At 39.6% G+C, this 121,896-nt stretch overlaps 1 protein-coding gene, 1 long non-coding RNA gene and 1 pseudogene across 3 annotated transcripts; 1 reads left to right on the plus strand and 2 right to left on the minus strand.

The window, feature by feature from the left end:
• Positions 1-27,588: 27,588 nt before the first annotated feature.
• TMX1 (thioredoxin related transmembrane protein 1) lies at positions 27,589-40,852 on the minus strand. Its single transcript, XM_070378085.1, has 8 exons — positions 40,539-40,852; positions 37,643-37,758; positions 36,314-36,359; positions 34,171-34,299; positions 32,261-32,306; positions 32,057-32,158; positions 31,876-31,942; positions 27,589-29,209 (listed from the first exon to the last, which is right to left on the minus strand). Exons 1-8 carry the CDS (start codon positions 40,688-40,690, stop codon positions 29,031-29,033), a joined length of 837 nt encoding a protein of 278 aa, XP_070234186.1. The 5' UTR covers positions 40,691-40,852; the 3' UTR covers positions 27,589-29,030.
• A 77-nt stretch (positions 40,853-40,929) lies between these two features.
• LOC138989405 (uncharacterized) lies at positions 40,930-120,281 on the plus strand. 2 transcript variants are annotated; one of them, XR_011465677.1, is made up of 3 exons: positions 40,930-41,076; positions 69,884-69,940; positions 120,152-120,281. It is a non-coding gene; the product is annotated as an uncharacterized lncRNA (long non-coding RNA). The 2 variants fall into 2 exon arrangements; XR_011465676.1 differs by lacking the exon at positions 120,152-120,281 and adding an exon at positions 96,914-97,350.
• Positions 100,399-101,133, minus strand: LOC102270581 (cleavage and polyadenylation specificity factor subunit 7 pseudogene; annotated as a pseudogene).
• Positions 120,282-121,896: the final 1,615 nt, after the last annotated feature.

Raw genomic sequence — 121,896 nt, forward strand, 5'->3', positions numbered from 1 at the left:
GGGACATTGCAGAAGCCTCTTTTGAACTATTACCCCTGCTAGTACTAGTAATAATACACAGTGTTTGGGGAGCTTCCCAGGTGACGCTAGTGGCAAAGAACCTGCCTGCCAATGCAGGAGACCTCAGAGACACAGGTTTGATCCCTGGGTGGAGAAGATCCCCTGAGGAGGGCATGGCAACCCACTCCAGTATTCTTGCCTAGAGAATCCCATGGACAGAGGAGCCTGGAGGGCTATAGTTCATAGGGTTGCAGAGTCTGACACAATTGAAGCAACTTAGCACACATAGTACTTTTTACTTTAAAAAGTGCTTTCACCTTTACTGTTATTTTAACAACTGTTATCTAACCATGAAAATATATCAGTCAGGATCCCAGGAGGAATCAGCGGACTCATTTAAGGAGTCTGTGCATGTGTGCACAGTCATATACGACTCTTTGCAGCCCCATACACTGTAGCCCACCAGGCTCCCCTATCCATGGAATTTTCCAGGCAAGAATACTGCAGTGGATTGCCATTTCCTTCTCCTGGGGATATTCCCAACCCAGGGATAGAATCTGCGTTTTCTGCATTGGCAATGGATTCTTTACCACTGCGCCATCTGGGAAACCCTTAACAAGTTTAATTGAAAATTATTTAAAGAAGGAACCATTTACAGAGATATATCTGAGTCCAATCAGGAAAACAGAAGCAAGGCCAAATATTTTAATAAAGAGAATATTTAAAGAGTCAGAAATCTTTACATGAAGTATCTATAGTAGTCAAATTCATCCAGACAGAAAGTAGAGGGGTGGTTGCAGGGTTGGGGGAGTAGGGTAGGGGAGTTATTGGTTAATGGACGCAGAGTTTCAGTTTTTAAAGATCAAGAAGTTCTGGAGATGTGTTTTCCAACAATGGGAAACAGATCACTTCATGCCACTGAACTGGACACTTAAAAATGTTTAAGATGGAAAAAAAATGTTTAAGACAATAGATTTTCTGTGTTTTATGAATGAATGAATGAATGTGAAGTCGTTCAGTCGTGTCCGACTCTTTGCAACCCCATGGACTGTAGCCCACCAGGTTCCTCCATCCATGGGATTCTCCAGGCAAGAATACTGGAGTGGGTTGCCGTCTCCTTCTCATGAAAAAAGGGCTAGAGATCTGAATATGTGAAAGGACTCTGTGAGGTAACACAGAAAAGTAACTATAAAAAAGCAGCTGACACTCCTGGGGCCAGGGAATAAAGGGAAAAGCCTGGGGTTGTTATAACCCAGCACTTCAAAGCACCGAGGACAGTCCTAGGAGTGGCAGAAAAAGGCAGAAGGCTGGACCCCGCTGCGGGGCGACAGGCTGTCGTGAGGCCCCGGAACAAGAAGAGTAAGCTAGGGGAGGACCAGGTCCCTCGGCCCCTGAAGGCTCCCTGTTGCACCCCACAGGTATAGAACCGGTGGGGAGCAGTCCCAAATAAGGGTGTAATTTGCAAAGTCACAGCCCAGCACCAAAAAGCAGGGTATAGGGTGGTTAGTGGTTGAGCATTATTAGCTTATCAATGGTGTGGTTTCACAAAAGGTGTGGGCAGGGTTAAGGGAATGTAAGACAACCAGCAATTGGAAATAGCAGGAGACGTTTACCACCCTGAAGCCTAAGGGGCAAGAGGAAGGAATGGCGTTATATCAGGCTCATGGCTGTGAGAGAGAGGCTGCCTCGAGGGAGCTGTGACCAGCTGCCCAAACCAGGGCCAAGCAAGGAGGGCATGGGCAGGGGTGTGGGAGCGACCCCCTGACCTCTCGCTCCTCCCACCTGCTGATCTCCTGAACTGCTGCAGTTTGTCCAGACCAAACTGGAAGTCAGAGAGCAGTATGTTTAACATTCCTTTAATGAAAATAGAATCTACCACAGATATTTATCTGCATCTTCATCTCCCCACCTAAGGACAATAAAAACAATAACAGCAACAAAATATTAAGAAGAATCTCTCCAAGTTTATATAGATCAACTCATTCTTTCAACATGGATGGACTTGGAGGTTATCATACTAAGTGAAGTGAGTCAGACAGAGAAAGACAAATAATATATGATATTGCTTATATGTAGAATCTTAAAAATGGTACAAATGAAGTTATTTACAAAACATAAATAGAGTCACAGATGTAGAAAACAAACTTATGGTTACCAAGGAAGTAGGGAGTAGGATAAACTGGGAGATTGGGACTGATATAGATACACTACTATATATAAAACAGATAACTATTAAGAACCTACTGTGCAGCATAAGGAACTATATTCAGTACTCTGTAATGACTTATATGGAAACAGAATCTAAAAAAAGAGTGGATATATGTGTATGTATAGCTGATTCATTTTGCTGCACAGCAGAAACTAACACAATATTGTAAATCAGCTGTACTCCAATTTTTTAAAAATTAGAAGCTAGGATAAAAAACACAATTAGTTCCTTGAAATTATGGAACTAAGTTGGTGGCCCAGATGGTAAAGACTGCCGGCAATGCAGGAGACCCAGGTTGGATCCCTGGGTTAGAAAAAACCCCTGGAGAAAGAAATGGCAACCCACTCCAGTATTCTTGCCTGGAGAATTCCACGTACAGAGGAGCCAGAAGGGCTACAGTCCATGGGGTCACATACAGTTGGACACAACTGAGTGACTAACATGAGATAAAGAGCTCATCCTCTGCACCAGTCCAGAGGCTCTTACTTGGCTTTGTCCCACAAGTATCTAAAGAACTTAAAAGGTACAGATTCCTGAACCCAGCTCTTGGAATGTATGACTCAACGGGCCTGGGAAGCAGCCCAAGAGCCATGTTAAGTTCCACAAGTGATTCAGACCATCAGCTGATGGTGAGAACTCCACTGCCTAGCACTCATCTTAGTATTTTTATGCAGCCTGAGCATTCCAACATAGCCCTCTCAGAGCCCACTCTCCATTTTCTGGCATGAAAGAAGCTTTTTTATATTCTTTTGGCACCACCCCAGTTCCATGGGCTCAGGATTTAAAAGAAACACAAACCAGCTTTCCTTATTCAGCTGAGATTGGATACACCTGAACTAGGCTAAAGGCAACAGAGGGAGAGGATGCATTTCCATGATTGCATGAAAAGAGCTTAATCTGAAACACAATTATTATCTTTTCTACTTCCTGTATTGGTGGTTGAGCTAGTTAACAAATAGTACCTCAGAAATATTCTTGGCACCTGATGTAATGAAGGTTTAAGGAAAGGAGACAACTTCCTGATTTGCTGGTGGCACCTCCACACACATGTCACCCTGACATCCAGGCTTCTCAGGAGCCAGAAAAATCAGTTCATTCATTTCTCAAAAAAAACATTTATTGTCTGCCTACTACATAAAAGCTCTGTTCTGGGTGCTAGGGACACAGTGAGGCATAAAACAGACAAGATTCCTTCTGCTCTTGGCTTAAAACCTAGTTAGAAGAGACAAACACGAAACAAAAGACAGTGTCGGACTATGGTCACTGTAATGTAAGAAATTAAAAATACGTCGTGATAAAGAGTGGAAGGTGGGTTTCCCAGGTGGCTCAGTGGTAAAGAATCTGCCTGCAATGCAAGAAACGCGGGTTTGATCGCTGGATTGGGAAGATCCCCTAGAGAAGGAAATGGCAACCCACTGCAGCATTCTTGTCTGGGAAATCCCGTGGACAGAGGAGCCTGGAAGGCTACAGTCCATGGGGTTGCAAAGAACCAGACACAACTTCGTGACTAAACAAAAACAACAAAGAGTGAAAGGCAGGAGGCAGGATGCAGGCGTGGGCAGTGCATGGTGGGCAGTCAGGGAAGGCCTCCCTGAGGAGGTGACATCTTAGCTGAGACTCAAGGGAATGCAGAGAGCCAATCGTTACATTCCATTGTTGAGCAGCTATCTTAACAGTCTAGCTGAGAGGTAAGTACAGCTTGCTACCTAGTGGAAGTGGAGGAGAGAGCAGGAAAGGGGGAGAAAAGTAGGCAGGTGTGGAAAATATTTCAGAAGGAGAACTAATAGAATTGGCTGATGAATTAGAAGGTAAGGGGTGAAGACAATGGGAAACCAAGAATGACTCCTATGTGAGTAACAGACAGACAGTGGTCCACTCTTCTGGAATGGAGAATCCTGGGGAAGAAACAGGTTTGGGGTAGGATAAGTCAAAGATGTTGTTTTGCATCTAGTTAATTTGAAATTTCAGTTAGACATCCAAGGGATAATGTTCAACAGGCCACTAAGAATGGGGGGTCAGAAGTGATAATAATAATTTGGAAATCACCAACATACAGATGGTACATAAAGCCCAACCTTGGGATGAAAAAAGGCTCGGTCCATGCACGACTGTACCAGGGCTGGAAGCTTCTGTAGGCCAAGCCATGTCAGGACAGGGAGGAGAAATCCTGACCCAATCCAAACCTCTCTCAAGGCAAGCTCTCAGAGGCAGCATAAGATTTAAGGTGCAGATGCAGGCAACACAAACCCACTTGATTTTAGTGATAACCACAGAGGAGAGTGAGCATGTGTATGTTGGAACTAGGCCATGCATTCTGTAGACGTCTATACCAGAGAAAGCAACAAATACATTTGGGACCTATCATCATGGAGCAAATGCTCTGCGCAAGCAGGAGACCAACAAGCAACAAAGCACGTCCTCCCTTTATTCTCAAAAAAGGAGCTGGTTATGGACCAACCTCTCAGCCAGAAGCTACCTGGAGGCTGGGTTGTCTAACTGTTGAAAAAGACCTAAGCTCTGGGTCTGGTTTTTCACCATACACTCAGACGTTTTTGTTGCTGGGTAGGAGCAAGGGGAGAAGAATGCATAGGCCTCCTCTCACTAAATAAGGGGAGGTGGCAGAGTGGAGGGATGGGGGTGAAAGGATGAATATACTACTTCCAAAGAAATAACCCCACCTACGGAAACCCATTTCCATCTAGATTCCTTTAGAATCACTCTCCTGAAACAGTAAGAGATCTCCATCATCAGGAAGTGGATGTCTGACAACCTGGAGACAGACAGGCTTAATAAAGATTTAGGGAAACCTATGTGAATGTCACGTTAAAGTACCAGGAAAATAGAAACTGGTGAGGAGCACATCATTCTTCAAAATGCAGGGTGGAAGGAAAAGACAAAGGGAAGAGAAAAATGAAAAAGAGAGGAGGGAGAGGATGGGAGGCAAGGAGAAAGAGGAAATCTTTTTTTTTTTCAGGAATTAGTATTACTTAACTATAACCCTCTTGCTCCCTCTGGAGGTCAAGATCATGAATAACATGCCTGTAAAAGAAAATTCACTGTACTAGCGCCAGGGCTTCATTTTTCACTGCGCCTTTCTTCTTCACTTTAAGTCAGTATCGGGACTTCCCCGGCGGCCCAGTGGTTAAGACTCTGTGCTCCCACTGCAGGGGGAACAGGTTCCATCCCTGGTTGAGGAACTAAGGTCCTGCATGCTGTGTGGCCAAAACACAGAGGGAAAAAAAATAAAGAAGTCAGTATCAAAAGAACAACACAAAGACAAGAAATTAAGGCTCCTCTGGCTTTCCAGCACTTTCTTCACACTCTGAAATTTGAAGACCAAGAATTCAGGGTGCTTTGTAAGCAAAGCCAGACCTACAGTACTAATTAAACACCTTAGAAAATGGGGAAAGGTTATATTGCAACAGCCTTCACGAATCTATTTCTCCAAACTGTTCACTGTTTATTTTGAAAACAGGAGGAGTCTGTCAGATGGCATTCTTCCTCACTTCAATGTTAAAGTCATTCTGGAAGGACAATGTCTGGATTTTGTTCCAGGTCTTCTGTATTTTAACAAGGATATCATTGTTGCCAGGCAACTTTGGATTCCAGATGCAGGTGCACACAAAAGTTAAATGACCTCATAATTCTAATGACTCTACTCTGGCAGTAATCGCAGTATTACAGTTTGTCTACCTAGATCCAGCAGCTGAATTAAGAAAACAAGTCAAGGAGCCAAAGACAACAAACCCTAATAAAGCTGGTGCTCCTGAGGTCATTCTTCAAGGTTTCAAGACAGCGCTTCCAAAGTAGCACTGAGAGTAATTTTAGAAAGCTTCATTTCAGCCTCATGATTTTACATTATAACAGATACTGATAACATATGGACAGAAGGAGCAACATCTCATAGCTTTGGGTTCAATTTGGGTAACAGTGTTTTATAAATACATAGCCAGAGGGTACATTTCTCTAGCTTTCAAGACTACTGGTGCAATAATTAACAATTAACTATACTTTCAGAAGAACAAACACCAATCTGGGATGCTATTTGTGGCCACAGGCAATGAACAGACAGCATAAGACAAGCCACACCACGACAAAGAACAAAAAGAACAAAAACTAATTTTTTAAAGGAGACACTGAGCAATTTATTATACGATAAAAGTGATGTCTTAATTCACTGAGGCAGAGATGGACTTTTTAATTAATGGTGTCAGGACAAATGGGTAACCATTTAGAAAAAAAAATGGTACAGTTAGATCTATTTCATGTCATACAAAAGAATAAACTCTAAATGTATCAGATTTATATAAATGTAAAACATAAAACTATACAAGTACTAGAAATAAGTAAATTCCTCTTCGATCTCAGTGTTGAGACAACGACCTAAAATACAGAGGCAGTAAAAGAAAAGATAGATAATCTGACCACATAAAAATAAATATAAAGCGTGGGGGAAAATACTACCCCATAAACACAGGTGAAAGACAACTAACAAAATGGGAGAAAATCCTTGCAACAGACACATCCCTAACGTGTAAAGAGCTCTTTAAAAATCAAGGGAGAAAGGACAATTTACCCAAAAAATATAAAACAGTCCTTATATGTATGAAAAAATTATAGTTAGAGAAATTAAAACAAGACTGAAATTCTTATCTATAAGACTGGAAAAAAGAAGAAAATATGGTAATACATTAGGTTGGCAAGACTCATTGCTGGTGAAAATGAAGATTAGTACAACTCTTCTAGAAGGAAATTGGATAATACTTAACAAAATCTATAGATGTACTTAATGGAATCTACTGATAGATAAATCTTCTGAAGAAGATAACTCTCCAAGAATACAAAATGAATGTTTACAAGGTTTTTCACTGCAACACTATTGCAAAATATTAGAAGCAACTGAGCTCAATGCCATACATCAGAGGGTGGCTAAAATCTCCTATGGATAAACTATGATATATCCATACAATGAAGTACTAAGCAGCTATAAAAAAGAATAAAGACCAATTTATATGGACTGATTTCTTTCCAGGACACACAGAAAAAACAAATTTAAAAAGCAAAATGCAAGAATATCTATAGTATGCTATCTTTCATACAAGACAGATGGGAATATGTAAATATATATATATATATATATCAGCTATGTGTGTGTAGTGTGTGTGTGTGTGTGTATATATATATATATGCTTCCCAGGTGATGCAGTGTAAAGAATCCACCTGTCAAGAGACACGGGTTCAATCCCTTGGTTGGAAGATCCCCCGGAGTAGGAAATGGCAACCCATTCCAGTATTCTTGCTTGGAAAATTCCATGGATAGAGAAGCCTGGTGGAATACAATCCATGGGGTTGCAAAGACTCAGACACAACTGAGCAAACATGAGCACTCTCTTTGAAAAATTCATCCAAATTGAATAACTGACTTTTAGGGCTTCCGGTGGCTGAGTGGTAAAGACCACACCTGCCAATGCAGGAGCTGCAGGAGATGCAGGTTCGATCCCTGGGTTGTGAAGAGCCCCTGGAGAGGAAGAAATGGCAACCCACTCCAGTATTCTTGCCTGGAGAATCAAAGAGTCAGACACGACTGAGCATGCACACACATAACACCTTTATCTCATCTCATGAAAGAAAAGAAGATATATACATATATAAAATACTCATATATAGAATTCAGTATCTATTCATTTGTACAAAGAAAATGTCAAAAAAACAAGCTCTAAATTAGTGATATTGGTTACCTACAGTGATTGGGAACAGGGCAGAAACAAATGGGGAAAGAGAAACAGGGTAGTGATGGGAGGAGTGGAAGTATTCTGAGTATACTTTGATTTAAATAACTCTGATATTTAAAACAATGTAATGTTTCACACACCCCAAAATAAATAAATGATTAAACTAGGAGGTGGGGAGAACCCAAATGGAATGAGCAATAACAAATGAACTTAACAGGATTACAGATGGATAACGTGTCCATTTGAAGGAGGTGGAAAAGGAAGAACTATCCTCAGATGCAGTATTTTGACTATCTATTAAAAAAGAAGTAAAAAGAAATATGCACAAATATTGTACTCTACTTAGTCAAGTTGTAAATACTGGTTGTGAACAAACAAGTAAATATATTATGAATAGGAGCCAGGTTTCTTGTTATCAAAGAAAGACATTGCAAATAAGGAAGTGGAGGTAAAGTGCTGAAATGAATCCTATGGTACTGGATTGGAATTGGAGGTGTCAAGGGGTCACACAGAGTCAGACACGACTGAAGCGACTTAGCAGCAGCAGCATATGAACTCATACTTTTTAATATGTGTACAGATGGATAGCTATGAAAATATTAACACATGAAAATGTGTGTGTGTGCATGGGTTAATATACATACATATATTTTCCAGCTCTATCCTCTGAGAGGGCCTAGAAGCAATGAATGAGCACACCTCACTCCACAATTTTGGTTTCTAAATACCACTCTCCAATAAATGGAACCAAAGCCCCTTGGAGAAATGGCAGGATCCCAGACTGGGACAGGAAAAATAGAGATGCACCTCAAACATTTCCTGGTGCCAGAAAGGAAGGAGTGCTCAAAGAATGATAGGGGTGTGCTGAAAGGATACAGGAGCCAACTGGAAGGAGCTTAAGATAGGAACAACGTACATTTTGATATTTGCGAAACAATCCATATGATAGTGATTGATTATACTCCAATTGATGAAAATCAGCCTTCCGATTAATAAATGCAGAAGAAGTGATGGAAACAGAGAATCAGGGTTAGGCAAACACCGTACCTAGTAACTGTTCCAGAGAATCATCATCAATGGATAATAAAATTAGTAGACAAAAAGTATTATGAGAAACATGGTTTTGCCATAGTCTCAAAGTATCTCCCTACAAGATACTTAAGGATTACAAAGGAAGAAACAGCCACCTGACAGCGCAGAGACCTGGCATCAGATCAGATCAGATCAGATCAGTTGCTCAGTCATGTCCGACTCTCTGCGACCCCATGAATCGCAGCACACCAGGCCTCCCTGTCCATCACCAACTCCCGGAGTTCATCCAGACTCACGTCCATCGAGTCAGTGATGCCATCCAGCCATCTCACCCTCTGTCGTCCCCTTCTCCTCCTGCCCCCAATCCCTCCCAGCATCAGAGTCTTTTTCAATGAGTCAACTCTTCGCACGAGGTGGCCAAAGTACTGGAGTTTCAGCTTTAGCATCATTCCTTCCAAAGAAATCCCAGGGCTGATCTCCTTCAGAATGGACTGGTTGGATCTCCTTGCAGTCCAAGGGACTCTCAAGAGTCTTCTCCAACACCACAGTTCAAAAGCATCAATACAACATCCTAATCAGGCGATCAACGTGAACGTCACCAGTAACAAGACATGGCGACATCATGCACCCCGATGGAATGCAGTTAGAAGGGCACAGCATAACTTCTCAATATTCTTAGCAAAAACTGCAAAATCTCGGTCCAAATGTGAGACATCATTAGACAAACCCAAACGAGGGACATTCTACAAAAGTGTCAAGGTCATGAAAGACTATTAGAGAGATAATAGAAACATGACAAGTGAATACAATGCATGATCCTGGACTAGATAGATCCAGGACCAGAACAATTTCTTCAACATTAATGGGAACATTATTGAATGTGAATAAGGTTTATAGATTAGTTGATAGCAGAGTGTCAATGTTAATTTCCTAATTTTTCTGTTTAAGTGTAAACCTGAGAGAAAGCTGGATGAAGGGTATATGGGAACATTCTGTATTATTTTTATAAGTCTTTTCGGTGGCTCAGACGGTAAAGCGTCTGCCTACAGTGTGGGAGACTTGGGTTCGATCCCTGGGTCAGGAAGATCCTCTGGAGAACGAAATGGCAACCCACTCCAGTACTCTTGCCTGGAAAATCCTGTGGATGGAGGAGCATAGTAGGCTACAGTCCATGGGGTCGCAGAGAGTTGGATACGACTGAGCGACTTCACTTCACTTTATACTTTCTTCAAAAATAAAAATCTTTTTAAATGATTAAGAAGTGATGCTGTAAAGTGAAAACATGCCCGTGTGGCACATTTCTGGAGTATTACATGTGTGACACCTTTTCATAATTACTGACCTTAAATTGCTCTGCAGATAATAATTTGTAAATTCTGTAGGAAAAATACTGGACACCAGAGAAAACATCAGCAGAACAATACTTTGTTTAAAACATCACAAAATAAAATGGAGCCTATTTGTTTATTTAGCAGATTTGGGGAACTAGGAATAATAACTAGGAGTTATTTGTGCTATTTCCATGTTTTCAGAAATATAACTCAGCAGTCACTAGTGCATGCTGTGCACTCAAAACTGAGTTGGGGCCTGTAAGGTTTGTGAATTTTTAATGAACACTTCTTATGCACTGATGTAAATCCTTTTGGTCCCACCTTATGGAGTTAACACTTGCATGGGTCAGCCTCAACCAACAGGAGGCAGAAACCAGAGAACAAATGCTTCCCCCTTTTGCTTCCCAGGCAAATAGTTCAGAGACACGTTTAAATCTCCTATTAATACCGAGCACTATTGACCCACAAGAATGGAAAATTTGATAATGTTTCACTGTATTAGTTTTCCCTCCCTTCCTATTCAATTCCCCTGATTCCTCATCCTTGCTCAATGGGATCACTTCCAAACAAATTACTTACTCATCAGGTTTTGTCCTGAGCTCTGCTTTTGGGGGTCAGAGAGAACAGGGTGAAAGGGAGCGTGGAGGAATGGATGGTAGAGACACAAGCTAAGAAAGTTATGGGCTTACCTTTAAGTATAAACTGCAGACACAAGTATGAAATGGACACCAATCAGTGGGAGTATATTACCAAGTACATAAAACAGTCATAAAGACGTCCACAATGAGAATTCTACCCAGTGAACAATCTGTTCCAGATGGAGGGAAGCTGTGAACTGATCCCTGAAGGAGTAATAACTTTTTGAGAGAGTGATAGAATAAGCAGAGGGCATTCCTCATTCAAGGAGAGACAACTCAGGAACCGGTTTTCTTTTTGCCACATGGAAAACAAGACTGTCAAAAGGCTTCACCACCACTGCTCAAGGACTTTTTATGTACATGAACTCTGAAAGAAGTCCACTATTAGCCAGCAAAGATGAAAAATGAGAACATTTTGACCTGGGTAGGAAAAAGATGTTATTTCCGACTTGTTTATATAAGTCCTACAAGTTTTTAAAGGGAGGGGTTTCTTTCGTGAAATACCAGATAAGAAATACTTGGTTTTTTTACACAGGAACAAAAAAATTAGAGGATCCTAAAAGAAATACAGTTTAGCAAAGTTTCCATCCAACCTGCTAAAAAAAATAAATTCAGCCATATAGATACTAAAACAATTTTTTAAACAAAATAGCTAGCTATCAATTTATGCCAATTACAGTCACATTATTCTATATTTGGAACACAAAACTTTTGTTGCTCTTCTCTCCCTGAATTTCCTTTCTTTAGGGTAATACATTAGCTTGCTTTCTTTAAAAGATGTATTAGTTACTCCCCTTGAGAAGAAACAAGAGGAATTGTGAAGACTGTGGTCAGCCAGTAACCACATTCTTTGCCAATCTGAAATTTCAGCTGGAAAAATAGTCAGCTACTCAACATCAGATCAGATCAGATCGTTGCTCAGTCACGTCCGACTCTTTACAACCCCATGAATCGCAGCACGCCAGGCCTCCCTATCCATCACCAACTCCCAGAGTTCACTCAGACTCACGTCCATCAAGTCAGTGATGCCATCCAGCCATCTCATCCTCTGTCATCCCCTTCTCCTCTTGCCCCCAATCCCTCCCAGCATCAGAGTCTTTTCCAATGAGTCAACTCTTCGCATGAGGTGGCCAAAGTACTTGAGTTTCAGCTTTAGCATCATTCCTTCCAAAGAAATCCCAGGGCTGATCTCCTTCAGAATGGACTGGTTGGATCTCCTTGCAGTCCAAGGGACTCTCAAGAGTCTTCTCCAACACCACAGTTCAAAAGCATCAATTCTTCGGTGCTCAGCCTTCTTCACAGTCCAACTCTCACATCCATACATGACCACAGGAAAAACCATAGCCTTGACTAGATGGACCTTTGTTGGCAAAGTCATGTCTCTGCTTTTCAATATGCAATCTAGGTTGGTCATAACTTTCCTTCCAAGGAGTAAGCGTCTTTTAATTTCATGGCTGCAGTCACCATCTGCAGTGATTTTGGAGCCCAGAAAAATAAAGTCTGACACTGTTTCCACTGTTTCCCCATCTATTTCCCATGAAGTGATGGGACCGGATGCCATGATCTTCATTTTCTGAATGTTGAGCTTTAAGCCAACTTTTTCACTCTCCACTTTCACTTTCTTCAAGAGGCTTTTGAGTTCCTCTTCACTTTCTGCCATAAGGGTGGTGTCATCTGCATATCTGAGGTTATTGATATTTCTCCTGGTAATCTTGATTCCAGCTTGTGTTTCTTCCAGTCCAGCATTTCTCATGATGTACTCTGCATATAAGTTAAATAAACAGGGTGACAATATACAGCCTTGACATACTCCTTTTCCTATTTGCTACTCAACATAGTGTATCTTAAACCTGGTCAAGAAATCCGGCAAGGTTTGAAAGATTTGTAAGACAGCTACTTCTCCTGGGATGAATAGCTCCTCCCAGGTGAGGTAAACACATGCCCAAAGGAGTTTAGTATAAACAAAAAATAATGCATATTATACATTATTTATACATCATAATAAAACATTAGGAGTTTGGGATTAACATATACATACTACTATATATAAAGAGGTAAACACAAGGACCTACTATATAGCACAGGGAGTTTTGTTGTACACTTGAAACTAACACAACGTTGTAAATTAACTATACCTTTTTTAAAAAATGATGTTTTACTCTGAGAGTTTACTCTTATCATCTCCATATTTAACACACCTGATGAAGATAACGTGTAAGTTTGATTTAGAAACTTAAACTTTAGACGTGATTTATCATCCCCATGAGACAGACTTTCCTCAATACGTCAAATCATGTTGCTTTCATTTATCTATTTCAGTTTCTCAAACTACAGGATGCAAGCTTTTAGGAAATCTAACCACCACATACAGTTATGCAGCTTGCACTGCACAAATGCACCAGGGGGATGTGAGGGCCAACGAAGGGGTTGCTGGCCCCAGGAAATTGTAGGAATATATATGTACAAACTGTTTGTAATTTCAGGGGCTCTCAAACTTTCTGAGGCCCATATCACAAGTTTAGAATCCTTGCTTTATTCATTTCTATTCAAATAAATGAGGTTTGCATCAAACAATGGGGATTGACAATTTGTTGCTGAGTCAATCCAACCTGAGGCACAAAATTAATTACAAATGTGTGTTCTTCAAGGGAAAACAAAATTTATCTTTACCAAGTTAATTAATTATTTCATCCTCTGCTGCAAAACATAGATTTTTATCTAAATAAGATTTTAACACAATAACTTCCAAGTATTCTCTCTACAATTTCTCTTCTATCTCATGAAAGATCACTCTGTGACCTTTATAAATTTAATAAAGAGCTAATATAATAGAAAGCATTTGTTGTTGTTCAGTTGCTAAGTCGTGCCCAACTCTTTGTGAGCCCATGGTCTAATACCTACTTTGCATGATTTTAAAGTTTCACTAAAATGAGTAGAATTTATCATTTGAAACTATCAGTTATCACAGCTTAACTGAGTGAAACGGTGCAGCAACATTTCCTTAGATATGTACATTCATCTGTCAAACCCAACTGATTTAATAATATATTTAACAATGAAAGGGAAGAACAAAAGCATCACACTAATGCATCACACAGTTATAGATGCATCTATAAATTTAAACTATTCAGTTCTGTTGTTTGTGACATCACCCTTATGCTTCAGCATAAAGATGGTGCCAAATATTATAATTAAATGATCTTCCACAATAAAACATTTTTATTCATCTTTAATTTTCTCAAAACACGGCTAAAGTAATGGTGACTACTTTGAGATTTTTTTGTGTAAATCTACAAAATATCAAAAAGAATAGGAGAATACTTCTGTTTTACACAATTCAGTGGAGTGCATAACTCGAGAAAAACTCCCAAGACAGTTATCTAAAAGATCCAGACAAAATGTTTTTTATTTCTTTAAATTTATGGCTGAGCATTTAAGGAGAAATGCTCCGCAGGCCAAACATAAAGCAAAGACTTGAATCCATGAGACAGCTAGGTGCTACAGCTAACAACTGCCACTGAAGACTCTGCCCACCTTGGGGAGGTCTGGTTTCCAGTATTTTGTTCCTTATAAAAACAGGGGCACCAGAGAAAAACCCTAAGATGGCAGGTCAGATGAGACGAGACTTGCCAACAACTCCCTCAGAGATAAGATGAACACAGACATGATGAGAAAATGTGTCTATTTTACCTTCACTCTGGGGGAAAGGAAAAGTCTTCTCTGGAACTTTCCATCCACATGTTGGCCCTGCACACAAAGACAAAAATCTGTACTTCCCTTACGTAGGAAAAAAAATCCATGGTGAGAATTTAGCTTAAACACTCCAACTGACTGGCAGGAATAAAGGCAAATCCTAGAGGAACATATCTTAAAGCCAGGCCTCCAAAGATTTACAGATAAATAAGACCTTCAGATCAAAAATTCTTAGGCACAGAAGGAAACAAGTTAGCATGCAGGACTGACACTCAACAGATTACAAGCACATCTGACTCACAATGACTGGAAATAATTACACTGAATATATTCAAAAGATAGTACTTAAAATATGAACAGGCAGATTTCATAAGTGTATAGAAATGAAAACATAACTGAATTTAGAAACTCAATGAAGAGATGAAATAGAAGATTAGACATGATTGAAGAAAGAATTACTACTGGAGATAGGTCTGAAAAAATAATACTTGAATAAGGAAAGAATATAGAGAGACAAAAAAAATTAAGAGGGAATTTAATAGACATTGAGAACAAAGGGATAATGCTTAACATATCTCTAGTAACAGTGTTCGAATGAGCTAATAGATAATATAGGGATGAAGCAATATTCAAAGATAGAACAGCTGAAGATTTTCCAAAAATGATAAAATGCACAAATCCTCAGATTTAAGAATCTGGATGAATTCTAAAAAGCTTAAAGAGATTCACACCTAAACACCACAGAACAACAAAAGGCAGGTCATATATGCAGTCAGAGGAAAAAAGACAAGTTACCTTTAAAAAATTAGTCCAATAACTGGCTTCTAAAATTCAGGAAGAAGTAAAATAGGCCCAAAATCATGGTACATAATGCAAAACCCAACGGTGGGCAAAATAAATGGAACCTATATGGAGAAACCTAAATTAACATTGACTGTATAAGAGAGCAACAACAGTAATATCTAAATTGTGGGGTTAAATATAGAGAACTAAAATTTTTTAATTATATAATTTGGGAGGTGGGCAAAAATAGTGATTTCGAATTTGTTAAGTTAAACATGCTTGTTAGGACCACAAAAAATTAAAACAGCACCAAATTCAACAAAGAAGAAAGACAGATTTTTTTTTTTTAATTCTTAAATCTCTATCAATCCAAAAGAAAAGAGAAAATATGTATATAAAAGGCAGGACATCCAGAGGGATAGTACAGGGAGGGATGTGGGAGGGGGGTTCAGGATGGGGAACACGTGTACACTCATGGCGGATTCATGTTGATGTATGGCAAAACCAATACAATATTGCAAAGTAATTAGCCTCCAACTAAAATAAATAAATTTAAATTAAAAAAAATAAAAGTTTATTCGTTTAAAAAAAGAAGGCAGGACACTTACAAAGCACAAAATAAATTGGTAGAAAGAAATCCAAATATATCAGTAACAACAATAAATATTAAAGGACTATATTCTCCAGTAAAAGGTCCTTATCTAGGCATCTGTTTTATAAATACTGCACTACTGGAATGCAGTTACACAACTTGCTTTATACATTGTCCAAGGCTGTCTTTGTGCTACAACAGCAAAGTTGAACTCTTTGACAGTGTCTAACTCTAGGTTTTCCTAGTTACTAATAAATCTCTCTGCCTATTTGTACAATAGCCATGTGTACAAGCTTTTAATGTTCTTGACTTAATTTCATGGGAATCAAGAGGTCAAAGGTTTACCACAATCTTCTTTTTGACCTAGTGGCAAAACCTACTGCTCTGATAGTTACAGCATTTAACCCAGTGAAGGCTTCTGTGAATTTTGTTTCATGGTCTCCTTTAAATATGATGTGTCTTCAGTTCAGCTCAGTCGCTCAGTGGTGTCCAACTCTTTGTGACCCCATGGACTGCAGCACGCCAGGCTTCCCTGTCCATCACCAACTCCTGAAGCTTGCTCAAACTCATGCCCATCGAGTCAGTGATGACATCCAACCATCTTATCCTCTCATTCCCTTCTCCTCCTGCCTTCAATCTTTCCCAGCATCAGGGTCTTTTCAAATGAGTCAGTTCTTCCCATCAGGTAGCCAAAGTATTGGAGCTTCAGTATCAGTCCTTCCAGTGAATATTCAGGACTGATTTCCTTTAGGATTGACTGATTTGATCTCCTTGCGGTCCAAGGAACTCTCAAGAGTCTTCTCCAACACCACAGTTCAAAAGCATCAATTCTTCAGTGCTCAGCTTTCTTTATAGTCCAATTCTCACATCCATACATGACTACTGGAAAAACCATAGCTTTGACTAGATGCACCTTTGTTGGTAAAGTAGTCTCTGCTTTTTAATATGCTGTCTAGGGTGGTCATATCTAGGGGCTGCCCTGGTGGCTTAGAGGTTAAAGTGTCTGCCTGCAATGCGGGAGACCTGGGTTCGATCCCTGGGTCAGGAAGATCCCCTGGAGAAGGAAATGGCAACCCACTCCAGTGTTCTTGCCCGGAGAATCCCATGGACAGAGGAGCCTGGTGGGCTACAGTCCACCGGATCGCAAAGAGTCGGACATGACTGAGCAACTTCACTTCTTCAGGGTGGTCATAGCTTTTCTTCCAAGGAGCAAGCATCTTTCAATTTCATGGCTGCAGTCATCATTTGCAGTGATTTTGGAGCCCAAGAAAATAAAGTCTGTCATTGTTTCCCCATTTATTTGCCATGAAGTGATCAGACCTGATGCCATGAGTTGAAGTTGAGTTTTAAGTCAGCTTTTTCACTCTCTTTTACTTTCATCAAGAGGCTCTTTAGTTCTTTTTTACTTTCTGCCATAAGGGTGGTATCATCTGCATATCTGAGGTTATTGATATTTCTCCCGGAAATCTTGATTGTAGCTTGTGCTTCATCCAGCCCAGCATTTTGTATGATGTACTCTGCACATAAGTTAAAAGTAGGGTGACAATAGCGGAGAAGGCGATGGCACCCCACTCCAGTACTCTTGCTTGGAAAATCCCATGGATGGAGGAGCCTGGTGGGCTGCAGTCCATGGGGTCGCTGAGGGTCGGACACGACTGAGCGACTTCGCTTTTACTTTTCACTTTCATGCATTGGAGAAGGAAATGGCAACCCACTCCAGTGTTCTTGCCTGGAGAATCCCAGGGACGGGGAAGCCTGGTGGGCTGCTTAGCATAGCATTAGCATAGGGTGACAATATATGGCCTTGACGTACTCCTTTCCCAATTTGGAGCCAGTCCATTGTTCTATGTCTGGTTCTAATTATTGCTTCTTGACCTCCATACAGATTTCTCAGGAGGCAGGTAAGGTGGTCTGGTATTCCCACCTCTTGAAGAATTTTCCACAGTTTGTTGTGATCCACACAGTCAAAGACTTTGGCATAGTCAATAAAGCAGAAGTAGATGTTTTTCTGGATCTCTCTTGCTTTTCTGATGATCCAACGGATGTTAGCAATTTAATCTCTGGTTCCTCTGCCTTTTCTAAATCCAGCTTGAACATCTGGAAGTTCTCAGTTCATGTACTATTGAAGCCTCGTGATGTGTCTCATGCTGCATAATCTTTGTTGCTTGCTGAAAACACACATTTCTGAGCAAGTGGGCTTACTCCATATGAAATCCTATTATTTTCTCTTCCACATGTTCCATTCATTGTTATAATATTTTAAACGATGCTGCTCTTATTTTCTTGGACTGCAAGATCAAACCAGTTAATCCTAAAGGAATCAACCCCAAATATTCATTGGAAGGACTGAAGCTAAAGCTGAAGCTCCAATACTTTGACCACTTGATGTGAAGAGCCAACTCATTGGAAAAGATCCTGATGCTAGATCCTGATGCCTTTTACTAAAAGGAAGGGGATGGCAGAGGATGAGATGGTTAAATAGCATCACCTACTCAACAGACATGAATCTGTGCAAATTCTGGGAGATAATGAAGGACAGAGGAGCCTGGCATGTTACAGTCTATGAGGCTGCAACTTAGCAACTGAACAACAACACAACTCTTCTATTACCTGGAGAAGGAAAGATTTATGACCATTTAATCTCTGTGTGTGAACTATCTATTCTCCAAATTAATTCATTAGAAAATCCAAACAAACTTTCTCTGTTGATGGATCATATCTTAAGACTTACATTAAAAAAAAAAAAAAAAACACCAACGGAGATACACCATAACAGGTCTCACTTCGTCTCTAGAATATGACCCCTTGCAAGAGACAAAATTTGCCTAGATGGCAGAACTCAATACACTCACCAGAGCTTGTTGGTTATTTAAAGATAAGAGCATTGATATATAAACTGACAGCAAATATGCTTTAAGGATTGCAGAGTCAGACACGACTGAACACACACACATGCTCTGAGGGTAGACCATGTTTCAGAGTGCTTTGGATACAATAAAGGTTCTTGGCCTCAGACCAAAATCCAGTTAAGATCAGTTAGCAAAATAAGTAACTTTTTAAGTGGTCTAAAACTTAAGGTGCTGGTTATTAAAAAAGGTGGGGCCCATCTCCAAAATGACTAACCCTCAACAAAACGCCCCAGCTGGCCAGTATGTGACACAGGCATCTCCTGCTAAGATCCTAGCATCCATGAAATGCCCAAAGACCCAATTTTTGGAGCAGCTCAAAGAGGCTTTTACAGAATGCCAGCAATTAGATCCAGAGTTGAAAAGAGGTGCTGGGAGAAATCTGGACACAAATCACGTAAGGTTGAAGCACAAACTGGAATCAAGATTGCCAGGAGAAATATCAATAACCTCAGATATGCAAATGACACCACACTTAGAGCAGAAAGTGGAGAACTAAAGAGCCTCTTGATGAAAGTGAAAGAGCAGAGTGAAAAAGCTGACTTAAAACTCAACATTCAGAAAACTAAGATCATGGCAACCGGTCCCATCACTTCATGGCAAATAAATGGAAAAACAGTGACAGACTTTATTTTCTTGGGTTCCAAAATCACTGCAGATTTTGTGGCTACAGCCATGAAACTAAAAGACACTTGCTCTTTGGAAGAAAAGTTATGACCACCATAGACAGCATATTAAAAAGCAGAAACATTACCGACAAAGGTGTGTCTAGTCAAAGCTATGGTTCTTCCAGGAGTCATGTATGGATGTGAAAGATGGACTATAAAGAAAGCTGTAAGCCAAAGAATTGATGCTTTTGAACTGTGGTGTTGGAGAAGACTCTTGAGAGTTCCTTGGACCGCAAGGAGATCAAATCAGTCAATCCTAAAGGAAATCAGTCCTGAATATTCACTGGAAGGACTGATGCTGAAGCTGCAACTCCAATACTTTGGCCACCTGATGGGAAGAACTGACTCATTTGAAAAGACCCTGATGCTGGGAAAGATTGAAGGTGGGAGGAGAAGGTGATGACAGAGGATGAGATGGTTGGATGGCATCACCAACTCAATGGACATGAGTTTGAGTAGGCTCCGGGAGTTGGTGATGGACAGGGAAGTCTGGTGTGCTGCAGTCCATGGGGTCACAAAGAGTCAGACACAACTGAGTGACTGAACTGAACTGAACTAAGGATCATCTCTGGTATCCCCAGCATGGAATGTTGTAAAGTTTACATGAAATTACTCACCACAGTAAGAAAATATTGGCCACTGTGGCCACTGGACTTAGTCAGAGTCCTCCAAAGAAACAGAACCAGTAGAACACGTATAGTTATAGGAGAGACCAAGATGGTGGAGTAGGAAGACGCTGGGTTCACCTCCTCTCACAAACACCTCAAAACTACATATAGAGGGACTCTCACTGAAATCTACCTGGGGAGCAGCAGGACAGCTTTTCTACCACCTAGGCTGTAAAAAAAGATCTACACAGAGTCTCATAGGAAGGGCAAGGGGTCTGGTTGAGACCCATACCCCTAGTACAGGACATAGGAAAGGAGAGAGATATCACGGGCTCAAGGATCCTCCCTGGTGGGGTGGGGGATGGTGAGAAGTTCGATCCACGTATTAGGCATCCCAGCCACAAGGTCCAACCCCAGGAAGACAAGCCCCTTAGAAAATGAGTGGGACTTACTGGAGGACGGTAAAAAACCAAGACTCCACAAGGGCATGTGCACAGACTTGGTTATTCACAGTCAGTGTGGATGCGAGAAACTAAAAACTGACTGGGGCTCTCTCGCCTGCTTCCCAGGACCACCCTATCATACCCCGTCCACACCAGGCTGCTACTCCAGCCCCTCTTGCTCCTGTGCTGCTTCCCACTAAGGTGGGGGCTGCCAGGGAGAGTGTGTACAGTTGAAGAAAATGAAGCTTGCTTGGGCCCCAGCCCTGCCTCTGACCAGGCCGGAAGCAGCCATTGCCAGTGTGTGCATCAGTGAATATACTTGGGAGGGAGTGAAACCAGCTCAGTAATGTAGTACCAACCCCTCCAGCCCCAGTCTGGCTTCTAACCAAGGCACGTCCACTGGAGGGGAAAGGAAACCAGCACAGAAATGCAGACCCAAGCCCTCAGTGCCCGTCACGCCCCTAACCACGGCAGACACTGCCAGCACACCTGGGAGAAACCCAACTCCCTCGGGGCTCCTGCTCTGGAACCTCAGGCCCGATCAGTCCCCCTTCCTCCACAGGATGGTGATGGCCTAGGAGAAATCCCAGCTTGCACCTGGCTCTCGTTCTAGCTCCTCCAACTTTAGCCCTACCTCCCACCAAGACTGTGGCTGCCACCACACCCTAGGGGGAGATACAGTCAGTGTTCATTCCAGGTTCAGCTCCCTCACTAAAGCCACTGGGCATGCGAAGACTACAGAGGGAGGTTCCACACAAGGACGTGCCATCAAGACTGGGGTATGCAATGGTTTTAACTAATTTTATAGAGACAGAAAAGTTCAAATGAGAAAACAGAGGAATATGTTTCAAGCAAAACAATAAGGAAAAAAACTCAGGGGAAAAAAAAGTTAATGAAGCAGAGATAATTTCCGTAATAAAGTGTTCAAAGCAAATGTAATAAAAATGATAATTTTACTTCAGTAGATGAACACAGTGAGAATTTTAACAAAGAACTAGAAAACAAAAGAACTGGTCAGAATTAAAGAGTACAATAACTGAAATGAAAAATACACTAGAGGGAATTAATAGCAAATTAGGTGATACACAAGGCATAAGCAATCCAATCAGAACAGCAAAGAGAAAAACAAACTTTAAGGGACCTCTGTGACAACATCAAGCATACTAACATTTGCATTATATAGGGGTCGAAAAGGAGAAAAAGGTCAAAAATGTATTTGATTAAATTATGGCTGAAAATTTCTCAAACCTGAAGGAAACAGATACCCAGGTACAGGAAGCACATACGTAATTAAAATAGCAAAAGTTAAAGAGAGTTCTAAAGGCAGCAAGAGAAAAACAAAGAGTCACATATAAGGGACCCCCTCATAAGTCTATCAGCTGATTTTTCTGCAGAAACTTTGCAGGCCAAAAGGGAGTGGCATGATATATTTAAAGTGCTGAAGGAATAACACCTATAATTAGAGATACTCTACCCAGCAAGGTTATCATTCAGAATTGAAGGAAAGATAAAGAGCTTCTCAAACAAGAGTTTATTGATACTGACCTTACTTGAAGTGTTAAAGGATCTTCTTTAAGTGAAAAAGAAAAAGCTATTGACCCTTACATCACCTGGAGCCAGACTAGTCTTCATGTTGCTGCTGCTAAGTCGCTTCAGTCGTGTCCGACTCTGTGTGACCCCATAGACAGAAGCCCACCAGGCTCCCCCGTCCCTGGGATTCTCCAGGCAAGAATACTGGAGTGGGTTGCCATTTCCTTCTCCAATGCATGAAAGTGAAAAGTGAAAATGAAGTCGCTCAGTCGTGTCCAACTCTTAGCGACCCCATGGACTGTAGCCCACCAGGCTCCTCCATCCATGGGATTTTCCAGCGAGAGTACTGGAGTAGGGTGCCACTGCCTTCTTAGGTGGCCTCCAAACCGTAAAAAACTATTTGACAACTCATAGGGGTATTTTGACCAAAAACAGATGACTGGGTAGCCCGACCAATGGCTAGATTTGTAACACAGAATTCAATTTGTAACACAATTACTTCTTAAACACAAAAGCCTATTGGCTACAACCTGCATTCTATGGATGGGGATAGTTACCTTGGTAAATGGAAGCCTGCCCTAAGGATAGCCTGACATCATGCAGGGTTCATTCTGACTCATCAATTTCCCTCTTAGAGATTAGATAACTTAATCAAGAGGAGAATCGGGCCTTGACTGGAGAACTGAAACCCTAACAACTCCTGGGGAATTCTGGATTGCTTTTTTTCTCCTCTGGACTCTTTACCTCATCTTCTAAAAGGCCTAGAAGTAGGGAGACACCTTAAATGCTATGGTTCAGAGAAAAGCAGACACAGGTGAGCTAAACAAAGCCACCAAGGCTATAAAGTTCCACCAAGGTACTCATCACCCAAAAGGTTCAGAAAATTGAATGGAATGAGCCCATCAGATATACATAACTGGTGTCTTGAGGAGGAGCAAGTCCTTTTTGGCGCAGGCAGGGCACAACAGCAGCTTATATCCATGTAAAACTTTCTGGCATCACTATTACTACCTAAGAGACCTGGTAAACTAATGAAAAAATTACAAAATTGGGTAATTTGGCTAATAATCCCATATCTGGTACTGCAGGCTCATTACATCAGAAATGACATCTGTTCTTCCAGCTTAATTTGGGGCACTCTTGGGTCATGCATTGGGATATATGCTGCTGAAGCAAGCATGTAGCTCATGCATTAGAACTACAAATTCTGGTCATTAACCCTTCCCTTGGTTTTCGTTATATAGTGGCTCAGATGGGTGACAAGTTTTACAGACTACAAGTTTTATCTATGAAATAGATGACGTGCAGCTGTCATCCACGTGATTTAAAAATGATCAAGTGAAAAGAACAAAAAAATCTAACACTTATGGATATTGAAACAACCATGTGGGGAACTTGACACATGACCATGATGCTACAAATAGTTTTGAAGTTCTGCCGTTAAGATCATGAGATCACATTCCCAGTTGTGAACCCTTCAATTCAGGCCAAAGAATGGCAATGAGGGGACCATACTGAGAACTGAAACCAACAGTTAACTTACTGTTAACCGTCAACAGCTTTATTATTCGACTGTCTTCATTCACATAGTATTACTATTCTAGGAAACTTGCCCAGGAAGCTAAAGTTGTAAACAGCTTTATTGTTCAAGAACTTTCTCAATGTCATTTATCTGAATGTTAGACTACTCAACTTACCCTCAGCAAACCATATACTTCCTTCTGAAAACAATAAATGGCACTGAATGACTGTTTACTTGGGATGATTTTTCACTTTGACCCTAATATGTCCAATCATAAACAAGCCCTCAAATAAAACATAAAATAAACACCTTAAAGAGAATCCCCAAAGAACGCCATAACCTGAGTCTATCTGAGACACTACTAAGACTTATCAATGTAATGACTGTCTTTACCAAATATAGTAGCAATAAACTCAGTCTTGGTTTATCAATAGGATGATTCTGGTATATTTTCAGGGAGCAAGCATAGGACAATAGAGTAGGAAGCTTAAATTATAAGGTATCATACAAAAAAAAATTCCATACTAGAGTAGCATGATAAAGGAAAAGTTATTATACTAACAACAGACTGGTTATTAATAACAATATTATATTTTAACAACATACTAGAAAGAACAACAGACTGGTTCCAAATCGGGAAAGGAGTACGTCAAGGCTATATTGTCTCCTGCATGGCAGGTGGATTCCCTATTGTCTGAGCCACCAGGGAAGCCCAGGTAATTCTTTTTCATCACTTTCATACTTACACTGCTCCCATTCTCAGTAGAAGACTCAAGTTGCTGTCAAAAATGACATTTAAGAATTTGCTCACTAAATATAAAATCCAAATAAAATAGGATTTAAATTTGCCCATTGTGAGGCTGAAGTTGCTTCCTCTAAAGAACAGGGATGCAAAGAAATGGAGAATTTAAAATCTGGGCTCTGGTGTGAAGGATGACATCAGTGTTAACCGTGAGAGTAAAAAGGCAGGGGAGTCTTCTCTTTTCCTGCTCCCCCATCTCAGTAGACTAAGGACCCAAGTTAGCTCCTAGTGACACTCACATAGCTTACAGTCAACATTAACAGCTTTACTACTTGACTGTCTTCATTCAAATGGCATTAATATTCTAGGAAACTTGCCCAGGAAGATAAAGTTACAAATAACGTCAATGTTCAAGAATTTCCCCAAGTCATTTATGGGAATACTAGACTACTCAACTCACCTTCATTTCACAAACATGAAAATCAATGTCCAGAGAGGCAGCAGTCACATCCCTTGATGATGTGGAGCAGAGAAAAGATCTGGAGCCAGGTCCCTTGACTTCTGCCCAGAAGTCTCCCCACAACACTATATTTTGTCTCACACTAAGTGTCAGGCCTCAAAGAGGTAACAATCAGGTTTTTAAGACAACAAAGTGATCTGACACACACACATGCTTTGAGGGTGGACCATGATTTTAGTGCTTTGGATACAGTAAGGGTTCTAACTCTCAACTCAAAACCCAATTAAGACCAGTTAGCAAAATAAATAACTTTTTAAATAGTCTAATACTTTTTAAGATGCTGGTTATTAAAAAAGAGATTCACCCCCAATGACAGCAATGTTTATCTTGTTGAAGGTAGAGAACCTCAGAAATCACTTTACTCATAAACTGAGGCCTAGAGATGTATTATGATTTATTCAATGTCAGTTAATTGCTATAAATAAATCCAAGAGAAGAAATACTAGAAAGTAGTATGGCATTTAAAATGGTAAAAATTGCAAAATAGCTTATTTATGAAAGAAATGACCGTGGGCCAGAAAGGACTCACAGGATTTGAGCTGACTCTTGAACTAACACATAATGAGATATAGCCTCACAGAACAATAGCTTCACTTGTTCAGGTAGTTTCAGGAACATCAGCTGGGTTGGGGCAGGAGAGACAGAGTTAAGAGCATATAAAATTTTCAACCAAGTATATACTTGATTCGGGTGACACAGAAGAAAGCTTCTTAGGAATGCCTTGGTAGCAGTATGTTGAAACTTTAAGTACTTACTTCAGTTGATATAGTCTAATCCACTAACAACCTTATTTCTACTATATACTTTATTAAAACACTGAAGCTTAGAAAGTTAAAAAAAAAAAGTTATTCTTCAAAGTGAAGAATACTTTCAATGAATTTAAAACAGGACTTTCTCAATTATGCTTTGATTTAAAAGAAGTTTTAGATATATCAAATCTTGGTCAACCCATTTCATTTTCAAGATTCAACCTGTCTGAGCTGTGATATTATGATGAAAACAAGCTTATAAGTAATGTCACACATAGTCAAATGGGTACTAAGGAAGGACAGCTGATTCCATTAATGGCCACAATCCGGTACTAATATTATCACCATTTGTAATGAATAAATCAACATAAACAAACAAAAAAAAAATCATTAAAGGAAAAGGAACAGTTTAGATGTTAGTTCAAGTGTTTAACTAAATCTACTACCTACAGATTATCAAAGTTCCGATTTAAACTTAAATGTTTTTCTAGTGTCAGTAGTTTTAAACAGGTACAAAAGTTGCTGGGTGTGCAATACCAACATATCTAAAACTGCAGTAGGATAGTCAATTTAAAATTTACTTTTAGGACTTTACAATTATACTCAATATGACCATTCATTTAAATTCCAAACCCTAACAATTATGAATAAAAGATTCATATCAAAAGTAATTTGTCAATCATACCTCAATAAAGCTGGGGGGAAAATTTACTGAAAGAATTCTAACTACCACGATAAATCAGAATATCCTAGGTAACTCTAAAATGAGTTAAAATGTTCATTCAAAAATGTCTCTCATCACAAGTCCAAAACTATGCATTTTTATGCACTGGGTTCAATAAAGACACAAGTGCCTTGAGAGAAAATTTCTTTCAAGAGCATCATTTACTGTAATAACCTTCTTTATATATTACCCAATAACACAGGACTGCAAGTACTGAGTTCTGGTTATTTCTTAATAGCATTTGTTGCAATATTCTGATAGGAGTAAAATTCTAAATTGTATTTTCATATATAAATTGCTAGACGTGCAGTACTCACACTGAAGAAAAGCACAGCACTTGAAATCTTGTAGATTCAAATTTTACCTATTTCTGCCAGTTCTCTGAGCCTTCAACTGAATCACATATAAGGCTCAGCTATCACATACTGCAGTAGATTAAATAATCACAGAAAAATAGCACCACTCCAATACTCAATGAATGAAAAATGTTACCTATGGAATCATTAAACTTTTGTCCGTCTCACTCATTTAAGTATTTAGGCAGTACATAGTAAATGCTGTATTTTCTAGTGATCAGATTTCAATACTTCAATGATGGAGCTGAATGCCTGGGGTAGGAGGGAAGTAGGGTTCCCCAGGATGCTGATCCTGCATCTTATTCACTCGTGAGATGATCTGGAGCTAAGTTGCCATGTGGAGTCCTTTTAAACCAATGCAGAAACAAAAGGGGGTCTGTTAAATGTAAAATGATCCCTATAGTTTCTGTAAGTAAGCCTCTGGTGTGAGAGAAAATGGACTATTCAGGTATCTACAGTGACAATCCTGAAGAAATACAAGATACATATCTTTTCTGAAATATCAAGTTTACATGTTCAGTCTACCTGTAACTTTGTGTACATACTACATTTTTTAATCACTTAAATACTTAAAAATATATGATGTATAAGACTAGAAAAATAGAATGCTTAATTAATGAGCAGCATTTCTTGATCATCTCAGATAACAGAGATATATATGACTCTAGCCTTTTGATTACATGTATCAAGTATGTATACAGTGACACCACTATTCACTTGAACACTGTTAAATACATATTAAGCATCAATTAAATATTTAAATATTAAGTATTAATTAAGCATCAATTAGAAATCACACTTGCCTTCAGCTTCAGTGAAGTACTTAGAAAAGTTTATTTTGTGCTTAGATTTTTCTAAAGCATCACAAAATTATTACACATCCAAACTCTTCAGTGGTAGAATATTTAATATTCTAAAGAAGAGGCCTTTAAAGGGGACATTATAGAAATTGTCTATTACCATAACAGAGAAGTGATCCATTCAGAGTATCTATGTTTTTTCCTTTTACTGCAGCTAATACATTTCTTTACTGCTGCCCCACAACTCCACCCACTTCCTCTTGCTGTAAGGTGAAAACTATTCTCTTTAAGGAGTAAAAAATATATTAAACGTCCCATCTTGCTGATACCCATCTGTGAAATACCACAATAGAAAGTAGAGAATACAGTTTGTCTTTTCAAAAACATAAAACTTTATGAGTTTAAATCATCTAACATACGTTGACTTTGTACAATCAACTAAGAACTTTTTGGATGAGGACAAATATACACTGAAAACACACACTGTAAGATGCTTTTTCCTGAGTAGAATACTAACTTTATATCATATTAAGCTTCTGTGAATTTTCAAAATAGAAAATACCAAGGCTTTTCCACAAAATCAAATAAAAATCAGGAATGTTTGCCTTCACATCCAAAAAAAAGAAGTTCAAGTATAGGTTCAACAAAAATGATGTAAAATCTGAAACAAGTAGCCAAAATTTTAAGTTATCAGATGGCTCTTCACTTTAAGTATTCTTCAGTAAACTTCAGTTTGAAACAATTTATTAAAACATGAAAGACATTTCTAGGAAATTATCCAATTTGGAAAATAAAAAATGTAACCCATGGTAAGAAAAATACAAATCATACACTGAACACAGGAGAACAAAAAAGGCAACCAACCTTTATAAACTTTCTAAACATATCCTGTATTATCATGGGTAGAAAACTGTAATTAAAGTAAGGTAGTTTTTATTAGTCGCATAATCTAAAAGTATGAATAAATTTTGGACTTTAAAGGAGATAAAGGGTTTCAGAGTTGTTACTGAAATACACATTTCTTGAGACAATGGGCAAAGTTCCCATTAATGGGAAATATGTTCTCTTCACACAGTGAAACTGACAAAAATTATATCAAATGAGAAATCTTCTTCTCTAAAGTAATCTCCTTAAATACCTCAATAATGCAATACTTGGGAAATGTAATTTTTCAACTCAGACTTGAAAGTTATTATGAAACAAACATACAGAAATCTTATTGCTTGGCACCAGATTTTCCAAAAATAAAGAACTGTTTGAACCACCATACTGTTTTCAAATCCTATTTTTTCACAGTGCTACGTTTATTTTCCAAAGGTAGAATGTTCAACCTAATGACAATCCAGGCTGAACCTTGCAATGTACAAGCAAGTCACAGTTCACTTCAAACCAAAACAAATGCTCGATCTTCTGTTTCTGCCAATATCATATGAAAATACTTGTAAAAATTAACTAGGATTTATCTGTGGCCAGTGAAGGACCCACAGAACGTTGTCTTACAGCATTCTGTGCAAAGTCTTTGTTTGCTCCTTCTTTGCTTTCAGATTCCTCTTCTGAAACATCTTCTACATCAGCCTCTTGTTCTTCCTCCACTTTTTTCAAAGGTTGGGAAGATTCTGGTAGTAATTTTCCTTAAAGATAACAACCAGAAGTGTTTTGTTGTTGATGTATTCTAATACAATCAAGATACAATTCATATGCCCATAAACTGCTTTGGCAATGATTTATCAATCATGTTTGGATTTCCAAAAGGAAAAAGCTGTATTCAAGAACACATGACACTATAAAAATAACTGGTTTGGAAGGTCCATTTTACTTACTGAATTCATTCTTATTACCCACCTATTCATGAACTGAACTGAAATTAATGAATCAGAATTAATGCTGTGAATATGGATGCCTATAAGAAAATAGACTGCATTAAATAAAACTACATTTACTATTAAATCTTCTAGCTAATAAAGATACTAAGACAAACTTCAATAGTACCCTTGTTTCAGCTCCCAGGCAAACAGGAATCAGACGAAAGCTATTTTCCTAGACATGATTCTTTTTTAAGTGGAGTCATAAATGTGCCTCCTCCTCTCCATATATATAATTTTACTGAGGCATAATTACAAACAACATAATATACCTATCTTAAGTATATAGCTCAATCACTTTTTTAGTATGTACATACGCACACTATCCCCCCCCACCCCAGTTTTAATAGGAACTATTGCAAGTTAACTTAAACTTAGAACACTTAGAACATACCATGTTACAGAGATACAGAACACAGACTCTGGCTAATGAGCTTTTCTCTGTTCAGTGGTCCAAGACCGTCCCTAATTCTAGGCAATACAGAACGGAGCAGGAAGAAAAGGGGGATAAGGTAGAAGAGACCACAGGAATTCCCATACAGTGGACAATCTGTTGTTTGATCTGTCTGGCATATCTCTTTCTACTGGGTTAACTCCTTCCCTACGCCCCATCCCACGCAGCTGTAGTTGAGTACAAACAACAGCTGAGAGCAGTGCTTCTCCACCAGGGGCGATTCTGCTGGAACACTTGGCAACGTCTGGAGATATTTCTGATTGCTACAAGTGATAGGGGCAGTGCTGGGGCAACCAGGGGGATGATGCTAAAGATTCAATAATGTACAAAAGAGAGCTTGTCACAAGAATTAACCAGCTCAAAAGACCAACAGAGCCAATGCTGAGAAATTCTGATTTACAGTTTAAAAAAAAAAAAAAGTGAGCCCTCTACACAAGTACTCTACACAGAGTACACCAGAATTTTTTCAAAAGATAGGTGAGTATAGGGAGAAGTATATTTCCTTCTTACTCTGGAATTATGAGCTACAGCTTTCTGTAGTTATTCTATGCTCAGGACTAAAAAGAGCCCCAAATGGAACAAGCACAAAGTCATAGAGAACTGAGCAATTCAGAAACATTTGAGCCCCAGGATTTAGTCAACTCTGTCCTCTGGCTTCCTCACTACATGAACCAATAAATTCCTATTTTGCTTCAAATTAGACTTAGTTGGGTCTTTTCCCAGCAACTTAAAATCTAAGCCAAAAACACAAAATGGAAAACAACTCAAATCCAGAAGCCTGGTATAGAAGGGGCAATATCACATTAAAGTATGGATTAACATCAGCAGTGTAACAGATTACCTAAGACAAATCTGTTGTTAGGTTTAAGGTTTTCTAAGCAAAAAATATAAAAAAACATACATTTGCTGACTTAACTGTCCAATAAGTAATCTGCGCTTATTACACTTTTCCGACAGATCAGTGTCCCTTGGTGGATAAAATTATTCCCTCCCCTCCATGCATGCAACTTTTGATATCGATGCAACTATCTAAGAAATTTTTTAAAACCCTATCAGTTCTTCAACAATGAATACTTAACTGCCATCTTCACTGAAATGTTTCTAAATTGCTCAGTTCTCTCTGACTTTGCACTTGCTCTATTTCATTTCAGAAGTTTTGACCTCAGTAAGTCCTAAGTCACGAAGGCAGCACAATAGAAATATCAGGCTAAGAGTTCAATTTAGGTCCTACTCTCAGCTCTCATTTTTGCGTAAACCTGGAAACACAGTTCATCTCTCGGAGCTTTAGTTTACTCAATCACAAAATGGGAAGAGTATCACTTATGCAGTCTACTTTAAAGAGCTGCTGAAAAGCAAACGGGATGACACAAAGTGGAAGTTCTTTATAGACAGTAAGAAGGCCTTCATAACAGCATAATTTTCAAAATTAAAAATAAATGATAGGTAGGTAAAATTATATTAAGACAAATAGCAGTGAATATTCTAATTCCCATCTTGTAGTAAAATACACAGCTAATGAGACTCCTAAAGCAGTGACAGGAATTGCTTTTCCCAATATCCTAACAGAAAAACTTGACTCATATACAAAGAAAAAGCCTCAAATGTGGTCACTATACCAATGAGATGACTTCAAGACTGGAATATACTCAACTTTTTTGGACCCAAATATACTCAAATGGATCCCTGAACATTATGGAATTTTCAAACAAATTGACATCAGGTCAATGGTTATCAAATATCTGTTAAGGTACATGCAGTGTTAAAATTCTCCACACTATAAAAGCCAAAATAATGACTATTATGTTCCTAAATGCACTGGGCTGCCATGTCATTCTTACATGCAATATGTGTCTCTCTTCTGACACTACTCTGAATTTAGAAACCCTAGTTAGAAAAGCAACCTGTTATGTGTGTGAGTGTGTTTATTATCCCAGAAATGAATGGGATTACAGTAAACAAAAAAATTTAAAAATATACTTACTGGAAGGGTATGGCTGGGGTCTGCGCCTTTTTGAAGGACACAGACAATCCGCCACAAATATCATGAACTGCAAAAATAAACATAAGAATCTGAATGTATAATAAAAAGCTAGAGCAATTATATTAAATCACAAAATTCTAAAATATTTTTCTTCCTAGTACTCCAAAAATGAAGAACTTACAAGTCCTAATAACAGTCCTGAAAGCAGAGTTGCTAAAGCAAACACTGTATATGATCCCCAAATCGGTAATCCAAGGTCTTCAATAAAATAGTTATGGCAAGTCTAAAATCAAAAGAACAAAAAATAAACTAAAAGTCATAGCCATTTCTTAAAAAAGTTGACAGTGTCAAAATGTTTAAAATAGAAATAAATTTGAGCCCTTACCCTGATCCACATAGAGAGCTGAAAGAGTGCTGACATACTACTCATCCTAAAATAAAAAGAAAAACCAAGTCATATACACAGCTCTGAAGTAGAAGACGTGTATATTATCTATATTTTCTAGTTTTGACTCTATAATTTCTAACACAACAGATTTTATTGGTGATATTACTCAAGATTAGTGAAACAACAGTGATTTCAGGCCCCTAAGGCTTACTAGCGAAAATCAACAGTTTCAGAATTTTTGCCAGTATGTAATATCCTCAAACAAAACGCTTGATCTTTTTTCCTTTTCTCCTGTTGTTTTGCCTTTAACCCAATGTACTGTGAATACGGGTTGAGCTCTATGGAACCAGCTAGTTTGATGTTAGGCACACTATAAGCAAATGGAAACTCTTATTCACCCTTAAAATCCTCCAAAGAACACGTAAGGAAGGGAGCCTGAAGGAAGACTGGGAGCACTTGCTGAGTCGATCCTTCTCACCTAAGAATTACCCTCCTTTCATATTAAAATTAAATAGAACTTACAATAGTATTAGTTTGATACAGTTTAATAACAACAAAATAATTACCTAAGAAATAAGTCACCACAGAAGTAAAAATAACTATTTTCACATAATTAAACCCAAGTAGTTTTGACAGGCAGTCAGAAAAAAGGTATGCTCCCAAAATTAGGTTTGTGGGTTCTCTCTAGCATAAGTGGCACCCACCAACACATACTAATTCACACATAAGCCAGAGCACCTGTACTCAGAATGACCTAATCCAATCACCAGTCTCAGAGGGTGGGGCGCGTGCCCCTGCCAAGCCAACCCTAGGAGTACCCTTTATTCAGTCTAACAAGAAAGGTATGAACTGCTGCCCTGAGGAGTCACCAGAGACTTCCAAGCAACCCCCACTTCTTCCATCAGAAAGAGCAAGAATCATTTATAACACGAGATTTCAAATAAAATCAGTTACATTTTCACTCCAACAGAGAAAAGTACTTTAATCATGTTGCTTCTGTTGTTTAAAACACAAAATGGGAACAGGAACAAGGAACCAAAACATAAATCACCGTGCAGGCTCACTGCAGCCTGTGCTAATTAGATTCTATCAGGAACATTAGGTCCCTTACTTGGTTTGGTGGGCATGGTGGTTCAGTGGGTGAATTCTAACAGTTCAATTCAGAAATATAAGGAAAAGGTCCTACAGATAAACTTCTATTTTAAAACACTGTTTAGGGATAAACTTTCCTGCACTCCCAGAATCCAGAGCATTCTCTTATATACTGGTATTTCCAATTCTCCATCCTCCAAAGACACAACTGGTAAGAGGACAGGAAGAGATAACTTAGCTGGACTAGGATGAGTCCACGATGGCCTCAGAAAAACTCAATATTCCCAGAGGTCTCTCAAATGACCTGTGAGGCCCTGCTCCCCAAGAAAGTAACAAAAAACCTTCTTGCTATGCCCAATCCTTACTGCCCCATAGACAATGCTCATCCATACTATTCACACAAAAAAGTTACAACAGGTGGAATAATTCAGTCACATTAAAACAAGGAGAGAAATCTAAAAGTTGCACAAGTCAGTATATGGTTGAGGCTTCTCATTCAATATTAAGCTCGAATGATAGCTTTACCCATTATGTCACTTCTAGAGGAATTATTTTGATGATACAAATGACCATATTTACAGAGCTAAAATATTCCTAACAAGACTTTCAGCTCAATTCTATAGAATGCCTCTCTCTACCTTAAAAAAGGACCACACTATCTGTTGGACTTAGAAGATAAGTCTAAACTAAAAATATCACAGAGTAAATCTGAACATACTGTAACAGTCCTAGAAATAAAACGAAATATAAATGATTTACATGAAATACATGATCCACTTAATTCTGAAATAAAGAGAAAAACCCTTTATACTTACAAAATAGAACCTGGACCAAACCATGATGACACGGGTTCAATACTTTTCCACTCTTTGTCACTTATAAAGTTTATGAAGTCCTTCTTAGTTCTTGGACCCTGATATCGCCTAAATTCACCATCTTTACAACTAATGAAGATCAGAAGCAAATATTAGCACTGAATACATAAACCTTGTTTTGCTATTTCTATAATCTCATTTTACGATCAATCCTGTACTCAAAATCAGCAATGAGCAATACACAAGTAGCAAATTACACTAATTACCTACCCTTAACATCTTAGCCCCGTATTTCATTAACCACTGAGGTTATATTTTTGAACAGTCATAAGCTTTCAGACTTTATTATATTCTTCTAAACAATAAAACTGTAGAATAAGTTTTAGTTATATTAATTTAGTTATATTAATAGTTACATGTCAATTTGTTGTCGTTTAGTCACCAGGTTGTATTCAACTTTTGCAACCCCATGGACTGCAGCCTGCCAGGCTCCTTCATCCATGGGATTTCCCAGGCAAGAACACTGGAGTGGGTTGCCATTTCCTCCTCCAGGGGATCTTCCCAAACCAGGGAACAAACCCTCATCTCCTGTACTGGCAGGCAGATTCTTGTAATCTCTGGTGGCTCAGCAGTACATCTCAGTGTAATTACATCAATTACATCTCAGTAAAAAACTGAGGAGAAAAAGAAATTCGGTATGTAGATACATATCAGAAAATTACTTTTAAGCCACAATACACACATTAAAAAGATGACCTCACAAAAAAGTGGTTAGAATAGTGTCTAACATTTATTATTTATTAGCTACTATTAAACTAGAAGTGAACAATTTGAGGCATTTTTCTGGTCTTTTCGATCACAATCACATCATCTCAGCCATCAAGCTTTAAGTCACTGGAGGCATCTGGTGCAGTGCAGTGATTCTATTTTACAGTCTGCTTCCTGACACCCACCTCCTCCTCCTCTCCAACGTATGGAGCTCTGCCGTAGGATCATAAGTGCTCTCCCTGTTCCCGTATCTTCATCATTTCCAATCTACCTTAAGTAATATTGCCAGTCTAGGCCTACTTACTTAACACTTCTATTTTGATCACTTACAGGCAAAAACTCCCCACTACTTACAGTAAGATTACAGGACCCTTTATCCATCCAAAAAATTACAGGTTAGCTCCCACTCAAAAAACCAAAGATTTTTGGAGAAAATGGCATTTGAGCTAGTTTTGAAGGATAAGTACGATTTCAACAGGCAAAACTTAGGGGAATGGGCATGATAAACAATAAGATTAAAAGAAAAGGGCAGGAAATTCTAGAAAATTTCAGGGAGTGTTGAAAAAGCTGGGAGACTAATAAGGGGCATGTGGAGAACAGGACTGCATGAAAAGGGTGAGAAGCACTTATAGGGAACATGAATTTAAACAGATACAAAGGGGAAATAAAAAGGGGAAACATATGAACATGAAAGAAAAGACAAGGAATGTCAAGATACACACAGAATCGCTGAATTCTTGTTTCAGGAGACAAGTGCCTCCTGGCAGTCAACACATCAGCTTAAGGTTCAGGGCAGATACAGAGATTTCTTATGGCTAATTTAGAAGATAAAGACAAACTAAAGAGCCTACACTGAAGACTACATAATGGTGTTTATTCTAACTTAACTGTTTCACCCACCACTGTTCCCAAGGCTGAGCTAGAGCACTTTCTGAGCTAATGTGTAGACATTCCATGCTCCTACTTATGACTGTTTATGAGACAATCCTCCGATGGAACACTTAACTCTGCACTCCTAATAATTCTACTTCCAAGGTTGAGTTTAATCTCCATATTCTCAGGAACCAGTCCAGTGCAGTGATTTTCCCCCTTACCAAATTTCCTGCAGTACTTACCACAACTCTGGGCTCATGATCACTTATGCCACTATTTCTCGTGCACATCATTTTCTAAGGCAATTAGAAATCCCGGAGATCAGGGATTATTTCATACCTCATTCATCCAGCTAAAGGCACCTAAGATAGCACTAAGCAAAACAAACCTTCTAATAAACTTACTGAATATAATGCTCTTTACACATGATCAAGGCTAGAGGCTACTGTTCTGATTATGTTATGATGCATCCCTCATAACCACAGAATCTTCAAATACTTACTGATAAATAGTAGGAAGAGCAGTTATGATAAATCGTCCACTTAGTCCTACAAATGAGAAAGATTAGAACTAAATACAAGAAAGAACATACAGGTTTTACATGAGCCGATCTTTTACTACTTAAAGGTTGACGCTATTATTTAAATACTAATAGGCAAAGAATATGAAATTAGACCTAAAAAGAGTTTATCTGTATAACACAAACAATGAAAGAAATTTCATTTACATACTTAAAGCAACTTAAAAAAAAGACTATATATTAATTTAAAAGTACATAAAATCTGAATATTGAAGACATTTGTGAACATATATACATATAAACATTTGGTCAATCATACCACCCTAAGATTACTAGCATGAGTCATGGGACAGCACGATATAACTGTAGTCTTATGTCTAAAACCAAAGGAAATTGCATTTGATAATCAAAAAACAAGCACAGAGTTTCTAAAGTATTGTTAAAAACGGAATTGACTCTTTCAAAAGGTGGGCAGTAACAATATCAGCTAACATTAACCATGTGTTAAACATGAAAATGATGAACACCAATCTATGGCTCAGCTTTCACATCTGTAAAACTGGGATACTATCTATCCCACAAGGTTGTGTAAGGACTACAAAATAAATGCAAAACACTTGGAGCAGTACCTGTAAGAGTAATGAGTGCTCACCAAATACTAGAGATTATTCCCATTTGGGATAGGGGCAGAGCCAAGAATCCAAGTTTACCGTGGCCAAGAACAGGTAATAAGCATCACGTAAGCGCAGGGCTTGACACCTGTCCAGGGAGCCAAGTCAGGAGGCCACAACCATAAGGGCTCTGTAATTAAGAGCCCATATCTTCAAATCATTATTAACGGATTAAATTTGGAACCCAACTGCAGAGACTTAGATAATTTGTCAGGGAACGTGACCTGGACTCTACAAAGAACTTCAACCACATGCTCCTTATTCTAAGCTTGGTACATATGTAAATACTGGGGTGACCAATGTCCACTTGAGCCATAAGGTTCTATGGCTTCTCACAGATGTCTTACATACTTGTCTGGGGCCTGGGATGCTAAGGAAAAAAGATGAGAGGAAGTTACATGGGGAACAGTGAGGGGAGGGAGATGCCTCCAAGTTCCCTTACAGAAATACAGAAAAGAATTAAGCTGCCATACACAACTAGGGAACACACTTCACACTGAACCCTCATTAAGGAGGTGGGTAAATCAGCTTAACCAGCTGTTCATAAAACCCAGTGAAAGGCAGAATTAAGACCATGTAATGCGGAAAACAGGATCAACACACATCCCAGCCTGCAAAATGAACCAGAGACTTAAACTACCTGGCTGCTCTGTGACATCAACTTTTGCAACATTAACCTCAAGATCTTCTCCCCATTCGGCAAAACTTTCCCATTCTGGTTGAAGATTCTGACAAGCAGGACACCATGGAGCATAACTAAGAAATACAGTTTAAAAAGAAAAGTTAGAACACTCTAATATAAGCATTTAGGGATAAAAATTCTAAAATGTATAATTTGTAAAGAACATCTTTTAAAAACAAGATAGCAAAGTGGTTTAACTTTGTGAAGACAAAAAGGTTTTAAGTATGAATCTAACACTCTGGAAATCAAGAACTATGAATTGATAATGCTAATCACAGAAAAGTAATTCTGGGAATAAGTTCTTAAGACACAAGGGGACTTTTTTATGTGCAAAACAGCTCTTTAAAAACCTTTGGATTTCTCTATATAATGGGGCCAGAAAGCTCAAAGCCGAATTTGGGGTGCATCAGTTTTAATAATTTTATGTGCAAGAGTCACAAATGCAAAGGGCCAATATGAAAAAAAGGAAGCACCCAGTGCTGTGGTGAATAGGACACACATGCCTCATTTTAGAGAGGGAAACACTACCCAGTTTGACTGTCAGGGGAACAGCTGGCCCCAGGGAAGCTGGCCCAGGACTGCAGGCTATTCTAATTTAAAAGGAGCTGAAAATCCTCGTTTTTATGCAAAAATGCTACCCCAAAACTTAACCCAGACACAAACACTAGGCAGGCCAAATGAAATTCTTTGGCCAGACCTTGGTCAACCTCGGGTTTTCAAATCTGTGGCCAAGCATACTAAGCATTTTAATTACTCTTCTGGTATTCCCTTGAAAGGCCCTGAATCTTTCAACTTTTCCCATACTGTATATTATCTCATAATTTACCGCGGTTTTTTTTTAATGGAACCAGGTAGAATAAAATGTATACCTGTTAAACGTAATACAGTTTCTGTACTTCATTTTCTGTTTTCTTGACTTATTTTATGAAAATAAAACTTCTAAAAGTAATCGGCATTGTGGAAAAAGACTAGTACCACACACAAAAGCCAAAGTCCACAACAATAAATTGAATTACAATCAAAGTATCTCTGTAACACAATTCCTGATTAAAATAGATTTAACGTAGATAACTAACTTGTAATAGAAGCAGCCTATTATTAGAAATAATAGACCCTTTTCAAGTTTCTTTTGTTTCTTAGGTGCTTTTTATAAGGTTTAACTTCATATTCAGTAAGCTAAGGGAAAAAATACTATGGTATATGTATTCTTAATTTCATACATGCTCTAATTCAAATTCCCTAATATTTCACTTTTGACTGCTATATTGATTAGTTGGATCAATTTTTTTTATATTGATAAAAAAAATCTCGAGTAATACTGGATTGTAATTTGCATATGAATTCATAATCACGATTGCTCAACACATTATTTATGAAATCGTTGAGTATTTTATAGGCACAATCTAAAACAAGTTACTGAGGACAATGAAAACCAAATGTTGTCCCTGGTTCTATTTCCTCACCCCTGCATCTTCAACACTTTCTGAAAATTGTTTCGCTGAGTTACAAACTATATGCATACTATATAAACATTTCCCCTAATGTTCTATGCCTTGTTTGATTTTATGACTGGAGTTATTGATCTGGCCTTCTGGGTTCTCCCTTGGAGCTGTCCACCTCCACCTTCCTCCTTAACTGGCAACCCAACCATACAGGGAAAACACCCACCTGAATCTTGTTAAGGAAAAGGGTTGTTCTAATAACCTTTGCATGTGTACACTGTGTTAGTTTCTGGAGACAGAAAGCCACTATGGCAATACCTGAACATATTAATTAAAGCTATGTCTCGCATATGTAAAATCCAGGAAATAAGACCTATCTCATAGAATCTGTAAAGAATTTAATATGATAATGTATGTAAGTGCTTAGAAGTGTTTCAGTTTGGTTCAGTCACTCGGTCATGTCCCACTCTTCCCGGCCCCATGGACTGCAACAGGCCACGCTTCCCTGTCCATCACCAGTTAACACTCAAAATGGGTGTTTTCTACTAACATCACTAATACCACTAATATCAGTAATACTGCCACCACCAATTTAGCGACAAGAACAAACGCAAATAGTTTATTATCTACCGATACAAAAGGGACATTATTATAATGGAATTAGCACAGACATGACTTTATTCAAACAGCGTGTTTTGCAATACCACTTAGGAAACGTAAGAGTAACAACCCGTAACATTCAGTACGTCGCAAAAACACACACCGAAAGGAAAAAATGAGATGTGGGCAGAGAAAAGCAACAACAACCAAAAAAAGAGGATTTTTAAAAAATAACCCAAGTTGAATTTATTTGGCATTTAAAATATGCCTAATTCATAAAATAAAATTTTAAATAAAAGTTTCCAACTGTAACATTCTAAGTGGACTACTTTTTAAGGGTAATTAGAGAAAAGGAGAGGAGACTTCAGTTAATTTCCCTCTTTTGTAGAGTTTGGTGAAATAAGTCTGTGAGTCTCTGAAGACTCATTCTCAAATAAATAATTGTATAGGAAGTAGAAAGACCCACCTCCCTCAACCCCAAGGCCAGGAAAAGTTGAAAGAATTCAAAGCTGAACGTAACCTCACAGGCGCACCTCAGCCCTAGCAATCAAACTAGGATGCACACTTTAGGGGAAATTTAAGAGCATTCCCCGGTAAGAAACGAGGAGAGAGTAAGACCAAGGCGGTGGAGGATCCCAACAGGAGTCAGGAAATCTCGAGGAGTCGGGGGGCTCCCGCCCCACAACTCAGAGTCGCAGTCCCGGGCAGCCTGGGATCCGCATGAGAGGAATGAGGATGATACCGGGGGGTCCAGACTTGGATCTAGGACCTCAGCCCACCGAGGGGCCCCAAGACCACAGCCCCCCACTCACAATTCTATCATCCACTCTCCTTCCAGCAACTCTCTCCAGTTTTCGTCCGTGATGATGCGCACGTCGCTCCGCTTCCCGTGGGCCCAGGGAGCTCCCCAAAGCAACAGTAGCAGCACTGCCACCGGGATCCGGAGACTCCCGGAGGGCGCCATGTCAGCCGTTTCGCCCACCCACAACGAGCGAGGCGGCCCCCACCTCCGCGCAGCAGCTCCTCACTTCCGCCCGCGCCCGCTGATCAGTTTGTGCGCATGAGCGCGGCAGGGCTCGCGCGCGCGCCCGCCTTGAGGACGCGCAATGCGCAGGACAAAGCTGGATACTAGTGGATTGGTTGAGGAAAGAAAAAGGGAGCGCCCCTAGTGCGCATGACGAGAACCTTCTCTTCCTTCTTTCTGCTTTGCCCCGGAGCCGTTTTGCAGGAAGAATGAACCGAGGGCGTGGTGTACAAAATGGGGCGGGACTTTGGAGAGGAAAGGCTTAAAAATTTGCATCAGGATTTTGGCGCCAAATGTTTGACATTTATACTTCCTGAATACAGTTGGTAAGTTTACACTAAAGCAGTTTACAGTTAAATGTTCGTCAGAGTTTTCTTTTGTTTCATTTGAAAATTTTCGTAAGAAAGCTAATGGATGTTTATATGAGTCAGAATATTGGTTTACTTCTGGAGGATTAGAGAGACTGGAGGAGCATAAGGGAGACTTCATCAGATCTGGGTTCCCTTTATATTGTATATCTTGGTCTGAAAAGTAGTTACACGGGTTTACACATATGTTAAAAAACCATCGACCTGTACATGTTTCATGCACTTGTATGCACTTTAGGATGTATGTTATCCCTCAGTTTTTTGTAAATCATTAGTTACAGAAATAACTAGATCAGAAATTCAAAATGGGACAAGACACATAGGTTTGTAACAAATACTTAAGATTTTTTCCCAAGCACTTGTAAATACAACTGCAAATCAAAATAAGCGCTGTCTTTAGAAAGTATTAATCAGTCAAATGAAAATAATTGAATAATTGCCATTACACCTCCTGGCCTCACATTCTCTCATAAACTCAATTCATTTGGCTAATTTCCCCACCCTTTCCGTGCAAGGCCCTTTGTAGGACACTAGTAATTTACTTGACTGCCAGCAGCATTCTGTCACATAGTTTTCTTGAAAGGTGCAATGTGGTGCCTCATTTGCTTTTTTTTCTTCCCCCCTCCTTTTCTCATAGCTGCTCCTGCTGAAACTTCTTGGCAGTCCTTCTGTACTTGACTTCCAGACACTGGCTTGCTCTGGGATGCTGTACTGGCCCCCTCCCTTTTATATCCACACACTCTTCCAGATAACCTTAATTCTGGCTTTAAAAGCCATCAATATGCCTGTCATTCCAGCTCTCACCTTTCTTGGAACTTCAGACATGTATATTGTTAAAAGACAAAATTCAACCAAATAAATTTAAAGATCCACCTGTCTTTATTAGGTGATTCTTGAATCAGCATCCCATCCAGCAGCTAGAAGAGCTCTCCTTCAGGTTGTACAAAATGGAAGGCTTTCGTAGGAAGAAGGGTGAGAGGAGAGAGTTATTAGCAAAAGTAAAGAAAGTATTATTTTTCAGGCCTTTTTGAGGGGAAAAGAACTGGCAAGGTTTTTATCGTGAGATTGCCTCTTCAAGTCTGGATTGCTGTCATGGGGGACAAATAACTCCATTTTGAGACATTTCTTTTTCAACAGTATTCAACTCTTTGCTGGACGTCTTTGGATATCTAATATGTAGCTTAAATATAACAGGAACAAAAAGTAAAATTCTAGTTCTCCTCCTAGTTTTACATTTCAGTTAAGAACCCCAAGGTCCACCTGGTTGTGCAAGACAAAAATTTGCATTTTAATTCTTTATTATTGTTCTCTCTTTTCACATGTTCTTTATGTACTCCATCAGCAAGTCTGATGAACTGTACCTTCTCTACTTTACATCTCCACAGCCTGGTTCAAGTTTCTATCATCTCTTGCCTCAATAATAGATTTTTAACTGATCAGCCTGTGAATCACATTATCCATCATATTTGTCCATGCTAATTCTCTATGTAGTATTAAACTGATTTGCATCTGTGTTTATTCTCTAGTTTCTTTTCTCACCCAATAAAATGTGAAACTTCTGTTTTGTTCATTACTGTAATTTACAAGGTTTAATGCCAAGCCACATTAGAACCTGTCACATAATAAATGTCCAATAAATATTTGTTTAATGAATGAATGAGGAAAATTATAATTATAGATATGCTGTGCTTTTACTGTAATGTATGGGCTGCATTGGTAAAAGGACATAAATATATTCTTATATGTAATATGGAGCAATACCTGCCATTTATATCTCATGGAGTTGGTAAAATGATAAAATGAATTATGTTCATGAATATTCTTTTTACACTAAGTCATTCATGAAAATTTATTATGACTATTTCAATATTTCATTTATATTACAAAAGAAATGCAGCCTTATCACTAAAAAGTGCAAAGTACAAAAGGTTGGAAAGTGAAAAGAAATATCTTCTAGATTCTGTTTAGATCTCCTGCCAGATTCTGCACCTCTTAAGCAATTGCTGTTAACATTTTCTTTTGTATAATTTCAGAACTTTCTATGCACATAAACTACTCTTTAAAAATCACACACTAATGAGCTCACATTTCATAGGAGCTGAGATGTGGAGGGAGGAAGTAGGTGGCTCCAGGTAGCAGTTACTCACCAACCATCATGGAAGTATTTCAGTATTTTAGCAACTGGTGTAACTTTATTATCACAATGTAACCGAATAACTATTTCTGCCAACTAGTTTTTCATTGTTTTATTTCATTAGGTTTAGGGGGAGGAGCCACTGATGAGCTACCTTCATTGCTCCATCTTACCATGAAAAAAGCCCTCAAGGAAATATTATCAAATTTGAGTCACTAAAATCAGATTAACTCTCCTAACTAATCAACTAAGTCATCAAGTCCTGTGCATGCTAACTCCTAAACTGATCTCAAATCTGTTATCACAGCTTGGATATATGTCATCATCTTTTTTTTTCCTGGAGTCTGTAGAGTTTCTTTATTTTTTTTTTGTAACATCATTATTGGTATATAACTCGTATACCATAAGGACACCTACTTAAAGAGTGCAATTCAACAGTTTTTAGTATGTTCATAGAGTTGTGCAACCAAATCAAATTTAGAACATATTCATCACCTAAACAGAAACCCATATTCATGAGCAGTCACTCCCCATTTCTACCCAACCACCAGTTTCCCCAGGTTTAAGCAACCACCAAGCTACTTTCTGCCTCTGGTTTGTGTACTCTAGATATTTCACATCATATGAATAGAATATTTTAATATGTGATCCTTTGTGACTAACTTCTTTTATTTAGCATAATGTATTCAAAGTTCATCCATGTTGTAGTGTGTATCAGTACTTTATTTCTGTTGATTGCTGAGTCACATTCCATTTTATGAATATATCTGTTTATCAATTCATTAATTGATGAACATTTGCTTTGTTCTACTCTTTGGCTATAATGAGTAATGCTACTGTCAACATTCATATACAAATTCTTGTTGGGACATAATGTTCTCGTGGGCTCTCACCTTGAAATGGAAATGCTTGTGGTGCAATATCTAAGAAACCATTGCCTAATCCAGGGTAACCTATGTTTTCATATGAGTTTTATAGTTTTAGCTCATACATTTGTGCTTTGACCCATTTTGAGTTACTTTTTATATATGCTGTGGGATGGGCTTCCAACTTCACTCCATAGCATGTGCATAACTGGTTGTCCCAATACTGTTTTTGAGAAGACTATTATTTCACCATTGAATGGTCTTGACACCCTTGTCAAAAATTGACCATAGATGTCCGAGGAGATTTAATTTTCCCCTGAATTTTCAGTTCTATTCCATTGATCTGTGTGTCTCTCAATGCCAATAGCACACTTTCTTCATTACTTTAAGTTTTGAAATTAGGAAGTGTGAGTCTTCCAACTATGTTCTTTTTCAGGATTTTTTTTACTATTCTGGGATCCCTGACTGTCCATATAAATTTCTTAATCAGCATGTCAATTTCTATTAAAAAGCATGCTGGGGTTTTGCAGTCTGTAGAACAAATTAGGGAATCCTGCCCTCAACACTATTAAGCCTTCCAGCCCGTGAACAGGGGAAGTATTATCATTTATTTAGGTCTTCTTAATTTTTTTCAGCAATATTTTATAGTTTTCAAGTTCTAAGTTTTGCACCTCTTTTATTAAATTTATTCTTAAGTATTCTTTTTGATGCTAATGTGAGTGGAATTGTTTTCTTTATTTTTGTTTTGTTCATTGGTGCTGTATAGAATACAATAGAATTTGGTACTCATTTGTATCCTGCAACTTTGCTGAATGTGTTTATTAGTTCTAATAAATAATTAGATAATTTTTAGTGGATTCTTTAGGATTTTTTATATATGAGATTATGTGATCTACAAGTAGAGATAGTTTTACTTTTTTTTTTTCCAATCTGATGCCTTCTATTTAATTTTCTTATTTAATTTCCCTGTGGTTCAGACAATAAAGAAAATTGTTGTAAAAAAAAAGTAAAAAAAAAAAAAGTAAAAAATTCACCTGAAATGAAGGAGACCTTGGTTTGATTCCTGGGTCAGGAAGATCCCTTGAAGAGGGAAATGGCTGCCCACTCCTGTACTCTTGCCTGGAAAACTCCATGAACAGAGGAACATGATGGGCCACAGTTCATTGGGTCCCAAAGAGTCAGAGGCGACTGTGACTAAAACACACACACACACACACACACATACATAATTTCCCTAGCTAGACCCTACAATACAATGTGAAATAGAAGCAGCAAGAGAAGACATCCTTGTCTTGTTCCTACAGTTAGGGGGTAAGCATTTAGCCTTTTATTGTATGATGAATGTGACATGTATGATGTGAGTGTGGGTTTTTTAAAGATCCCCTTTATAGGTTGAGGAAGTTTCCTTCTGTTCTAGGTGGTTGTGTATTTTTATCCTGAAGGAATGTTGAATTTTATCACATGCTTTTTCTGCATTTATTCTGATGATCCTGTAGTTTTGTCCTTATTCTACTGATCAGTTCAGTTCAGTTCAGTGGTCAGTCGTGTCCGACTCTTTGCGACCCCATGAATTTCAGCACGCCAGGCCTCCCCGTCCATCACCAACTCCCAGAGTTCACTCAGACTCACATCCATCGAGTCAGTGATGCCGTCCAACCATCTCATCCTCTGTCATCCCCTTCTCCTCCTGCCCCCAATCCCTCCCAGCATCAGAGTCTTTTCCAATGAGTCAACTCTTCGCATGAGGTGGCCAAAGTACTGGAGTTCAATTCTATTGATATGGTTTATTAATTGATTTTTGAATGTTAAACCAACCTTGCATTTTTTATATCAATCCCATTGAGTCCAAGCTCATACTGCTTGCCACATGATAGGCTAGTAAACTTCGAGATGCATTGTTGAAGCAAGGAATAGTGACTTATTTGGAAAGCCAGCAGACCAAGAAGATGGTGAACTAGTGCCCCTAAGAACTATCTTGCCCAGGTTTGAATGCTAATTTCTCTTATAAAACAAAGACTGGGAGGTAAGGAAGTAAACTTAAAAAAAAAAAAAAAAAGGTAATACAAATAAGTTGTAAATATTTCCTGGGCCCACCTGGACTCCAGAGGAAATGTGTTAACTTCTTTCCTGCAGCTAAAGGCAAAGTAGAAAAGGAAAGATATACCTATATGAATGCAGAGTTCCAAAGAATACCAAGGAGAGATAAGAAAGTCTTCCTCAGCAATTAATGCAAAGAAATAGAGGAAAACAATAGAATGGGAAAGACTAGAGATCTCTTCAAGAAAATTAGAGATACCAAGGGAACGTTTCATGCAAAGATGGGCTCAAGAAAGGACAGAAATGGTATGGACCTAACAGAAGCAGAAGATATTAATTAGAGGTGGCAAAAATACACAAAAGAACTATACAAAAAAATTGTCATAACTTAGATAGCCACAATGGTGTGATCACTCACCTAGAGCCAGACATCCTGGAATGTGAAGTCAACTGGGCCTTAGGAAGCATCACTACAAATAAAGCTAGTGAAGGTGATGGAATTCCATTTGAGCTATTTCAAATCCTAAAAGATGATGCTGTGAAAGTGCTTCACTCAATACGCCAGCAAATTTGGAAAACTCAACAGTGGCCACAGGACTGGAAAAGATCAGTTTTCATTCCAATCTCAAAGAAAGGCAATGCTAAGGAATGTTCAGACTACCGCACAATTGCACTCATCTCACACGCTAGCAAAGGAATGCTCAAAGTTCTCCAAGTCAGGCGTCAACAGTACATGAACTGTGAACTTCCAGATGTTCAAGCTGGATTTAGAAAAGGCAGAAGAACCAGAGATCAAATTGCCAACATCCGTTGGATCATAGAAAAAGCGAGAGAGAGTTCCAGAAAAACGTCTACTTCTGCTTTATTGACTATGTCAAAGACTTTGACTGTGTGGATCACAACAAACTGTGGAAAAATCTTAAAGAGATGGGAAAACCAGACCACCTGACTGCCTCCTGAGAAATCTGTATGCAGGTCAAGAAGCAACATTTAGAACCAGACATAGAACAATGGACTGGTTCCAAATTGGGAAAGGAGTATGTCAAGGGTGTATATTGTCACCTGCTTATTTAACTTATTTGTAGAGTACATCATGCAAAATGGCAGGCTGGATGACGCACAAGTTGGAATCAAGATTCCTGGGAGAAATATCAATAACCTCAGATATGCAGATGACACCACCCTTATGGCAGAAAGTAAAGAACTGAAGAGCCTCTTGATGAAAGTGAAAGAGGAGAGTGAAAAAACTGGCTTAAAACTCAACTTTCAAAAAACTAAGATCATGGCATCTGGTCCCATTTCTTCATGGCAAATAGATGGGGAAACACTGGAAACAGTGACAGGCTTTATTTTGGGGGGCTCCAAAATCACTGCAGATGGTGACTGCAGCCATGAAATTAAAAGATGCTTGCTCCTTGGAAGAAAAATTGTGACCAACCTAGATAGCATATTAAGAAGCAGAGACATTACTTTGCCAACAAAGTTCCATCTAGTCAAAGCTATGGTTTTTCCAGTATGTGAGAGCTGGACTATAAAGGAAGCTGAGCACCAAAGAATTGATGCTTTTGAACTGTGGTGTTGGAGAAGACTCTTGAGAGTCCCTTGGACAGCAAGGAGATCCAACCAATCAATCCTAAAGGAAATCAGTCCTGAATATTCATTGGAAGGACTGATGCTGAAGCTGAAGCTCCAGTACTTTGGCCACCTGATGCAAAGAGCTGACTCATTGGGAAAGACCCTGATGCTGGGAAAGATTGAGGGCAGGAGGAGAAGGGGACAACAGAGGATGAAATGGTTGGATGGCATCACCATCTCAGTGGACCTGAGTTGGAGCAAGCTCCGGGAGTTGGTGATGGACAGGGAAACCTGGTTTGCTGCAGTCCATGGGTTCACAAAGAGTTGGACATGACTGAGTGACTGAACTGAACTTCCCACAGTCATTCACAGTTGGGTCTGGTTAGCATGTTTACTGTGAGCTTAAAAAAAGGAATTTTAGCTTGACCTTCAGGCATGGGAGGTTCAGTCCCTGAAGATGGGCCATTATTTCTACTTTAAGCTATCAGCAAAATCCCTTTAGTGATTAACTTGTAGCAAAAGCAATAGAATACAAAGATTAAAGAGGCAGATCCAATATGGAGTCAGATTTCTTCATCTCTATTATAGGTTATGGTATTTAGGGGTTTGGGGATATGTGTGTGTGTATTTTGCTAGATCCAGTTTGCTAGCATTTTGTTGAAAATCATTATATCTGTATTCACAAAAGATACTGATTTGTAGTTTTCATTGTGATGTCTTGTGATGTCTTAATTTCATTTTGTTATCAGGCTAATACTAGCTTCACAGAATGAGGTGAGAAATGTTCCCTCCTTTTTTATTCTTTGAAAATGTTCATGAAGAATTTCTGTTGTCTTCCTCTTTAAATGTTTGGTAGAATTATGCAGTGAAGTCATCTAGAGCTGGGTTTTTCATTGTGGATTATCTCATTAATTTTCTCAGATATTCTATTTATTCTTGAGTCAGTTTTGATAGTTTGTATCTTTCTAGGACTATATCTAGTTCATCTGAATTTTCTAATTTGTTGGCCTATAAGTGATCATAGTATTCCTTTATAATCCTTTTAATATCTGCAAGGTCAATATTAATGTCTCTTCTTTCATTCCTAATTTTAGTAATGTGAGCTTTTTCTCTTTTTTCTTGGTCAGTTTAGCTAAAAGTTTGTCAATTTTGTTGATGTTTTCAAAGAACCAACTTTTAGTTTTGTTGGTTTTCTCTATTTTTTAAAATTCTGTTTTTCATTATTTTCTTCTTTTTGCATGCTTTCAATTTTTTTTTGCTTTTCCTCTTTCCCTAAAGTATTTTAAAGTAGAAGACTAGGTTATTGATTTGCAATGTTTCTTCTTTTTTTAATGTAGGCTTTGAACCTCTGAGTTCCTCTCAACACTTCTTTAACTGCATCCCATAACTTTTGTTAGGTTTGTTATATTATGTCCCTCATGTTATTCATGTCAAACTATTTACTGATTTTCCTTTTGATATCTCTTTGTTGTTTATGTAGAAGTTTGTTGTTCTTTTCCATATATTTTTGAATTTCCCCAATTTTTTTGTTATTAATTTACAGTTTCACTCCATTATGATCAAAAAGCATAGTTGTGTAATTTCACTTCTTTCTAATTTATTGACACTTGGTTTATGGCCTAGTATATGATCTATTCCAGAGAATGTTCTAGCCCTTGAAAAGAATTTGCATTTTTCTGTGATTGGGCAGAGTGCTCCACAGATGTCTATTAGGTCAAGATGGTATATAATGTTGTTCAGGTCTTTTAATTCTTTGCTGACCTTCTGCCTAATAGTGTTCTTTCTGTTACTGAAAGTGGGGTATTAAAGTCTCCAACTATTGTCTCCTCAATTCTGAGAGTTGTATTTCATGTGTTTGTGGGCCTGTTTTCTATATCTTAATAATTGTTATGTATTTCTGATGGATTGACTCTTTTATAAAACTTTCCTCTTTATATCTACCAACATTCTTATATAGTCTGTTTTGTCTAATATTAGTAGAGCCACTTGCTGTGATTTTGTTATTAGAGTTCTGGGGTGTTGGATGGATAGCTGCTGTGCAACCAAAGACCATTAGGAAATGGAAATAGAGAAGTTTATTACTCACAAGTCCTGAAGGAAGTATGCAACATGCCTTGAGGGCCTGCACAGGAAGGGTGAGGCAGGGTGCAGGCAGAGAGAAGGAGGACTTGGGGCACATGATTTTAGTAGGGTCAGTGGGTAGAGTGCTTTGGAATTCCTGGGCAATTTGAACTAGGAAGAGCAGGGTTTTGGTAAGCTTCACAGGGGTCTTATCTAAGAGGTACACAGTGAAGCCCTTGAGAGGATGAGGCGGACTATTTATCACAAGGGCCACTGGGAGGGGGGTCATATCAGTAACTTACATTCGCTTGTGACCCTCAGGGTTATTATCTATGGCATACATTCACAGGAGGGGCTAGTGTTAGTTCAAGGCCCCTGCAGGCTGCTGGGTCACACAAAATGGATGCCAAGGCAGCATATAATAGAGTAGCTTAGCCAAACTCTCCAACAACTACTGATACATTAACAGTGAGCTAACATCCTCAGATGGTCTGACAGCTCTTTAAGTGAAGATTAAGAAGATTAATTATTCTCCTCTCCCATCAGGATACAGAAAGGCAAAAGTACAGATTATTCTAAATTTATGAGGTTGGCTTTAAAATTTAACTTTAAAGAAGCTTATTAAATATTTTATAATGTTCATGCATAAAATGTTTCAATCTAGCTAGAGAAAATTCTAGCTTTTCAAAGGGGTACTATCATGTGAAACCCTAAATTAGAGTTAACAAGTGAAGATCTGGCCACCTAAGGAGTTACTAATCACTGACATAATTACTTGGCAAGTCACAGAGTATTTGTAGCTCAAGGTTAGCTTAATATATGCTATTGCAATTGTCCAAAAGCACAAGGAACGCTAAAGCTATAGATAACCAGAATTAAATTCTGAAGTCTGGCTAATTTGAGGAGGAAAAAGAGAAGTGTGTTCACTTGGCATGAAAATCTCTGACACAAGTAGCAACTTTTCCCAAATAGATGGCTCAAGGCATAGAAAGGATCATAAATAATGCAGTTCTGGACAACAAGAAATGCTTGAACTAAACCAGGAAAGAAATGGTTATTTGAGCATACCATGGATCTCACAGTTGCCCTGCCCATGAGAGTTGGCAGTTAATATAGAGCAACATTGCTTCTTAACTTATTTTTACCTATTATATTATTTATAGTAGGTTAAGTATCAAATTTCATATGTGTACACAGAAATATCATACTTACATGTAAATCTCACTCTGAAATTCAGTAACTATGGGAAACGACCACTGGTTGTTATTATGGACTGAGTGTGTCTCCCCAAAGTTCATATGTTGAAGCACTAACCCACCCTACTCTGCCCCACCCACCAGTGGAGCCTTTGTGAAATAAGTGGTTTAAGTCAGATCATGGAGATGGAACTCCCCCTTGATGGAATTAGTGCCCTTATAAGAAGAAGAAGAGAGACTGAAACTTGTTTTCTCTGTCATGTGAGGATAACAGCAAGAAGGCAACCATCTGCAAACCAGGAAGAGAGTCCTTACGAAGAATCCAAACTGCTGGCATCTTAATCTTAGACTTCCCTATCTCTAGAACAGTGAGAAAGAAATATCTAATATTTAAATCAAGTCTGTGGTGTTCTGTTACAGCAGCCTGAATAGACTAGGACTGTCATTTAAAAAAAAAAAATTAAGACAAGTCAGTATGCCAATATGCTTTTCTTTTTCCATTCTAGATAATATTTGGACCCAATAGCATAGAAGTATCTGTTTTGTTTTGCTTTGTTTTAGTTTTGTTTTTGGCTGTGCCCTGACTTTTTCTAATATATTAGTTATCTGTTGCTGCCTCAAATTACCTAAGGTTTAACAAGACCAGGAGCTGACTATGGCTCAGATCATGAACTCCTTATTGCCAAATTCAGACTTAAATTGAAGAAAGTGGGGAAAACCACTAGACCATTCAGGTATGACCTAAATCAAGTCCCTTATTATTATACAGTGGAAGTAAGAAATAGATTTTAGGGACTAGATCTGATAGACTGCCTGATGAACTGTGGACAGAAGTTTGTGACATTGTATGGGAGACAGGGATCAAGACCATCCCCCAAAAAAAGAAATGCAAAAAAAGCAAAATGGCTGTCTGAGGAGGCCTTACAAATAGCTGTGAAAAGAAGAGAAGTGAAAAGCAAAGGAGAAAAGGAAAGATATAAGCATCTGAATGCAGAGTTCCAAAGAATAGCAAGAAGAGATAAGAAAGCCTTCCTCAGCGATCAATGCAAAGAAATAGAGGAAAACAAAAGAATGGGAAAGACTAGAGATCTCTTCAAGAAAATTGGAGATATCAAGGGAATATTTCATATAAAGATGGGCTCAATAAAGGACAGAAATGGTATAAACCTAACAGAAGCAGAAGATATTAAGAAGAGGTGGCAAGAATACACAGAAGAACTGTACAAAAATGATTTTCATGACCCGGATAACCACGATGGTGTGATCACTAACCTAGAGCCAAACATTCTGGAATGTGAAGTCAAGTGGGCCTTAGGAAGCATCACTACGAACAAAGCTAGCAGAGGTGATGGAATTCCAGTTGAGCTATTTCAAATGCTAAAAGATGATGCTGTGAAAGTGCTGCACTCAGTATGTCAGCACATTTGGAAAACTCAGCAGTGGCCACAGGACTGGAAAAGGTCAGTGTTCATTCCAATCCCAAAGAAAGGTAATGCCAAAGAATACTTAAACTGCTGCACAATTGCACTCATCTCACACGCTAGTAAAGTAATGCTCAAAATTCTCCAAGTCAGGCTTCAGCAATACGTGAACCATGAACTTCCAGATGTTCAAGCTGGTTTTAGAAAAGACAGAGGAACCAGAGATCAAATTGCCAACATCCACTGGATCGTCAAAAAGCACAAGAGTTCCAGAAAAACATCTATTTCTGCTTTATTGACTATGCCAAAGCCTTTGACTGTGTGGATCACAATAAACTGTGGAAAATTCTGAAAGAGATGGGAATACCAGACCACCTGACCTGCCTCCTGAGAAATCTGTATGCAGGTCAGGAAGCAACAGTTTGAACTGGACATGGAACAACAGACTGGTTCCAAATAGGAAAAGGAGTATGTCAAGGCTGTATATTGTCACCCTGCTTATTTAACTTATATGCAGAGTACATGATGAGAAACGCCGAGCTGGAAGAAGCACAAGCTGGAATTGAGATTGCCGGGAGAAATATCAACAACCTCAGATATGCAGATGACACCACCCTTATGGCAGAAAGTAAAGAACTAAAGAGCTTCTTGATGAAAGTGAGAGAGGAGAATGAAAAAGTTGACTTAAAGCTCAACATTCAGAAAACTAAGATTATGGCATCCGGCCCCATCACTTCATGGCAAATAGAGGGGGAAACAGTGGAAACAGCAGCTGACCTTATTTTGGGGGACTCCAGAATCACTGCAGATGGTGACTGTGGCCATGAAATTAAAAGACACTAATCTTTGACAGAAAAGTTATGACCAACCTAGATAGCATATTAAAAAACAGAGCCATTACTTTGCCAACAAAGGTCCATCTAGTCAAGGCTTTGGTTTTTCCAGTAGTCATGTATGGATGTGAGAGTTGGACTGTGAAGAAGGCTGAGCGCCGAAGAATTGATGCTTTTGAACTGTGTTATTGAATAAGACTCTTGAGAGTCCCTTGGACTGCAAGGAGATCCAACCAGTCCATCCTAAAGGAGATAAGTCCTGGGTGTTCATTGGAGGGACTGATGTTGAAGCTGAAACTCAATACTTTGGCCACCTGATGCGAAGAGCTGACTCATTTGAAAAGACCCTGATGCTGGGAAAGATTGAGGGCAGGAGGAGAAGGGGGGCGATACAGAATGAGATGGTTGGATGGCATCACCAACTCAATGGACATGAGTTTGGGTAAACTCTGGGAGTTGGTGATGAACAGGGAGACCTGGCATGCTACGGTTCATGGGGTCACAAAGAGTTGGACACGACTGAGCTACTGAACTGAACTAGTAACTTAAATAAACATGATCTCTCACAGTTTCTGTATATGTCTCACAGTTTCAGAATTCATAAGTCGCTTAATTCCTGGTGGTTCTGGCTCAGACTTTCATAAGGTTGTTGACAACCTGTTGACCGTGGTAGTCATCTGAAAGTTTTAAGTGGTGCTGAAAGAGCCACTTCGCAAGTGGGTCTCATATACTAGCAAGTTGGTGCTGCCTGGTGGGGGGCTTTAGCATTTTTCCACCTAAGTCTCTCTATAAACTCATGACTCCAGAGCAAGCCATCCAAGAAGGCAAGCCAGAACCAGTGATGCCTTATATGACCTAGCCTCAGAGACCACTAACCATCGGTTGCTTCTGCAATATACCACTGGTCTTAAAGGACAGACCTATTCATAGAGAGAATCATACAAGACAGTGATACACATAGACAAGGATCACTGGGGGCCATTGTGGAGGCTGACTACCATACCTAATAGCTCCACTTTCATGGTCATAATGGCTTAAATCTCATGGTTAAGAACCTGGTTCTGGGGTTGGATACACAAGCACTCTCTTTTTAATTGCACTGTCTACCTACATACTCTTTCTAATCCTCTGTTTCCTCATCTGTTATATGGAAATGGTAGATCCATCTCATAGGTTTGTTATGAGCATTAAATGAGTTAATGACCATATAATAGTCCTTTCTGTCAGATCATGTCATTTTATAACTTAAAGTCTTCCAGGGGCTTCCCATAGACTTGGAATTTAACTAGTCTATCAGATCTAGACCTAGCTACTAACTGACTTAGCCACTATTGCTGCCACCACCACCACCACTACCTAATCTAGCTCTGATCTGGTTTCTTTGTCTCCCTTCCTCACTCCACTCTATCCACTGGCCTCCTTTCTGCTCACCCATGTTAAGTTCTCTCCTATCTCAGAGCCTTTGCACTTGCTGTTACCTCTACGTGGAACATCTTTTCCCTGTATGTTTTCATGGATCATTCATTCACTTCATTGAGGTTCCCTACCTGAATGTTACCTCCCCAGAGACCTTCCTGGCCATTCCTTTCATTCCTTTGTCCTTCTTTATTTTTCTGTTCATAGCACTTATCCCTACTTGACATTTTATTATATATTTGTTTGCCTATTTTGATTTATGTGGCTCTCGTTCATTAGTATATGAGTCCATAAATACTATATTTCATTTACTACCTTATCCTTAGTGCTTAGAAGTCTGCCTGGCTTAGAGTACGTGTTTCATAAATATTTGTTTAAAAAGTAAAGAATACATGCAAGTTACTCAGCACATTGCTTGATCCACCACATCATGAGTTCAATAAATCTTAGCTGATGTCAATCTCATCATCATCTACATCCTTCCCATCATCCTTGACCACCTTAATATCTCACGTGTATATGGGACTTTGTGTGTGTGTGCTCAGCCCCTCAGTCATGTCTGATTCTTTGTGACCTCCTAGACTGTAGCCTGCTAGGCTTCTCTGTCCGTGGAATTTTCCAGGCAAGAATACTGGAGCAGGTTGCCATTTCCTGTTCCAGGTGATCTTCCTGACCCAGGTCTCTTGCATCATCGCATTGGCAGGCAGATTCTTCACCACAGCGCCACCTGAAATATGGTACTTGACTCTTCTCAAATTCTTTTGTCATTTATAGGAAATAGGCAGTAATACTTTAAAGCAAAGCTATAATTGTGAAGCTATAATTGAAATGCTCTGACAAGTAATGCAACTGGGAAGTACAAGGGGAGGATTTTTCACCTATAAATGACTTTTTTTTTTTCCAAAGGGCCCTACCTGAAAATTGGTCTTTCCCCACCAAATGAGTAGGCTTTCCCCAGCACAGATGAATGTATTATAAACTAGTCATTTTAAGCTCATTCAAGATTTGACTCTTAAAGAGCCTTTAATGGTTGAGCAGTGCCCTGGATCTTTCTAGTCCAAATTTGAAGCAGAGGATCAGGTTTTATGACTTTTCAACTTTTGGAATTCTCCTGGAAGTTTAGTCATTTCTTCCACACACTCTACCTCTATCCACACCCCCTGTTCCCTGGCAAGTCAGATCCTCATGCTGGCCTGCTGGCCTATATGGTGCTTTCTTGTAAATTAGGAGAAGGAAACCTTTCCTCCTGGGAGAGGAAGCCCTGCAGGGGTCTCGACTTGGCAGAGACAGTGGGGTCTTATGTTCTGCAGGACGCAAGGTGAATCTGAGCCTCACTCAGCCTTTGGCTGGAAACCCTGGAGCACAGTGGTGAGCAGTGGGAGTCTTTGCCTCCTTTGTGCTGCCCACAGGCCACCCATGTTTCTGCTGTCCTTCTGGGAGACAACTGTCCTGCTGAATCCTATTGAGTAGAACAAGTCTTGACTGAGAGGCAGTCTAGCACAGTGGGGACTGCATAGCAAGGTGCTTAAGAGTTAGGGTTTGAAAGACAGGATTTCTGACCTTGAATCCTATCTCTACCAGTCAGTGACCTGAGACCTTAGGCAAGTTATACAATCTCTCAGTGCTTCAGTCTTGGGCTATTGTGAGGTTTATATGAGTTAATGTATGCATACATTCTCAAAACACATGATTTATTATATGAGGGGGGGGCAGAAAACCTAGGAAGTTTGTTCAAACAATGCCTCCTTGTACATTTATGAGCAACTGGGTGAAAATATAGTAATGTCTGAGAATGCTTCTCTGATGCCTTCCACTTGCCCTTTCTAGAGTTAGAGACTAGTGTTGAGTCATCCAGCAAGCATTTGAACAGTTACTGTGTTCAGTGGTGGACAAACACATTTAAAGACACTACCCTCACCTTAAAAGTATATTCCCCAATTTTCAAAAAGTCAATCAAACTAAGAGAACACTAATTACTGTCCTAAAACAAATGTGACCACATTCAGGATGCATGGCATATTCTAGTTCACTAGAATGGACTCATTCTTTAGAGATAGGTTATCTTTCAATTCAAACTTCCTCTTATTGACTGTGTGATCTAAAGTAAGTTACTTAACTTCCATGGGCCTCAGTTTTCCACAAAGCAAAATGAGCGGAGGGGGAGAGTTTCAAGGGTTATTTTAAGGATTGAGACAACATTTAGAATAAAAAGGGTCTGGTATACAGGAGGCAGTTATTCACTGGTAGTTTTTGTCTTTATCAATATTTTCTATTGTGGGGCTAATTTCTGTTGTGGGGCTTCCCAGCTGGCTCAGTGGTAAAGAATCTACCTGCCAAGCAGGAAACGTGGATTCAACTCCTGATTCTGGAAGAGCCCCTGCAGAAGGAAATGGCAATCCACTCTGCCCAGAAAATTCCATGGACAGAGGCACCTGGAGTGCTGCAGTCCATGGAGTCACAAAAAGTCAGACACAACTTAGCAACTAAACAACAAGAACAATTTCTATTGTAAAGATCTGTGGTGGCATCTTAATATCCCACAGATGTAAATCCAGATACATCACATGCCAGGCCTTTGGGAATCTGGCCTCACCTACCTTTCAACCCACTGCTTTCACCATGAACCTTACAGCCCAAACATGTAGAACTACTTGCAGTTTCCAGAACTTGCTGTGACACATATACTGCCTTTGCTTCCAGCGTCCCCTCTCCCTAGATGACTCTTCTTGTTTCCTTTGCCAGTGAACTATCATTCTTATGTAAAACAGATACATTTAGTTAAAGAATAATAATTAAAAAAACATGTTCTTACAGGTTTAGAAATAGAAGGCCCCTGAAATCTCCACATTTTAAGAAAAAAATCAGCATTTGTGATATTTGTATTTTAAAAGCATTGAAGATGAAATCCTTATGTTTATGTACCACCTCTACCATGAAGAAACCAGGGAATTTACTTGTGCCCCTATAAGCCATAAAGGCTCCCAGTCATTCTGCAGGGATGCTGTTAGTAATTAAATAATGAAACACAGTTTGATCAATAGAAAATTATTAAGAAAAAATAATATATTCAATAAATTCAACTTAATATATTTTTTCTACTATGTTTTTCTTCTTTTGAAAATCTTAAAAGAACAGCGCGATTTAACAGCACGATTCCTTTGTTAAAATAAATATGGTGGCTCTTGTGGGGATTGGAGGGTGTCTTTTTATGTTTTTTTCTTGACTGGTCATAAAGAGCCACTAGGTGGCAGAGGATGCTTCTTTTTATCACAATGAGAAAGCCTGAAAAATATTTTCAGTTGGAAACAGGTTTTAGAAGACATAAAAACTTCACTTCATAGGTTAATATGTTACGCTAGTATCCAATGGCCCTGCAGGTAGCAATTTTGGCCTATTGCCTATATTATAGTAACAATAACAACAATAATAATAATATCAAAACCACAGCTATTTATTGTATGATAACTGTGCACAAGGCATCAGATGAAGAGGTGTCCCGATATTTTGCTGTTTAATTTTCACAGCAGCCAGAGGAAGCAAACACTGTCAATCTTTTTGCAGAAGAAAAATCTGATTCTTGGAAAGAGAAGAAACAAAATGCCCAAGACACAGATAAGCAGCAGAAACCAGATTCAAACCAGGTCTGATGGATTTTAGCACCTGGGGATTAACAACTTCATTCTACAGACTGTCAGAACTGGGAAGATGTTTAATTTTTTTAGAAGAATTAACCACTCTATGATATCATGGTTTAGATGTTATTATAATATCTATGAGCTTAGTCCTTATAGGCCTTATGAAATAGTTTATTAAGGACTTAACAGATGTATTGGCCCAATCTCTTATCCCTTTCCCCATTTAGTCACCATTTGAACCTAATTCCAAATTATCACGTTTAATCCATTCTCTCAAAACCTTCTTTCCATTATGCCTGTTTTTCAAGAAAAGATAATTTATGAATGAAAGCCAAATTTTCACCAGTGTTTTATACACTTTTCTCTAGTCAAAAGAAAATTAAGTCCCCTGCTGCTGTGTAATTGACAAGAATAATATTATAATGGTGTCAAAGTACATGTGTAGAAAATAAAGTGAAATCAAATGTCATTAAAAAATCAGTTTTTGCAATCCAAAGTGCTCATCTTCAGAAAATGATGCCATTATTTAAAGCCTCAAAGTAGCAGAAGACATCCATCCTAACAAAGAAGCATTTTTCCTTATTTCAAAAAAACAAAAAAAAACTTAAAAACAGTCTGAAAGATATAATGGGAAAAGTGAGAGATTATGGAGGCAATACTGGTTAATGTTAAGCTTTGTGGCAGTGTATGACTTTTATATATATATCTGAAATGGGGCAGTGATCATGTGGAAATATCACAGGACTCCATGATTCTTAGAAAATCTCATAGGGCTGGACCTCCTAACTGATAAAGTTTTCCTAAGTATCTTGTTACTTGTGTTTCCTTTCTATATTCTGTTGTTCAGTTGCTAAGTCTTGTCTGACTCTTTGCAACCTCATGGACTGCAGTATGCCAGGCTTCCCTGTCCTTCACTATCAGAAAATGATGCCATTTTGCTCAAACTCAAACTCATGTCCATTGAGTCGATGATGCCATCCAACCATCTCATCCTCTGTCGTCCCCTTCTTCTCCTGCCTTCAGTCTTTCCCAGCATCAGGGTCTTTTTAAATCAGTCAGTTCTTCACATCAGATGGCCAAAGTATTGGAGCTTCAGCTTCATCCTCAGTCCAACCAATGAATATTCAGTCTTGATTTCCTTTTAGGATTGATTGGTTTGATCTCCTTGCAGTCCAAGGGACTCTCAAGAATCTTGTGAGTTAGATGGTATATTCGGCCCTGGAAAGGAGTGTGAATGAACTCATTGCAGCAACTTCTGTGTGGAAATTTCACCAGTTAAATGTTGGATTCTATTTATCTGCTCATTATTTAAAAAGAGATTGCTGCCTGTATTTTTATGTTTTTCATGATTTTTATATGTATTATTATGCAATGCAATCATTAAAGTCAGATGTTTTGTATTTTTATCTTTACTTTTTTCCAATTCACTGGGCCTTTGTAATATTTTTTGTTTTCCTACTAAAAATAGCTATTGGTTAGCTAAGTGTCATGGGTCATCACTCCACTGAAAACAGTAATGTGGCTTTAACAAAAAGGGGGCAGCCTTGCCAAAGGCATCAAGAATAAAAAATTTCATACTGTATAAAACTACTTCCCCTTCCCCATTGCAGTAGAGTAAATAAGGCTAACTACTATGACAGTCAAATTTCAAAATGTCAATGGCTTAACACAATAAAAGTTTATTTTTGCTCTCTTGTAAAACCTAATGAGGGCATTCTGGATTGGAAGATGGCCTTCAGTGTGGTCATCCAGGGTCTGCTTCCCCCATGTGGCTATGACTCACTAGGATCTGATTTCTCTGTTGATATGGAAATGTGTATAGATGATCACATAGAAAGTTTGCAGGTCAGGCCTAGAAATGGTCAGCATGGTTTTGCCCTCTTTCGGCCATAGCTCAGTCATGTGCAAGGGAAATGGGGAACTGTGGCTTAGCCATGTGACCAGGAGGTAAAGGAAAACGTTTTATTGATCATGAAACAGTCCTTGCCTGGCTAGTGAATTCTGTTACTGAGACATCTAAAATGTTATGCGGCTCTGTAAGGCTTTAGAGCAGACACTGGCTGTGGGTGGGCATGAAAGAGGAAAAATGGATATATAGTAGCTGAAGCAGGGGCTAAGGTTTACCTGAGTCCACTGATAGCACTGCCTAGATCCCGCAATGAGAGCTCTTCTGCCATCTTTACAACTCTCCTTTGAGTTCACTTTCCATTGCCTTTAGCACGACCTGGCCTCCACCTCTGGCAGCCAGAGGACTCATGATCAATCAATGTGGCCAATATTCATTAGTAGAATGAAAACTGACAACCTGAATAAGAAAATTAATGAGGCTATAGGCTCATTAAGCAACTGTATTAGTGAATAGTTTAGTGATATTTGAAATAGATTACAACATTGTTTTTTATCCTTATACTATGAAGGACACATGCCTAGTGCTGATTTTGATAATTGTGTTGTTTGGTTATTGAAAATCAAGTGTATTGATCACCTTTTTAATCTTTGAAGCTGACTGAATGTAAATTTGATTTGATGGCTTCAAACTTGAATATGTTGTAAAAGGTCCTTAACCCCTTTTATGGAGATTAAGAGAAACCTCTTTCAGTTAACTTGTTTTATTATTGTTACCATGGAAACCACAGGAGGCACAATCTTCATAAATTCATAATGCAAATGAATTATCCTTCAAGCAATGAATGTTGTTATGTAGGTATTCACTTCAAATAATTTTTGAAGTGATTATATTTTTGTCAAAAAATGAATATGGATTTTTTTACTTGCTTAAGTTTCATAAATATGCAGCCTAGGATCATAGGTTATACATATAAAATTAATTCACTGAGATATTCACTTTATGAGTCTAAAGTTATTAATTAGTTCATCACAAAATGTCATAGCAAAAAAACAGTTTAATAATGTAAATTGCTTTTATGAGCTACAGATCATTAAAATTTGCAGTTATAATGAAAAGAAAATCTTATACATAATATCAAGCTTAATATTAGAGCTCTATTCTAAAGTATTTGATTTATTCTATAAGATATATATTATTCTGTTCTAAATTTTGAAATAATAATTATAATTTCAAAATATATACACAAAATGAGAATCATCAAAAGTCATGAATGAAAGTAATTTACTGTTGTCAGTTTACTGTTGGTAATAGTGATGATCATCTATGTTTACTTAATTCTCATAACAAACTCTTTGTTTGAATGGTAACATTTCCTCACTCACCCCTAAATTTTGTGTCTTTCTCATTGAGAATTATGACCTCAGAAATCTCTGTGGATTCTGGAGAAAATGTGGCTTTAGCCCAAAACACTGTTATAATTCAATAAATTCGTTCATCTTAGCCAGAAATGACATCGCATGTTTATGTTAATTTAAAAAGAAAAGTAAGTTTACTTTGCTACTCTCCTCAAAGAATAGTCAACAATATTCTGCATCATAGCTTGGGTTCAGATGCAGCCTGTTCCTGGGGGCAGAGGAAAGAAGTAGTCCTTTTTAGCTACTTGGGGATTCCCTCTCACAAACCTTCTAATCATCCAAGCTGGAGAGTCATCCAACCCTTCTTAAAACTGCCCTCCCCACTAGAGAGCTACAAAATAATTTTTCCCACAACCAGTAATTAGCATGCACATAGAGATGATTTGGGGCCACTGGGGGCTGTTTTGTCATATTTTCCCCATCAGAGAAGCAGAAAAGCATTGGAGCCAGTTTGTTACCTCTCAGCTCAGTCATTCACAAATTATGGAAACTTGGACAAATCGCTAAACTTCTCTCCGCCTCATTTTCCTATTAACGTAAAGCAGGGATAATAAAAATACTTCTTTCATAAGCAAGGGTGTGAAAAAGCCAACTGTTACATTTCCAGAAATTTTGCAAGTCATTGTTAAAGACAGCCTATATTAAAATTTTTTATATAATTTAATAAATAACATTAAATCAATGGTAGCAAATACTCAAAACTTATTTTTAATTATTTTACTAAGTTTTACATTTATTTGTAATTCTGAGATTATTTACAGTTATTTAATCTATATGGAGCAAATAGCACATAAGGGTGGGCTACTGTGAACTTCCAGATGTTCAAGCTGGTTTTAGAAAAGGCAGAGGAACCAGAGATCAAATTGCCAACATTCGCTGGATCATGGAAAAAGCAAGAGAGTTCCAGAAAAACATCTATTTCTGCTTTATTGACTCTGCCAAAGCCTTTAACTGTGTGGATCACAATAAACTGTGGAAAATTCTGAAAGAGATGGAAATACCAGACCACCTGACCTGCCTCTTGAGAAACCTGTATGCAGGTCAGGAAGCAACAGTTAGAACTGGACATGGAACAACAGACTGGTTCCAAATAGGAAAAGGAGTACGTCAAGGCTGTATATTGTCACACTGCTTATTTAACTTATATGCAGAGTACATCATGAGAAACACTGGGCTGGAAGAAGCACAAGCTGGAATCAAGATTGTTGGGAGAAGTATCAATAACCTCAGATATGCAGATGACACCACCCTTATGGCAGAAAGTGAAGAAGAACTAAAAAGCCTCTTGATGAAAGTGAAAGAAGAGAGTGAAAAAGTTGGCTTAAAGCTCAACATTCAGAAAACTAAGATCATGGCATCTGGTCCCATCACTTCATGGGAAATAGATGGGGAAACAGTGGAAACAATGTCAGACTTTATTTTTTGGGGCTCCAAAATCACTTCAGATGGTGATTGCAGCCATGAAATTAAAAGAAGCTTACTCCTTGGAAGGAAAGTTATGACCAACCTAGATAGCATATTCAAAAGCAGAGACATTACTTTGCCAACAAAGGTCCGTCTAGTCAAGGCTATGGTTTTTCCTGTGGTCATGTGTGGATGTGAGAGTTGAACTGTGAAGAAAGCTGAGCACCAAAGAATTGATGCTTTTGAACTGTGGTGTTGGAGAAGACTCTTGAGAGTCCCTTGGACTGCAAGGATGTCCAACCAGTCCATTCTGAAGGAGATCAGCCCTGGGACTTCTTTTTGGAAGGAATGATGCTAAAGCTGAAACTCCAGTAGTTTGGCCACCTCATTCGAAGAGTTGACTCATTTGGAAAAGACTCTGATGCTGGGAGGGATTGGGGGCAGGAGGAGAAGGGGACGACAGAGGATGAGATGACTGGATGGCATCACCCACTCGATGGACTTGAGTTTGAGTGAACTCCAGGAGTTGGTGATGGACAGGGAGGCCTGGCGTGCTGCGGTTCATGGGGTCACAAAGAGTCAGACACAACTGAGCGACTGAACTGAACTGAATGACAATAACTGGAAACCATTCTAGCTTCTTTTTCTTTTCCTTTCATCTCTATTGACTTGACTTTAGGCCTTACCCCCACGACGTCACTGACTAGATACATCTGACTTAATACTGGTTCCCCAGAACCCCATATATTTGCAGTCTTCCTTATGTTCACTTTGACTCTCTCATGACCCATTTGGTTCTAGAAAGTCAAAGCTACAGCTACAGACTGCTGCTCTTCAACACTGTTGCCCTTCTCAGACCACTCCTACGATCCACTACAAGGATTTAGAACATTTTTTAGAGAATATATTTGATTAAGTGAGCTCAAGCAGCTGTAAACAGCAGTAGACTATTCTGTGAAGAAGTATGCAGATAATAATGTTACTAAGATTTTAATTTGTCCCCAGTTCTGGAAGCTTCGTTTTTGCCCTTTGTCCTCTATTTTATATGCCTAGTCAAGAGCTTTCCTATGTAGTGGTTGTTGTCAAATGGGCTCTGGTTTAGAGAACCAGATATTCATCCTGTTTGTCAATTTAATGACCTGCTTTGGTTCATTTTACAATTAGATATCCCTCTGCCTCATGGCCTAATTCTGTTTTCATTAATTTGCCTTTTAGTGACGAACTTTGAGATTTAGTTTTACCATGTCTTGGCTGCATTCTATTTTAAAGTATAGGTTACCATTTTGCCCTAATGCAAACTACCAGTAACACCTGAATTTTGAGTTGCAGTTGAACATGTAAAAATACTAATTTGCTACACCAATGAAATAATTACTGCCTATGATTATACTTTTGGAAAACAGAGTCAGTTATAGAGTCTGAATTTTAGAGAACCATCCAAGGGATTACTTTTTCCTCCAAGGGATTTTTATGCCTGACTTTTGCCACAACCCACAGTGATCTTTCTAGTGCTCCTCATGATCAAAATAATTTAAGGTTCTATGACTGGCTCTTTTTTCTATGCCACTGGGAATACTTTATCTAAATATGTACAGTTGTATCTTCAAATAATTGCAGATTAAAAATGAAACTCTAAAGTAAGACCTTTAATGACTAGTCCCTTAAAAGTTATTTTTTTTTCCCAAAAAATCAATTAAACACTTTATCTCAGGATTTTGCTGCCCATATCATCTTAAATAGGCCATGGACTGGCATTAATCCACCATCTGGGGCAATTTAGTAGTTGCTTTTTAGGTTAAAGGTGGCCTTCGGCAGCGTAAGTTAATTGTCTAACCCTCCCCTGATATTGTCCCAGCTGCAGAGCAGATGGTGCAGTGAGCAGAGGGTAGCTGTTGGGGACCCACTCCATGGTTTCATCTGCTTACAGGCCACAACACAACTCTCTGAAGCTTTCAGAATCAGAAACAAATGAAAACCTACTGGGGGCTCAAGCACATGCTCTTCCAGCTCTGCCTCCCCAAACCAACAGAGATCTGAAATATAAACTATCTTTTTGTGTAATAAAAGATAATGGAATGACTTCTACAAGTGTTGAAAAAAGTTTTCTTCAAGTTTAGGGAGAAAGCCTGGGTGAGAAGTCCCCTAAAGAACAGGTGTTCCGATGTGTTTGAATAGTGGGCCATCTGTTAGGCTATAGGAACCTGCTGGGTGTAACTGGAAGCCTGACACATCAGGGTGTCATTGATGAATACCTCACATAAAATACATTAACACCATGCTTGTAGGGAATGGTACCCAGTGTGGTATGAAGCTGAAATTAAAATCGAAGATCTGTAACTTGTTTGTTCTGCTTGGTGTAGTCTAATGTGAGATTTAAGTATATTATATTTGGGAGTACAATAAGCTTTTCATTCACTTACTTAGTAAAACTATAAAACCTGCTACTTCTTCTTTTATACCAATAAGATCCAATGGAATGAACCTTTCAAAATGTAAAATATCTTCTCTACAAAATATAATGCAGTCAGACAATATTCTACTCAAAATCACATCTCCCAAAGATCAGATTATCTCATTAGTAAAAGATTCTTCCATCCTAATCCAGAATTTTTTAAGAGTATTATTACCAGAGCTTAATATTCTTTCATGAATGTAGTATATATATAAAGTGTATTACTTTGTCTTGACTTCCTTTGAATGACATTTCTGTTTCATAGAAGTTCTTGTTCATATTTTTGAAAGGAGTAGGTGTAGAACCACTTGCAGCCTTTATATAGCTTTTGAAGTATGTTGTGTGTTATCTGAGTGATCTGTCTGCTACTCTTATGTCTTTCAAACAGGCTGGAAAAGTACTAGTAGCTCTCTCCATCTTGAAATACAGGTGACAGAAACTGAAGGAAACACCTTACAAATATCAGAGAAAATCTTATAATTGGATTATAATTTTTCTTTCTGAAGGGAAAGTACCATTTAGACATAGGAAATAGGCTGGGAAATATAAATTGAGCTTAGGAGCAACTGGATCTGTAATACATTGACAGCTTTTGGTAATCCTCAGTGTGATTAGAAAATTTCTTCATGATAGAAGTCTTCCATGAAAACAGAGCACAGTTTTCTGTGTTTTCCATTGTCAGATCTCTCCAGTTGTCATAGGAATTACACAGATAAATTGTAGTAATGTGCTCATAGTCCTGGACCCCAGAAGCACCATTAGTTACATTGTTGGTTTGCGAACATCTATTGCAAGTTCCATCTCAAAATTCAAGTCATAGTCTGGAGCTCTTCTCCCCCTAGCAAAGGGCTTAGAAACTGGGATTAGACCCCTGGGGTTCTGGCAAACTGAGAAGAGTATTTTGTCCATCTATTTAAATGCTTTGTGGGCTCCAATCTGATTAGTATGGGCCTCAAGACACAGTTGGGCTTCCCTCATAGATCAGTCAGTAAAGAATCTGCCTGCAATGCAGGAGACCTGGGTTCAATTCCTGGGTCAGGAAGATCCTCTCCAGTGATCTTGCCTGGAAAATCCCATGGACAGAGGAGCCTGGCGGGCTACAGTCCATAGGGTTGCAAGAGTTGGACACAACTTAGTGAGTAAACCACCACCACTACAAGACACAGTTGGTCTGGGCCTTCAGGGAACAGCAGCTGAGATGTAGAGAGAGAAGGAAAAGGAGAAGGCAGGTAGCATGGGCCAAGCAGCCACCATCCATGGCAAGAGTCCATCCTGATCCCACACAGGAGGGAAGGGCAGTTCTTACTGGCCAGGTATATAGAATGGATGTTGGCACATTAGCCACTCCCTGCATAAATTAAAACCCGAACTCCCAAACTCAAGACCTGCTCATCTTTATAAAGTGCAACAGTCTGCCAGTGCATCAGTGGGCTTCCTCTTGTGGCATCAGCCTATGATGACAATCAGCATTGAGGATAATTATCATTCCATAAGAAGTAAAATAACATTTTAAGGGTTTGTTAGCTACTCCTTTGTTAAGTAATGTGATTCTGCAGACTTCTGGTTCACCCTGATGAAATGCAAGGATTATGAAAATTAGATAAACTAAAATTACTTCCAACAACAACAAAAAAATTAAGCTTAAGATGTTGCATGAATCTAACTAAGAACAGAAATCTGAGCTGTGTTCAAAGGAGGTATCTTTTACAAAAAGCAGGGGCAGATACAAAAATAGAAATGTTAGCAGTGGCTTACAGCCTATTTTATATCATTTGGATTCAGAACAAATGGTACCACAATATCTATGGGTAGAAAAGATCATGCCCTGCTTGAAAGGAGAAAGGGAAAAAGTGATTTATGAGGTGCTTTTGAAGAAAACATGGCTTCTGGAAAACAAATGAGAGACAATCAATGAAACAGCTGAAAATGGTGACTATTAAAATTCAGGAACCAGACCAATTCAAATGAAACATTAGCAAAAGATGAATAGTTAAGATACCTTAAAGTCCTCGATACTCATCTCAGGCTCTTTGTATTCAGATGACCATAACTAATTAAATCTCTACCCTTTTATTTTCCCAACATACATAAATTCCACCAATGACCTAAACTTAAAGTTATATTGTCTTTGTATGTTTTCAATATATTTAAGAAAAACAATTAAAAAAATTCACTCACTCAAAGGAGGTCTCTGAGCCACCTGGAACTTTCAAGTTTGCAAACATGTAAATTGAGTCATGTAAATTGATTCAAGGACATGGTAATTTTTTTTAATCTGGAATTTGGATTCTGAGATCAAAGAGATACCATCCCTTGGCACTCAGTTCTGGGGCAGCACAGAGTTCTGTCTCTGATCTTGCATCAGCAGTTTAGCAGGAAATGCAGAGCCTATCCCTGTTTTTTGAGTTAGGGCGCTGGAGACACCGTTCCTGGACAGAGTGGACATGTAATCCTTCATCATCACTTCACTCATCTTCCCTTGTCTCAGCCTTCTCCTCTGCTACCACCAGCCCATGTAGCCACTGGTGTAGCATATGTTAACTTGATTAAAAAACAGCAAAGAATAAGAAGGAACTAGCTCCAGCAGAGAATGGAACAAAGCTGCTTTTGCCATAGGATCTGGCCCTACTTTTGAGCTGCCTTTGGCAAAGCTCCTTCTGAGGGAGACTGGCTGGACCAAGGCAGCAGGTGACTCTGGGCCTCCCAGCCCTCTGTCATGTGTGCTGGATGCCTGGAGGTTTTCATCCCAGGAGAGATGCACATTTTTCCCTCCATGGCTTTAAGAAGTTTTCACTTTTCCATATTTCCACTGAAAGGGGACCGCTGAGGTCAAATGGCATTGAAACTAGGGAACACATACAATTAGCTATAAGCTGCCCACCCAGAGGCTTGGCAGGCCCATGAAGCCAGCCTTTCTGGTATTTTTTTTTAAAGGAGTACTGTATTCAAAATTGTTTAGCCAAGAAAAATAAGTACTATTTTTTCTCATTATGGAAAAAAGCACCAGACTTCAAGTGTGATAAATGCATGGACTTATTTTTCTTAAATGACATTATTTTTTTTTAATGACACAGGAAATCTATCCAGATTAAACTTAGTTTTCACTGATACTTCTTTCTGTTTGGAATTTTCATAGAGAAGTGACATTTATTTTGTATTTTATAAATGCATTTCATTAAAATTTTCAAAAGTTTCTAATACAAATGGCACCATTTTCTATAAATACAACAAATAAAATAATATCTCTATACTTAAGTATTACAAAATACCAATAGTGACAGACAGCAGTTAAATTTATCAAAAGAAATATAAGTATGGTAATCATCCTTTAGTAAGATACCATTTAAAATATTATATCTTTAGTAAAATATAATATTTACATATTGTTTTAATCCAAGTACACAGGGGACTCAAAGGTTGAATTTTCAAGAACAAAAATAGAGGTAACAAAGTAGTAATAACACAAAATAAAGATTAAATAAGATTTTACATGTCAAAATTGAGAGCAGTTATTTAGGAATTCTGCTTCCCGGGTGGCTTAGTGGTAAAGAATCCACCTGCCAATGCAGGAGTCTGATCCATGGGTCGGGAAGATCCCCTGGAGAAGGAAATGGTAACCCGCTCCAGTATTCTTGCCTGGGAAATCCCAGGGACAGAGGAGCCTGGTGGACCATATATAGTCCATGGGGTTGCAAAGAGTTGGACACAACTGAGCAAACACACACACATATTTATGAATTCCAGTCTCCCTGGTCACAAAAGCCAAAAATCAAACTTTCTACTACACTAATGTTTGAACCTATAATTTTTTTTCTTGAAATGTAAGGAGAGAAATCTCACATAAATTGTTTTGTAGAGCCTCAAACCAACAGTTCACTGGTGACAACTATCAATAATATTGGTAAACCTTAACATTCAATGTCTTTTGGGAAGAGAAGGAAAATTGTATAATAGCTTATTGTTCCACTTCATGTCACAAAATTAGAATACTTTATTAAGGTTATGTGCGTAAAAGAGCTCTAACTTAGTTCATGGGAAGAAAGGAGCCTGTTTTATGGTCAGTGGATTGCGTTGCGTGCTTTTCAAAGTTGAGCTCCATGAGTTATGATCAGCGAAAATACTCTGTGCATTTGTGTTCACAGAGCCTGTGGAAGTCTATCAGCCATTTGAAATGTTGTGTTGAAAGACTTCATTAAGCTCACCCACAGTTCACCTCACCAGGAGTAATTAATAAGTTCTACATTCACCCACCATTTTTGCTGGGTCTTTCTTTTAGTAAATTTTGGAATTTATTTAGAGCAATGTTCCCTCTGGAAATAATACATGATAAATAGGCAGAAGTGATTAGCTCCAGGCAAGTATGGGGATTACGGATAGGAAACCTTGGAGATATAAAACCTTCCATGCGGTCTAAACTCCAGGAGGCACAGCCGCCTCCACCATCTTTATTTCCTTCTGTCTCTTCCCTCAGGTTCTGCTTTGCTCCCATCAAGAAAGTCCTACTTTGCCTCCTGTATCATACAAATGGGTAAGAAAAGTCCAAATTTCAAGTTCAATCAAAAAACTATCAAATGGTTGTGAATGTGGGTCCCACATGCTGTCCTACAGCCATGTTTTACCAAAGTAATTCTTGAAAGAAGCTAAAGAGGGATTTGATAATTACTGGAAAAATTCAAGCTAGACATGGAAAGAATTTCATGGAGGCAGGATTGATTATACACTGGATCTGGATGTTGAGCAAGGTCATGAGATAGCTACCTAATAAGATTTTTTCTTAATATGACTTCTATTTAAAATATTGCAGTCTGCTTTATGACACAGTAGCAATTTGACTAAGGCAGAATGTTGGATAATGGATTATCAGTTCAAAATGTTTTCTATAGTGCCTATGATTATGTAAGAAATATCTCTGATTTGTCTTTTTCAAAAAACCAGTAAAACATGACTGTGTTCATAAGAAACATTGTAAACATAAAGCATTTGGACCCCAAAATACCTACATTTTTTAGCCCATTGACTACTGGAATACCCAGAACAATGGATTTCTCAGGTGAAACAATGGATGTTTCCAAGCATAATAGATTCAAGGAGGGGGGAAAAAAATCCCCCTTTCCCACAGGCAAGAACATCTTGCATTCCTCAGAATTAAATATATACCAATCTACTTTCTATCCATCTAGTCCATTCATTTGCCAAAGGATTATTTCCTAATACACCATAAAGTATGAAGTGAATGGATGAATAATGAAGATAACTAATAATTATAACTCATGATATCTACATTTGAAATGATAAAAGTCACAGGTTTAAAATCCCCTGAGATAAATATTTTTTCTTTCTACTCTGTGTTCTAACATAGAGAAAGTTAGCATTTTGGAGTTAAGCTGCTACTTGAATCATGACTGGTGGCATTTTTGAAAAGGAAATGCCAAACCATTTTAAGATTTCAACAACAGAAGAATTGAGGGAGAATCAGAACTAAAACTGGGGCAGAAAGAAATCCCTGCTACTTAGAGATTGACGCTTTCATTCATCTTCTAATTCAGTCAAAAATGCATTCAATTATACACTGCCTAAGATTTGGACTGTGAAGAAAGCTGAGCACCGAAGAATTGATGCTTTTGAACTGTGGTGTTGGAAAAGACTCTTGAGAGTCCCTTGGATTGCAAGGAGATCCAACCAGTCCATCCTAAAGGAGATCAGTCCTGGGTGTTCTTTGGTTGGAATGGTGCTAAAGCTGAAACTCCAGTACTTTGGCCACCTCATGGGAAGAGCTGACTCATTGGAAAAAACGCTGATGCTGGGAAAGATTGAGGGCAGGAGGAGAAGGAGACAACAGAGGATGAGATGGTTGGATGGCATCACCGACTCTATGGACATGAGTCTGAGTGAACTCCAGGAGTTGGTGATGGACAGGGAGGCCTGGCATGCTGGGATTCATGGGGTCGCAAAGAGTCGGACATGACTGAGCGACTGAACTGAACTGAACTGAAGTCACCCCAGTTACCAATGCTCTGGGATTGATTCCTGAGTCCCTCCTACTCTTTTCTGCATACAGCCATCCATATAATACTAATTTTATTCCTGATAGCTTTCCAATTAGTTATATTCTGCGCCATAAAAGGAATATAAGGTTAGCACTGTTCCCAAGGGGTGATCTGGTTCTAGTCTGTTACCTTCAGTTCAGTTCAGTCACTCAGTTGTGTCCGACTCTTTGCGACCCCATGAACCGCAGCACTCCAGGCCTCCCTGCCCATCACCAACACACGGAGTCCACCCAAACCCATGTCCATTGAGTCGATGATGCCATCCAACCATCTCATCCTCTGTTGTTCCCTTCTCCTCCTGCCCTAAATCTTTCCCAGCATCAGCGTCTTTTCCATTGAGTCAGCTCTTTCCATGAGGTGGCCAAAGTACTGGAGTTTCAGCTTCAACATTAGTCCTTCCAATGAACACCCAGGACTGATCTCCTTTAGGATGGACTGGTTGGACATCCTTGCAGTCCAAGGGACTCTCAAGAGTCTTCTCCAACACCACAGTTCAAAAGCATCAATTCTTTGGTGCTCAGCTTTCTTCACAGTCCAACTCTCACATCCATACATGACCACAGGAAAAACCACAGCCTTGACTAGACGAACCTTTGTTGGCAAAGTAATCTCTCTGCTTTTTAATATGCTGTCTAGGTTGGTCATAACTTTCCTTCCAAGGAGTAAGTGTCTTTTAATTTCATGGCTGCAGTCACCATCTACAGTGATTTTGGAGCCCAGAAAAATAAAGTCTGACACTGTTTCCACTGTTTCCTCATCTATTTCCCATAAAGTGATGGGACTGGATGCCATGATCTTCGTTTTCTGAATGTTGAGCTTTAAGCCAACTTTTTCACTCTCCTCTTTCACTTTCATCAAGAGGCTCTTTAGTTCTTCTTCACTTTCTGCCATAAGTGTGGTGTCATCTGCATATCTGAGGTTATTGATATTTCTCCCAGCAATCTTGATTCCAGCTTGTGCTTCTTCCAGCCCAGCATTTCTCATGATGTACTCTGCGTATAAGTTACCTTCAGGTAAGGAAATAATGAGATGAGAGGGTTGGATGCCATCACCGACTCAATGGACATGAGTTTGAGCAAACTCTGGGAGATAGTGGATGACAGGGAATCCTGGCATGCTGCAGTCCATGGGCTCAGGCTCAACTTAACGACCTAACAACAAAGAGTCAGGCACAACTTAGCAACTGAACAACAAGTAAATAATAAAAGCACCCATCTAAATATATCCTGATCTTCTCCATGTTAACAAGCTTTACACTTGGAGAACCATATCAAGTTTGTTCCAGGATAGAATCTGATGTTTAAAAGTGCCCTACCACAGCGTGTTATATTCTAGTATAATCAGCTTTGGCAGCTTCTAGTTCATTCCTTCCTCAAGCTGAGGCATTTGGTATGTTTTCAGATTCATCAATTCATTCACCATCTTATTTAATCAAGACTTTCAAGTGTATCCTGTAATTCAACAGGAAGCTTATAAACTAGTGTTTCTCAAAGTATCTGTGGTGAATGATGATTTTTTAAAAATTTCCCCACTGTCACAGGCCAACTTTTTGGTGAAGTACAATGAAAATTAATTACTAGAAAATGATACTGCTGCTGCTAAGTCTCTTCAGTCATGTCTGACTCTGTGCGACCCCTTAGACGGCAGCCCACCAGGCTCCCCGTCCCTGGGATTCTCCAGGCAAGAACACTGGAGTGGGTTGCTGCTGGGGACCAGCCCCAGCTGATCCAGGGTATTCGAAGGAGAGACGGCCTAGGCGACTATTTATATGCTAATTAGAGATATAGAGAACAATAGAATGAGGATAGCTCAGTAGGAAAATTCAGTGGAGAAAAGAAGCTGAGTAGCTTGGTTTACGCGGGAGACCAATAAAACTTCAAGACAAGAAGTTTGCACCACTTACGTAGGCCGCAGGCGCCCTCTCGAATAGCGGAAGGTGCCTCACCCTAGACACCTTCTCAAGTGGGTCTTAGAAGCCCAGGCATAATTAGTAAGCGTGGTGGGTTCCACGCTCCAGATGGAGACTCAGCTGGAAGTTAAAAGAAAGAATGACATGGGGAGACCAAGCGTTGGTGAGCAAGGCCCGTAGCTTTATTTTCAACAGGGGCTTTTATACCCTAAGTTACACATAGAGGATAATAGGGGATGCAAAGTCAGCAGTCTTTGATCTTTATCAAAAACCAAGGTTTCTTTCTTGCAAATTTATAGTATACAAATGGTTTAAGTGATTTACATCATCTTCTGGCCAGAAGGCCTACTAACATTTTATGACTCTTGACAAGGACTTATCAACAAAGACTTATTTTCTCTAAGAGTAATTATTTTAAGGTTTGGCACCATCTTCCAAAGATAAAATTGCATTCCTATAGGGCGGATGTGTAATGGGCTTACAACAAAGAAAAGAATTTATTACCTTAAGGGTCTAAAGTTACTAACACCAAGGCCACTACTTATTTTTTCTATATACCAACTATTAATTAATACACATTCAAGGATACAATTCAGGGGATGTGAAAACTTAGCAACAAGCATTGACTCATCAATGAAATCCTTTACTAGTTTATTCTGACAGTTTCTAACTCTCTGAGAGGCTCTAAGCTATTTGAATATCTTAAGCTTCCCGTGCCTCTTGAGGCTAGGAGACTGTAAACAATCGTATGCATAGCTGCAGGAGTCCGGGTAAACTTGTCAGGCGAGTTAGAGAGCCATCTGAGGGGTTTGGATTTAAACACTTCTAATTGCCCAGGAACTTTATTAATTGGAGCTGTAAGTTAACTCTTTGACAGAGAGAGAGAGAGATGGTGGTAGGGGACAGTCCCCAGTAAAGTCAGAGGTGAGAGCACAAAGCAATAAAGTAGGCAGACTCTGGTTTTTTGGGGGAAAATGCTCGAGAATATCCGGGCGGACTCCTGAGGCTCGATCCTGCCTTTGTGTATGCCGAGCCTCCTTCCTCATGACCTTTGTCATGAGCAGAATGCCTCACCGGCTCCCGGCAGGTTGCCATTTCCTTCTCCAATGCATGAAAGTGAAAAGTCAAACTGAAGTCACTCAGTCGTGTCCAACTCTTAGCGACCCCATGGACTACAGCCTACCAGGCTCCTCCATCCATGGGATTTTCCAGGCAAGAGTACTGGAGGGGGATGCCATTGCCTTCTCCTGGATATCAGCAAAATTAAGTTGCTATTAAAAAAGAATCTAAGGCTTGGGTCAATTTCTGTACTTGTCACAAATCAGTCTCAGTACATAGCCCATGCCTACCTTGCACAGCACTGTTCTCAAATAATTCTTGTTACCCTACCTCAGAGTTTTTCCCTGTGTGTGCATCACTGTCCTTCTAAGAACAGAGAGATGGGAACGTACCACCTGGATGCACTCAATAGGAAGTTGTGCTTTCTGTAGACATTTTTTAAACAATCATAAAACTGAATAAAAATCTGTCTACTTTTTGTTATCATCATTCACCACTCATTGACAACTCTAAACAATGTCAAAAAATCTTCTCCCTGAAAAAAATACTCCTCTCCCCTCAAGAAATCTTTTCCACACACACAGATCGCACTGTTTGCACTGTAGTCGATTTTGTTGCTGTGCTCTACATGGTTTCTAGCGTCTCCACACTGTGTACGATCAAATAGGACACACTATTAAGAGTCTGACCAATTCAGAAAGTAATCATGATGAGATGCGTATCAGATAGAGAAGCTAGTCAATTTACTGTCCCAGAGGTTGACAGTGGGGACATTGGTTCGGGTAACGAGATAGTATTACCTTGTTGTTTTACCTTGTTGTTCATTATTTTTTTTCTTTGTGTAAATCCCTCTCTAGACTCACCCATGAGAGGAACAAGGCCAGAGGACAGGATGGTTAGCAGGGGAGAACTGGAGAATTCCAGTACCCTCAACTATTAAGTTTCTAAATTAGGCCCAAAAAGTGATAAAGATATCAAGATAAAAATGGAAAAATATAGATGTATTGTTGTATGCCAGTGTATGAGACATATGAATTCTCTTTATTGCAACAGACACTATACAGAACTCCCTGAATGCATGTCAAAATATTCACATTAACAAATTACCAGGTAATCACAAAGGCCATGTGCAGTAGATGAGAATTGCCTTGAGTAACAGGTTTTTAATTTCTGTCTACCACTTAACAACATCATAATTGTACTCTTAATTTTATTATTCCATGTAATCCTGGAAATGCTTCAGTTTCAAAAGACAAAGACAGAGGGAAAGTTTCTCAAATGAAGTACTTCTTGTAATAATTGTTGTCACCATAAATGATGAAATCATGCCTATATCTCCTTGGCCTTAAGAGCTGGAAATGAACATTGAACTGCAATTATTGCTGCTAGGTCAGTCATGGAATAAAAGCAAGAGCAAATTTTGAAGTGAGTTAAGACTAGGTCACCAAATAAAATACAGGCTGTCCAGTTACATTTGCGTTTCAGATAAGCAGTGGATACTTTCAGCACAAGTATGTCCCAGATATTAAATGGGATATGTACTTATACTAAAAACTTATTTGCTGTTTATCTGATATTTAAATTTAACAGCATGTTCTGTATGTTTATCTGCTATATCTAGCAACCCAAGATGAGAAGAGAAGCCCCAAAATTTGAATCTCTTTGTTTTTCTAAAGCTGTGGAATAATCTCAACAGTTTTACTCAATAAAGAGAATATAACCCAGATAAAACAACTGGCACTTAGCTGGGAGTTCTCCCAGGTGTTTACCAGGATTGAAATTAACTGGAAAAAATTAAAGAAACAGATTTGGGGACTATCCCAACCCTCAAAGAGATAGAAAGATTGAAAGAGGGAGGAACTAAGGCAGAGGGAAATTCAAAAAAGAGAAAAGAGAACAAGAAAGGAAGAGAACAGAAGAGGAGGGAAAGAAACTACTAGGAGAATGAAGATGGGGCCACAGAGGAGAGGACAGCACCATTTACATGGAGAGCTGGCTAGACAGCACCTCTTATTGGCTACTTTTCCTTCTTTGTTGCATTTCTTTACTCTTTTATCAGTGCTCTGCCTTTTCACCTCCCAAATCAACTATCTTCATTTCATTCATCATTTGCTATTAGGGAACCCAAACTAACGCAGTCAGATTTCTAGAAGTCTGTTGTATCTCCAAATTTCTGATCAATGCAATAGATTATTAGAGTGCATTTGGTTAATAAATAGCATTTTATTGTACTTTGATTATATACTGTTGTATATAATAACAGTAATTGCTATTTGCATGACAATGTTTTCAAATAATGTATATATTAATATATGTATATATTGCCAATTCAATATTCTTTCATTCATTCATATTTTCTCTTTTAGATGAATCTGTGAATTAGCAAAATAATCTATAAAAGTGGTACAGATGAACCTGTCTCCGGGGCAGAAATAAAGACACAGATGTAGAGAATAGACTGTGGACACAGGGGGAAAAGGGGAGGGTGGGACAAATTGTGAGATTAGGATTGACATATATACACTTGGAGAATCCTTTGGACAGAGGAGCCTAGCAGGCTATAGTCCATAGGGTCACAAAGAGGCAGGCACAACTGAAGTGACTTAGTATGCATGCACATATACACTACCATATGTAAAATAGATAGCTGGTGGGAAACATGGGAAGTTCAGCTTGATGCTCTCTGATGACCTAAACAGGTGGGATTGGAGGGGGAGGGGAGGAGAGGGGATATATGTATACATATAGCTGATTCACTTCATTGTATGGCAGGAAAACACAAAGCATTGTAAAGTGATTATCTTCCAATTTGAAAAAAAAAGTGAAACTTTACTATCAGTAGATAGTGATCAGTTCAGTTCAGTTCAGTCGCTCAGTCGTGTCTGACTCTTTGCGACCCCATGAATCACAGCACGCCAGGCCTTCCTGTCCATCACCAACTCCCAGAGTTCACTCAGACTCACGTCCATCACTAGGCCTTTAAAATAAAACAAGAAGAAAAACATAAGTGCTTTAAAAAAATGGTGAGATGAGGCAGACATGGAAGAGAATGAAGTCCATCTAAACACACTGGCATCATTTAAGTTGCTCATTACTTCCTATAGCAGCTAAATGGACTAGGAGACCTACTAAATCAATGTCTGAAAACTCTAGATTTTAAAAGTTCAGAGCTTTCTTTGAACTCTAAACATTTCTTCTTAAGAAGCCTCAGGAAAGTCATTTCAGTGTTTCAGGCACTCTACTTCTCAGGCAAGAAAGGATTTAAGAAATTTAGAAGGCAAGAGACACTTTATTCAAGCCCCCATGGGGTAGACAGTTGATATATTTTGGGATACCCTATTCCTGGATCACCCTTCCTACGCTGGGAAATTCTTCATCTTTTGAGTCCTGTCCTTCTCATGACAGAAACCAGAAACTCTTTCCCACCTCCCATGTAACTAGGCACCAGCATGTGATAGAGGCCACCCTAACCAGACACATTCATGCAACACCTCAGTTCAGAAACTGGTGATCACCTGAGCTAGTGCTACACAGATTCATTCCAGGGAAAGTAAATTACAAAGACATGGACTTCCAGTGGCAGCCAGAACTGAGGTTCAGCTGCAAGCTACAGCTTGTTTTCCAGGGTCTGTGGTCTTGCCTCCACCTGGTGATGCCACAGGACCATCCTGTGTTAGGATTACATGTTGCTCCTGAGACCACAACTTGGCCACCTGATGCCAAGGTGGCAATACTTTTGCCACCTGATGCAAAGAGCTGACTTACTGGAAAAGACCCCAATGCTGGAAAAGATTGAAGGTAAGAGGAGAAGGGGGTGACAGAGGATGAGATGGTTGAATGGCATCACTGACTCAATGCACATGAGTTTGAGCAAACTCAGGGAGATAGTGAAGGACAGGGAAGCCTGGCATGCTGCAGTCATGGGGTTGCAAAGTTAGACATGACTGAATGACTGAACAACCTGAGACCACAGGGGCTTTCCAGGTGGCACAGTGGTAAAAACTTGCCTGCCGATGCAGGAGATGGGGGAGACACAGGTGCAATTCCTGGGTTGGGAAGAACCCTGCAGTAGGGAATGGCAACCCCCTCCAGTATTCTTGCCTGGGAAATCCCATGGTCAGAGGAGCCTGGTGGGCTACAGTCCATGGGTCGCAAAGAGTAGGACACAACTGGCAACTGAGCACACACACACACACCTGAGACTGGACACCTCAGATGGGGCTTGAACCCGGCCAAAACTTGGTTTGGGACTTGAACCCGTGGGCTGAGACTCACTGCCTTCTAATTGAGATCACACATCTGGTCTTAGGACTTAATGAAAATCAGGTTTTTTATGTCTCCGCATAAAGGGAATTCAGTGAGAGGCAAAGTGATAGGTTAGAAGTAGATTTACTGAGAGAGATACAAATATAGGCCATGCGGTCCATATCAGAAAGCAAGAGCGGCTCTAAAATAAGGGGTGGTTAGTTTTTATGGGCTGGGTAATTTCATAGGCTATTGAGTGGGAGGATTATTCCATCTATTTCAGGGAAAGGGGAAGAGATTTCCAGGAATCTGAGAAAAATGTCCACTTTTTAACCTTTTATGGTCAGCCTCAGAACTGTCAGGGTGCCTGTGAATATGTTATTTAGCATATGCTAATGTATCACACAGAGAAGGCAATGGCACCCCACTCCAGTACTCTTGCCTGGAAAATTCCATGGACGGAGGAGCCTGGTAGGCTGCAGTCCATTGGGGTCCCTAAGAGTTGGACACGACTGAGCGACTTCCCTTTCACTTTTCACTTTCATGCACTGGAGAAGGAAATGGCAACCCACTCCAGTGTTCTTGCCTGGAGAATCCCAGGGACAGGGGAGCCTGGTGGGCTGCCGTCTATGGGGTCGCACAGAGTGGGACACGACTGAAGTGACTTAGCAGCAGTAGCAATGTATCACAATGAGCATATAAAGAGGCTCAAGGTCTACAGGAAGTTTATGTGGTATCCTCAACAGCTATGTCATTCTTTTAAAGGTTGTATCCTGCCCGCTTTCCCTCCTGTTTCATTCTTAGCTATGTAACTCAGAGCTGATTATCTGGTCCCTTGGAAGGGGCTTTGTGCTACCAAAATCACTTGCTACATTTCTTTTCTGCTTAAACAAGCTAGGGTTTGAAACTGTGGCTTGCAACTAAAAACTAGCTGACATACCCTTTAAAATATGCAAAGCTACAGTGCAGGAAATTTAAAGATGAATGGAATCTTTTCCTCAAGGAGTTTATGCAGTACAGTGGAAAGAAAAAAAAAAGTAAATGACCGCAATGTACAGCAGACTCTGAGAAGGCAGATGAGTATTTCAGGTAAGAGCATACCCTTTGGAGCCACACTGCCTGGGGTTCAAATCACGGCCCGACCGTTGTTAACTTTGTTTCACTAGACAGATTACTTAACTTCTCTGTGCCTCAGATTTTTTATCTGTAAAATGGAGGTAATAATATGACTATCATATAGGGTTTTATTGTGGAGAGTCCTGATTATTTTCCTACATCCATTCTCTCCTTTTTGGACACATGGTCAATCAACTAAAGATTATATGTTCAACCTCCCTTAGAAATAACTCAATGCAGTTATGTCACTAAGTGTTAACCATTAGAATGAGAGCAGAAACAATGTGCACTACCCTGGCTTTACTGGGTTAAAAAGAAATTCCTTATTCTGGACTTATACTCTTTATTCCCTTTACTCTTGTTTGAAAATGGTGATTACAGGTGATGAAAGGTGATGGTGAAATTTAAGGTTGAGGATGGGCCATCCTGCTCACCTGGGTTCATGGGTGACTCTGCAGAGCACAACAACCGTTCTACTATCATTGCAGTGTTGTAAGAGAAATCAGTGTCTGTATCAGTCAAGGTTCTCTAGAGAAACAGAGCCAGTAGGAGATACAGATATATAGACTGACAGAAAGATACATACATACATACATAGAGAGAGAGATATGTTAAAGGAAATTTCCTGTGGGGATTGGCTCACACAATTATGGAGACTGACAAATGCTATTGTTACTGAACCAAGCATGGGTCCACTTACCTGCCACACAGCAAAGCCAGTCTTCTGACACCAGGATGTGGTGAAGGAAAGGCAGCATTTATTACAGATGCCAAGCAAGGAGAATGGGAAGCTTATGATCAAAAGATGCAAAATCCCCAGCTACTTTCAGGGCAAGACTTTTAAAGGCAACATTAGGAGTGAGGGTTGCAGCATGCATGATAAACTTGTAGACTTTCTTCTGGTTGGTTGGTGGTGAGGTAACTGGTGTATGTTTTAGGAATCTTAATCATCATCCTTATGCTCCCAAGCAGTCTGAAGTCTACATGCTCATGGTCAGTATGTACTCACTACCATCCACCTGGGTAGAGGTCTTCATTTCTGCAGAACAATTCAAAGATATGTTTCAGGTTGTTATAGATATCCCTTGAGGAGAAACTAGGGGTCCTGTGATTCTGCTTTATTGCTGAAATTGTTTGAACTCTCATTGCTTTTCTTGCTTGATTGTTCTTATTTTTGCTTGCATTCCCTCACTTCCCTAATTAGTAAGTACTTGTGTCTGTTCTTTGGAACTCAGGGAAGACCTGGGCGATTAAAACCTTTTTATCTTTTTTTCCTTATTGCCTTTTTAACAATTTGTTGCCTATCAAAATTCTCCAAGCCAGGCTTCAGCAATATGTGAACCGTGAACTTCCTGATGTTCAAGCTGGTTTTAGAAAAGGCAGAGGAACCAGAGATCAAATTGCCAACATCTGCTGGATCATGGAAAAAGCAAGAGAGTTTCAGAAAAACATCTATTTCTGCTTTCTTGACTATGCCAAAGCCTTTGACTGTGTGGATCACAATAAACTGTGGAAAATTCTGAAAGAGATGGGAATACCAGACCACCTGATCTGCCTCTTGAGAAATTTGTATGCAGGTCAGGAAGCAAGAGTTAGAACTGGACATGGAACAACAGACTGGTTCCAAATAGGAAAAGGAGTACGTCAAGGCTGTATATTGTCACCCTGTTTATTTAACTTATATGCAGAGTACATCATGAGAAATGCTGGACTGGAAGAAACACAAGCTGGAATCAAGATTGCCAGGAGAAATATCAATAACCTCAGATATGCAGATGACACCACCCTTATGGCAGAAAGTGAAGAGGAACTCAAAAGCCTCTTGATGAAAGTGAAAGTGGAGAGTGAAAAAGTTGGCTTAAAGCTCAACATTCAGAAAACGAAGATCATGGCATCCGGTCCCATCACTTTATGGGAACTAGATGAGGAAACAGTGGAAACAGTGTCAGACTTTATTTTTCTGGGCTCCAAAATCACTGCAGATGGTGACTGCAGCCATGAAATTAAAAGACGCTTACTCCTTGGAAGGAAAGCTATGACCAACCTAGACAGCATATTCAAAAGCAGAGACATTACTTTGCCAACAAAGGTTCGTCTAGTCAAGGCTGTGGTTTTTCCTGTGGTCATGTATGGATGTGAGAGTTGGACTGTGAAGAAAGCTGAGCGCCGAATTGATGCTTTTGAACTGTGGTGTTGGAGAAGACTCTTGAGAGTCCCTTGGACTGCAAGGAGATCCAACCAGTCCATTCTGAAGGAGATCAGCCCTGGGATTTCTTTGGAAGGAATGATGCTAAAGCTGAAACTCCAGTACTTTGGCCACCTCATGAGAAGAGTTGACTCACTGGAAAAGACTCTGATGCTGGGAGAGATTGGGGGCAGGAGGAGAAGGGGATGACAGAGGATGAGATGGCTGGATGGCATCACTGACTCTATGGACGTGAGTCTGGGTGAACTCCAGGAGTTGGTGATGGACAAGGAGGCCTGGCGTGCTGCGATTCATGGGGTTGCAAAGAGTCGGACGTGACTGAGTGACTGATCTGATCTGATCTGATTAGATATTAGCAAGACTCTGAGGAGGAAGGCTGTAGTATCATGTGAATGGCTTTCAGACTTTTCTCCATAAATATGAATAGTTCAAGATGATCCTACATGACAATGATGCCCCAAAGAATTAAGACTGTAGATATGTATAGTGTAAAAGACTTGGCACTGAAGGGCCAGAGAAGGCATACAGGAAATGCACAGCGTGTAATAGTTTTCTGTACTAATATCATTATTTGTAGGTGAATTAGCTTTTCATTTCTTTACAAAATTTCATCATTAATTATCAGTAAGTTCCAAAAGTAAAGCCTTTTTCTATTAGCAAGAAATGGGGGACATAGCAGGGCTTTCATACCCAGGAGGGTTCTGCAGAATGCTCAGTTTCACTGTTTGCAAAGCAGAGAACCAGTTTGCAGTAATTCTGTCCAAATCTGAAGACCTTAGAATAGGGGCTGGGAGATGAGAGGTGATGAGGGATCACACTGGTATAAGTACAGGAGCTGAGAATTACGGGCTGCTGTGTGGGAGGGCAGAAGACAAACATTCCAGTTCAAGAAGGGAAGGAAAGAATTTTCCCTGTACAGAATTTGCCCTCAAAGGATTAGATGATGCACACCCATATTGGGGAGGTCAGATTTTCTTTATTCAGTCTATTGATTCAAATGTTAATCTCTTCTAGAAACACTCTGATAGACACACCTAGAAATAATGTTTGTGAACATCCTTTAACTCAATCAACACATAAAATTAACCATCATAGTGTCTTTATTTTTTAAGCTTCTGCATCATTGTGGCTCTTTATCACAGCAACTCTGGCTTTAGTAATCACAAGGATTAGATATACATATTTTCAACCTGAGCTTAGAGCAGTTCCTGGCTTAAAGGTACTATTTAAGCACTGTATACATTTTGCTAGCATTAGACTCATTTTTTTTTTTATGTGAAGACATTGAAGCCTAGATAGATGAAGCAGTTGACCCAAGGCTACACTCAAGGTGTTAGAATTAGGATTTAACCCAGTCTGTCTACAATAGAATGATGTGTAAATTTCAAATTTTAAATGTCTTTTTATTTAGACAAGTTTCACACTTATATAAAAATAGCAAGGTCCTAACTGATATTGTCATCCCTGAGAATTTACATTTATTAGGTTCCCTTGAAGGTCAGGAGGGGGACTTTCTATCCCAGGCTTCCCTTATCCTCTTATTAACAGGGAAATGAGTCCATCAGGGGAGTAGGAGGTTTGTGACACTGTCTCTAGAGTTGGGGTCCAAGGAAGTGATCATGAGAGAAGGAGTCTAAGTCTCACTGAACAGGCTTTTCATGGGGTCCAGCCGGGAAGGAATAAAGTGAGGACAGAAGGACCAAGGAGCTTTGAGCCCAGGCACCAGCTCTCTGTCCCTCTAGGGATATAAACAACAGACACGGCACAGGGAAGACTGAGAAAGACAGAAAGATGAGAAATAGCAGTCACAACAGGGTATTTTGGACCAAGCATAAAAACCATTTAAGCCTTTGCCTTGATAGTATGTACATATTTATTTTTCCCTCCATTTTAATAGTCAATGAGATCTCTCTATCATCTATTTGAGGGAGGTAGTTCTTATATGTTAACAGCTCATATCATTTCACGATGTTCTGCTTACAAAGGATTTAGTCATCTAATGGTTCATTTGCTCAGTCTGACGATTGAATACCTATACAGGCTGCTTCTCCAGGCTTGATTGTATATGGTGACTTTTGATTGACAGCCCTTCTGTACCACAGTAGTAGAGACCTCCAGGATTGCAGGGGAAAGAAAGGAAAACTAGGGTTTATTGAGCCCCCACTGTGTGCTTAACATTTTAAGCATATAATTTTCTTTCCATTTACTAAGTCATGACATTTTATTATCCTAGTTTTCAGAGATGAGCAACCCAGTTTAAAGAGGTTACATAACTTCTCCAGGATATTACAAATATAGCAAGTGGAGGAACTGTGTTCAAGCTCAACCCCCTCTGACTCTGAAGTCTGTGCCCTCCACTCTACTCTGCACACACCCATGAGGCTGCTGCCATTCAGACTAAACTGGATTTTCTCTATGAAGCAGGGATGATAAAGCTACTTACCTCGTATAACTGGATGAAATGAGATTATATGTGCACTTAGCCTGGTGCCTGGCCCGTCGTAGCTGTTGAATGTGCTTAGAAACACATACACATTTTCTGTATGTGACCATGAGTTGCTAGTTTTAATGACATTTCATTTTGCACCAAGATCTATGAAGTGGACTGATTTGTCAGCTTAGTCAGCCTACCTTAGCTGTGAGTGGACCATTGGGCTGATTGCTCCATTTAGTAGTAAATGAAGAATTATCATATGAAGACAAGACAAAAAAAAAAAAAAAAGTGGCAGCTGACTTCTTGGTTGCTGCAGAAGGTAAACAAAAGCAAATGGGTGGAAGTTACAGAAAGGCAGAGTGCAACAACATTTAGAGAGAGAAGTCCAGTTGTCAGATGTCTCCAAAGGAAGTAAAGACCACTGAACGTGTCCAAGCTGACTGGGGGACCACCTGACAAAGGTCGCATGTGACAGCATCTTCTTCTGGGCAAGACACCAGACTACAATGTCTCACCCTGTTTCTTGGCTTTTATGTGCAGCTCTATAGCTTTTATGTAGCTTACAGAGAACAGTTCTATTTATTTCCTGGGTAATCTCAGGACATCTCAACCTTGAAATTTATATGAATTATGCCTGATTGAGGACTGTTTTCTTCTTCAAAAGCCAGTTTTCCCATTTGTCTTTCCCTGCACCTTTTGAGGGAAGAACCATGTTGGGCATCTGTTCCCAGTTTTCTGTCCTGGCCTCCAGCTATGAAGAACACCCCCGTTCCCGTGGGGGCGGGAGGTTTGGCTCTCCTTTTAGAAATTCCCTTCTGTGCTGCGCTAATCACACCCTCGGTACATTTTACATCTTATTTTTAGGAGCAAAGTATAAAGAATCCTAGCACCAACAGCAGTTTCTGTGGCAACCTGCATCACGCCCCACCCCTTGCTTGTCCAGCTGTGCAAGAATTAAATCCTAAAAGAGGCCATTTTACATCATGTAAAGGAGATCCAAAGTGAAGGTGCTTTTTAAGTGCAGATTTTCTTCTAAGTTAAGTGGGAACCAGCCAGGAATTAGGTTGGGAGGTGGGTGGGTGAATAAAGAAACAGAACCTTTAGTTAGACCTAGAACGCTTATAAAGTCCCAGGTGTTCACAGGCATGCCCTAGTTGCCCTGATTTTTTTTCCCTCAGGGCATCATTTTAGATACAGAAATAACATTTAGACCAATGAAAACTAGGTTTGAATATTTATATCCAGGGTATTTGTTGATAAGTCCTCCTTTCCCCTCTTCTTACGGGGTCTAGCCTGCATAACCTTCCAGGCTAGACAAGATTATAAAATGACATACTTTTCATGTTTATCTTGAATAACTATCCAAGCTTCTAGGAGATTTTCACCAAACTCTGTCTTCCTAACACAGTCAAAACAGATAGAGACCCCTGGCCAGGCCAACGGGTAGGCCTGTAAAAGCTGTGCCCTGAGAATGATCTTCAGTGGACTCCGAAAGACCACCCAACCAAAATAATCTACTCCAAGGCTATTTCCTGTCCCAGAGTATCATAATAACCCCTGCTTTGTGTTGTCATTTGCTTCCATCTGATTCTAGGAAATTACTTATACTTCTGGGAGGAATAAGATGTTCTAATCAAAGTCGTATTTTATATTCTGTTTGCTTCTAGGAAAACATTATGTGGTCCATAATTTTAAAAAAGACATTTATCCTAAGACCATTAATATAGAGGCCACAGAAAAGAAAAAAATAAACATGCCCCAATCATAGACTATGCTTAAACATTGATTGAACTACAAGTTTCTCGAAGTCAAATGAGTTTTTAAATTATGATTCATTATATAGTTATCAGGGGCTTCCCTGGTGGCTCAGACAGTAAAAGCGTCTGCCCGCAATGCAGGAGACCCCTGTAAAAAGATACCAGTTTGTCAGAAGATATTTTTCTGATACTAAATTCTTAAAAGAGATACTTCTATGTAAGAAACAGAGGAATGAACTTTTTTCAACAGTAATTTATGAAAAGATACAAAATCATTCACCCCAGAACCATTTTATAATATTGACCTTTGATAAAATCTAAGGTTATAACCTCAAAGTAAGACTCAGTGAAGCTACCAAGGTAGTGCAATAAAACATATTACAGTCAAAATACATTTTACCCTTGAAGTTTTTTTTTTTCTCTCCGTTAGATGTAGATTCATCAAAGACAGGGGACACTTTTTATCCATGTTTCCATCCCCAGTACCAAACACAATAGCTTACATACAGGTGACACTTAGGACATATTGAATGAACTGATAATAAGACCATTTCCTCAAAGTATAACCTCTAACACCCCAGAAAAAATTTCACCCTGGCACTGGATTTGAAGAGTTTTGCTCTGTCTAACAGGGACATAAGAGAGGAGGTGAAGTCTCATCTCTGCATCCCCATCCCCCTCACTATGCCTTCCTCAGCAGCTGCTCAGCTCATGTCAGCATCCTCTTATTTAGTTCTGTGGATAATTGGGGAGTTTGTGTAATCTTTTCTGGTGGAAGTGGTTCAGGCCGGGGAGATGACATCATAACAGGTGCTGGCATTAGAAGGAAGTCCGGCCAAGCGGCCCCAGAAAGAAGGCATGGCAGACGGGAGTGAGTGACAAGAATGCTGGCATGTTCCTTCCGGCAGCACAAATGTGGAACAAGCTCAGAGAAGCTCAAAGACCGAGGGCTTCCTCACAGAACCAGAGAATGGACGTTTCTCCTTTACTCATCACTGGAATCATGGGTCCTTCTCTATAATTCTCTAGTATCCTTCTCAGTATCCATAAGATACTGAAGCATACAGTTTTGTATTAAATGTAAGGGAATGGTAGAGTCTACAGTATATACTAATCAGATGACTTACAAGCACTTGGACCCATTCAGTTGAATTTGGCATGTGTTCTTTGGTGGACTCTACTTTTAGGTCACCTGTGTTTGCTAAGTCGCTATAGTCATGTCCTACTCTTTGTGACCCCATGGACTTGTATAGCCTGCCACGGTCCTCTGTCCACTGGATTCCCAATGTCCAGGGGAGTGGTTTGCCATTCCTTTCTCCAGGGGATCTTCCGGACCCAGGGATCAAACCCAGGTCTCTTATGTCTCCTGCACTCCCAGGTTCTTTACCACCAGCGCCACCTGGGAAGCCTGTAGGTCACCCCTACCTCTCCTATAACCATGTGGCTCTGAGGATGTTTCATCATGTGCCCTTTGACCCAAGGCTGCTTTCTCTTGGTCTCTTCCTTCTTAGCTGAATTGATTTCTGATTCTCATAGTCAGATTCCTAACAGCTACCTGCAATTTTGTACAATTTCTTGAAAGTCAAGTCCTCCCTTTCCGGGGAAGATTTTACCCACACCAGATCTCTTCTGTTGTTGCTCTTTTGATATTCTCCCACTCTTTATTTAAATGCCCCAAATTCTGTAACAATTCTAGGCTTAACTCATTGTCTTACCTGACAAATGTTAACATATTTAGTGGAGGACTTTAGCCCACTCACATTTATTTTAACCACCAGTATATTTAGTCATATTTTTGACTTTATAAATTCTCTTTTTCACGTTTTTCTATTTGATTTGTTTGTCCCTCTTTCTTGACTTATTCTGAATGAAGTCTTCTTTTTCTTTCCCTCTACATCAAGGATAATTTTTCTGTTATGCACCAGATCATAGATACTTTAGTCCCTGTCGGCCATATGGTCTCTGTCACAGCTCCTCAATTCTGATGTTAGAGTGTGAAGCAGCCAGAGACAATACCCAAATGAATAAACCTGGCTGTGTTTCAATAAAACTTTGTTTACAAAACAAGCAGCAGGCCAGACTTGGCCTGTGCCTGAAATTTACTAACCCTGTTTGTAGAGGATTGGAAGTTCTACATTCTTCATTATTAACAAACATAGTTTGCGTTTATTAGAATATACATTTAACTTCTGTGAAAGATCATATAAATGTGTTGTGTTGTGTGTTAGTCACTCAGTCAGAGTTGTCTGACTCTTTGTGACCCCATGGATTGCAGCCCACCAGGCTCCTCTGTCCATGGGATTTTTCCAGGCAAGACTATTGAAATGAATACCATTCCCTTCTCCACGGGATCTTCCTGACCCAGGGATCGAACCCAGGTCTCCACACTGGAGGAAGATTCTTTACTGTCTGAGCCACCAGGAAAGCGCAAAACAAGATAGTTTTATTTCTCTAACTGTATGTGAGCAGTCAGGGGCTGCTTGGGCAACACCACAGTTTGAGGACCCAGGATTCTATCTTGTTAGTCCTGGTGACTAAGGTGTTGCCCTCACCTGAACCTACATGCTCATCCACACTTCAGCCAGTGGAGAGGGGGCACAGGAAGTGGAGAGCATACCCCTTTTCTTTAAGGGCACAGCTCTGAAGATGCACAAATCACTTCTCCCTGCTTTTTGATTAGAAATTTGCCATAGGTCACACCTGGCTTATAAGGGAGCCTGGGATATGTAGACAAACTGGGAGACCCTGTGAAAGTGAAAGTCACTCAGTTGTGTTTAACTCTGCGACCCCGAGGACTATACAGTCCATGGAATTCTCCAGGCCAGAATACTGGAGTGGATAGCCTTTCCCTTCTCCAGGGGATCTTCCCAACCCAGAGATGGAACCCCAGGTCTCCCGCACTGCAGGGGGATATTTATCACCTGAGCCACAAGGGGAAAACCATGTGCCCAGCTTCAAATTCTATGACTGTAGAAAATGGGGAGGGTGGACGATGGAAGGCATTTAGAAGTCTCTTCAGCAACTAAAATTTTATTTCCTGACTTGCTTCAAAAGTTAATTAGAATCTATAACCCCTCATCCAATGAAAACACAACCGTTAGCATATATTTATTTAGCACAAAATCTAGTTATGTTTTTACTGCTGTCATCTTGCTAGATTCCGGGTCGTCAAACTCCCGTGGGAGTTTTTGTTGCTCCATGTGAAATAGATGTGATTGGTTTATCAGTGATTACTTTCTAAGATCTGACCTCCAAACTTTCAGAACAATTATTCCACACATCTTTCTCTCTCTCTTTTTTTCTGTCATAGAGAAAGAAGAATCAGTACTTGGGAAAGTCTTTATATTTTTACTTAGACTTGAATTTTAGTAAGTGTAATTTACACATGAGTTTTGTGTTTAATGGTGGACAATGTGAAGTGAAATATCTGCTCATGAGATATGACACTAAGTGAAGGAACAGCCCCCCACAGACAACATGTCAGTGCGTTAGTTAGTTCCCTGTCGTATCTCATCTGAGAACTTCAGTCAACATCCCCTTTCATGAATAATTTTCCATTCATATGTATGGGTGTTTGGCAGTTTGTTTACATGAACATTGGGAAGAAAAGCCAAAATTATTTGGCTTGGCATCAAAAACTCCCTCTATTTTTGTTGTCTACAAAGCTCTGATTCAATGCATTTTAATAAGTTTTTAACAATGCATGAATTTGAGTCAGAGGAACTAGAGGAAAGGCTAGGATGACACACACTTATTACAGGATATAATGGGATGAGACGTCATCTATTGTTTGCCCTGCCAGCAACCCTTATATTAACGCCCTTTCTCCTTCAGAACCAAATTGGTCTCATTATGAGCAGGCGTGAGCAACTTGGCATGATCTGGCATGTTCCTTTCAGAGGTTTTAAATCTCAAATCACGCTTGAGTTAATCTCCAAGTTCTGTGTTGCCCAGATTTTATCCGCTTTCTTCAAGATCCAGGCTTTGGAAGATTTCTTCCACACATCACCACTAGACATTTGTAGTTAGCACATCCTGTGGGGATATTTCTTGATTGATGCAAAAGCAGGCAAGAAATGCAATATTGTTTTTTTTAGAGGCTGGAGTAGTCCCTTTTTCTGCATGCTTGTTCTCCTGTTCTTTGGCTTACAATGATGACCCAACAATGTAACAAAGTAAAATTTTAAAGCTTTGGGGTATTTTAGTTTTTTTAGTAGATGAAAAAGTAATTTGGACTCTCTCCTTTAGTCCTACTGAGTAGCCACAATTTCAGGGAAAAACCAGTATATTTAAGTTGCCTACAGTTTCTTCCTGTTGCTAGAGGTAAATTTTGAATTTTAGGTTGCCCAAACTGAAAACTATCTAGGGGTTCATAACTAATTTGTGCATATTAAAATGGAAACAGAAGGTATTCTGCAGGCAAGCATTTTGCATTGTGGATAGATGTAAAGCAAATAATCCCAGATTAATTTTGGAAAAGCAAGCCCTGAACCACTGAAATAATACAAATATAGATGCCTCAGACTGAAATATTTTCATTCTGTTTAGAAATAGGAATTGAATATGTCCTTAGCAAGTCTGTGTCCTTTCAGTAAAAAAATGTCTTTTTTCTAAATATATATTTGAACTGCACTGAATGTGTCCCCAAAGAATAGTTATTTAGGACTGAACAACCTACACTTTAGACTTCCCCAATGGCTTAGCTGGTAAAGAATCCACCTGCAATGCAGGAGATGCAGGCCAATGCAGTTTCGATCCCTGGGTTGGGAAGATCCCCTGAAAGAGGAAATAGCAACCCACTCCAGTATCCTTGCCTGAAAAATCCCATGGACAGAGGAGCCTGCGGGCTACAGTTCACAGGGTTGCAAGAGTTAGATACGACTAAGCACAGGTGCCACAATCTACACTTTGGTTAATATATTGACTATTATTGTGAGTGCCTTGCAGTGCAGGGAGTAGGGCATCAGTCCACACTGAGATTCCTTCCTGTCTGTCATACTGGGGTGGAAAAAAGAAAGTTGGGCTTTGAAGCAAGGGAAAGGGATCTCTCTCTCTCTCTCTCTCTCTGTGTGTGTGTGTGTGTGTGTGGCTAAGAGAGATGGGGAACTGGGCTCTTGGAGAAAGAACAAGGGATGCGCTATTTGTGGGGCATAAATAGGCACATGTACACAGAGGCAGGTCTGGAGGAGTGACCTGTAGGGGACTTCTGTGAGGGGGCACGGCCCATGGGCTCTACTTAACCTTTTTAGCCCCAGATTTCCCAACCTTATTCAAATAAGGAATCTTCTGTTGCATAACACTTGTTAATATGTCTTTGATACTTATCTGAATACTACACCATGGGAAATGGTGTTAGTCAGACATCCTCCAAGCATGCATTGTAATCACCCAGATGGCTTGTTGGAACACAAATTACTGGCCCCACTCTCAAAGTTTCAGATTCAGTAAGTCTGGGGTGGGCCTGAGGATTTGCATTTTGATGAGTTCCTGGGCACATGCTAATGCTGCTGGGTCCAGGAACCACACTTTGAAAGTGAATCACAGACAGAAATGGTCTGGTTCCTTCCTTCTTTTCATAGAGTTTTTGTTGTTCAGTTGCTTAGTCATGTCCGACTCTGCGACCCCATGAAATGCATGCCAGATTTCCCTATCCTTCACAAACTCCTGGAGCTTGCTCAAACTCTTGTTCATTGAGTCGGTGATGTCATCCAATCATCTCATCCTCTGTTATCCCCTTCTCCTCCTGCCTTCAATTGTTCCCAGCATCAGAGTCTTTTCCTATGTGTTGGCTCTTTGCATCAGGTGGCCAAAGTACTGGAGCTTGAGCTTCAGGATCAGTCCATCCAATGAATATTCAGGGTTGATTTCCTTTAGAATCCCAGAGTAACACAAATCAGATCAAGAAGTAGTCACTGAGATAAAGACCAAATATGAAAAGCCACATTTAAAAAGGATAGCTCAGTGAGGAAATTCAGTGGAGAAAAGAGGGTGAATAATTCAGCCAGAAGGTAAGAGAAAGAACGACATGGTGAGACCAAAGTGAACAAGGCCCGCACTTTATTTTCCAAAGTAGTTTTTATACCTTAAGTTATGCATAGAGGATAATGGGGAAGGGGTAGAGTCATGCAGCAAACCAGGCTTTCTTCCTGCAAACTTATCATATCAAAAGCTTAGGTGATTTGCATCATCTTCTGGCCCGGAGGCCTGTTAACATTTTAAGACCTTTTCTTCAGAAAACTTATTTTTCTATGTGGCCGGAAAAACCTATTCAGGCAGGCTAGAGGATTTCCAAAGGAGTTTGTAGGTTAAACACTGTCACACCCAGGAATTATTAACTGGAACTGTAAGCTAACTCTTTTTTCAGAGAGAGGTAGTGGGGGAGAGCCCCCCGGAAAGTCAGAGGTTTAGGTGAAAGCACAAGCAGAAAGTAGGCAGACTCTGGTTTTGGGGGTATATGCTCGAGAATTTCCAGGGGGACTCCTGAAGCTCCGATCCCGCTTTATGTGATGCCGAGCCTCCTTCCTCATGACCTTTGTCATGGGCGGAGTTCCTCACTGGCTCCCAGCAGTGATAGAATTCCAGTTGAGCTATTCCAGATCCTGAATAATTCCTCCTAATATACCAATTTTAAAAATAAGCTAAGGAGTTGAATAGACCTTTCTCATAGAGAAGACATGTAAATGGCCAACAGGAGTATGAAAAAATGCTCGATGACATTACACATCAGGGAAATGAAAATCAAAACCACAGGGAGATTTCACTTCATATATTTAGGATGGCTATTATGAAGACAACATGTTTTGACAAGGATGTAGACAAACTTTAACCCTTGCACACCGTTGGTAGGAATGTAAAATGGTGCAGCCCCCATTTCATGGAGATAACTCAAAAAATTAAAAATAGAGCTACTGTATAAACCAGAAGCCCCATTTCTGTGTGTTTATCCAAAAGAACTGAAATCAGAATCTCAAAGAGCTGTTAGAACTTATGGGTGAGCAGCACTATTCACAATAGCCAAGATATGGAAACAACCTAAATATCCATTGACAAATGAAAGGATAAAGAAAATATGGTATATACATGTAATTGAATTCAGCCTTAAAAAAGAAGGAAATTCTGCAATATGTGACAACATGGAGGACATTATGCTAAGTAAAATAAGCCAGTCATAGAAGATAAATATTGCATGAATCTGCTTGTATGAGGTATCAAAAGTAATCAAATTAATAGAATCCAAGAATAGAATGGTGGTTTCTAGGGAATGGGAAGAAGGAGAAATAGAGACTTACTAATCTATGGGCATAAAGTCGTAGTTAAACAAGATGAATAAGCTCTAGAGATCGACACTTTAACTATAGTCAATGAGAATGTTTTATTAAGAGGGTATATCTCATATGAAATATTCTTACCACGATAAAAGAAAACAAACAAAAAAGTAGTCATTGAACTTGTCATTGAACTCATAGCATGAGCAGGGCATATAGGAATTGTTCTGTCCCAGAAATGCAAAGGCACGCTGGTAAAGAAGATCCCAGAGACAAAGATTTAATATACAATTACCTATCAGTTATTATAGCAAGGGGATTTTTAAAATTAATAAACACTTATTACATCATTCACACTTCCTGGCTACTTTGACCATTTTACAATGCAATAGTGTTTTGTTTCAAGTGTAAAATAATTGGAAGGAGTTTTGCTCATTAATATCAGCTATAGTGCATTTTCTGCCATCTTGCCACCTTAAGACCATTTGGGCATGCTGATTTATGTTGTCACAGCAGTTCAACATCTAGTCAATTAAATCTGAAGAAACCCAGTTTGTCATTAGGTGATTTGGAATTCCAACAATAAACAACTGGTTTTGTTGATTGCTTTGGCTGAATTGATTAAATGCCTCTGAGATATAGTAGAAACACTTCAGTTTGTATGACAGCATTGCATTTCTGCTTTCCAGTAATTATAGTCTCCGTTGAGCCAATATTTCCAAAGGAAATGCTGTGAAATGTTCTGAATTGGTGTTTCATTTACAATGTATTATTATCTTTATTATATTTACCTGAAATAGGGAATTAGCAAAAACAAAGCCACAGGTAAAGCAGAATAGATGAGCTGCTTGTACCCAACCAAAGTTCATCTAGAGAAGTTGAATATAAACACAGTATTTCTATATCTGTGAGGCACTTAGAAAGTGATAGTCATTAAAAGCCCACAAATGCCTCTTGGCACATCTGTTTATAGTGATGAACTTAAAGAAAAATCAAGGTCACTCATTCTGTGTTTAAAGACTTAGGGAACTATTCCTTCTTAATGACTGTGCATCTTCTAAGTGCATCTTAATGACTGTGGTGGCCCCGAACTTGTGCTGCTCAGATATCTGCTGTGATGAGCATAGTTGACTATTGCCCTACTAGCTGCCCCTCTGAATGTACCACTGCATTTGTGCCAAGGTCACAATTCCCACTGGAGAAGGAAATGGCAACCTACTCCAGTATTCTTTGCCTGGGAAATCCCATGGACAGAGGAGCGTATTGGGCTACAGTCCATGGAGTTGCAAGAGTTGGACACGACTTAGTGGCTAAACCACCACCACCACAATTCCCACAGGCTGCTTCTAGTGACTGAATGAACACGATGAAGATCAAATGTGTTCTGTTCCTAAGAAACACGTTGTTGTTCAGTCGCTCAGTCATATCCAACTCTTTGTGACCCCACGGACTTCAGCACACCAGGCTTCTCTGTCCATCACCATCTCCCAAAGCTTGTCCAAATTCATGTCCATTGAGTAAGTAATGCCATTCAACCATCTTGTCCTCTGTTGCCCACTTCTTATTCTGCTTTCTATCTTTCCCAGCATCAGGGACTTTTCCAATGAGTCGGCTCTTTGCATCAGTTGGCCAAAGTATCGGAGCTTTAGCTTCAGCATCAGTCCTTCCAATGAATATTCAGGGTTGATTTCCTTTAGGATTGACTGGTTTGATCTCCTTGCAGTCCAAGGGACTGTCAAGAGTCTTCTTTAATGCCATAGTTCAAAAGCATCAATTATTCAACAGTCAGCCTTATTTTTGGTCCAACTCTCACATCCATACATGACTACTGGCAAAACCAAAGCTTTGACTTTATGGACCTTTGTCAGCAAAGTAATGTCTCTGCTTTTTAATATGCTGTCTATGTTTGTCATAGCTTTTCTTCCAAGGAGCAAGAATCTTTTAATTTTATGGCTGTAATCACTGTCCACAGTGATTTTGGAGCCCAAGAAAATAATGTCTTTCACTGTTTCCATTTTTTCCTCATCTATTTGCCATGAAGTAATGGGACCAGATGCCATGATCTTAGTTTTTTGAATGTTGAGTTTTAAACCAGTTTTTTCACTCTCTTCTTTCACCTTCATCAAGAGGCTCTTTGGTTCCTTTTCACTTTCTGCCATAAGGGTGGTGTCTTTGGCATATCTGAGTTTATTAATATTTCTTCCGGCAATCTTGAGTCCAGCTTGTGCTTCATCCAAAGACAACTTCAATGGCTAACTTAGTTTGAGAACTTCCCATTGGCTTGGCTGAACCTCTTTGGGAGCCACACCCAGTCTGAGACTTTTACCACCCAACCTTCCTACCCATTCTCCTTCCACGAGAGTCAGACTTTGCTTCCATCTGAAAGCTCTCTCTGCCTTCTCCTGCTCTCTCTCCATTTGTGCTTACAGCTGTTACCCTCTCTTGCACCTCTCTTGCACCTCATCTTACCCCATCTTGACATCTACTTCTTGGAGGACTTGAACTCACAATGACCTTGATTTTACACTATCACCCAAAACAAAATCAAGAAAACCTGAAGCTGTGCCTAGAGTAACAAAACAAAACACCCAAATCTAGAACTTTAATAGTTTTCTTATCGGAGTCACAAATTCACTGTAAAATTTTGTGATGTTACTTCTCTTTGTATTTTGCATGTCAGAACTACCCACAGCAGCATGATACTATGAGAAAAAGTCTTGCTTCTCCCTACATGTACCCTCTCTTATTCGAAGATTGATACAGAATATATAACTAATGAAGACCTACTGTATAGCACAGGGAATTCTACTCAGTGCTCTGTGGTGACCTAAATGGGAAGGAAATCTAAAAAAGAGGGGTTATGTATATACATACAGCTGATCCACTTTGCTACAGCAGAAACTACCACAATATTGTAAAGCAACTATACTCCAATAAGAAATTTTTTAAAAGATTGATGCAGAGATATTGAAAGCTATCTTTCATGTAAAAATTTATAGTTTATATTAACTAATATATTTTAAATAATTTTACGTGTTCCTGCTTAAAAAATTTTCCCGTTAGAAAATCATTATGAAAAGTACAGAACATTATTTTAAAAAATTAAAATCACCAGCATCCCAGCATCCAAAGATACACGCTATCCAGAGTTACCATTTTGGATGCTTTTGTCTGTATTTTTTTCTATCCAGGCATTGATATCTACACAGGTGAGATAATACTCTCTATATAAATTTAGTATCCTGCTCTTTCCCATGGTATTAATTTTTTTATGAAACACTTTTAATATCTACACAATATTCCATTGTACATTATCTTATGATTTACTTCACTCTTACCTTACTATTCGAATTCAGGTAATTTCTAATTTCCCAGCTATTTTAAACAGCCTATGATGAATGTATGTGTTCATAAAGCTTTAGTTTACAGTTTGGTGTTTTTTTTTTTTTTCCTTTCTATATAGATCCCTAAAAGCCTTTCCTGGCTTCCTGATAAACCTGCAGATGAGGAGAATCAACAAGCTTTCTTCCCGCATTCATGTTAGAAGGATACCAAAGGCTCATTGCTGGGCCTGTATCCTTCTGACAATACCAACGTATAAAATCAGGGAGTTGAATGAGATAATCCCATCTTTCCATCCATACTTAATATTTCTTAAATATTCGATTAGTGGACTTAGCTCCTCTCTGGTTCTGTAATTTTCCTTATACCCTTTAGGGCTGTAAGACACAAACGTACACAATGATAATGATGCATCCAGGCTGTTACTATATTGTCTTTATACCATAGAGAACACTCAGAATTATATAGGAATGTGTTGGCTCTGTGACGCCGTTCTCTCCAGCACATACAACTTATTTCTGTCTGTTTTTAAATTACTTTAGGCTTCTAAGTATTAAGAACTATATTATAGCTCTGTGAACCAACTCACTGAGCCTTCTAATATTAACCCGATCAAAATGTTGTTCACTTGCTAGATATTAATTTTTTCTTTTGTGTTCCCTGAATTTACCCTTGACTCTACCTTCATTAAAAAAAGACTGTATTGTGTTTCACGGTGCATGAACTTGTACTAGGAACTGAGTTACAAAAATGTTATTCTTGATGTCAAGGAATTTCTAGTTTAAAAACCATGACACTGAAGACAAAGGAGCATCTAACAACCCATCTGGGTCTCAGTGCCTGCCAGGTGCTGAGGGCCGCTCGGGGAGTTCAGGAAAGAGAGGTTCTGGGTAATTCCAGGTTTCCAGAGGCTGGAGCCAGTGCAATATTGTGTTCCTCAGAGGGAGATCTGTGAAGGAAATGGGATTCTGGAAGCTTTTCAAATTGCAGTGGTGAGGCTTGGGGTCTGCCAGAGAGAGAACATTTCAAGATCTGGGATCTAAATCAGGAAAGATTCTTTTTCCTGATAAAGGTGGAAGCAGAGCCATCTAATGTTTTACAGATTGAAAATACAGATTCAGAATAAACAGCGATGATAACTTAGGAAAGGCAGGTCTTAGCAAATGGCAGAGCAAACAATCAGTGAGAGTTAGCGTGGAGAATTAAGGCTAAGCACTTGGACACACTAAAATGCTTACAGGAGGCAATGCAATTACTTTCAGATGTGCTGGACCTAATTAGGCCCACTTATTGCTTTTAATAATAACTGCTCTTTATAAAATACAGTAGTTCTGCCTCTTTGCTCACACATAATGTATTGTGAGCTTTACCTGGCTTTGCCATCAAGGACAGCGTGAGGGGTATGGGAAAAACACTGCTTCTCCCCTAAATGAACTTGGAGTGGAGAAAGTGAAATGTAGCTCTTAGATTGGCAGTATCACCAATAATCAGTTAATGCTAAGCTGGGATATGTTTTCCAAATGAGGATGTTTTAACATAATAATAATATGCTAACTGATTCCCAAGTTTAAGCACAGAAGAAGAACCTTAGATAGGGCTCCCCGGAAAACAAAGCATGAGACACAGGCTGGGGTGTCGAGTTGAATTGGGAGGTGGCCCCAAGGAGCTGGAGTGTGGCTGCTGAGAGAAGGAGACAGAATACGAGAAAGAATAATACACGGTGACTTTTTGACGTTAGAGCAGCCTGTATTTGAGGTCAATACAGGGAGAGTTTTTACCGCTGTGGACATCAAGGACTTGTCTCATCACAGGTCCTCAGAGGAACTGTGGCCAGTGTGTCCCAGGATTGTCCCGCTGAAGGACAGTGTGGCGGGGGGCGGGGGTCATTCACTCACTGCGTGTTCCTCATTCCCCAAAGTTCCTCCCCTAAGGCGTTAACACTCCCACACTTCTACATCACGTCCATGTGGACCAAGCAGACTTTGGAGAAAGTCCCAAGGCAGAAAGCAGAGAGATGGCCAGGCACGTGCCTGAGGTGAGACATGTCACTCAGAGGGACTGTCCACTGACCAGCTCCAGGGTCCCCTGCCGAGGTCTGCGCTGGAGCCAGATGAGCCAGGGGTTCAGTTAGGCCTACGGAGGACAGTGCCTTGACTTTTCGTTGCTGCCTCTGCCACTGCCACCCTCACTAGTGTGTTCCTTGTTGCCTCAGTCGTGGGGCTGTCTTCTGGACCCTCTTCCTAGGGAACACAGTCACTGGTTAGGGTCTCAGTGTCCTGTCATAAACCAGCGCTAACAAGCCCTCTGACTCTTCTCTCCACACTTCACCCAGGCAGTTGTGGCACCTCTGCCTCATTTGTTGTAAGCTATTTTTATGTCCAACCGACAAAGAACCCAGCCAGCAACCTATTAAGTGTCCTTGCCAGGAAGTGAGATCTTGAGCCCTGGGACGGTGGTCCTGGGTTGATAAATGCTCCCTATACCATGCTCCCCTTCATACTCTACCTCCCTCCATCCAACACACTCAAGATCCACTCCCACACATGTTCCTGTCAGTACATTTTAGTGAGATCCTGAAGTTCTTCCAGTAAGAAAGCTGTCTGTTGCTGCCACAGTACTGCTTGGGCTATGCAGAGACCTGACCCAAATTATTAAAATCTGGTGATATCCATGTCTTGACTATTGTAAATAATGCTGCTCTGAATATTAGGGTCTTGTATCTTTTGTAAAAAGAGATTTATCTTTTCCAGTTATGTGTCAAGAAGTGAGCTTGCTGGGTCAGATGGTAACTCTAAACAACCTAAATTTTCATTAACAGATAAACTGATAAAGAAGATGTGGTGTGTGTGTGTGTGTGTGTGTGTGTGTGTGCATGTGTGTGTATGTATATGTATATATATATATATGTATATATATATATATATATATAATGGAATATTACTCAGCCGTAAAAAAGAAGCAGCACGGATGTACCTAGAAATGATCATACTAAGTGAAGTAAGTCAGACAGAAAAGGACAAATTATCATATGATATCACTTATTTGTGGAACCCAAAAAAATGATACAAATGAATTTATTTACAAAGTGGAAATAGATTCACAGATATAGAAAACAAATGTATGGTTACCGAAGGGGAAACGGAGTTGGGGGAGGGATAAAGTCAGAGATTGAGATTAACAGATATACACCAGTATAAATAAAATAGACAAACCATAAGGACATACTATATAGCGCAGGGAACTATCAATATATTCAATATCTTATGATAATATATCATGAAAAAGAATCTGTAAAAGAATATGTGTATATGTGTAACTCAATCACTTTGCCATACACCTGAAACTAACACAACATTGTAAATCAACTATGCTTCAATTAAAAAGTCTGATGGCAATGATGGAAGGTGGGATTAATCTTGAAAAGGACAAGAATCATCTTCCATCTACCTCAGGTGAAGCCTTGTGTCCTCTGTTGGCAAAGAGGAGCTTCTCTTCTCTAGGAAGATGGAGGGGAGTATTTCTTCCCACTTAGAGGAATCCAGGGCTTTGAAATTCTCAGGTGCATCCACAAAACATGACTGATGAAGGTGAAGCGATACAAGTCCATTAAAAAAAAAACAAAAATGCTTCCAGCCAGACTCCTTTCTCCGAGGTGCAGCCCCATTCTCTATTCTGGTGTCTCTCGTGCTCCTGGTTCCTTTCTTGGAAATAACCATCATGCTGATCCTTATTAAGAAGCAGGTCCCGATGCCTCCTGCTGTCCTGCTGCTCTCTTGGGACTAGCTAGACGATTTCTCCCAGAACAGATGTCTTTTTCTGGAAGAGCTCCTGCTGGCACCCACACTGTAGGACTTGGCTTCAGTGCCATGAACCACTTAAGGGAGATGAGGACATAGCAACACTCATCACTGGTGACCTGAGACTGTTTGATAACAGCAATAGCTGTGTGCAGCATCTCAGTCGAGTCACTGGAGTCCCCTGTGCCAGCTCCAGAAATCACTTTGAAGTTGGCATTGCTCTGGTTTGCTTCATGATCTCTCCAAATTCAGCTTCATTCACCATTGAGGGTCGAAAGCCCAGACCTTGTCTGCCAAGGTGGATAGAGGGGTCAAAGGCCTTCATGTAAATATCTGATGGAGGCCCTACTGTAGCATTTGGTGAAGGAAATAAGGCTGGATTGAGGTAAAGGGCAGGTGGAATGGCCCAGGGAGAAGTATAGCTACAAAAGGAGGTAATGGAGGGGCAGGAGATGCTCGTGGGAGATGCCAGAAGGAAGAGGAAGACTCCAAATGTTGAGGAAAGAGGCGGTAGGGATAGAATTGGGCCTGAGACCAGACTCATCAGGTGAAGGACTGGAGGAGAGCGATTGAAGTCAGGCAGCACATGGCAGGGCTTATCCTTTTAGGCACAAGGTTCTCAATGTATGGCCATCAGAAGAATTACTAGAATACTGTGTTAGTCCTTTATACCTATTTCCACTCTTGAGACTTAAACACATTCACATTCTGAGCCTCTGCCTCAAATTATGACAGGTCCGCCAGGTGGCTAACCCTACGTCCACTTTTTCTCCATTAAGTACTTTTCTGGAAAGAGTTTCCAATAATTTTGTGGACCGGGTTTTCAGAGGCTACCACCACCTCAGCATACCCCCACTGGCTATTTGCCCCATCCTCTGCAAATTTCAACCCCAGCACATCACAGACTCCTACAAAGGGAATAACCTGGCTCAAGACCTGGTCTGCGGTCCACCAGGAGAAGCCACTCACATGGACAGTGGGTTGTCTATTACTCCAGCCACTGCAGGTATGCAGAATTGCCTGCAGGACGTTGTTGCTGGGCTTGGAGTTGCCTCCTGGTGAACAGGAGGCGGTGCCTCAGAACTGCTGCTTCTGTCATCTGAGGGCTGTGAGGTGGACATCAATGAATGGGGTTGCTTTTCCCATAACATCCAAGCTGTGATGTGGTTCCAGCTGCAGGAGGCATGGTGAGAGTCCTGCAATGCCCACTGAGGGTGGTTCTTCAGGCATCTGCAGGCAAGCTGCATCTAACATGAGAAGAAACAGGGCATGTAAGGTGAGACTTGGCTTGTGGGAGGGAGAGGCACTGGAGACCCTTCTGGCTCAGTGGGGAGAGACTAAACTGGACTGAATTCTTCCTCTGTTCTCTGAACATTTCTAACAGCCCTTAATCAGTCACTGAGGGAGTCTCCCCAGGGTTGAAAAGCCATGTTGCCTTGGGTCAGAGGCTACAGCTTATAGCTTTTTCTCCTTGTTCCCAACCCCATCCTCGCCTCCCCTTAAGACAGGGCACCTGTCAACTGGCCCAGTGGTGTAAACAATGTGCTTAACCTCAAGGGCAGCTCTGGGGATCTTTTTAAAATGTAGAGATAATCAAATAAGGCGATAATTCATGAAAAAAAAAAATCAAAAATGGCTGGAAAAGCCATTTACCTAGAGGACTTTTTTCACCCCATCTTTATTTTGTTTTCACTTGATATAATTTTTAGTTTTAATTACTACTGATAGCAACTGGGGAGAGATGTCTTGTCCTGCTGTTGTTCACTATTTATCTTTCTGGTAGGTTGAAAAGTGTGTAAGAAACTTGATGATGCTGTCAAGTCTTTTAATCTGCATTGTGTTTCTTCAGTTTTGTAACAACACATTTTAAAATGAGAAATGGGTTGTGAGTTGCTAGAAAAAAACCAAAAGACAAATACTATGTGATTCCACTGGTATGAGTTATCAAAGTAGGCAAATTCATAAAAGCAGAAAGTATACTTGGTAGTGACCAAGTACTCCTTCTTTGAAGGAGCCAGCTCTAAAGTGTTGCCATTGGCCGTACTAAATAATATCATTTTAAAAGTCCATGATTCCCCAAGTGATATGCAAGAGAAAGAGGAAAAGATCTTCTTTATAGAGAGTAACTTACAGAGAAGGACATAAGGTATAGAAACAAAATCATTTCATTAGAAATCATCATTTTGTAACCCTTAGATAATAACCGATTCAGCCAAGGATTAGTAAAGGATGCTTAAACCATTGGGTGAAAGTTCATGGGAGAACAAGATAGTTATCACTCCACAGGTCCTTTACCCCACAGATTCTTTTTTAATTAAGAAGGAAAAGATACATGTTTATGGTGAAGATATCTAGCAGACATGCCTTAACCAAGTGATCAAATTGTTTCTCAGTAATAACAGAATAAATTTATATTCTGTACCTCTTTCTCACAAGCTACAGGGGGAAATACACAATATCATTTATGCAGTAGTTTTGCCAAAATGTTTAACATGAATCTAATCATTAGGACTAATCCAGAACTATGCTATTTTCAATAAAACAATTCAGATTCTTCAAAATGTCAGTGTCAGGAAAGAAAAAAGAAAAGATGGAGAGATACTGTTCTATATTAAAGAGAATGAAAGAGGCATAATGTCAAGTATAATGCATACATCTGGATTTTAAAAATATGTATATGCTATTTTGGGGAGAAGGCAACGGCACCCCACTCCAGTACTCTTGCCTGGAAAATCCCATGGATGGAGGAGCCTGGTAGGCTGCAGTCCATGGGATCGCTAAGAGTCGGACATGACTAAGCGACTTCACTTTCACTTTTCACTTTCACGCATTGCAGAAGGAACTGGCAACCCACTCCAGTGTTCTTGCCTGGAGAATCCCAGGGACAGGGGAGCCTGGTGGGCTGCCGTCTATGGGGTCACACAGAGTCAGACACGACTGAAGCGACTTAGCAGCAGCATGTGCTATTTTGAAGATAAATGGACTCTATGTTAGATGACATTAAGGCAATGTTAAATTTCTTATGAATGACAATAATAGGAGTGGAAAGTCATTGAGAGTGTCATTTGGGGTGAAATATCATGATGTTTGAGCTTCCCAAGTGGCACTAGTGGTTAAGAACCTGCCTGCCAATGCAGGAGACATAAGAGACGTGGGTTCAATCCCTGGGTTGGGAAGGTCCCCTGGAGGAGGGCACGGCAACCCACCCCACTATTCTTAGCTGGAGAATCCCATGTACAGAGGAGCCTAGCGGTCTGCAGTCCAGTGGGGCACAAAGAGTCCGACATAACTGAAGCAACTTAGCACACATCATGTTGTTTTCAACTTATTAAATGATTTGGAAAGTATATTTTTAAACATTTACATTTTATGTATCATATAAAAGTTATAAACATGTATAAATATAAATATATGGAAATAGACAAAGAGACTGAGTAGAAACAATGACTGTCCTATTAGCAGTGAGCATTCCCAGGACCCAAACTGTGGTCCTGAAATGCTATTTCTCACTAAAAGAAATCAGAGATTCTGGGGAATAAATGGCTGATTCCAAGTCTGTAGCAGAAAATAACAAGAAGGGCCTAGAATATATTGTCTCTCAAATACCAAGGAAGTTATCAAAGACTGTTAGGATCATCTCAAAAAGGCTCCTAGTCCACCTGAAGATTTCACTGGGCAAAGATGGGACAGTTGGAGCTTCAATCATGATAATAATAATTTGGATGGGTTAAAACAAATCAAATATGTTTAAATCTGTAAGCTCAAAAAAAATTGATCACCTTCAGAATGTGTTGGTTTCCCTGGTGGCTCAGCTGGTAAAGAATCCACCTGCAATGAGGGAGACCTGGGTTCAATCCCTGGATTGGGAAAATCCCCTAGAGACGGGAACCGCTACCCACTCCAGTATTCTGGCCTGGAGAATTCCGTGAACCATATGGTCCATGGGGTCGCAAAGAGTCAGACACGACTGAGTGATTTTCACACACAGAATGTGATAGGATATCAATGTATTGTCTTTAAATCTGGTTTAAACAACAACAATCTATCCTGCCTTCCTATTTGAACTATACCACTATCTACTTCTGCTTTATTGACTATGCCAAAGCCTTTGACTGTGTGGATCACAATAAACTCTGGAAAATTCTGAAAGAGATGGGAATACCAGACCACCTGACCTGCCTCTTGAGAAACCTATATGCAGGTCAGGAAGCAACAATTAGAATTGGACATGGAACAACAGACTGGTTCCAAATAGGGAAAGGAGTACATCAAGGCTGTATATTGTCACCCTGCTTATTTAACTTCTATGCAGAGTACATCATGAGAAACGCTGGGCTGGAAGAAGCACAAGCTGGAATCAAGATTGCCAGGAGAAATATCAACAACCTCAGATATGCAGATGACACAACCTTTAGGGCAGAAAGCGAAGAAGAACTAAAGAGCCTCTTGATGAAAGTGAGAGAGGAGAGTGAAAAAGTTGACTTAAAACTCAACATTCAGAAAAGATCATGGCATCCAGTCCCATCACTTTATGACAAATAGATGGGGAAACAGTGTCAGACTTTATTTTCTTGGGCCCCGAAATCACTGCAGATGGTGACTGCAGCCATGAAATTAAAAGATGCTTGCTCCTTGGAAGGAAAGTTATGACCAACCTAGACAGCATATTAAAAAGCAGAGATGTTACTTTGCCAACAAAGATCCATCTAGTCAAGGTTTTGGTTTTTTCTGTGGTCATGTATAGATGTGAGAGTTGGACTATGAAAAAGTTGAGCACCAAAGAATTGATGCTTTTGAACTGTGGTGTTGGAGAAGACTCTTGAGAGTCCCTTGGACAGCAAGGAGATCCAAACAGTCCATCCTAAAGGAAATCAACCCTGAATATTCATTGGAAGGACTGATGTTGAAGCTGAAACTCCAAAACTTTGGCCACCTGATGCAAAGAGCTGACCCATTTGAAAGGACCCTGATGCTGGGAAAGATTGAAGGTGGGAGGAAAAGGGGACGACAGAGAACGAGATGGTTGATGGCATCACCGATTCAATGGACATGAGTTTGGGTAAACTCCGGGAGTTGGTGATGGACAGGGAGGCCTGGTGTGCTGCAGTCCATGGGGTCACAAAGAGTCAGACATGACTGAGCAGCTGAACTGAACTGAGTAACCAAATAATAGATTAGGAGGAGAATCTCTTTATAATAATATTTCAACTAACAGATGAAATAGAAATTATTAAAATTAGAACATCTGCATTCTTCAAACCAAATGAATGACTAGCTACAGGGAGTAAGCATTATCAGTGGCTGCTGACATCACCCCAGGGGAGACAACCAGATGTGCTTCCTACAGAAGTACCCAACACCTCGTTGCCTTGACAACAGGATTAGTGTGATCCAGCTGCCAATTTGCAGGAAATACAGAGGACAGAGAATATGTTGAAATACACCACGAGTGTGCAATCAGCAGAATCCAGACTGGGAAACCCTGCTGGTCAAAGGATGCAGATGAGATATAAGGAAATGAAAGGGACTGTTAGTTTAAAACTTAAAATACACTTTTAACTTTTTATTTTATATTGGAGTATAGCCAATTAACAATGTTATGATTTAATAGTTTCAGGTGGACAGCAAAGGGACCCATATACATGTACCCATTCTCCCCCAAACTACCCTCCCATCCAGCCTGCCACGTAACAGTGAACAGAGTTCCCTATACTATACGGTAGGAACTTGTTTGTATCTGTTTTAAATATAGCAGTGTGTACATGTCAATCCCAGGGCTTCCCACGTGGCACTAGTGGTAAAGAACCAGCATGCCATTGTGGGAGACATATAGACTCAAGTTTGATCCCTAGGTCGGTAAGATCCCCTGGGGGAGGCAACCCACTCCAGTATTCTTGCCTGAAGAATCCCATGGACAGAGGCACCTGGTGGGCTACAGTCTATAGGGTCACAAAGAGTTGGACACGACTGAAGTGACTTAGCACGCACACATGCACATGTCAATCCCAAACTCCCTGTTTCTTCCCCCATTCTAACCACCTGGCAGCTATAAGTCCATTCTCTATGTCTGTGAGTTTGTTTCTGTTTTGTAAATGAGTTCATTTAAGTCATTTTTAATAGATAGGACTAAATTATAATATCCAGGGACATTTTATCACAATTGGGTGATAAAGTTATTTGCAAAGTAACAATTACTATAAAAGTAATTGAGAAGAAAGTGTTCATCATTGAAATGAGTCTCATGGACAGGGCTTCTAAAGTAGAAGGTAAAGTTTTATTTTCTGTCCGGGGTTGTAGTTTCAAAGTTGTTCACTTTTATAAAAAATAAATTGTCATATATTTTTGTGTAGTATTCTATCTTTATTTTTATATTCTAATAAAATTGTTTTAAAAAAGAGAAAGATACTTTAGCAGACACACCAACCAACTGCAATCTGTGGACCTTGTTTGAATCCTAATTTGAACAAACCAATTATCAGCTATTTATGAGATAATCAGGAAAATTAGAACATTGACTAGATCTTTGATGATATTTAGGTATTATCTTTTAATTTTAGATGCAAATTAAAGATGTTAATTTTAGATCTTATTATTTAAAAATGTACACTGAAATATTTTACGTAATGCCTGAGATTTACTTCAAAATAATACGTTGGGAATAGAAATGGCAGGTAGGTGTATAAATGAAACAAAGTGGCCAAAGTTGATAATTTGTAAGACTGGCTGCAGAATACATAGGGGAGTCATTATATTATCCCATCTACTTCTGTGCATGTGTGAAATTTTCCATAAAAAGTAATTTCTATTACTGACATGATTTAGATGACTAGTTCATAAGCAAAAGAAAGCTGGACCCCTAAGTTCCTGTTTGCAAATGATTCAGACAGCTGTCTCTTCAATGAACCACTCTGAAGAGTCTCCCTCCATGGAACAATTGTTTAAGTCGACCAAAACTTAACTGTTTAAGTCAACCAAGACTTCAGGACCAGGTGTCATTTTTCAGATAAAATGTCCCTGCATACCAAATGTCCCAATGCTTCTTTCAGATCACACTGACCAAATAAAATACACTTTCACTTCTCTGTGGAGAGCTAGGGACTGTGAACCACAGACTCCACTGAGTACCTGGCCTGCCCACGAGTTGATGCCCAGATTGGTAATGTATAGGACAGAACCTTCCGTTCCATTCTGCAGAATTTCGAGTCCAGACCAAAAATCTGTCTCTGAAATGCCTCCCACAATTTTTGAACAGCTGCTCAATCTCAAGTTAGCACCAAAAGTAAAACATAATAATATGGGTTGTTTTTTAAGGCCTTGATGTCTTGATTTTGTCATGCTGACATCAGCAGCATATGCCTACTGGTGTGGCAAATTGAGAATAAAATGTTTCTATGAACATGCTGCTGATTTTTAAAAATAACATTGCTAATGAGCCAGCTGTGATTAGACAGGAAAACATTAATAATCATTTATGCAGTTTCTTTTGTCCTAAACAATTCTCAGATGTTACTCTATCTTTTCAAAACTGCAATACAGATATCATACAGATGGCCCATTTGATGGGTTCTGTTTTTAAATAAGCAACCTGGGAGACCATTGTTTTTATTAAAAGGTAGGGAAAATAATTTATCCCAGCACTAAGAGTAAATTATTTTTCTGACAAAATGATGTACTTTTTATAAGACAGTGTTGTCAGTTCATGAATGTACAGTGATTTTTCTCCCTGGAACTTGAAAATGAGGGCAATAAAGAATGACCCTTAAGGGTTAAACTCTACAATCAATATAGTGTGATAAGGGCTGAGAATACAAAACTGCTTAGAAACCAGATAGCTGTCAGGTCAGCAAGCCTGGGCTGTGAAAGAATGAATATATTATGATACCTAAAGGGTATGTTCACCAAAGTGTGTGGGAGCAGGTGATGTTGATCCATCATAGAAATATAGGAAAGAGTGTCACTCAAACAAGTGTTGGCTCTGTGTGTCTACACATTGTTCTGGGCACGACAATCGTAACCAATGGCTCTGAGTTATTTGAGTCTCATGGGAAGATCACCCCTAACATGAGCCAGATGCGTCAGGCTTTGAAAACTCAAGGCAGAGGTCACAGACTTGAGTGTGGACACCTAAACTTGCTCCCAGCTGGATTTGTCTGGTTCTGTTAGGTTCTTTTTTAATGTGTGTTTATATGTGTGTGTACTCAGTCACCCAGTCTTATCTGACTCTTTGCAACCCCCTGGACTCTACCCTGCCAGGCTCCTTTGTCCATGGAATTTTCCAGCCAAGAATACTGGAGTGGGTTACCATTTCCTACTCCAGGGTATCTTTCCCACCCAGGGATCGAACCCATGTCTCCTGCATTTGGCAGGCGGATTCTTTACCACTGCACTACCTGGGGAGCCCAATATTCAAATTAATTGGAAACTTTTAAAATGTAAATATTTTATATAAAATTCATTTATTACTTTTTTTGAGAAAAATCCCACATTGCCATGTGGCAACAATCAGCTAGAACTGTGTAAGAGTTGTCCCCTGCAGACAGCTCCCGCCATCCACAGCCTCCACCAGCATCTTCACTCAGCTCACTTACCTCTCAGACCCCTGGACACATCTGCACTGGCTGCCCCTAGCTTAATACCTTCAGCTACTCAGCTGGTCTTACTTCCTGTGTACTGAATCCATGCTCAGCCTACAATCTCCTAGTCCCAGTCTGACTTTCCTTGTTGGTTTACTTTAGGAAGAAAACGAGCTGGACATGTCAATGTAAGGACTCCTGCCTTTGTGACAGTTTTGTTTCATGGCTCAGTAAGAAGCTGGCATTTTGATTTTACACATCAATCTCTGGTAACTCAGCCCTAGGGAGATGAATCCACTCTTGGTGTAACAACAAAGTCAGGTCTCAGCCTCCAAGGCTGAGAATCAAGCTTCTACAACTGCTAAACTCTCAGTGGCAAGCTCCCTAACTCAGTGACTTGGGACTGAACCATTCAATACCACTATATAGAATCCTCCACGAAGAAGACAGTTTTCCAATTTTTACTGTACTGAAAAGGTCCTATATGCTCTAATTTTGTTTTGTAAATCACATTTGTGGAAGAATGAGTGCCTTTTCAGACTCTTCTAAGAGAAGATAAGAAACCTGATCTTCTCTACTTTGTGAATGTCATTGCCTCTGCAGTCACCCACTAGCCTCCTATATTTTATAATTTAGAAAATGTCCACCTACATATTGCACCTCAATTGTGTCATCTGCCAAAAAGCAAGATGATTGGGAAAGAAAATCTTACAAACACTTCCTACACATTCACACATTGCCAAGGCTTTACATCATAGGCATTTGGGAGTCCCACTGTGCCTGAAAGAACTTTAGAACGATTCATGCAAGAAATAACTTGGGAAAAGATAATTCTGAAAGATTCTCTTTAGCATGGGGGTTGTAATGCTAACTGGTGTAGCAACTCTGATGTTTAAGATCCTCCAACTCTTTTCCCATTTCAATCATAAGTGTACACGTCGCATTCATTCATTCATTAAAAAAAAAGGTTACCAAGCCATCTGTTGGGCTTCCCAGGTGGTGCTAGTGGAAAAGAACCTGCCTGCCAGCACAGGAAATGTAAGAGATGCAGGTTTGATCCATGGGTCAGGAAGATCCCCTGGAGGAGAGCATGGCAACCCACTCCAATATTCTTGCCTGGAGAATCCTATGAACAGAGGATCCTAGTGTGCTATGGTCCATGGTCACACAGAGTCAGACACGGCTGAAGCGACTTAGCACAAATGAGCATGAGCAGAGCCATCTATTATGTGCAGGTGACCAATAGCCTGCACCTAAAGCCAATAGAAAGCAGTTTTCCTAGACTTAGTATCAATGATCATAATAACAATGACATTTTTGCCTTTATAACCGTATGATTGATTTCAGTTGTTTTGATGTCTACACTACAGGATAGAACTGTTTGGCAGCTTACAAGGATTTTTAGAAAGTGCCAAGTGGTTCTACACTTATGATTTTTGTTTTCCTCCTGTAAAGAGATATCTTTGGTCACCTAACTGGCTGCTAAGTGGCTTCAGTCGTGTCCGACTCTGTGCGACCCCGTAGATGGCAGCCACCAGGCTCCCCCGTCCCTGGGATTCTCCAGGCAAGAACACTGGAGTGGGTTGCCATTTCCTTCTCCAATGCATGAAAGTGAAAAGTGAAAGGAGTTCACTACAAAATAGTTGATGCTGAAGCTGTCAACTATTTAGTGAATATTTCTGAGTATTGCTTCTAAGTAATTTTTAAAACACAACAGAATGTCAGAAACTCTATTCTATCTCTGTCCTTTGTATATCATTCCTATGTATCACATGGTTGCCTGGAGAATCGTATGGACTGAGGATCCTGGTGGGCTACGGTCCACAGGGTCACACAGAGTTGGACATGACTGAAGCGACTTAGCATGAATGAGCACGAACAAAGCCATTTTTTATGTGAAGATGACCAAGAGCCTGCACCTAAAAATGAAGTGAATATGTGGCATATTGAGAAACCATAATTAGATGTATTTCTTAAAATTATGTTTTTGGAATCACAGATGCATTTGGTTAATAAATAGTGTGTGTGTGCTCAGTCATTCAGTCATATCTACAGTCCACCCTCTGGACTGTAGCCCAACAGGCTCTTCTCTCCATGGAATTTTCCAGGCAAGAATACTGGAGTGGGTTGCCATTTGCTACTCCAGGGGATCTTCCCCATTTGGTTCTCTTGCATCTCCTGCATTTGGCAGGCAGTTTCTTTACCACTACACCACCTGGGAAACCCACTTATTAAATTAGTCACATATAAAAAGATCTTAACTGAGTGGTTTTTCAGAGATTTCATTTCTGCAAAATGGAGGACTTCCAAGGCTGATTGTTTCCTCACTAATGTATCAATACATTTTCAATGACAGGGAGAAGTATTGGGGTCAATTCCTTATCAGGGTTACAAGCTAAGTTTATTTTAGATCTTGCTTTCTAAGAATCAAAGAGAAAGACAGAGGAACAGAAAAATGACCACATTTTGAAGGACTGCATATTGCTGCATTAATTACAGAATTGACAGTCCAGCTCCAGTAACTTAAATGAGGCAACTGACATTGGCCTAGAAGTGGGTTTTATCCCATAAAGATGTTATGTTTCTTGAATTTAATGATTTCGTAGAATTCAGATAGAGATAGGAACATCAGAGGTACAATTGTAATGTAAATAACAGTACATTACAATTCAGGTAAGCAGGATCTATTTTTTTCCTAAAGTAGATCTACTTGACTGAAAACTTGTTCTCTCTCCTGTAAACTCAGTCAGCAACAAATCAAGGAATTTAGTCACCTGACAAATAGTGGTCTGGAAGCTATGTGAGATTATGTGTTTTTCAGTTCAGTTCAGTTGCTCAGTCGTGTCCAACTCTTTGTGACCCCATGAATCACAGGATGCCAGGGCTCCCTGTGCATCACCAACTCCCAGAGTTCACTCAAACTCATGTCCATCGAGTCGGTGATGCCTTCCAGCCATCTCATCCTCTGTCGTCCCCTTTTCCTCCTGCCCCCAATCCCTCCCAGCATCAGTCTTTTCCAATGAGTCAACTCTTCTCATGAGGTGGCCAAAGTATTGGAGTTTCAGCTTTAGCATCAGTCCTTCCAATAAATACTCAGGACTGATCTCCTTTAGGATGGACTGGTTGGATCTCCTTGCAGTCCAAGGGACTCTCAAGAGTCTTCTCCAACACCACAGTTCAAAAGCATCAATTCTTTGGCCCTCAGCTTTCTTCACAGTCCAACCTCACATCCATACACGACCACTGGAAAAACCATAGCCTTGACTAGACGGACCTTTGTTGGCAAAGTAATGTCTCTGCTTTTCAATAGGCTATCTAGGTTGGTCGTAACTTTCCTTCCAAGAAGTAAGCATCTTTTAATTTCATGGCTGCAATCACCATCTGCAGTGATTTTGAAGCCCCAAAAAATAAAGTCTGACACTGTTTCCACTGTTTCCCCATCTATTTCTCATGAAGTGATGGGATCAGATGCCATGATCTTAGTTTTCTGAATGTTAAGGTTTAAGCCAACTTTTTCAATCTCCACTTTCACTTTCATCGAGAGGCTTTTTAGTTCTTCTTCACTTTCTGCCATAAGGGTGGTGTCATCTGCATATCTGAGGGTATTGATATTTCTCCCAGCAATCTTGATTCCAGCTTGTGCCTCTTCCAGCCCAGCATTTCTCATGATGTACCCTGCATATATAAGTTAAATAAGCAGGGTGACAATATACAGCCTTGACGTACTCCTTTCCCTATTTGGAACCAGGCTGTTGTTCCATGTCCAGTTCTAACTGTTGCTTCCTGACCTGCATACAGGTTTCTCAAGAGGCAGGTCAGGTGGTCTGGTATTCCCATCTCTTTCAGAATTTTCCACAGTTTATTGTGATCCACACAGTCAAAGGCTTTGGCGTAGTCAATAAAGCAGAAATAGATGTTTTTCTGGAACTCTCTTGCTTTTTCCATGATCCAGTGGATGTTGGCAACTTGATCTCTGGTTCTTAAAAACTTTTAAATGACAACTATATTATTTTATCATCATAACAAAACAATGACCATGAGTTTTATGTGGGAACCTTGCAATTCATTTTAAAACCACCTTAGCAACCTGCAGGTAAGCATAGAGATTTGACAGCCAATGAGGACATTTGATGGCCTCACAGGGGTGGATTCAGTATGATATTTTATAGCAAAAGGGAAAAAATACCAAGCTGAATGCCAAGTATCACACATTCTGTAAGCAACCACAGAAGGATAGATTCCGTGTGTTACACACACAGTTACCTGTGCTACTCAAAGTCATGGCCCAGCTACTCTAAACATGAAGGACAGAAGGCTCGTGACTCTTCTGCCTGGTATTTACCTTGCAAAGCAAAGGCTGTAGTGAGCCGAAACCACTACAGAACCTTTGGCTTCAGAATTAGACCTTAGAATCTTTGTGACCTTGACCAGTTTTCATAACCTGAGTCTAAGATTTGATCTATAAAATTAATACATTTAATCTATAAATTCCAGCTAGAATGTCATCTTTGGCGGGGACAGGAATCTCTCTGTTTTTTGCCTGGAACATGTGATAATTTGTTAAATAAACAAATAAATCAATAGATTTATTCATATTTACTTGGATATATGCAAAGAAACTCTGGAAACTTTCTTAAGAAAATAACAGTTGTTATTAGGGCAGGGGAAGTGGAAGAGGTGGTCTAGATAAATTGAGGATGAGGTGGGAAGGAGATCCCAATTTTTGAGTTTTGAACCATATGAATTATATATATATAGTTGTATAGATATATAAATCAGACCTCATTGTTGTTAAAGTCACCTACCATCTCTGACAGGCCTGATTTCTTTCTCTCCACTCTCTAAAGAGACTACCCTTTCCTGTCTCTTTCCTGCACCTCCTTAATTTCTCCATGAAACCTCAAAATAACAAATTTTCTTCCTGCTTATCTGTTTTGTAGGAATAAATGTTGTATGAAAAGTATGAAATAGAACTTCAATTTCAAAACAGAGATACTCTACTCAAATACAGAATGTGATCAAGTAAAGATTTAATAAAACTAACCACAAAAAGTTGAACCCAAAAAGAAAGGTCAATAAGGAAGAGTGATGGTGACTTCAGAGGGTTTGAGAAGTTCATGGTACATGATGGCAACTGCTTTGTGGGCATTGGCCCTCACTCCCGGGGGTCATGTGATGGATGTCCATGGTGTAGCAGGTGAAGTGACCTCTGGACTGGGAACAGGTTTTCTGGGATTCTCCCTGCTGAGCATCTCCCTGAGCCCAGATATCTGCTTCTGGGCTGCATTCTCCACTATTCTGATCAAAGGACTCCTTGGTGTTAGGGCATCTGAGGCAAATGTCCCAGGGAGACCAAGAGAATACAAACAAGCAAATCTGCAGTGTGGTGAGAAGAAAACAGAAGAGGCCCGTGAGTTGGCATGTGTTATGTGCTATGAATTCATTTACATAGTCATCAGCAGAAGCAACATGATCCAAAGTCAAGATAAAGCCCAGAGCCTTGCCTTCCTTCAAATCTCCAGGGAGTCTGAATATAAGTCAAATTTTAAAACATAGAGGCTTTCTTCTTCCCTTTCCACCTCCCTCCCGTGTTTCCAGCCAGTTTTAGGCAAGTGAATCATTATTCTAGCCAAATTCCTCTAGAAAGGAAAGAACAAGCTTAATCCATCTTCATTTCTCTCCTCTGACAAAGTAGGTAAGACAGTGATGATATCAGTCTTTTAACTCAAGGGATCTTGCTCACAGGGATTTAATGAATATTTGTTAATACACAGTGATAAGCAATGCAAAAATATAAGGCACAGCAAAGTGATAAGGCCATAAATTACAAATTCCTAAGCCCTTATTATGCAGAAAACTAATTTCTTCTTACTACATTAAGATCTGACCATCCCTAGATCCAAAAAAGTGTTTTTATGCACTTCTTTGAATTTTAATTATGTATAAATGAAAACTGGAAGGAGTAATTTTAAATACAAAGGTTTATTTCTAAATTCTTACAAAATCATTTCTCTTTATGTAAAACTGCTAGTGAACAATGGTCCTCCAGTCTCAACAATTGTCAGAGTCACATGCCACAATGACCTGTAAATACTGTATATCAAGACAAAGTCTAAAAGGATGCTTTAAATCCACTCATTAGATTGTCCATTCTATTTAATCCACTAACCTAGAAAATCGTGTTAATGAAATTAGAGGTTGAAATCAACATTTTCGGAACTGCTGCTTGATATTTTTCAATATTGGCTGTTGCTTCTACCCTGAAGCACTATAATGACATCACCCCTTGAGAATCTCCCCCTCAAAACTGTCTGTCACGCAACTCCAAAGAAGCACATCATTCAGTTCTTTGTGTTTTCCCCTAGTTACTCACCACCGTGACTGTGGTTATGTTTCTACTGTGGGAGTCACACAATGGGAGAGAAGCAGGCCCCATAACATCTCCAGGTTACATAAGCACCTACCCGAAAGGAGCAACCCAGATTCTCTGAGTGGCATCCACAGAGAGAGGCTCAGACTCCAAATAGCAAGTCTGCTCTGAGCAGCAAGAAGACATAGTTCCACTTATGATATTCAGAGACTGCAGCCATCTACAAAATTGGACTTTCCTAGAGCACTAACCAGAAGTCACGCTTCACGGTCAAGTACTGGAGGAAGGGCTAAAACAGAAAGATCCAGCAGTTGCCATGGCAGCAGCAACAGGACTGGAAAGGTTTCCAGAAGCAGGTCTGTCTCAAGAGTTTGTAATGCACTACATGCTGTCTGTGTTTAACACAGGCTAAATGAAGACAAATACAGTGTGTTTTCCTACCCCCTCTGTCAGTTTGCATTATGATTATCTGGTGAAATTCTGGAGAGGCAAGTGTGATTATTCTCTGACCCAGGTCTTCAAGTTAACCTGCAACAAAGAAGACTTAAGCCTTTCTCTTCCTCTTGTGCAGGAAAAGCAGCACAAGCCAATCACTGACCTAGGCTTAACCAGGTTGGCTGAAATTTCTGGTTATACTGTCACATTTACCTGTTTCTAACTACAGAGTGATTGATTAAGTAGCAAAGCTGTTTCAACCTCTATAGTATTACTTGGAAATATTAAGAGTTAATCCAGATGGTACAGGGAAATAGTCTTTGAATCTAAATTCATTTCAGAAAAAGCAATAAAGGGTTATTCCTTTCCCTCTTTATTCTCAAGTAATTTGCAGAACAAAATTAAGCTCTGATTGCTGATGTCAACTCTTCCCTGGGACAGGATGCCAGACCCTCAGATGTGGGTCCTTTCTCTAGATGAATTTTACCCTTCCCCCATCCTAGGGAGACCAACTTACTTTTTTATTATTATGGTAACATATACACAACTTAAAATTTACTGTTTTAACCACTTTTAAGTGTACAATTGAGTGACATTAAGTATACAAAAAATGCTATGTAACCACCACCACCACCACCATCCAGTTCCAGAACTTTTTCATGATCCCAAACAGAACCTCTGTACCCGTTAAACAGTAACTCCCCACTACTCCCTCCCTTCACTTTCTGGCAACCACGATTCTACTTTCTGTCTTGATGAATTTGCCTATTCTATATATAATTTGCCTATATATAGCTGAAATCATATAATATTTGTCCTTTTATGTCTGACTTCCTTCACTTAATATAGTGTTTTCAAGGTACATCCATGTTGTTGCATGTGTCAGAAGTTCCTTCCTTTTTAAGGCCTAATAATATTCCACTGTATTTATATTCAACATACACACATTGTATACATATTTTGTTTTTCTGATCCACTGTTGATGGACATTTGGGTTGTTCCTATCTTTGGCTACTGTGAATAATGCTATTATGAATATTGGTGTTAAGTCCCTATTTGAGTCTCTGGTATCAGTTCTTTGGGGTATATACTAGAAGTAGAATTGCTAAATCATATGCTAATTCCAACTTTAACTTTTTGAGAAACCATCAAACTGGTTCCCCTGGTGGCTGTAGCATTTTACATCCTCAGCAAGTTCCCCCTTTTAATGCCTTTAAAGTACATAAAGCCATTATGTACTTTATGTCCTTTGCATCACTTTCCCAAATTTTTAAGTGATGGGGGAAGATTGCCATCCCTATTTTCAATACATTTCCTGATGTCACACTGATATCTTAGTAAGTTAAAGTCAGTAAACATTTGTTGAATGCCTGCTATGAGCCAGGAACATGCTAGGCATTAAAGATACAATGACCTCAAAGCTTAGTGAAGAAGATAGACATGCAAATGCAAAAGTGTAGTGTAATGAATCCAATAATTAGAAGGATATGCAAGTTAATAAGGGGCAGGAAAAGCTCTGCAGAAGGGATGACTGAGCTGGGTTTTGAATGATGAACAGGAGTTTGCCATGTAGGAGGAAGGAGAATAGCCCAAGTAGGGAATAGTAAGTTCAAAGAACACCCAAGAGAACAAGGCACTCTCAGGGAACAAGGGAGAGTTCGTTATGCTACAACTCACTGCCTACCTTCTGGTTCATTGGTGTCCCCACTTCCTTGGTGGCTCAGAGGGTAAAGAACCTGCCTGCAATGCAGGAGACTCAGGTTCAATCCCTGGGTCAGGAAGATCCCCTGGAGAAGGGAATGGCAACCCACTCCAATATTGGCTCCTCAGTGTTCTTTCCTGGAGAATTCCATGGACAGAGGAACCTGGCAGGCTCCAGTCCATGGAGTCGCAAAGAGTCAGACACAACTGAGTGACTAACACTTTCAGAAACTCTGTTGACAGGGGTAAAGACATGCATATGTGTATGTGTTCATACATGGACTTGCATTTGAAGGCTTGCAGAGGTGGGACTTTACCAAGTGGTGTCTAGATTCTTGTGATTTGTGGACAGTAGAGATGCTGAGGGAAGGAGATTTCAGGGTGATGCTGACACTTTGAGGTATTGAAGTGATTGTTACCAACCAAAACTTTAAGGTCTCCAGAGATAGGAAGTATGACTTACAACTTTAGAAAAATTTACTTTTGAGTCACCCAGTTTCAACAATATGGCAGATTAAGAAACCTGAAAACCCTCCCACTGCAACTCCTAGAAACGGTTTGTAAAATACAATTAAAATTCTTATAAATGAAAATCCAAATTAACACATACACAGAATAGGGACACCCCCTGATGCCAGAAAGGAGGTCAGTGGAAGCCAGAGCAGTGACCTGAAACTGTAGCCACAGGAGTTCAGGGACAAGGATGCAGGAAGGATGGTGAAGGATTGGCAGAGTTTCCTTGCTTCTATAACGGCAGCAGAAAAGCAGAAGTGAGAGTCAACAACAAGGAGTGTGATCTGGAATAATGGACACAGTCATGGGACTGCCAGTCCGTGCCTTTGCCATAGCATGTCAGTTAGAAGCAGGTCCTGGGTCTCACTCACAAGAAAAGGGGTTTACACAGGCCATGAATACCAGAAGACAGGGATCAAGGGGGCCCAATTTAGGGTCTGTCCACTGCGTGTGTACAGATGTTCAGTAGTGCCACATTCCAGAAGTATCTATCAAGACATTTCTACTAACATCAGAGCAGGGTCCAAAATTCTCATGCCATAAGTAGGACTCTAGTGACATGCTTTGTCCCATGGCCATTGCCTATAAATGTTGAAGAATACAGGATTTCCTAGTTTTTGTTTATTTTGTGAAAATACTACATGGTTATGGAAACACCTCAAACAGTGCAGATAAGGATAAGTACAGAGGACAGGTTCTCGTCTCCTTTCCCATTCACAGACCCCCTGCTACTATTCAGAAGTTATCTTTGGAGATGGTTTGTGGATAGTGTGAGTAATCGAAACTATCACTGTTGCAGGGAAACAAGAGCACCATCTGTCCAAGAGAAAACTAGAGTTGTCCTGGGCAAGTGCAGCTATTTTTTAAGGTTTCCAGGTAGAAGTGGAAGCGTAAGAGGTTCATGAAGGGGATGAGAGTGGTAACAGGGCAGCTGCAGAAGCAACTTCCAGTCTACCTTGTCTTCCTGAGTTAAATAGGAAAGTTCCGTGGTTAAGGAGAGAACACAACCAAAAGGTTGATTACAAAATAAGAGAATTAAAAAGTAAAAGGAATAAAATAAATAAATATACATAGAAAAGAACACAAGAGATTATTTTGGAGTAAAGATGAAAAATACTAACATGAAAATAGTACCAAGTATTTTACAATACTTTTATAAGTATTTACTTATAAAAGTAAATAAAGGTCAAAAGTTGAAAGAAGCCACATTGAAAGTTAAAAGCCAAAGAATTACAAAAGCTAGGCTTAATATTTTTAAAAAAATATGGGTGAAGAGATGAAATGAGAATTTATAAAGAAACACAGATGGCCTGTATGTGTGAAAAGATTATAACTTAATCTTCTTTATAACTAAAAAAATTATAAAAGTCTAAGATACTATTTTTCACATATTAGATTAGCAAAGATTTAAAACTTTTATAATACCCAGTATAAACATGAGGAAAACAATCTCATATACTGTTAGTTCAGTTCAGTTCAGTCGCTCAGTCATGTCTGACTCTTTGCGACCCCATGAATCGCAGCACACCAGGCCTCCCTGGCCATCACCAACTCCTGGAGTCCACCCAAACCTATGTCCATCGAGTTGGTGATGCCATCCAACCATCTCATCTTCTGTCGTCCCCTTCTCCTCCTGCCCTCAATCTTTCCCAGCATCAGGGTCTTTTCAAATGAGTCAGCTCTTCTCATCAGGTGGCCAAAGTATTGAGTTTCAGCTTCAACATCAGTCCTTCCAATGAACACCCAGGACCAATCTCCTTTATGATGGACTGATTGGATCTCCTTGCAGTCCAAGGGACTCTCAAGAGTCTTCTCCAACACCACAGTTCAAAAGCATCAATTCTTTGGTGCTCAGCTTTCTTTATAGTCCAACTTTCACATCCATACATGACTACTGGAAAAACCATAGCCTTGACTAGACGGACCTTTGTTGACAAAGTAATGTCTCTGCTTTTTAATATGCTGTCTAGGTTGGTCGTGGGCTTCGCTGGTGACTCAGAGGTTAAAGCGTCTGCCTCCAATGCAGGAGACCCGGCTTCGATCCTTGGGTCAAGAAGATCCCCTGGAGAAGGAAATGGTAACCCACTCCAGTATTCTTGCCTGGAGAATCCCATGGACAGAGAAGCCTGGTAAGCTACAGTCCATGGGGTCGCAAAGTTGGTCATAACTTTCCTTCCAAGGAGAAAGCGTCTTTTAATTTCATGGCTGCAATCACCATCTGCAGTGATTTTGGAGCCTAGAAAGATAAAGTCAGCCACTGTTTCCACCGTTTCCCCATCTATTTCCCATGAAGTGATGAAACCAGATGCCATGATCTTAGTTTTCTGAATGTTGAGCTTTAAGCCAACTTTGTCACTCTCCTCTTTCACTTTCATCAAGAGGCTCTTTAGTTCTTCTTCACTTTCTGCCATAAGGGTGGTGTCAATCTGCATATCTGAGGTTATTGATATTTCTCCTGGCAATCTTGATTCCAGCTTGTGCTTCATCCAGCCCAGCATTTCTCATGATGTTATGATGTTATACTGTTCGTAGGAATATACATTTCTATGAACTGTTTAGATGACAATTTGACAATATCTACAAAAATTTATAAAGCTACTTGACTTAGCAATTCCATCTCTACCATTGCATCTTATATTTGCATGGTGTATGTGTATAAATACACAAGATAGACCAATTCGTAGATTCATAGATAGATCATCATTGATTGAAACAGAGAAATCGGAGAACAACCTACATAAGTTACTTTATCTATATTAAATATGATTTATCCCCACAATATAACATTCTCCTCCTTCAGGAAGACTTCTCAGATTATTCTATATCCAGTCACTAATTTGGGGGGTTTTGTTTTCTCTCAATCTACCCTAGTTTCAACAGCGGTACAGGATCTTAGTCGACATAGAACCAGTTTCAAATTCAGGAGAAAGAGGTGTAGCCACAATCATTACCCACGGTAAGAGAATTAAAAAAAAAAAAAAGCAGGAAGCTTTCAGATTGGGATGAACATGCCTCTATTTTGATCTTGAAAAAATGTCAAACATTTTTTCCAATGCTGTGTGACACAAACTGATTTAACCCACTGTCCTCACTTTTATACTTTTAAAAGCCTACAGAAAATAGATACTACTAAAGAAGATGCCAGTGTTAACATTTTAAATCCCTAACTTTTAAATCCGTCAGCTTTTCTTTCTGCTCAATACCTTTTCTAGAACCTAGTCTTTTCTTTGCATTTTGTTCTTTTTTTTTAAAACAGCCTTCAATTTTCTGAAACAAAGGAGAATTGATTGGGACCTTCATTCAGGTTTCAGGTGCCCCATTCTTGAAAGATGAAGTGCTTCTTCAAAAATCCTTTCTAAACAAGCATTTAAGTCAATTACTCTCCTCTTCTGGTGATATAAAACAAAGTGTACCATTAGTCATTTAGCAAGAGCAAAACATCTCCTTTTGTGAAAACCACCAACCATGTGGTTTAAAAAAGCTAAAGGATAAATCACATTTATCTAATGGATGGAACATGATATTTATCCATATGTTATTACTAAAATTGACATGGCAGAAGTTGCCAAGAGGAAGAAATAAACAGTCACTCTAAAGAAAAAAAAAAAACTTCTTGAATCATCATTAAACATATCTTTGTTTTAAGGTTTCTTTTTTCACCATGAAATTAATTGACATTTTCACTTATTATTTTTACTTACAATGAAACAGCTTG

Source organism: Bos mutus, chromosome 10, assembly GCF_027580195.1.
Source record: "Bos mutus isolate GX-2022 chromosome 10, NWIPB_WYAK_1.1, whole genome shotgun sequence".
Taxonomy (NCBI): domain Eukaryota; kingdom Metazoa; phylum Chordata; class Mammalia; order Artiodactyla; family Bovidae; genus Bos; species Bos mutus.

Coding starts and splice junctions, on each gene's coding strand:
- TMX1 (XM_070378085.1), bottom strand. CDS start 40,690: ATGGCGCCCTCCGGGAGTCTCCGGATCCCGGTGGCAGTGCTGCTACTG. Junction 36,360..37,642: donor TGATGTCACAGAGCAGCCAG/GTAGTTTAAGTC, acceptor TCTCATTTGTAG/GACTAAGTGGACGATTTATC. Junction 29,210..31,875: donor ACCCCAGCCATACCCTTCCA/GTAAGTATATTT, acceptor GTTATCTTTAAG/GAAAATTACTACCAGAATCT.